This window comes from Lepidochelys kempii, chromosome 6 (genome assembly GCF_965140265.1).
Source record: "Lepidochelys kempii isolate rLepKem1 chromosome 6, rLepKem1.hap2, whole genome shotgun sequence".
In the NCBI taxonomy this organism is placed as follows: Eukaryota; Metazoa; Chordata; order Testudines; family Cheloniidae; genus Lepidochelys; species Lepidochelys kempii.
In genome coordinates, this window is record NC_133261.1 from 86,755,211 (window position 1) to 86,899,389 (window position 144,179).

Below are 144,179 nucleotides of genomic sequence, written 5' to 3' on the forward strand. Positions count from 1 at the left end.
TGATTTACCAGTGGTGACAGTGCATTGGTTGAACCATGGCTACCATGTTATCACACAGTCCTATTAGTAAAGCTCCAACATATCATCAGGAAATGGGAGACTGACTGCCAGCTACAAAACAACAAACAGAAACCAAAAATAAACACAGTGCTTTTACATCTGTTGGTCAACATTAAAGAGTTCACCCCCCCTCACATGTGGTTAGTATTGTCTATCTGAAATAATCATGGAAGGCTAAGATGCCTGCTTTAGTGGAAAATAAATGAGTACAGTCAAGAGAAAGATGGCAAATGTGACAAGAAAAAATGGTATGTTCAACAGAAGGTGAATTTGTGCTTCACTACAGATGACCACAGAGAATGAAAAATGACTTCATAAATCCCATTTCAAATGTCTCTGCGAGGTTAGGGAGAAAGGCAAGCCACAACAGGTCTCCATTACATTAAACGCATCTGTCATCTGTCAATCCAAGGTAGGGTTCACAGAGGTATATCCAGTCACAGCTGATATCAGATAAATCATGATCATATCAGCTATTGCCCTACAGTAGGGTCTTTTGCCTCAGCTGAATGGCAATCAGTGGTTCCATCTTATTACAGCAAGGTCAGCATAACTTGTCAGAAAATGAAGTTAGATGAATTCACTGACTAGAGTCAAACAATAGTGCTGTAAACCCAGAAAACAGCATTGCAGAATCAAAAATTCATGGTGGACTTACTAGTGGAGACTATTGTATAATAGCAGGCTGTGCTGGTCAACCACCTGTAGTTAAGATTAATAGAGCATTTTCATTGTATCTACCTAATTCCCATTGCTCACAATTTCCTGACATTTTCATTGCTGAAATTGCTCAGGCTCCGGCCTCTGCCTGAAGGTAGAGATTTCTGAAAAGGTTGAGCAGAAATGGTTGAATTGCTTTGGAGAACAGGGAGGGTGAAAAAAAAAAAACAGCCCACATTGCCCATCATAGGAAAATTGAGGTGACTTTCTTTTTTAAAGACATCCTTGGCACCAAACTGGCTGTGTATACAATGTTGATATTTGGCAGGGAAACAGCACTCACTATGGGGAAGTGCCTTCGGGGCGTTCTCATGAAAGTAATTTTTCTTTATCTGATTTACAATGTTTTGAAAGTTACTATTATGTAGGTGCAGTCCATAAAGAAACTAGTTAAAGCACTTTTTAGCAGAGGAAAGAATAGGGTGAAAAGGTTTTTTTTGGGGGGGAGGAGGAGGGGGGGCAAGAGAAGAGGAGAGATTGGTATGTGGGCGGGAGTAACAGGGCACTGTCTGCTCCTGACTTCTTGCTCTACAGAAACCTGCTCAAATTCCACTGGTTGGATAGCCACAGTGTGCTGTTTATTAGGTTCCACTCACCAATATTTTTCCAGTCCCATGCAGCAATGCTATTTACAGTGTCCTCTGTGCTTTTCCCCAGGGCCTGAGAGAAGCAGAGATTCCTTTCTCTGAGAGCTCTGTGAGATAGCTCAGCTAGCTCCATTCCCCTCCCCAGTCTATGCTTCCTTCCTTATGCCCTTCATATCTGTCTTGAGCTGATAGGCTAATAGGCTCTTTAGCTCACCCAGCCCCTGCCTCACACTAGATTAGATAATTAACTCCAATTACCCCATTCAGCCTTCCAAGGCTACCGGTAGCAGAATCACAATCCTGAGCAAATCCCACGGGTAGCAGGGACACAGTCCACTCCTGCCTTCTTGCACTGCAGAAACCTTCTCAGGCGCCACTGGTCAGATAGCCACACTGTGCTAATTATTTAGGTTCCCACCACAGATACCTTTCCAGTCCTGTGCAACCTTCCTCAAAGATCTCTGTGCACCCATGCTCAGCTAACCCTGTTCCTCCACTTCCTGTGCCTTTCTTACTACTCTTTAGCTCAGGCGTTATCAACCTTTTTCTTACTGAGGCCCAGCAGGGGGGAGGGGACCCTGGGCATAGGTGTAATTTGACTTCTATTTTGGGGGGAAAGGTCTGGCAGGGCTCAGGGGTCCAGGGACAGAGCACCACCTCCACCCCCTGCCTCACCTCAGCAGGCCACCAAATAGTATAACTCAAAGGAGGGAGTAGGCTCAAAAAGTTTTAAAACCACTCAGGGTGCAGGAAGGGAGTAGCTAGGAGCTGTGTGCAGGCGGGGGGTAGCTCAAAGTGTAGGGAGAGGGTAGTTAGGGGCTGTGTGCCAGGAGGGCTCTCCCTGCGGTGGCTGATCCCCACAGGCTCTGCCAGCCCAGGAGCCAGATCCCCTCTCCCAGGCTGCTCTTACTGGCTGCATGAGCAGTCAGACAGGACTGGGAGCTAAGGAGCAGCTAAGGAGCAGAGGGGACTGGGAGCTACGCAAGCCCGTACACCAGCAGCCGACAGGGGAAAGGCACAGTTGCCTGCTCCATGGCACCACCACGCAGAGGAGCAGTTGCTCCGCAGTGGCTTCCCACCTACAACCTGGCCGGAGGGCTGGGCCTGAGTGGGGCTGGGGGAATGTGGGGGTTGAAGCTGCCCCCAGACTGCCCCACTCTGGGTAAGATGCTGCAGTTTGGAGGGCGAACACCATTGTGCCCCCCCAACTCTGCTGGGGCTCAGGGCTTCAGACCCATGTGGCTCCTACTTCGGGGCGGAGGGCCAGCAGCTTCAGCTCCGCGCTGCTCCCAGCTTCTAGGGAGAGGCCTGCCGACGAGCACCCCCGGGAGCACCAGGTTTCTGAGGTGAACCACTGCTTTAGCTCACCCATCCTGTCTCCCCCCACCTGATTAGGTAATTAACTTCAATTACCGCAATCAGCCCGGGGGGGGGGGGAGAGGGAACTAATCAGTGGCAGAGTGATCAGAATGCAGCCTTACTTATTAACTCCCTGCGCTCAGGGAAAGGGTCTTGGGAGAAAGAATAAACATTGGTGGGATTTCTGGGAAGTAGGAGAGAGTTAAGATTTCATACAGATAGAAGTCAGGATGGAACAAAAAGAGACTAAGGGATTGGGGTGGGGAGGGGGTAGGATGGAAACTAGGTACAGTATGCTGTCTCAAGCAGGCTGGTGAAGCACTTTTTGGAAGCTAAAGATTTCACCATAGGAGAGAAAAAAGGAGATCACAGTGCAGGGAGAGGGGAGGGTAGGAAAGACTGAAACATGAAAAAGAACTTGTGAAGTTGGAAATGTTGAGTTGTGGATGCAACTCTTGCAGCACTTCAGGGAGGTGTCCCTAGGGTTAGGGCCCTGCAAGGCACATGCCATTCCTCTTTCCTTCCTATGGTGCAATAAGGAAGACTTCACCCTCTGCGTGTATTTATGATGCACCTGTCAGCACAGTACTTGAGTGAAATAGCACACTATTTCAACACACCACTTGTGTCAATCTAGAGCAGGGATCTCAAACACACGGCCAGGGGGGTTATTTTCTACTGCTCGCCAAGCCTCCCTGCCTAACTCCAGGTTCTTCCCGCCACCAAGCAGCTGCTGGCTGCACTTAAAGCTTTCCAGGAGGGAGGGGGCAGGAGGGGGGAGCCGCTCACTCAGGGGATGAGGCAGGGATTTGGGAAAGGGGTTGGAATGGGGGCAGGGAAGGGGTGAGGCCTCATGGAAGGGGTGGAGTGGGGGCAGGGCCGGGGGGTGTCAGTGATGCAGCCCTCGGGCCACTGCACTAGTCCTCCTCACGTGGCCCTCGCTGTCATTTGAGTTTGAGACTCGGGATCTACAGTAATACAATGCAATTCTCCCATGCAACCCTGCTTAAACCTTACAAGCCCAAGTTCCTCATATTTTTATATCTTTTCCTGTTTGAATGGCTACACAAAATGTGCATTTAACTAACTTTTTTCTTGTCTAATTTCACTAAGTTTGACCAAGAGATATTTGCATTAAAATTCATTTGTGTTTTCCATCCCAAAACACCTTAAGAAACCAGCAAATGAAAATAGCCTCTATTTCCAGGCGGGCTATATGATATAGTATATAGAATACAATATTAAAGTCTGTCAATATTTATATAGCAAGAACAATTAATACCTGACAAAAGACTCTAACCCTCCCAATCCCCAAAGATATTACAATTGGATATTGCTACAGTTCTGATCCTATTTATGTAGAGATGCATCAGTGTTTAAAGAAGGAATTAAAAGAAACACTAGTCAATCTAAGTTTTCTGATATTAAAGACTAAGCCATTCAAGTTGCAGATAGACAAAATGTAATTTTAAGGACTGGAGAGGCCAGTTGTTATAACAATGTGTGTTGTGAAAATATATACAGTATAAGAATATTTTAATTTCGTGTATATGTATGTTTCTTTCATCAGAAAAGCATATCAATAAAAGATGATCACAGTTCAGTTCCTGGCTCTATACAGAATTCCTGTCTGACCTTGGACAAGTCATTTAGTCTCTCTGTGGCTCAGTTCCCCATCTATGAAATGGTGATAATGGCACTTCTCATCTCCCTCCCTTGTTCTGTCTTTATTAAATCTATAAAATCTTTGGAGTAAGGAGTAGCTCTGCGTGTTTGAACAGCACCCAGCACAATGGAGCCCTGATCTCAGCTGGGGCCTGTAGGCTTTACTGTGATACAAATAATCATCACATTTTAAATCCTTTTTTACAGGTATAATCTGGTGATTGAGGCTAAACCCTAGAAGCTGTTACTATTAAAAGGCTAGTTGTGGGCAGTGGCGGATTTAGAGGTAGTGGGGCCCTGTGCCCAGCTTCATTTTCAGGGGCCCCCCCCTCAGGACTCAGCCAAGAAAAAGAACACACTCTTCTCCCCCCCACCCGTTTTTTCACTCTTTTTTTCTTCACCCTCTTCCTATATTAGTAGTAATGAGAGGTAAATGAAATAAAGTGAGGTACCTTGATTGGGGCAGCTTCGACTTCAAGCTTATTAGCAGATACCTCAATTAGTTGCATATAGAATGCATATACTTGGCATTCTTGTGGTGGAACACCTGCGGATGTTCCTAACTTAAAATATATGAAGCTATCAACTGGCATCTTATGGTTACCTGTCAGCAATTTAGTCATATTTATTACAGCATTCTATCTTGTGATATCTTATGATCTAAGGTTACTCCTATGTAGCAGCTTATGCCAACGCCCTTTTAGCCTTAGGCCTTGATTTGCTTAGTTAAGCTATTGTCTTACAGGCCTTGAAGTTGTAGACTCATTGCATTACTTTCTTAATTTATACCTATGCCTTACTTAAATACATATACCTATAAGTTGCAATATTACCGGGGCATACATCTCTCAATGATTATGAATCTTGACAAGTTACAAGCTTACTGTAAATACCTTACCTGCTACTCTTTAAGGATAAATACCCTGCAAGATGTGTTTGATGTAATGAGTTTGTCAGGTTTGAGATCCGAGTTGTTTGCAAAGAACCGGGAACCCTTTGCCAGGGACCCTGTGTCACAACATTGCTGCAATCGGAACATGACAGGGACTCTGACCCTGTTTTGAAGGATTTTGGAACAAAGATAGGGAACGTTTTGGAAGAAATTATTCTAAAGAACTATGTAATGCTTGGATCTCTCATTAGCCATACATAGCAATAAGTTATTAGCATTCACACCTCTCTGTGTATATTTAATGTCTTGGAGATGTGTAGGTGTTCCCTTTGGGAGTGAGGAAATGTTTGTTAACCTGCTAAAAATGAACATTCAACATTGTTGCCATGCTAGATCAATCTTTTTACTGTTGGGGGGCAGTAAAAACTAAACCTTTCCACATATGAACAGTCTGTCTAAGCAGAAACCCAGGTCCTCTACTTCTTCTTTGAATGGAAAGGTCAGGCACATGGCAGTTGTGGGTGGGAGAATACCACCTTCACAGCATCATTCTCCATTTCCCTGAACTTGTACAAGCCCTTCCTACAGCAGAACACATGCAGCTAGATAACTAACTATCTTTAAGAGGTATCAGAAGGAAGGAACCTGACAGTGCTAGCAGCCTTTCTACTGGCTCCCTGACCTACTGCGGGGCACTGTCCTAGCTCATGCAAAATTGACACACACAGGTGATTGCAGTCAGAAGGCACCATTTTTCTTCCTGTGAAATATATAGTAAATGCAAAAAAAACTATCCCAACTTGTCCCCTGCACAGACAGGGGAGAAACAAATGAATACCTGCCTGCGGGAGGCTTCAAAAGGATGTGTGCACTTAAAGAGACATTCGACCAACCTGACATGGCCACTCCGTCAGGTAGAACAGCTTTTTCTGTACCCCAAATAAAACAGCAAGGATTCCCCACCTAGATGTTCTCACTCTTTCCACTAAGTGAAGGTCATGCAGCCAACACAGGAATCCCTAACACCACAGCTTGATAAAATGAAACCAGCTATCCAGCCAAAGGGGGCCAAGGGAGCAGCTAGAAGGAATACAGAAGCACAGGGGCTCCCATGCAGATAGCACCGGCAACTGATGGCTTCCTAAAAATCCATCCAATTTTAGCAGGTACAGTCCCTGCTTCCAACATGGGAATGATCCAGTGGAAAAACTCTACAAGAACCTCATTGTTTCCTGTCCCCATTTTGTGTTCTTCCCCATTTAAAAGGATTCCATCAATGTAACAGTGCTCGATACTCATGAGAATAGTCCCAACTGAGTGAGGGTAAGGGGAGTAAAACTGGGCCTAAAAAACAGAAAATGCACAGCTTAATTACCAGAGCAATGTAGCCATGAGTATTCTACATATAAACCTTCAGTGCAGCATTATGGCAGTGCAACTGGGTCTTGATCCTGCAAGATGCTGAGTGCTCTCAGCTCCCATTGAAGCCAATGGGAAATGAGAGCCCTGATAACCTCAAGGAACTGATCAGCACCTTAGGGGACTGAGTCATTTTTAGACACACAAATTATATAATGTTGAGTTATGGTTGAGCAACCTTAACTCTGATGCCTTGATCATGTACATCCCAAAACTGCATCTGTGCTCCTCATTCACCATACAATGTCCAGAAATAGTCTGAGTATAAAAACAGCATTCAGGGTTATTTTTATTTATTTGTACCACCTCAGGTATACATGCAAAACATTGCAAATGTATTGTAAATGTATTCTACATCTGTTTTCATGACATTGCCCAATTCTGACTTGATATATCGCTTCTGCAAAATGGTTGCATATTTTTAATTACATAAGAACATTCCATTCTTTACACACACAAGATTGTAAATTCTAAAATTTACAGGTATAAGCCTTTAGAATTTTTTTAAACTGAATTATACCCAAAAAAGGAGGGGGATCATTAATTTCAATTTTTGATGTGAGTTCCCCTAAAATGGTATTAAAGTTCATAAATTATGTTTGTATCAAATGTGATGTTCTTTTTGTGAAAGGTAATAAAATGGTTTATTTAAGTAAAATGGTCATGTGAAGAATTACACTGCTGTAAAATATTGACCTGAAGCTCAATTTATTTCTGACATCCATAGATATTAAGGTCAGAAGGGACCACTACGATCTAGTCCGATCTCCTGCACAACGCAGGCCACAGAATATCACCCACTACTCCTGCGAAAAACGTCTCACCTATGTCTGAGCTATTGAAGTCCTCAAATCGTGGTTTAAAGACTTCAAGGAGCAGAGAATCCTCCAGCAAGTGACCCAGGCCCCATGCTACACAGGAAGGCGAAAAACCTCCAGGGCCTCTTCCAGTCTGCCCTGGAGGAAAATTCCTTCCCAACCGCAAATATGGCGGTGATCAGCTAAACCCTGAGCATATGGGCAAGATTCACCAGCCAGATATCCAGGAAAGAATTTTCTGTAGTAACTCAGATCCCACCCCATCTAACATCGCCTTTAAAACTAAATTTCTCATATGATGCATAATTTATATTCACAAGTGCTAAATATCTAATTATGTTAAAATTATAGCACATGCACAGTAAACTAAAAAACAGAATTAAATATGTTGTAGTCTATTCTACTTAATAGTTCAAAACACTATTACATGAATCCACATATGGAGGGTCAGATTTTAATCTCACTCCAGTGTAATTAGCTGTTATGCCAGTGTAAAACTGGCTGAAGTAGGATCAGACTCAGACCCATAATTTTCACTTGTATCACATCTTCTGTCCAGACATCCTAAAGTGCATTATAAATATTAAGGGCCCAATATTTGTTCTTTTGAATTGTTAAGCATGCAAAATATATTTAGTTTGCACAATTACTGTGACTCAATCAAATCAGGTAATTAAGCACAAACTCAATCAAAACTGCACATTGGCTTCCATTATTTGCTTTGCATGTACAATCACGGTAATTGTATGCAATTCTATAACTATTTTTTAAAAATTAAGCTTTAAGAACCTCTCCATTTTCATAATTGAAACTTGTAAGAGAGAGGCTACAGCCCATTTCTCCTGAGACCTAGTCTTGTGCTCAACCACAAGAAGCCAACCTGCAAGTTTTCCTGTTGCTCTTTCATTGTAGTGCTTTTGCAGTACAGAGAAGAATTTTTATTGTTTTTATGTAAATAGACCATTATTTCAGTTATAAGCATCTACAATATTACGAGACTTCTAGTAGCTGCAGATAAAACGTTAAGCTACATTACTGTATTTGAAAAAAATAGTATGCTACCACATAACTAAGCACATAACATAATTCAATGGCAAAAAAAAGTATGTTAACAGAGTTAAGGTTGCTTGGTGGTATATTGTCCCCTCACAGAACTCAGAGTTTAGTGAAACTCAAACTTCTGAAAACCAGGAAATGCAGAATTGTGTACTTGGTATAATTAGTAGGGCACAGAGGTTTTATTCCAAAGAGTATTGTCAGTAGCGAGCTGGCTTCCGAGAGCAGTCTATGCATTTAGACTCCTCCCAAGAGGAGGAGAAGGGTGGTGGCGGTCGGGGACTCCCTCCTAATGGGGACAGTCATCCATCTGCCATCCAGACCAGGAACCCTGAGCTGCGTGCTGCTTGCCTGGAGCTAGAACTCAGGATGTGACTGAGAGTCTGCTGAGACTCATCAAACCCTCAGACCACTACCCCTTCCTACTTATCCACGTGGGCAACAATACTGCCAAGAATGACCTTGAGCGGACCGCTGAAAAAGGTGGCTTTGAGAAGGAGGATAAAAGAGTTTGGGGCGCTAGTGGTGTTCTCATCCATCCCCCCCGTTGAAGTAAAAGACCCAGGCAGGGACTGCTGAATCATCAAAGTTAACGCGTGACTATGCAGGTGGTGTTGGAGAGAGGGCTTTGGCTTCTTCGACAATGAGCTGATGTTCCAGGAAAGAGGATTACTGTGCTAGGATGGGCTCCATCTATCAAATACTGGGAAGAGCATCTTTGGACACTGTCTGACTAACCTGATAAGGAGAGCTTTAAACTAGGGGGGATGGTGACAAAAAACTGGCCAATGCCCATCTAGATTTAAGTAAAAAAAAAAAAAAAAAAGATAAGAGGGGCTAATTTCTGGAGAAGGGTCTAGAAATCACAACTACATGAAAAAGACAAAAAGGAAAGCAACAGGGCAGTCTGCAAAATATCTCAATGCCTGTATACAAATGCAAGGAGTAGGGGGATGAACTGGAAGTCATAGTATATGAAGAAAATTATGACTTAATTGGCATCACAGAGAGTTGGTGGGACAACTCCCATGACTGGAGTACCAGCATTGAGAGAGAGAGAGCGCGCGCTAGCTTGTTCCAAAAGATTATGTATGGGAAAAAAGGAGGAGATATTTGAGCTTGTCATAAATATAAAGGGAAGGGTAAACCCCTTTAAAGTCCCTCCTGGCCAGAGGAAAAATCCTCTCACCTGTAAAGGGTTAAGAAGCTAAAGGTAACCTCGCTAGCACCTGACCAAAATGACCAATGAGGAGACAAGATACTTTCAAAAGGTGGGAGGAGGGAGAGAAACAAAGGGTCTGTGTCTGTCTGTATGCTGCTTTTGCCAGGGACAGAACAGGAATGGAGTCTTAGAACTTTAAGTAAGTAATCTAGCTAGGTATGTGTTAGATTATGATTTGTTTAAATGGCTGAGAAAAGGAGTTGTGCTGAATAGAATGACTATTTCTGTCTGTGTGTCTTTTTTGTAACTTAAGGTTTTGCCTAGAGGGATTCTCTGTGTTTTGAATTTAATTACCCTGTAAGGTATCTACCATCCTGATTTTACAGGGGTGATTCCTTTACTTTTATTAAAAGTCTTCTTGTAAGACAACTGAATGCTTTTTCATTGTTCTAAAATCCAAGGGTTTGGGTCTGTGGTCACCTATGCAAATTGGTGAGGATTTTTACCAAACCTTCCCCAGGAAGTGTGGTGCAAGGGTTGGGAGGATTTTGGGGGGAAGACGTGTCCAAACTACATTTCCCAGTAAACCCAGTTAAAGTTTGGTGGTGGCAGTGGAAATCCAGGGGCAAAGGATAAAATTAATTTGTACCTTGGGGAAGTTTTAACCTAAACTGGTGAAAGTAAGCTTAGGAGGTTTTCATGCAGGTCCCCACATCTGTACCCTAGAGTTCAGAGTGGGGGAGGAACTTTGACAGAGCTGTACGTCAAGAATATATACTCTTGCTCTGAGGTCCATGGGGAAGTGAGCAACAGACCTATTGAGAGTCTCTGGGTGAGGATAACAAGGGATGAGAACAGTAGCAATGTTAGCTACTATTATACACCACCAAATCAGGAAGAGGAAGTGGTTGAGTCATTATACAAGCAGATAACAAGATTAGCTAACACACATGACCTAGTATTAATGGAGGATTTTAATTTTCCTGTTATCTGATGGAAGACTATTGTAGCAAAACATGATATGTCCTGCAAATTCTTAGCATGTGTAGGGGACAGCTTTCTGATTCAGAAAGTTGAGGAAACAACTAGGGGGTCACCTATTTTGAATCTGGTTTTGACCAACAGGGGTGAATTAGTTGCAAACGTGAAGGTGATCAGGAACTTGAGGGGAAGTGATCATGAGCTGATGGAATTCAAGATCCTATGAAAAGGAGGACATGGAAACATCAAAACAGACACTGGACTTCAAAAACAGCAGATTTCAACCAACTCAGAGAAATAGTAGGCAAGGCCCTATGAAAAGACCAATTAGGAAGAAAAGGAGCTGAAGGGGGCTGGCCGTTCTTAAAAGATGTACTAGGAGACGCTCAACATCAAGCAACAAAGGGAAAAGAACCACCACCACAGGAAGCCAACGTGGCTGCACAAGAAGCTTTTTAGCTATCTAAAAACCAAAAGAGATACATACAGGAAATGGAAGGAGGGGCATATCACCAAGAAGGTATACATGGGAATAGTGCAAGTGTGTAGAGACAAAATCAGGAAAGCCAAGGCAAAGAACGAGTTACGGCTGGAAAAAAATGTTAGAGACAACAAGTAGTCATCATGGGCAGTGGATGAACCCCCTCTTTAGGGAAGCCAGCCTGGCAGCTGTTCCCCTTCCACCAGAGGCCCTGTCCACCAGACCCTCATGGGGCCCACCCCAACACAGCCTGAGGAGCCCCAAGACACCCCCCCACACACACACATAGCTGGAGCAGCTCTGGCCAGCCCCCTCCCCCTACAGTGCCAGGCCAGCCCCAGTGCCTCCTCATGCGAAATTCCCCCGCCTGCACCCACTAGCCCAATTCGGCCTTCCCCCCTCCCACCTGGCCCAAGAGAAGCCCTGTTCTGCCAACAGGCCCGAGCTCCAGGCCACTAGCTGCAGCTGAGCCCCCACTGGCTTCAGGGTAGAGTAGGAGGGAGTCTCCCGGTGGAACATGGGCGTGGCCACATCACGGTTTAGGGGAGGTTCAGCCTGCCCTGGCCTTTGATATCCACCGTCCATGGAAGGAGTTCTTCAAATATGTCAGACAAAAAAGAATGATCAAGGACAGTGTGGGTCTACAGCTCAATGGAGAAGGTGAGCTGATAACGGAAGATGATAGGAAGGCAGAGTTGCTCAATGCCTACTTCGCTTCTGTGATAAATGGGGGGGGGGGGGTGAAGAGTAGCTCCTTTTGATAAGACACCCAGCCAGCCAGTTAGCTGTAAAATTCTTCTTGGTAGCTGTTCTCTACTTTCTTTACCTGTAAAGGGTTAAAAAGTCCCCCATGTAAAGAAAAAAGTGGTACCTGACCAAAAGAACCAATGGGAAAACTAGAACTTCTTAAAGTTGGGAAAAGCCTCTCTCTTTGTTTGGTTGTTCTCTCTGGGCTGCAGGGACATGGACCAGCAATGCTATAAGCAGGGATGCTGTGTAAGCTTTGAATCGGGTATGAAAAATTATCTTCCATACCTAGAAGGAATTATTTGGATAGGGAATGTTTAAACAAACACAATCAAGTTTATTTCGGCTTGTGGATCTCCTCTGTGCTAACCCTAGATGCTTGTAACCTTTAACCTGAACTCCCAAGAAAACTATTTTGGGTGCTTAATTTTTGGAATTGGTCTTTTAAAATCTAGCAAAAGCCTAAGTACCAGATGTATTTTCTTCCTTTTTGTTTTTAATAAAATTTACCTTTAAGAACAGGATTTGGATTGTTGTGTCCTAAGAGGTTTGTGCCTATGCTGTTTGATTAGCTGGTGGCAATAGCTAATTTCCTTTGTTTTCTTCTCAGCTCTTCCCCAGAGATGGGGTGAAAGGTTTTGAGGGTACCTTACAGGGAGGAATTCCCAAGTGCTCCTTCCTGGGTCCAATGGGTTTTTTTGTATTTGGATGGTGACAGTGTTTACCAAGGCAAGGTCAAAGAAAAGCTGTAACCTTGGGAGTTTATTACAATCCTGGAGTGGCAAGTATTAATTTTTTGAGTGCAGAAGGTGGGGGCCTTCAAGGATTCTAAATGCCAGAGTGGGGAATTCAGCCTTACCAGCTTCAGTCTTCTCACAAAAACACCACATGACCAGACAACTAGCAAAAAGTTACCATAGTCAATAAAGAGGAAGGGATGCAGATCGGCATAAGTAAAGAACATGTCAGAGATCTTCTGACCAATTTGAATGAATTCAAATCAGCACAGCCAGATGCTATTCACCCGAGGGTACTGTGAGAATTAGCTGAAGAAATCTCAGCGTCATTGGCAATAATATTTACAAACTCATGGATGACAGGAGAGGTCCCAGAAAACTAGAGAAGGGATTAATGTAGTGCCCATCTTTAAAAAGGGGAGAAAGGAGGAGCCAGGGAACTACAGACTAGCCAGCCTGACTTCAATGCCTGGGAAGCTACTAGAGCAATGTTTAAAACATTAAATTTGCAAATACCTGAAGGATGAAGGGGTAATCATTAGCAGCCAGCATGGATTTACCAAGAACAAATCATGCCAAACCAGCTTGATTTCTAAACAGGGTAACTGATTTGGTGGATAGGGGAAAATGCTGTGGACATAATAAAGGCTGAAGGAACTGGGTATGTTTAGTTTGGGAGAGGACATTAAGGCGAGATATGATAGTCTTCAGATACTTGAAAACCTACCATCATCAAAACCCATTTACAAATGTTTTCTCACTTAAAGCCATTTTTACACGGACAATATTCTGCAGCATTTCGGTCACAGAATAAAAGAGTTCCCAAACACAGATCATACAATCTTAAAGTAATTGCTAGTTGGCAATGAGAAATACCTCTCACAGGAAAAAAGTCTATGGCAGGGGATTTTTTTCCTTCACCCTCTAGTCTTATGTTTATATGGCCAGTTTTTTAACTGAATGAAGACAATTCTGTACCACTTGCCTCTGTATCGCCATATCAGTAATACTAATGCATTAGCCTATTGTGCAACCAGACAATATGTCCCAAAAGAAATTTTTCCTCAGATGCCAAAGCTTTCATTTGTTAGCTTTTGGGATAGTGAAAATTATTAAATCTGCCGTCTTCTGAGGCACTAATCTAGCCTCACTTTGGATACCAGAGGTGACAGCCTTCTGTAATATCTGCAAGTCAGGTAAAAGTTAAGCCAACTAAAGATTACAAAAATAGTTTAATAGAACAAGTTATACTCAGTTAAACTGAAAATAAATGCACACACTATTTTAAATATAGAAAAAGCATCTTACCGTTCCTCACGGGAATGCGTATTTAAGGGAATTAAACCTTGTCGTCATGTTGACTATTGTCTAACAGCTGTGCATTAATTAGGCATGATGCATTACGAACTACTTGTGCAACTGCCATTAGCACCAACAGGAGCTGCATATCTTTGGACATAATTTCGCCCACAGTACCTATTCTTACTGGGACAACAAGACAGATTCTTTGGTTATCATCATTCCCTTGCCCCATCACCTGTGTCAGTTTTATGCATTCTGCTCAAAACACATTAACTTCTAAAAATAAAGGAAAAAAGTTTTGCATCAGTTCTGCTTTTAGTTTTTATTTTTAAAAACAAAAAAAATATCCTCCACCTTAGAAAGTCAGGTTGTTGCCATCTTACATTTCAGAATACAAATCTGAAAAAAGTTAAGAACATAGACAGAATTTCAGCCAAGTACTCAGCTTCTTATTGTTGTAGTTTTAACCTAAGTCCACTTATAAACTTATCTTTTGGTCATTTGTAACAAGAATATGTTCAAATGTGTTTGGAACACTAACTGCAATAAAGAAGTCAGCAGTGTAATTATGTCAATGAACATAGGAAAAAACTCCTCTCCATCTGCACAGAAACATAATCCCTGGAAGACTAGCATTATGTACAAGTACAGTTTAGTTAGAACATTAAATTATCACAAAATCTTGAGGGCCTAGATGCAGTTCATGAAAGAATATAAGTCCATTAGTCCTTTTGCTCCAACTTTGGAAAGACTGCATCTATAGTTTTATCCTAAACATGATGAATGAAGTGTTACCTCTGTCTCATCCACCCCTCTTCCTCCATCAGCTGGAATACAAAAGACTTTTTTGTTGCTAAAGTCAAATATAGCAATATGCACAAACATTTTGTTGGACAAAGTCTGGAGAGCAGACAGTACACCTGAGTTGAGGTTTACAAACTACTTTTCACAAAGTTAAGAAAATACTGATATCAAAGTACAAACAATTACAATGTTAAAATACGCAAAACTATTATACAAGGGCAGCTTGTAAAATTAAAGTGAATGAACACAACACACGAAGTATGTCGTAGCTCTACACATCTGGTTTCCTCGTCTTCAGAGTCATAGTTGTGTGTTTCTTGTTCTGACATCTGTAGAAGTCTCGTTAAAACTAGGCAGTTGGATCTTCTTTGCAGAATGAATCTTAAATCACTATTACTTCTTGAATGTACTTTCTTCATCACTGTACAATTTCAAAGTAGTGTAATATCGCCATGATGTGCTGAGGCATGAACACATAGCCAGTGTACAGCGCCATTCCAACAATGGAAACCAGCATAGAATCTGAGCAATAGCTAAGGAAAGCTGCAGTTTCAAATTTTATTCAATCACAAAACAAGAATGTTTTAACACTATCCTTCAAAACTATTATAAAACTTGTATAATTCTAAATTGTATATGCTCAACTGTATTCATGTATAACAGCTGTAGGAAAAAATCCATTGTAAATGTGAAAACTAGAAGACTGGTAAAATGACTAACTATATTATGAAAATGCCTTCCAGATTCTCTGTTTTATTGCCACATGCCTTGGAGGTAAAAATAAAGTCCCCCCCCGGGGGTGTGTGAAAGAGAGAGAGAAGAAACACATTAATGGGAAATAACCAGATTCCCTAAAACTTCTGCAGGTTCTGAGTTTTACCCTGTCAGCAAGAGCATTATATTTATGCTAATTCATAGAGATGGGGAGCTACACAAGATCTTTTAAAGATATCTATCTATATTCATACATATCACACATAGATATAGATGAGATGTTCATATTTGAAGAAACTAGTCTTTCAATGCTGATCCAAAGGATTCTCTTGGAACGGAATGGCCCAAATAAACTAAACCTTAATTTGTGCGTACACCTGACTGGAAGGAGAATGGTCGTTGGTATAAAACAGGGAGTGATGAAACCTGGGTTCTGTTCCCAGCTGCCTGCCAGCTTTGGGCAGGTCACTTAGCTTCTCCATCTGCAAAATGGGAATAATACCTCACTCACAAGAGGGTTGTGAGGCTCAATTTATTTTTCAAGAGCACTTTGATAGAAGGAACTATGGTATTAGTATTAATTCCGTTAGACACCTGATCAGTATCTTATAAGTAGAACTGATCTAGATGTTTCACTCAAATCATAATACCTCAAAGCACAGCCTTTGTTTTAATTCAAGCTGTGTTTGTAAACTGTTAACATTTTATTGGAAGTGGTTGCAGCTCTCTGCAAATGTTTTTGTAGTATCTGGCAATCCACAAACAATGATTCTCAGGTATAGTTTCACTAGCTTATTTCAAATATGAGGAGTGATCGCTTGGAAAATTCACATGATACACATTACCTATATTTGCTAATATTATCACTAGTCCTATGTCCAGTTCCGGGAAACTCAAGCCCAGCCTATAGAAATGCAATGGGATCGTAGTCATGTGGAGGCTGGGTTGACTCAAACCTGAACATTTCTGGATACACACAAAATTTTTTACGAACCCTTTTAAAATCAGACTACCTGGAATTTCCTCCAATCATAACATTAAAATTGGGTTTAATAAGCCTAATAAAAATACAGTACTATAAACAGAGCATTAGGTATTAAAGGGCCTGGCAGAAGTATCCAGTTACCACAGCTTCAACAGGAGCTGCAGGTGCTCATCAGCATCTCCAGAAATGAGGTCTACACTCTGTATATTTAACAACAAAAGCTATATGACTGTTTGGCATATCAGTCAGAGAACAAACATAGAAGTTGTACTCATTCACTAGAGTATTTTTTAGTCATGGTAGGTCATGAAATATTGGAATTTAAAAGCACTGGCGAGGGTCACCTCATAAATCCCTAAACTTTGACATGAATGCTTAGTCACAACCTTGGGATTCCAAGGTATCGGACAATGTACCACACTGATACTAGATCTACTTAGACCGTAAGCTCTTTGGGGAAGGGGCCGTCTTTTGTTCATTGTGCTAGATGCTGTACAAACACAGGTGTCCTGTCCGTGACAGGAGCTCCTAGGTACTACCAAAATAAAAATAAATAATCTAAGGCCTTCTACCCTATAATGGCTCATCATTGTTAGTGCTAGTGGCAAGTGCTCCAGACATGATTTCTGTAGCAATGCTCTCTAAAGTTGAGCTGTTTTCATCCACAAGGAGAGCCAAGTGGGAATTAGTTGCTCAACTGTTTGCAGCAGCAGGTCCTAGTATCGACAAACTAGATCCTAGAATCAGATCTGAACTTATTGAGGAAAAAATGGCCGTATGATGATCAGGATGTTACCACCACTGAAACGAGCACACTTCTGTCTATTACCCTCCGATACCCCCCAAATGATATCCAAGATTACAACAGCCAAAAAGTTGAGTTTTTCAGTTAGATTATTTTATGTATTTTACAGCACTTCATATGTAGTCAGTTTCACTGTCTCCCCTTTAGAGTTAGTCAGTTTCTTCTGTGTTATGCTTATAAGCAGCATATGGAATTTTTTAAAGGGGATAAGGCAATACACACATTTATTGAGAGTACAATTTAAGAATTGAAATTAGCATATGCTTTTATTTAAACACACACAAAAGGTTTCACAGCTGGATTTTATAGTTACCAGTTTTTAAGAGTTGCTCCATCAGTTTCAGTGGTTAGCTGAAACTACAAGGGGGGGGGTGGGGAGGGAGGCAGGGCCTTTGCTGAATGCATTTGAAGCTCCAACATTGATTCAGAATGAACCCAAAGACTTGTATGGGAACTTATTACTATAAAAGAACGGTGTACTGCCATGGGACTTTGGGTTTTTTAAATTGTACTCCATTTTGCTTATTTTGCTTTATACTCTATTTTGCTAGCCTCAAATTATTAAAAAAAAAAAGTTCTACGTTTATTCTTTGCTAATTGTGTTAATTGTTCTTAAAAAAACTAAAGTTTTATGGCTTTAATTGCCTTATTTACTGTTTGGTATGTAAATAAAAAAAAACAGCTGGGCCAAATGGTCCAAAACAAAAAAAAAAAGTCAAAAGGCATCAACTTTATTATCAAAATCACCAAAATGGCAAATTAACAACCCTAAAGCAAAGGCAAACACCCCAAGAACAAAATAAAAAGTAAAGCCAAAAAAAAAAAAAAACAGCTGCAAATAACTCCCAGTAACAAGCCAAATAATGCTAATTAAAAGCAACCTTAACTACCTCATAATTAACAGCTCCGGTGTAACACAGCAAGAACCAAAGACTTGTATGGAAACTTATTACTATAAAAGAAGGGTGCATTGCCATAGGAATTTGGGTTTGTTCTGCATCAACATCGGAGCTTTGAGCGTGTTCGACAAAGGCTCACCTCACCTCCCTCGTGTGAGTTTCAGCTGGCCACTGGAACTGACCAAGCAACGCTAAGGACTGGTAACTATAAGACTCCAGCTGCAGAACCCCCCCCCTTTTTTTTTTTGGAGGACGGGGGGTTGGGGGGGCAAGGGTAAGTAAATGGAAGCATATGCGGATTTCAGTGCTTAAATTGTACTCTCAAACATGGTTTATTGCCTTATCCCCTTTAAAAAGATTGTGTGCTTCTTATAAGCATAAGATCTGTTCCTGTGGATCTTATACAGAGGATTTAAAAAACAAAATAAAACTAGAGCTGTCAATTAATCGCAGTGAGCTCACATGATAACTCAAAAAAATTAATCGCGATTAATCGCACTGTTAAACAATACCAACTGAAATTTATTAAATATTTTGGATATATTGATTTCTATTACACAGAAAATAGAAAGTGTACAGTGCTCACTTATTTATGATTACAAATATTTGCACTGTAAAAATGATGAAGAAATAGTATTTCAATTCACCTCATACAAGTACTACACTGCAATCTCTTTATTGTGAAAGTGTACCTTACAAAAGTAGATTTTTTTTTGTTACATACCTGCACTCAAAAACAAAGCAATGTAAAACTTTAGAGCCTACAAGTCCACTCAGTCCTACTTCTTGTTCAGCCAATCACTAAGACAAACAAGTCTGTTTACATTTACTGGAGATACTGAAGCCTGCTTCTTTATTTACAATGTCACCTGAAAGTGAGAACAGGTGTTCACAAGGCACTTTTGTAGCTGGCAATACAAGGTATTTACGTGCCATATATGCTCAACATTCATATGTCCCTTCATGCTTCAGCCACTATTTCAGAGGACTTGCTTCCATGCTGATGATACTTGTTAAAAAAATAATGTGTTAATTAAATTTGTAACCGAACTCCATAGGGGGAGAACTGTAAGTCTCCTGCTGTTTTACCTGCATTCTGCCATATATTTCATGTTATAGCAGTCTTGGATGATGACCCAGCACACGTTTGTCTTAAGAACACTTTCACAGAAGATTTGACAAAACACGAAGAAGGTACCAATGTCAGATTTCTAAAGATAGCTACAGCACTCGACCCAAGGTTTAAGAATCTGAAGTGCCTTCCAAAATCTGAGAGGAACGAGGTGTGGAGCATGCTTTAAGAAGTTTTAAAAGAGCAATACTCTGATACGGAAACTACAGAACCCAAACCACCAAAAAAGAAAACCAACTTTCTGCTGGTGGCATCTAACTCAGATGATGAAAATGAACATGTGTCAGCCCGCTCTGCTTTGGATTGTTATTGAGCAGAACCCATCATCAGCATGGACACATGTTCCCTGGAATGCTGGTTGAAGCATGAAGGAACATATGAATTTTTAGCACATCTGGCAAGTAAATATCTTGCGACGCTGGCTACAACAGTGCCATGGGACTGCCTGTTCTAACTTTCAGGTGACATTGTAAACAAGAAACAGGCAGCATTACCTCCAGCAAATGTAAACAAACTTGTTTGTCTTAGTGATTGGCTGAACAAGAAGTAGGACTGAGTGGACTTGTAGGCTCTAAAGTTTTACACTGTTTTATTTTTGAATGCAGTTATTTTTTGTACATAAGTCTACATTTCTAATTTCAACTTTCATGATAAAGAGATTGCACAACAGTACTTGTATTAGATGAACTGAAAAATACTATCTTTTGTTTTTTACAATGCAAATATTTGTAATTAAAAATATGAAGTGAGCACTGTACACTTTGTATTCTGTGCTGTAATTGAAATCAATATATTTGAAAATGTAGAAAACATCAAAAAATATTTAAATAAATGGTATTCTATTATTTTTTTAATCGTGCAATTACTTTTTTTAATCGCTTGACAGTCCTAAAAAAAACAAACAGCAATATTTTAAAATATATAAAACAAACAGGCAAAGGGAATCGGGGCAGGTGTACTACCTGAAACTACTTTTTTTTTTTTTTTTTTTAAGATGACTAGGTATCAAGATGATGGTATATACTATTAACATCCAATGGAAATCTGACATTCCCAGCTTTCAAGTAGCTAATAGTATTTTAATAAACATAGTGGTTCACAAAATAGGATTATTCATATTCCATTGTGCTAGACACTGTACAGACACATAACAGAGAGCTTACATTCTATGTATAATAGACACCAGCAGGAGAGTGAATTTGTGTGGGGGGTGGAGGGTGAGAAAACCTGGATTTGTGCTGGAAATCACTTTAGATAAGCTATTACCAGCAGGACAGTGGGGTGGGAATAGGTATTGTTTCATATTCTCTGTGTATATATAAAGCCTGCTGCAGTTTCCACGATATGCATCTGAGGAAGTGAGCTGTAGCTCACGAAAGCTTATGCTCTAATAAATTGGTTAGTCTCTAAGGTGCCACAAGTCCTCCTTTTCTTTTTGCGAATACAGACTAACACGGCTGCTACTCAGAAACAGGAGAGTAAACAGAAACAATAAGACAATACCAGTTGCATGATACAGTGATACTTAGATAAAGCCTTTATAAAAGTTACTGATTCCCTTCAACCAGCAATACTATATTCAGCGCTGGTCAAGGTCATTTTAGTAAATCTTGGACTTTAACTCAATGGGAACTTCAAAGCTTTAAAGAGATGTTGGTTCAAATTCAAGCCAGATCAATGTTAATAGCCATCTAACAGCTGTTCAGTGGCTTACATGACATAAGTTATTAACATCAGTTCAGTATCTAGTGATATCTACCACAATCAGCAAACTCACTGAAGGACTCAGCAGGGAGTTCTTCAAGGACCATGCATGAAGTCGAAAATAATGTTCTCAATCAAAGGACCCTAAATGGCTTTCATCTTTTAAAGACCTCTTTGTAGTCAAGTGTAGAGTTCATACTTCTCCAAATGCTTAACACATTACATTCTGTTCACATTGGCCAGCATCGTAAAAATTTAATTAAAAGTTACCAGCAATTGCAATTTAGCACACAAAGCAATTACTTCAATACAATAAGAAACCTGAAAGTTACATGTCAAATTAATTTTAAGCTATAACTTACAGGAACAAAAGTTGTTTGAATTGGCAACAAAATGAAGAAAACTGTATGCACACCATTACGTTACTTATATGTTTTGCCACAATCAGAAGATTGCTTAGCTGATATAAAGAGCTCGATGTTCAAGCCTAACTACTCTGACAAAACATAATGCTCATGAAGCATAGAAAACAAAGGTATTTCTTTACTGACACTAGACCTGGCATAAACAGAGCCAGGTACCATTGCTAAGGAATAGGATACCTCCACTGAGAAGAAAAAAGGAAAAGTAACAAAATATATACTATGTGGGTGTATGAGAACATAGATATCAAGTCCATCCCATGTTAATGCATTTCTGTTTTATATGCTCTCCATTTTGGAGCTTTACATAGAAAAAAATCTACATGATTATGCACCTGTAACTTGGGCAAACAACAGTCCCTACTTTTACTAATGGAAGATCTTTTCTTTACAACTGACCACCACCCCTATAAAGCACCCTTATTATTACTATCACCACATTCTGTTTGTGACTGGTTAGATTAGTTTATCTCCTCATCTCTCTCAGTACTCCTTGGAGGTACTTTTAAAGGTCATCCATCAGAGAGTGGCCGCAAATACGAGGTGCCATTTTAACGAAGGATCAAGCAACCACCACATTCAGAATAGAATGAAAAGACATTATATATCACTCTCTAGAACAAGCTGCTCAAAGAAACACAATAATCTAGATACAGGTCTCTACAACTGAACCTTCATGTTAGAAGATTATTATAGTGAAATACATAAAACAAGCACATTCACCAACTACAGGATCAGTAAACATCAATTAAAAAAAGACACAGGGAGACAAAGCAAAATGGAAACCTAGAGTTGCAGGACTATGCACCACACATAAATTATTTGTTATATGCACATTGGAAAGGAAAATGTGTAAGTATGAAGGAATGCATTAAAGGTATTTCTAACTAACAGAAACAATTCCTCAAGTTAACAGAGAAAAAAGTTGCATAATTCTAGGGAAGGAAAAAGAAAGGAGAAATTGCATCAAGGCACAGCAACCTGCCTTCTGACTCAGAAATGAACTACATTGCTAAATGGCCAGAAGGGAGACTTGACACCTTACTGTTCTGAAAGATAATCTGTGTTGCTCTCTCAAACATTGACAACACTTGTTATAGTATGTTGTAACAGATTGTGAATCTGAATGTAATTTAACAAGCAAGGAATGAGCGGATTAACAGATTCCTCACACATGGGTGAAAGGGTTCCTTCTTTGTTCACACAACAAACTTAACCTGTGGGACTAGGAAATAGTGCCACATTATACACTTTGCAACACTAACCCCCACCATAGCCAATGTAGCTATAGACTGCTACTATTTATCAGAGTTATTTTATCTAAATACTCATACCGCCAGTTAGAACTGAACCTTGGGTTTTTAAACCACCAGCATAGCTATACTGGGATGGCTAACAACCCTCAATGTAAACAAGGGCTAAGCACCTCCCAAGCATCAATTAAACCCATAACCATATGCCTGCGAGGAAAGTGTTATTGGGCCCATTTTACAGACAGGAAGGGGCACATTAAGCACCCATGATCAGAAAAGTGCTCAAAGACATTCTCAAAGTCTGGAAAGGCCAAGAATCAAACCCAGACCTCTCAGGTCCCAGTCTGGTGCCTTAATCATAACAGCATCCTTCAGAACAAAGGGGCTGAAGGGACAGCAGGGCAGCTTGCTCGGGACAAAGGTCAGACCTCCCCACCACCACCCAACAGCGCCTCTCGCAGCTCGGCTGAGCTTGAAGCACCTCGCACAGTCCACACCACAGGGTGGGCACAGATACACAGGAGGGCGTTACAACAGCCCGGGGAGCAGAGCGGCGCACCAGGACCAGCCCCCTCCCTCACGCCCACAGCGGGGCAACAGGCCCTGGACCATCCACCGCCGCCCCACATCCTACCTTCCACTTCTCCGAGCGCGGCCACGAGCCCCAGCCCTCCCCGCCCCCTTCGAGTCCAGCCACGTGCCCCAGCCCCTCCCCCGCTCCCAACCTCCCTTCCCCCCCAAGGCTGGCGGTGGCCTCCCCGCACCGGCCCCGCCCATCCTCCTCCGGCACGCGCTGCCGGCGGCCGCTTAATTAACAGGACCCAGCCCCGCGGCGGCCGCGGCCTCCGCCTCCCTCCAGCCCGGCCCGGCCGCGGGAGGATACTGAAGACCGTCCGCTCCCAGGGCTCCAGCATGTAGAGCGCGGTGACCAGCAGGTACTGGTAATACAGCCACGACACCCGCCCCCAGGCCGAGCCCAGCGCCATCACCGGACCTGTCCGCGTGCGGCGCGCGCGGCCTCCGCAAACTGACTGAGCTGGGCCTGGGCGCGCGGGGAACGCCCTCCACCGCGCCCCGCGCCAGGGGCCGTGCCACGGCCAGGCCGCTCCGCCCCGTGGCGGCTCTGTTGGTAGGGAGCATGCGCGTGAGGACTGAGCATGCTCCATAACACCCGCCGACGCCGCTGCCCTCTCTTGGGGTGACCACGCGCGCCCTGCTGGTGGGCTGAGCCAGCTGCAGTGGCTGCAACAGAAAAGTGGTGTTAAGGTGTACCTTAAGGGTACAGTGCGGTGCACCCCAATGTATCTGGTGAGGCCACCTATTGAGCTGCTAAAGGACACTTGATTGATTCAGTGAAATATTTTACATACGCCCTCCTGTCCAAAAATGATCATTATCAGTGTTTAAAAGAATCGCTTATCTGTTTATATGTCCCTGTAACATCTTATAGCAGGAAGCATATTCGGCTTGCCCTTTATTCGGATTCCTTGGACTGGACTGCATTTTTCTTGCAATCCACTGTTTAATGGAGTTTCACTCCTTTATTTACTTTTTGAAATTATATTTTTATTACTCTTAGATCTTCATTTACTTTTGTTAACATTGTGCAGATGACTGTCATGCTAGATAATAGATATTTTAATAGCAATCACTGGAAATATTAACAATTGCTAGTAGCTTCTGCAATCACATCTCAGAAGTCACCTACTACAGGACAGGCCCAACAAAGATAGTAACAGAACGCTACTAGCCATCACCTTCAGCCCCCAGCTAAAACCTCTCCAACGCAGCATCAAGGATCTACAACCTATCCTGAAGGACAACCCATCACTCTCACAAATCTTGGGAGACAGGCCAGTCCTTGCCTACAGACAGCCCCCCAACCTGAAGCAAATACTCACCAGCAACCACACACCACACAACAGAACCACTACCCCAGGAACCTATCCTTGCAACAAAGCCCGTTGCCAACTGTGTCCACGTATCTATTCAGGGGACACCATCATAGGGCCTAATCACATCAGCCACACTATCAGAGGCTCCTTCACCTGCACATCTACCAATGTGATATATGCCATCATGTGCCAGCAATGCCCTTCTGCCATGTACATTGGTCAAACTGGACAGTCTCTACGTAAAAGAATAAATGGACACAAATCAGATGTCAAGAATTATAACATTCAAAAACCAGTAGGAGAACACATCAATCTCTCTGGTCACTTGATTTCAGATCCAAAGGTCACAATATTAGAACAAAAAGACTTCAAAAATGGACTCCAATTAGAGACTGCTGAATTGGAATTAATTTGCAAACTGGATACAATTAACTTAGGCTTGAATAGAGACTGGTAGTGCATGTGTCATTACACAAGGTAAAACTATTTCCCCATGTTTATTCCCCCCCCCCCCCCCCCCCCCCGCTCCTCGGACATTCCTGTTAACTGCTGAAAATGACCCACCTTGATTATCACTACAAAAGGTTTTCTTCCCCCCCCTCGACCTCCCTGCTCTCCTGCTGGTAATAGCTCATCTTAAGTAATCACTCTCCTTACAGTGTATATGATAACACCCTTTTTTTCATGTTCTGTATGTATATAAATCTCCTCACTGTATTTTCCACTGAATGCATCCGATGAAGTGAGCTGTAGCTCACAAAAGCTTATGCTCAAATAAATTGGTTAGTCTCTAAGGTGCAGCTATCAGAGTAACAGCCGTGTTAGTCTGTATTCACAAAAAGAAAAGGAGTACTTGTGGCACCTTAGAGACTAACCAATTTATTTGAGCATGAGCTTTCGTGAGCTACAGCTCACTTCATCGGATGCATACCGTGGAAACTGCAGCAGACTTTATATACACACAGAGAATATGAAACAATACCTCCTCCCACCCCACTGTCCTGCTGGTAATAGCTTATCTAAAGTGATCATCAAGTTGGGCCATTTCCAGCACAAATCCAGGTTTTCTCACCCTCCACCCCCCCACACAAATTCACTCTCCTGCTGGTGATAGCCCATCCAAAGTGACAACTCTCTACACAATGTGCATGAGAGAGTTGTCACTTTGGATGGGCTATCACCAGCAGGAGAGTGAATTTGGGGGGGGGGGGGGTGGAGGGTGAGAAAACCTGGATTTGTGCTGGAAATGGCCCAACTTGATGATCACTTTAGATAAGCTATTACCAGCAGGACAGTGGGGTGGGAGGAGGTATTGTTTCATATTCTCTGTGTGTATATAAAGTCTGCTGCAGTTTCCACGGTATGCATCCGATGAAGTGAGCTGTAGCTCATGAAAGCTCATGCCCAAATAAATTGGTTAGTCTCTAAGGTGCCACAAGTACTCCTTTTCTTCAAGGTGCAGCTAGTACTCCTTTTCTTTTTGCGAATACAGACTAACATGGCTGCTACTCTGAAACACATCTCACAGTAATTCTGCTACAGGTCCTCCTGTTTGCATTGGATATTAGGTTTTAGTTCTAAATTTTTGTTCTGTTCATATTTTAGGTAAAAGTTTATTCTTTTAGGGATCACATGACTTCAAGGTTGACTGAAATCCTGGTTTGCTGTCAAAACTTCAGTTTTCTTTGAGCCTCCAATGGGGATTGTCTTTGGCAACTGTTATTTTGCCTCTCTCAGTGCATTTTCACATGTCACCACTTGTGTGTAGAACTTGGTTCTCAAATATTCACCACAGGCCAGATTTGTAAAGTTTAAAAGCACCTAGATGCTTTTGAAAATACCACTAGTTGATTAAATACTTTTAAAAATCTCGTCCTAAGGGCACTGTACTATCTTGCATTAAATCCTTCTCAAAGGCAAATTTCTTCTGTATTTTTACTAAATATAGGTATACAACCCCAAGATACAACCACCAGTATTTAAAAATCATGAGTTATACACCCAAAAGTTATGATATTAAAATACATAAATATATACATACATACCTTTGGGGTTCTTTTAATTTTCCTTTTTGTTTCTGAGCCTTTAGAGCACACTAGCTTCATATTTATGCTGTTACCTCTCCCAAAGAATCCATATATTTGAAACAGTTGTACATGCCTATAACATTCAGTACTGTTTTGGACTTCCAGTATCATGATTTCCCACTCCCTTTGTAATTGAAAACTTATTAAAAATTCCTATTTTTGTAAGTAATTCCTCACCCTGCAAACACTGAAATTCACACTTGACTCTTCTATTACTTCATTTGTTTCATACATAAATGTTGATTTTTCTATTGAATTGTTTATACTTCTAATTGCAATATTTTAATTTCATTTCCTTTTTGTATGCTACATATTTAGTTATCAAGTAATCAGCAGACAATGATCTTCAGGGTGTAGCTTCAAAAGGCTGGGATTTTGCATAACCATAGATGAGAAATTTACATTCACCTCCCCCTAGAGATTCCCCAGGGAAACCACTTGACTGTGTTTGTCCCAAAAGTCCATTCTTATCTGGCACATTGTTCAGTTAAATATTAGATAAGTTCATGGAAGATCGGTCCATCAATGGCTGTTAGCCAAGATGGTCAGAGACAGAGCCCATGCTCTGGGTGTCCTTAGGCCTGTGACTGCTAGAAGCTAGCAGTGAACCACAGAGTGCATCACTCGAAAAATTGTCCTGTTCTGTTTGCTTCCTCTGAAGCATCTGGCACTGGCCACTGTCAGAAGATAATATAGCAGGCTAGATGGACCATTGGTCTAACCCACTATGGCCATTCTTATGTTCTCCATACAGTCCTTTGAAGTCACAACACTTCCCTGTGTTCATCTCACATCTCCCCCTAAAAAGAGGTTACATACAATTCCAGCCCACAATAATACATAAACCATTCATTTAATACAATGGACTCCAAAGATAGTTAAATTTAATTCAATAAAGTTTTCCAAGGATCCTGCAGGAAATTTCCCCATCTGTCACAGCTCCCTCTTTATACAGTCAGAGCTGAAGGACCAGTGGAAGTTATCTGGACAGTAGTAACAGTTGCGCCCTTTCCTATCCCCAGTGGATTTACTGGAGTGTTGTGGTACCAGCCTTTGTTCTATTACAGTCCTTGGTAGCACTACAGTGCACCACAACTCAGACAAGCTTTTTAAGGTGATTCATTTTCTAAGTCCTAAGGCCCTCACACCATGTGTCCTAATGAGCACTCTGTCAACTGTATCCAATTGTCAACTCCACTTTGTCAACACTCCTCCCAGAGTCCCCTACCTCATTTCTTCATCAGTCCACCACCCCACTGTGCCAGAGCCTTCTCTTTCCTACCGACCCATCGCTCTTCTAATCAGGAAAGAGAAAAGCAGCAGATTCACTTCCTGGCAGACTTATCACACACTGCCCTCTACTGACCTATGACTGCTCAGCCAATTCATCACATGCGCCTTTCTGTGAAAAACAAGCATCCTCTCTTCCATCATTAGTCCACATGAAAGCGTTGGTACCAAGAAAAAACTCTGTGCTCTCTTTGTGGTCTCCGTTATCCCCTCTTAGCTCTGGGTTCACTTTCTTCCTCACCCGTATGTTAATTTCAACTCAGACTAGAAGGCTCCTCTTCACATATTGGATCTTCTACCTGCTCAGTGGGTTCACCCTCACCTTTCGGATCAAGTTCCAAGGGTTGGGTTACTCTCAGAGGTTCTGCCTCATGGTCTGATGCAATTCCCTCCAATAAGATTTACTGGCTTGTCATGCTGCAGCACATGCCAGTGCTGTTCCTTGCTTGGTCCCCTTTACTGTCCAGGTTTCAGAGTAGCAGCCGTGTTAGTCTGTATTCGCAAAAAGAAAAGGAGTACTTGTGGCACCTTAGAGACTAACCAATTTATTTGAACATAAGCTTTCTTGAGCTACAGCTCACTTTCATCGGATGCATTACTGTTCACGGGCTCAGCCCTCATGATGACCAGAATATGCCCAGTCATTAGCCTGGTTTGGTTGTGGTGCATTGGCCAGAGTTTTGGCTCAGTCAGAACATAGGTAGGGATATACCCTGCTGTAATGCAGAGCAAAGCAACTTCTACCAGGCTAGAAATCAGTACACTGATGAATTCTGACATCCAGCTGACCCACCCCATATGGACTTTTGTACTTCCTGTAACAACTTAGCACTCAAGCTCCTTTTCCTTTCGTGATCGCTAAACCAAACCAGTTAACACTCCTGATACACTTGAGCAGACATATTCTTAAGTCAGTGTGTGTTCCTTCTGCTAGTGGCCTTACCCCAGTGATGTTTTGCTGCCTGTTTGACATTACTGAGAACACCTGCCACCTGGGTTACATACTTAGGGATTAGTATACCCTTCAGTAACATCTGCCCCATCCAATAATTTTAGCAGATGAGCTCATACCTGAACTTCATATATGGCATGTACACCACGGATAACCATACACTAGTTCTGTAGGCTATCCTGCCAAAGGGAAAGAAGTAATCAGCTATTACAAACACATACGGCTGATCCTCCAAGATACCATCCGATGAAGTGAGCTGTAGCTCACGAAAGCTTATGCTCAAATAAATTGGTTAGTCTCTAAGGTGCCACAAGTACTCCTTTTCTTTTTGCGAATACAGACTAACACGGCTGTTACTCTGAAACCAGGATACCTATAGTCACTCTCTCTTGAGGATAGATCCCAAAAATGGAAAACATATTGCTTGGGGTGTAGCACTAGCCATTTTATGGACCCTGCGGGCATAGCACTCCACCTACTCTTTAACAGACCTGCACCAACTAAGCCAGTAGTACTGACTCTGGACCCTTTGGACTAGCTTCACTCTTCCCAAGTTGTGACTCAGTGGTGCCTAGGGCAGCCCTCACTAGAAATGACAAGGTCAGGGCAGGCTGCAAAAGAGAGAGCAGATACTCCCAAGACTGGTAGGTAACACTGAAGTTAAACTCAGGACTGAAGGCAAAATGGAGATGATGCAGCTGCCCTTTATAGTCCTTTTGCCATGTTTCTGGTACTTCCTCTGTTCCAAACACAAACTCATAGCACACGGCCTTGAAAGGCCTTAGAGGTCTCTCCATAGGCAGGCCCAACAGCTAATACTGATAGCATATGTGCTACGCCAACTACTAAATGTCAATATTGTATTTTGACTTAAGTAAGCTCCACAGACAACAGCCCTGAAAATCTGTTAGACCTTTCAGAATGGGTAGACACAGACCCAGAGGTATGTTGATACAAAGATGCCTGACCTGACCTAACCTGGAGCAAGAGTTACTGATCTGGAAGTTGAGGGCATTAGAGTAGAAGGGCAATCACACTTAATTAGTGGTCTGAAAGGGACTGAGACCTGTCATTTTGAAGATATTACATAGTAACAAGATTAGGACTCACTTGTGTGATGATGTATGGACTATGTGGGACACTTCATGATATTGTTAATGCCAATATTATAAAACTGGAAGGAATCTAACCAGATATGCCGTGTGAGGTATCTGCGAAAATGTTATAATCAGCCAAGTATGATAATTTTGTTTCATCTTTGTATTATGACATAGATAGGTATGGTATATCTGTATTCCAAACATGTCCTGTGTTTCTGGGTGACACTGCCAGACAGATTGGCATCAGCATTAGGCCTGCTTGATTGCCTTGTGTAGCAACCACTAAGTTATTACATTGGCCTTTTATACACAAGACACCTAAGTAGGCACATACCATTGCTGCCTTGCAGAATTCCAATTCTACAGTAAATGTGGCCAGCGTTAACTATACCTAGCCTATCTTGTACATGTGATGTCTCTGGTAGACAGCCCTATTTTAGGCCTTGTCTACATCACACTGTTTTGTCGGCAAAAGTCAGCTTTCATCTACAAAACAGTTGAGGTGTACACACCGAAATGCTTCTGCCACCAATGTAACTTCCCTGCTATGCCGATATAATAAAACCACCTCGATGAGACAGGTAGGGCATATGCTGCTGCAGCCATGAAATTGACAGGAAAGCTGATTCTCAGCTCCCCAGCCAGGCTGCTGCTGGGTCTCTGCTCCAAGCCGGGCTAACCACCAGGTTCCTGGCTTGGGCTGCCTCCCGGGCTCTCCACTCCCAACTGGGAACCCTGCTACCCCTGAGGTCCTGGCTCCCCACCAGAAGCAGAGCAGCCAGCCGGACTCCCATGGGTGGCAGGTGGAGTCCCCCTTTGGGGAAGCCAGCCCCCCAGCTCTGCCCGTTCTGCCCATGCCCTGCTATAGCTGGAGCCCCAAGACCCCTCCCCACCATAGCCAGAGCCCCGAGACCCCCTACCCCAAGAAACACCCCCCTCTGCTGGAGGAGCCCTGGGTTGACCAAAGCCCCTCACCCAGAGAAGCCCCAGGCTGGCCAAAGCCCAGAGCCTCCCCCTCACCTGCCCAGAGGACCCCGGGCTGGCTGAAGCCCCCAACCTGGAGGAGCCACGGGCCTTCCCTCCGCTCCCTGTAGCCGGAGGAGCCCTGGGCTGGCTGGAGCTGTGCCTCCCCTCCCCATACCCAACCCCCACAGGGGAAAAAGCATCTGTAAGAAGACTCTTGATATGCCCCATGCAGGTTCTGAGGCATCCAAGGAGGCAGGTATGTACCTCCTCAGCCGTCCCAGAACCTGAATGGGGCATAATAAAGCAAAAACTTCACTGCCAAACCCCACAACTGGGGGTCTGGCAGCCACGGCTATTATAGAGCAGAGCCTCCCCTGGCCTATTATACCCACCACCTGTGCAGATTCTGGGCATGGATCTCTCTGCCAGAGCGAAGAAGCCCCTGGTGACTCCTGGCTGGGAGCGCAGAGGTGAGAAGCCCCACGCTGTTGCCCCTGGCTGGGAGTGGGGAGGCAAGAAGTTCTGCTTAAGATCTTCAACTGCTCCTCTGCCAACACGAAAGCTTATGCTCAAATAAATTTGTTCGACTCTAAGGTGCCACAAGTACTCCTGTTCTTTCTGCCAACAAGATTTTCTCTTCCCTCTGAGACTCAAACTGTCAATTCTTTTCCAGCTGGAATTCTGCTATTATAAATCAATCACTGTTGCTATTTAGCAAAGTAGATTTCTAACACTTCCAGAAACTGCTAGAAAGTGATGAATTTTACTGGAAACTGCCAAATGATTGCTGTTGTCTGCATTTCACAGAAAGCTTGCAATAATACATATCTTTGCAGTCCAGTAAATAGAGGCTACAAAAAATTGTTGGTTCATATTTCCACCATCATCAGCTGCAAGTAGTTTCCCTAAAATTCATAGGATAAAAGGGTGACTATTACTGAAACTTGTGTTAAATTATATTCCCCTAAGGTTGAATGATTTTTTTTTTAATAAATGTTAAATTTATTTACAAAATAAAGTCAGTTAGTCAATAGTACACAAAAATTAATTTCACAGTCTGTATGAATAGCTTCATATACAGTATAGCCATATCTCTATGCACAATGTCAAGCCAAACCATGGGATTTGTTTTTTGTTTTTAATAGCAGCAGCTGCAGTTGTGACATACACAGTGCAATTTGATGTGGAACACCATTTGATATTTTAATATTATGAAGATAATGCAACAACACAACACTGTGCACTATATTTTAGCTAGCTTCAGAGGGGTAGCCATGTTAGTCTGGATCTGTAATCGTCTGGATCGTCACATGCATCCAACGAAGTGGGTATTCACTCACAAAAGCTCATGCTCCAATACATCTCTTAGTCTGTAATTGTAAAATGTTATTAGTAATGCAAAGAAAATCTCACTCCCTATCCACCTTTACCCTTCAAAGTCAAGCATTCTCTGTCAACTTCTCAAAATACATACACTATAGGCTTATAACTGATACGTTTACTTATAAAAGTGAGAGTAAAAGGTAAGGAGGTAATGACAATATTTTACTTTGAATAAGAAGTCACCAATCTGAAAAGTCTGGGAAATACTGAGAAACACAGCAACAGAAAAAGTGCTCTTAGGTAGTCAAAACCAAGAGGTTAGCTTCTGTGAGTAGATTAATGGATCAACCATTAACTTGACAGTGACTTTGTATTCTGGTTGACAAAAAGTCCAAACTACCAGATAAGAAAAGCCATTCATTGCTTCCATAAAAAAACCTGTCAGTCTACTAAACAAAGAGGAAAAATAAAAGCTATTTCCATGACAACAGAATAGATTGTATACATATCTTTTTTCTTAAGACATGTCCATCAGCCACCACAAATGGGAAAAAATGTAAAAGAAAACACAAAAAAAGCCTCTCTTACTTACCTACACTCCATAATTAAAGCTCAGGGATTTTTTAAACTCCAAGTTTAAATATTTTTGCTTAAATGAGATGTGCAGGGAACAAAGCAAAAAGAATACAAAACCTTCCAATGTGCATAAATAAAAACATCCATATTTAGACACTTTAGTGGGGTCAGTATCCAAATCATAGAATATCAGGGTTGGAAGGGACCTCAGGAGGTCATCTAGTCCAACCCCCTGCTCAAAAGCAGGACCAATCCCCAAATACATCAACACAATCCTCTCCTCTGTCAAATATGCACCTCAACCAAAACCATACTAATTTACCACCCCAAGCAACCACCACACAGATTCAGAAATACTGATACAGTCTCTATCAGCACCCTAAAAAAATCACTCAACCGAAGTATGGAGAAGATCTCTAGTTTACAGCGTTTTTATTCTAAGCAACAGTTTAACACATGTCAACATACTACATATGTACATGAGCAATGGTTCTAATACACAAAAATATTGCATAATATGTACATGAATTTAAACTCTCTATGCTTTTATCATTATCTGAGGGCCTGACAGAATATTGCTCCCAAATGTGAACAGTTAACTGTATCTCTTCCATGAAGTTTTACAAAGATTCTTTCAATGACAGTTTCAGACTTTTTAAAAAACAAAACAAAACACGTTTTGTATCATTTGAAAAGGATAAAATATTGTCCATATTTTTGAGACTTCATACAGTCTTAAACAGCACAGCTGTTTTTCCACATTAACAGTGGCTTGCTAGAACATTGAAAAAGTGGAAAACTTCATCTTTATCCAAGACTGCAACTTCAGTTGAACATTCGGTACATTTGACTGGATGATATACTTCCTCCTCTTCCTGATTTGCTTGCACAGTGGTGATCTCGTTGCTGTGTTTCATTTTCTTATGTCCTTTCTTTATCTTCTTGTTCACTGGGCCTTTGTATTTTAGAACCTCTTCTTTGTTAACTGAGCAGTTCATCACAAACATTGCTCTGTACTGTGTTTTGTAGGATTCATGTCTAGGAAGAAGAGAAGAAAATGCAATGGTCATATTCTCCGATAGAATTCTGCTTTCACAGAATTGGTTAACACTACTGAAGGTAGGATTGAAGACCGGAAACACCAAGTCAAAGGACTAGCAGCCAGTCAAAAGTGAAGTCTTATAAACAAAATAAAAAAATCACAAGTACAAAAGCCAGGAAAATGTAGCATTTCTTTAGTTTTGAAGTTAAGCTGTTTAAAAATAAATAGATGCTTATTTTTACAAGCATCCCTGAACTACAAAGCTATATTACTATGGAATCATGAATGGTGATTTATGGCTAAAAATGGGACAAAGATTAGAAGCCAGAATTTAACCATTCTTTGCCCCCCCCCATGAAATATTCAAAATCATTTTAAGCCTGTCATTTCTCATGATTCAGATCAGTCCAAAACTAATTTTGTTTTTCAGAAAAAATGTTTATGAACCACGAATCTCATGCCAATTTAAATTTAGTATCTTAAATTGTTAAATTTTTGAGCCAATATATTTACCCTAGAAAGATCAATTCAGATCCAACCTTCAGGACAGCTTTCAAGGAAGGGGTGACTATATGTTTTTTGTAGTTTGCCTGTTTCCATCCTAATAAAATTCTGTTTTACTGTTCCTCAACTCATCTCCATGCTGTATGTTCCCAACTCTTCCCTGCTAAGATGATCCCAAATCCTTGCATCTGTTATTCAACCATGAACCTGACCCAGATATACCAAGCTTTTCTCATTCAGTTTTGGCTTTCAAAGACCTTCTCAATATGAACAGAGACTTCCTCCATTTTTGCCAAGCTGTCCTTTCAAAGCCTGAAACACGAGGCAACTACCATTAAGGTAAACAGATGAGAGAGCTCAACACTTCGCAGGACTGGACCTTTGTTAGCATCATTATACAATCTCAAGAAGAGTGTGGAACTTTTGTATGCAGCACAGAGCCCAGAAGGCTAAACAAGACCAAATGAGAATTACAAAGTGTAGCAGATGGAAGCCAAGGGTTCAGAGAGAAAGGCGTTCATTTTCCCCCCCTCTCAAACAGATAAGATAATGTGTTTTTGTTAAGATTTCTCTGTTCAAAATCTGGGACAAGGTGGCCACCAACTCAGTTACAATATTAAGAACATTAATTCCTAGTGTCAAGAACATAAGACTAGGCACCAAAGATCATTATAATGCTTAGGATAGTGAAGTCCACACTGAGTTAAAATCATTTGAACACTCCAGCAAATTGTTTTGGGCAACAGCAGAGGCATTTTCCTGCAACTCAGTCAAACATCTACTACTATACATGAACACAGTACCCTCATCTCAATGTCCTGTATACACTCCAGAATACTAGTTCACTGTGACCCAATATTCTTTCATAATGTCAACATATTGCTAGGGATATTTAAGAACATAAGAACGGCCATACTGGGTCAGACCAAAGGTCCATCAAGCCCAGGATCTTGTCCTCTTGACAGTGGCCAATGGCAGGTGCCCCAAAAGGAAAAAACAGACAGGTAATCATCAAGTGACCCATGCCCTGTCACCCAATCCCAGCTTCTGGCAAACAGAGGCTAGGGACACCATTTCTGCCCATCTTGGCTAATAGCCATTGATGGACCGATCTTCCATGAATCTATCTAGCTCCCTTTTGAACCCCATTATAGTATTGGCCTTCACAACACCCTCTGGCAAGGAGTTCCAGAGGTTGACAGTGCATTGTGTGAAAAAATACTTTCTTGTATTTGTTTTAAACCTGCTACCTATTAATTTTATTTGGTGGCTCCGTGCTCTTGTATTATGGGAAGGAGTAAATAACACTTCCCTATCTACTTTCTCTATACCACTCATGATTTTATAGACCTCCATCATATCCCCCCTTAGTCGCCTCTTTTCCAAGCTGAAAGGTCCCAGTCTTATTAATCTCTCCTCGTACGGAAGCTGTTCTATACCTCTAATCATTTTTGTTGCCCTTTTCTGAACCTTTTCCAATTCTAATATATCTTTTCCGAGATGGGGCAACCACACCTGCACACAGTATTCAAGGTGTGGGCGTACCATGGATTTATACAGAGGCAATATGATATTTTCTGTCTGATTATCTCCCTTTCTTGATGATTCCCAACATTCTGTTCGCTTTTTTGACTGCCGCTGCACATTGAATGGATGATTTCAGAGAACTAGCCACAATGACTCCAAGATCTCTTTCTTGAGCGGTAACAGCTAATTTAGACCCCATCATTGTATATGTATAGTTAGGATTATGTTTTCCAATGTGCATTACTTCGCATTTATCAACATTAAATTTCATCTGCCATTTTGTTGCCCAGTCACCCAGTTTTGAGAGATCCTTTTGTAGCTTTTCGCAGTCTGCCTGGGACTTAACTATCTTGAGTAGTTTTGTATCATCTGCAAATATTGCCACCTCACTAATTTTTTTTTTTTAAACTAATCTGCCTGTGACTATCACTTCCTCCCCCCATACTCAAACTCTTGCTAGCTGAAAAACTATCAACGTACCACAAAGACTGAGTATCATTTGAGAATTTGATCATTTATTCATTAGGAGGTTGATCCAAACCTCTAACAAACTGACTGAAAATACAGCTGACTGGTTTGCAAAATAGACAGGATCTTTAAGATTAACGCTTCTGAAAAGCATTAGATATAGTGCAAATCACTGTTTCATAAATATTCAATGAATCTGCAAAACACTTCTACATATTGCTTATTTCCATACTTGTCCCACCCTGATCTCTCTACAGAAAAATCCTAGATTTGCTACTGCTGAACTAAGGTGAAATATAATTGCATGCATGTGTTGAATCCACACCTTTACTTCCATAATGACACATCTGCTGTTTAAAACTAATAAGTGTAAATTACATATTTCACTGCAACTGAAAATAAGACATTACAGAATGATCACTTCATGTTTATGGTTCAGTAATTACCTCTGACAGTCAAAGCACAATGTAGTCATGCAAGCAGGGCAGTTCAAAACAGCATCACTGTTTGGAATGGCTGGAGGTTTGAACTGCTGCTGCTGAGTTCTTCTTATATTTTGGTACCTACCAAGGGGTAAACAAAGAGGTGAAAATATCCATCCCTATGGATTAGGCATGTAGACTGAACCTTAAAGCTGTATTTACAACCAAAAAACCCCCACAGCAAATGTTTGATACCTCCTGGAACCCTGCTCTCCCAGTACAAAATCCACAGATTCAAATCCCTGGAAACCCTCATTTTTATATTTTATTGGTATGAATGGGTTTTTAATTTGCTCTGGAATTTGAATCTTAACAGAGTGTGGATTTTTGTATGATGAGCCTTTGCTCTGCGTGAAGTAGGGTGCATTTTTTCTAGGTGTAATCACCACCAGCCATTTAATTCTGCTTTCATCAGTTCTTGTCAAGTTGTAGAGTCTAGTTTTCCTGCAGTCCAGAGGTTTTTTACTTCATACACACCCCCAAAATCCCACAGAAAAGAAGCTCCAGGCTCTATCCATTTTATCCAAACACACTTCTTCTGCCTCACTAAATTCCAAGCCTGTCAAAAACAAAAATGCATTCACATTAATTTTACCTAAACAGTGACCTATAGCTACATAATCTAGTGATCAAAATATGCCAGGACATAAAAAAAATATTAGATGTCACCTAATCCTGCAAGATCACTGTATGTGGAATGCCCTTTGACTTCAATGGGAGTTCTACACGTGGGTGACTTGCAGGGTCAGGCCTTTTTTAATTTTTGTAAAAAGAATAGAAATATACAGCAAATGGGGTGGTAACAAAGAAACACTTATAATCATTACTTTCTCTGGTGGAATTTGCAAGGTCAAATCCTACTAGAACTCCCATTAAAGTCAGTGGGAAGTTCATGTGGAGTAGGATTTGGCCCCAGTACCTACAGGTTCAGAGCATCACAAAAAGGGACCTGTAAATGACACCTGCAAATGTGGATAAGTGAATGCTGTATTAAAACAAGCTTTTTTATTTCATATACTTCAAATGAAGCTCTGAATCAACAAAATAACTTTTAGACATACTGCCTTTACAGCACAGTCTTAAGTTACTCGGCATATTCAACAATATTTTCAAGGGTTAAAACATTTACAGCTGCTTACCCTCGTCTCTGTGAGTCCACCCATTCTTGGTCTCGATCATCTTCTTCTGGATCATAGAGTAGCTCATCATTAGTAGGAATCCGGCGTTGCTGATGTCTTCTTTTTTTCCTGGCCGCCTGTGTATCTGGGAGATTTGTGCAAACATAGTTGAATTCTACCTCCCAAATAATACGATCCATTAAACAGAGAACTATTATCTATTTCAGGGATCCTTTTCTGAGCCCCCCGCCCCCCAACATGCTGTAAAAATTCCATGGCCCACCTGTGCCACAACAACTTTTTTTCTGCAAATCCAATAGATGAAAAGCCTCCAGCATTAGGGATAGCATGCAGGGCAGTTGCCCAGGGCCCCATACCACAGGGGGCCCCCCACGAAGCTAAGTTGCTCGGGCTTCGGCTTCAGCCCTAGGTAGCGGGGCTCAGGCTTTGGCTTTCTGCCCTGGGCCCCAGTGAGTCTAATGCCGGCCCCTCTCTGGTCTATTTTGGTGGACCCCCTGAAACCTGCTCGCGGCCCCACAGGCGGCCTGGGACCCCTGACTGAGAACCACTGATCTATTTAACTAATTTACCAAAGCAACAGTTTCTACTTCATTTTTGCTGTGCTACAATCACAAAAAATCCCTATTAAAACAAAGCCTTGGATTGCTCCCTTCTGCAGAACACTGCCGTAGAAGGATTAATGCAGCACCAGGCTATATAAATGATCACTTTTTTTCAGAGTTTTGATGATGGTGTGAGATGACATATGTGCCCCCAACCTAACCACCTGCCCTCAAGACCCTCTCCAGCCACAGTCCCAGACTCTAGAGAGGACTCTTCAAGGTCTGGAGCAGGGTATATTGCTGCAGAGGTGGCCACCTCTTTCCTCAGTCATTTACCTACTTTATCTTCATCCTCCGAATCAGAGTCAAAATAAATGTCGTCATAGTACTTTGTAGTGGTGACTGTTCCAGCTTGTCCAGTACTCGAGGAAGTACCTATTTATGAAATTAAAATCAAACAAAATAAGAAAGCACCAGAATTAGCTGTCATGAGCCCAATATACAGAAACAGACTATCTCCAAGAATGAATTCAGGAAGAGGGATCACCATAGGTACATTCCCTGTAACTGTTTGTAAACGTAACTGGGATCCCATTCTTATGCACATGAGTAATTTCACCCTGTGAGTAGTCCCACTGAAATCAATGCATGGATGATGATATGGTTAGTTTAATGTTTAGGAGATTTAATAGCACTTATATAACACTTTATTTAGAGGTGAATTTACACACATTAACTTTATCTCGAAAATAAAGTGTTATGTAAATGCTATTAAATCTCCTAAATATTAGACACATCAGCTAGCGGGTTACTGGTGTATACTGATATGTCTCAATTTAGACCGGTTCTCAATTAACGTGATCGTACTGTGCTCCATACACTGGCTTTGATGTGACTCTTCACACTGCATAAAGTTACACACACTGAAGTCTTTGCAGGATTGGGGCCTAATTTATAAAATGCATCTACATCATCTTCTCTAGGCACAGATATACCAATCATAAAGCAACTAATGGACATAATATCAGCTCAAAAGGATGGTCAGAGTATAGTCCAGGGTGAGCTATCATTTCCAAATTATGGAACTCTACCCAGGAAAGTGCTACATGGCCTCTTTGGTAATACAAAAGATAATTAACTGGAAACTATGCACAGGTTCAGGTCTGTCCAGTTAACTGGAAAAACAGGATTTACCTTGCTGAAATGTCTGCAAATCAAAGATCCTGTTTAAAAATGGACCTTTTAATATGTGACTTGGGAGGGTAATTAAGAATGCCTCACTATGCATTTTGTAACAGGAACAAAAACACATGCTCTCCTGAACAGTAAGAAACTAATCCCCCTGGCCATTGTCACTCTGAATCAAAGAACAGAAATATATCTGAGGGAAGCACTCTGGAGATGGACAGCTTTGGCTATTCAGATGCAGCTTTTAGTCCTGCTGTGAGAGAGGTAATTATACTCCCAGTTCATAGACTAGCTTTTGAAATATTTTTTATCACTGTTCTGTCAAGGGGCTAAGGTTTAAAATCTGTTTTTTGCCTGTTAACACATTTTAATTTTAACTAATTTCAATCTGATGTCATTATTTTCTCAAATAGCTACTGTTTGAAGTGTATGTTATTCACCTTAATTTATTACATTCAAATATACTCCTCCTACCAGTACCAATTTCCCTTATAAAGCACAAAATGGTTGTTTGCTATATAATGAGACTTTATCCAATACCAACGCTTTAAAATTATGGCACACCTGGGGACTGAGGTTTACCAAGTTCAACACATCAAACACTATTCCTTTCCTTCTGAGAAGAGAATCCTTGTAGCTGCTTAAGATGCCTTAAAAAGCACTTGATTTTCATGTAAGAAGTCTTCTGAACATTACAAGTGCTCAGAGAAAAAGCAAACTTTAAAGCCTACAAAAGCAGCTGTGAAGATTGCTCAAAGCCACTAAGGTTAGACCAGCACCACTGAGCTTAAAAAGTGGCTGTGTTATCTAAAATGCTAGTCAACGACTAGAAACATTTATTCTGTGACAGCCATGGTAAACCACAAGCGTGTGTGTCTTAGAACAAATATTTGTAGCATGTCCAGATTAGCATTTGCAATTCTGTTAGTTAACACAATTTAATCAGCAGTCAATTCACTTAAGTTAAAATAGAATCACAAACTCTACTCTAGAAAAACCCTTTAGTGTAGCTCTATTCTCCAATTAAACTCTTCTAGCTCTGGGGGCTCCTGGGTAGTAAGCAATTTCTTTTTCACTTTGTAACATAAGTAGTATTTTATTTTTACTTCTTTCCTCTCTATTGCCAGTATGTGACCACTTCCTAGATCCTCATGTCATAGGGGCTAAGTCCCATAGGTCAGAAGTGGCAGCTGACAACTCTCAAGAGGATCTGCAGCAGATGGAGGGGATCTGCCGCCTGTTGTCCCTTCTATGGGAGGTTTCAGAGTAACAGCCATGTTAGTCTGTATTCGCAAGAAGAAAAGGAGTACTTGTGGCACCTTAGAGACTAATGATGAAGTGAGCTGTAGCTAACGAAAGCTTATGCTCAAATAAATTGGTTAGTCTCTAAGGTGCCACAAGTACTCCTTTTCTTTCTATGAGAGGGTGATTCAAATCCTGGCAACATCAGGGAGTCACTGGAAGCAGGGGGAGAAGTACAGCCAGAGCCCCCCGTGTACATGGAGGAAGGGCAGGCTGAGAACAGGACTGGAGACCCCCTAAAAAGGAGAAGTGGACCAAGGAAGACAAGCCACTAAATGAAAGAGCAGAAGAAAAGTCCTGGAAAGTGTGAAACGCCCCATTCATCTAAGTGAGCACTGGGATATTGATAATAGTTTAAATTTAAATGGCTAGGTGAACTATTTAATTGCTGATCATTTTAGCACAGATGTCCAGCTATGATTATCAGTCAACACACCGTAATCATACTGAAGGGTCAAATAATGCATTAACTCAACTCATCAGCATAATCAAACCCCAGTGTAAAATAATGCATTAATTTAGCCATCCTGTAATTGACTATTTTATAGAAGAGCAGATATTAAAACAGATAATTTACCTGTTTCTAGTGACTTCCACTTGCCCTCCATAGTTTTCATGGTGCAGTTTAGTTCCGCCTCCATTTCCTTTTGGAACTCATCTTCACTTGAAGATTCACTTTCTCCAGTAAGGCACTCTCTTATCAGTTTGCGCTTCTGATCGGGAGTGCCATATAAAAGCACATCCACTTCATCTTCTGAGCTATAGGATATTTAATTATTAAAATCCATTATTATTAGTTTAAAATATCAACCCTTCTATTGATGCAATAAAAATATCTTTTGAATTGTTCTGAAGTATTGGAACAATGCATCTGATGAATGACTGGACATATTTTAGCATTTTAGTTGGATTACTGCTCCATTTTGGCCTATATACTAAGGCCACAATCCTGCAATTGACAGTGAAGTCAGTGGGTCTGTGGGTAAGCACAACAATCTACCTATGTATTGTCAGCTGCAGAACTGGAGTCTTTTGTTTAAACTGAAATATTTAAAACTACTCTGTTATTTTAAAAAAAACAAAGCAGCAAGCTCTGGAAAAAAGTCCTAGAAAATTATATTTCTTTTAAAGAAGGAAACTGCATTTGAGTGACATCGTATACTGTTCACCATAAATTACAGCTTGCCTCTCTTCCAGTATATGCTCCTTGTGGTTCATTTCTTGGCGGTGTACAGCAACCGTGCAATAAGAAACTTTTTTGTGTGGTGACACAGTGTGGAAATGTAGGAGTCAATAGTGCATGAGACCGTTTTTAAAAAGTCTTTATGAGAATGTAAGATTTGTGTTCCTGTAGCAGTCTTGCAATGAACCATGTATGCTTGCTTACACTTATACAATCACAATGCCAATAAACCTATGCATTTCATTTTACAAGGTGTTACAAGGCATTAAAATAACCCAAATCAAACACTGAAAGTAAAACAAAGTAGGACTAGAAACTGAGATGGGAATATATATATATATATAAGCTTGGCGGAATTCTATTTTTAAAAGAAATAATTTCAACAGCTAATACTAACATGTACTTTTAAACATTTTTCAATGGAGACATTCATAGTCGTGCAAAAGGATTTTAAGGGTTTAAGGGTCTTAAAGATTTGTTATTAATTTATATTTTCACAGTGGCAAGAAATGATGGAGGGATCAGATCGGAGATTGAAAAAGGTAAAGGCATCCTAAGCGGGTTGTTTCAGCAGAGCTGTAAACAGGAACTTCATGCAGCATTTGTTACATCACGCTTTGTGCTCACGAAGGTGGGACTCTAGGAAGTTCTCATGCAGCCGCTTGCTCACTTTGCCTGTCTGCACATTTCGGGTAGTATCGACGGAAATACTTTACGCTGTGGGTGTGGGTGCTGGGGTCACTTCTAACCCTTCCTGGCCGAATTAGGGACCTTTATTAGAAGGGGAGAGTGAAGAAGCAGAGGCTTCGCGTGACACCTCCGAGCCCTGCCCCGGGCACCGGCGTGTCTCTGGCTGCGTCAGTCATGGGGGCCCCAGGCCCGGTCAGGCTCTGCGGGGGACTCCCCCCCTCAGCCCCGCGGGTCGCTCGGTACCTGCTCTGCCCCGGCTCCTCGTCGCTGGGCTCCTCGATCACGTAGGGATCTTCGTCCTCCTGCAGGCGGCTCATGGCGACACCCAACAGCCCCCGCCCCGCTCCGATCGGTGCTGCAGCGAAATCGGCCCCCAAACCCGGTCCACCCAGAAACCTGCCCCGCCGCCCTCTTCCGCTCCTGCGGCTCGGCCCGGCCCGGCCTTGCGGGGCCCCTGCGAGCGCCTTCCTGGGGCCCGATCCCCGGATCGAGGAGGCCGCCCAGCTGCGCCAGCCTTTTATCCCAAGCGCACCGGCACGGGAGAGCCACGCACGGATCGTGGCCGAGTGCTGTGCACGGGGTGAAGCTGCGAGCCCGGTGCGAGCCCAGCGCCAGCTCGGGCCAGAACCTGCCCTTGAAAACGGTGCAACATCCCCCTCCTCCCTGCATCCCTCAGCGCTGTGACATACTTCGCGCTCTGACCCCGGTAAGGGGCAGAATTCTTCCATCAACCTACCTACCGCCTCCTGGAGGAATGGATTAACTACAGGGATGGACCAAACACTGCTTTTACTCTGGGAAGTTTAGATGTCCTATTTTAACTATTTACTTTTTTCATGGAATCATAGACTATCAGGGTTGGAAGGGACCTCAGGAGGTCATCTAGTCCAACCCCCTGCTCAAAGCAGGACCAATCCCCAACTAAATCATCCCAGGCAGGGCTTTGTCAAGCCTGACCTTAAAAACGTCTAAGGATGGCGATTCCAGCACCTCCGTAGGTAACGCATTCCAGTGGTTCATCACCCTCCTAGTGAAATAGTTTTTCCTAATATCCAACTTAAACCTCCCCCACTGCAACTTGAGACCATTACTCCTTGTTCTGTCATCTACTACCACTGAGAACAGTCTAGATCCATCCTCTTTGGAACCCCCTTTCAGGTAGTTGAAAGCAGCTATCAAATCCCCCCTCAGTCTTCTCTTCCGCAGGCTAAATAATCCCAGTTCCCTCAGCCTCTCCTCATAAGTCATGTGTTCCAGTCCCCTAATCATTTTTGTTGCCCTCCGCTGGACGTTTTCCAATTTTTCCACATCCTTCTTGTAGTGTGGGGCCCAAAACTGGACACAGTACTCCAGATGAGGCCTCACCAGTGTCGAATAGAGGGGAATGATCACATCCCTCGATCTACTGGCAATGCCCCTACTTATACATCCCAAAATGCCATTAGCCTTCTTGGCAACAAGGGCACACTGTTGACTCATATCCAGCATCTCGTCCACTGTAACCCCTAGGTCCTTTTCTGCTAACAGTATAGGCATTGTACTCCTTTTCTCCTATAGTCTGATTGTAGATTATGAGCTCCTCTGAATGTATACATCAAAGGAATGATCCCTAAAATGAATAGCATATTATTTATAGACACAACTGGAAAGAATTATATGCACCAGTAGTCACTGGAAATGTTGATTTTCATACTTGGAAGCTACACAATCCAATCCATGATACCAGCAGCATTTTCAGCATCAGCGTCCCTTTAAGGACGTGTCTATATCAGGAATTTATACCTGTATAGCTACATATCTGTACAATCCCCCAGTGTAAATGGCTGCATCAAAGTAAAGGAAGGCTTGCACCGTGCATCTTACCCATGTTTGAAACCACTTCTGTCATGAGATCCAAAAATGATATATCAATGTGAACGCATGTAGAAGATGTAGTTATTGGCATATTAACTCACTTCTGTCTAGATCTCCAACACAAAACTCCATTTATCCAAATCCCTGCTGCTCTGCCAATTGTCCACAAAGCAACACATGCAGCAGTTCCAAGACTGAATGGAAGTCATGAAGCAGATAAGGTATAGACCAGTGGGTGTCAAACTTTTTTTTTCCCCACAGACCACGTGAAAATTGCTGAGGGTCTCAGCTGACCAATTAATGATGTTTCCAAATGTTGTTTGTACTGTTAGCTAAGTATTGTAAAATGCTTTGGATAAAAGTGCTATATAAAAAAAACCACTTAACTTTTTTTGTTCTACAAATAATATCAGTAGTATTAACTTTCTAATGTGATGGATGTGCCCTCCCCGCCGCAGTAGTCCCTGACCTGGGGCTGGGAAGAAGAGAGGTCTCTCCTCACCCCAGCAGCCCCCAAGCTGGGGCTGGGGAATCTCTCCCCTGCAGCCACAGCCCTGGAGCTGGGGAAAGTCACCTTTCTCTGGCCGCCATAGCCTTCTATGTCCTAAATTCCAGCAACACACGCCTGCGCGGCTCCACTAATTAGGTAGGTAGCCCTTCATTCTCTTGTGTGTGGCCGCTCAGGCGTGCACCTTAGAATAGAGCTTGTGGACCACAGTTTGAGAACCTCTGGTAGAGACATTTTTGCACAGTTGTTCTGGAATTACACAACAGAACCACAGCTCTGGAAAAAGACTCATGGTTCAAATCACTAACCAAAGACTCAGGCCTTGTGTACACCGGCAAGTTTCTGCGCAGTAAGGCAGCTTTCTGCATTGCAACTCCCAATGTGTACACACTGCCAAGCCACTTAGTGCTCAAACACTGCACAGTTGCAGCATTGTAAAAAAAACACCCCGACGACAGGCGTACAGCTTTTGTCGCTGGGGCTATATTGCTGCAGTGCCAGTGTAGACACACTAGTCGATTACAGTGCTGCAGTTGGCCCCCTGGAGGTGTCCCACTGTGACGCATGGCTTTAAACAAGGGTTAAACATCCTACAAAATAAACAACCCTCAAAAGACGTGGGGAGATGTCTGTATATTTACATATGTATGAACAGGGTTGACAATGTAATCAACAGTCCCTAGGTTGTATTCTGATAATTCAGAGATCAAAAGATCATCCTAGCATTTAAATGAATTGTAAACATAGGATATCTCTGTATTCATCTCTCTTTGAAAAGTACAGCAAATAATCTGTGAATGGTGGAGGAACAAACAAAATTGCCTTATGTTAATTCTATAGCTGAGTATCGGTGATGGACCTCCTTCAAAGTCATCCTAATTACCTTTTCTTCCCGGATGAACTCCCAACTTGTCAAAGAGGACATGAAATTGTATAAAAGATCCTTGGGTCCCAATTCTGTCATCTCAGATTTTAAGCTGCACCAAGGCAAATTTGAGTCACAATACTGAGGTCTCAGTTAGGATGGTACACCCTGAATATGATATTTAGACACTGGACTATAACCTGTGAAGTGAATTCTAAAGGAACTCTCTACACCTACAAAGCTCACCGTCTCTGTTATGAATCTAAACCTCAATGAATTCAACTCATGGCTGTATGGATATTGATCTTTTAACCATTCTCTCTCTTTTTTTTTTAATAAATTTTAATTTTTAATCAGAAGTGGCTGGAGTGTGTATTTGGGTAAGATCTGAAACATTCATTAACCGCAGAGGTAATGTGTCCAAGCCTTTGGGATGGGTAGAACCTTTTCTTTTATATGTTGAAATCATCATATCTGACTTAGTTCCCTTAAAATGATCCAGGCTCAGGCCTCTCTCGAGACACCTGTGTTGTTTGGTAAGGTAATAAAGAAGCTGTTTTATGCTGGCTTGGTAAATCTAAGTATTGGAATATCCACCAGCTTTATGAGGATTCTCTACCCCATTCTTTACAGTTTACCCTCATTGAGTGATCTCAGCTGGCCCCTGCTGGGACCCCAGTCACATGCACAATGCCTGTTCTCGCCTTTCTGGTCATTGGCTTGAACTCTACTGCCCTGCCCTCAGGTGACCATGAGCCCCACCTCTTAAATTCCTTGGGAATTTTGAAAGTCCCCTTCCTGTTTGCTCAGTGACACATGCAGTGGTCTCAGCGCATCTTTCCAGGTGACCATGCCTGCTCCGTGCACCAGGCGATCCTCCGCTTGCAGCAATGCCAAGCTGCTGGACCTCATGAGCATTTGGAGAAGAGGAGGCTATCCCGTCCCAGCTGCGCTCCAGCCATTAGTATTATAACACCTATGGCCAGAATTCATGATTCATGACAGAAAGGGGCCATGATTGGGACACACTGCAGTGCAGGGTCAAAGTGAAGGAGTTGTGGAATGGCATGGGAGGCAAATGGCCACTCCACTTCCATGCCCAGGAGCTGCCAATTCTACAAAGAGCTGGATTGGATACTCACTGGCGACCCCACCTCCACTGCAAGGGTCACTGCGGATACTTCGGTGGCTCACATGCCAGTCAAGAGTGGACCGAGCCAGAAGGAGGAAATCTTGAACAAGGATTGGGATGCAGAGGCAGAGGATGACTCCGAGGTCAGAGATGCATGCAGTCAGGAGCTCTTCTCTGCCCTGGAGGAAGCTAGCCAGTCACAGCTGTTGGAGCTTGGCAAAGCGCGAACGGGAAGAGACCCCTGCGTAAGTGGCTTTGATTTTAGGAATTGCTACGTGAGTTGTTGGGGGCAGGATTGCAGAAAGCAGGTTTGTCTCTGTATGATGCGCGTAACACCACATGCCTAGTCTGAGCGGCGGAATAGCGTGTTGATTGACTCCCTCACTTCATGGGAATCTACCTCAGATCTCCACAAACGTCTCATGGAGACACTGGGCAATCCGCTACTGCAGGTTCTTTGGCAGAGCTGCTTTGTTTCTTGCCCCATTAAGGGTAACTTTACTGCACCACTCTGCCATCACTGAGAGGGAGAAGGGAGACCATTGCTGCACACAGGCAAGCGACATAAGGGCCAGGACAGAAGCCGCAGTCTTGAAGATACCCTCCCTTGATTCCCTGCTCACCCTCAGCAGCGAGATATCTTCCATAATAAACACAGCCTGTGGAAAATGTGGGAACAGTAATGATTATAAGGCCCCCCCCCTACAGTGCTGGCTCTCCCCAAGAGCCACTTACCCAGTGTACAGTATGGTCCTGGAACACTGATTTCCCCTGCCCGTGAGGTTACTCACCATTTGGGAGGTCTTGTGGCTCATGTGTGCTTGCCTGGAGTCAGCCAGTTAGTGACAGGTATGTGAATAGTGGCTATGTTTTTAAATCACTGAATCAGTGGTCTGTGTGTTACAAACAATACTGCTTCTGTAAAATGTTGCATTTTGGATTCACAGAGATGACCTTGGGAGCCCAGCCTCCCTCTTCGTTGTCACTGGCTGAACGGCTGTGCAGAATTAGAAAGCAGCCACGAAGAACTAAAGAGAACTTCCTGCATGATGTCATGATGCACTTCGCGACCAAAAAACAAGAATTGAAGGAGGAGGAACAGTGAGAAGAGGGAGTGACAGGAGAATGCGGCGCACCAGAACGAAGCCACGGAAGCTCTTAAATGTTATGGAGCGCGAAGTGGACACACTCCAGATGCTATAGCACTGCAAACCGAGCAGCTCCGTGCCCATCCTCCCCTGCAGATGCTGTCACAAAACTCTTTCCCAGGCACACACCCCCCGGGACACTGCCAAAATACTCTTAAAAACATCTTGGCTCCACTGTACCCACTGCATTCCACTCCTGCTCCATCATAGTCCAGCCCTGTAGACTCCCGGTACCCACTGCACTCAACACTCATCCCTCTGCAGTTTAGCCCTGCTGAAGTACAGTACCTGCTGCACTGTACTCCAAACGACAAGGTTGTATATGATACCTGGACATACACAAATCTTTAACCGTCCCGGGACCTCACCTCCTCCAAGGGCCCTCCCTTTCCCCATCCCCCTCAGTGCTAATGTGTTTTTTTGTTTGTCTCTCTCCTCCAGTTGTTTTTTAATAAAATAATTGTTTTGGTTTGAAAGCAATCTTTATTCCATTAATTGAAAGCAAACAGAGCCCTTGCAAAGCAACCGGCAATTTTCTTAAACCTTCACAGTGCATCATCTGCACTAATCACAATTACCTCCTAGCATTACAAGCACTGCACTCCCAAGCATAGCAACAATTAGTGGCTTTCAGCTTCAAATTGTTGCCTCAAGGGATCCCTGATCCTTATGGCCCCATTCTGCACCCCTCTAATAGCCCTGGTCTCTGGCTGTTCAAATTCAGCCTCCAGGTGCTGAGCCTCAGCTTCACTCAGGGCTGGACCGCTTTCACCCTTCCCTTCACAAATATTATAGAGCGTACAGCACGCGGCTATAAGCATAGGAATATTGCCATCGGCCAGGTCCAGCCTCCCACATAGGCAGCACCAGCAGGCCTTTAAACGGCCAAAAGCACAGAACAGTCATTCTGCACTTGCTCAGCCTGTTGCTGAACCGCCCCTTGCTGCTGTCAAGGTTCCTTGTGTATGGCTTCATGAGCCATGGCATTAAAGGTAGGCAGAGTCTCCCAGGATCACAATGGGTGCTTCGACTTCCCCTAAGGTGATCTTCTGGTCTGGGAAAAAAGTCCCTGTTTGCAGCTTCCCGAACAGGCCAGTGTTCCGAAAGATGTGTGTGTCATGCACCTTTCCAGACCAGCCTGCGGTAATGTCTGTGAAACGCCCAAAGTGATCCACAAACAAACTGGAGATCCATAGAGAAATATCCCTTCCGATTAATGTACTCGGTGGCTAGGTGGTCTGATGCCAGAAGTGGAATATGCGTGCCATCTATCGCCCCTCCATAGTTAGGGATGCCCATTTGTTCAAAGTCATCCACAATGTCACACACGTTGCCCAGAATCATGGTCTTTCGAAGCAGGATGCGATTAATGGCCCTGCACACTTCCATCAATACAAGTCCAGCGGTCGACTTTCCCCACTCCAAACTGGTTAGCGACCGATCCGTAGCAGTCTGGAGTAGCCAGCTTCCACAGTGCAATCACCACGTGCTTCTCCAATGGCAGGGCAGCTCTCATGCTCATGTCCTTGCCCCACAGGGCTGGGGTGAGCTCATCACACAGTCCCATGAATGTGGCTTTCCTCATCTGAAAGTTCTGCAGCCCCTGCTTGTCATCCCAGACGTGCATGATGATCTGATCCCACCACTCAGTTCTTGTTTCCCAAGCCCAAAAGCAACACCTCTGTGAATGCCACAAGCAATCTCGTGTCATAGCTACTACTCGTGGTGAGATCTATGTGAAACTCCTCTTGACTTTGTAGTTTAAGGAATAACTCCACTGCCACGCGAGACGTGTTAGAGAGAGTGAGCAGCACATTGGTCAACAGTGTGGGATCCATTCCTGCAGACCAAAGCAGCAGGACGTGCAGTACACAAACCGTTGAAAGATGACGCCATAACAGACGGAAACACAGGGATTGCTGGGACATGAAGCAATGCATCACAGGGCATTGGGACATGACCCAGGAGGCCCCACGACCCCCTCCGTCTTCCCACAACTCTTAGCAGCAGAAGAGGAAGAGATGCTCTGTGAGACAGCTGCCCAGAGAGCACCGCTCCGAATACCGATGCAAGTGCCGCAAGTGTGAACACGCTATTGTGCAGGCAGCTAACATTGTGAACACACATCAGCGGTTTCCCTTCAGCGCTCTGAGCGGTGATGTAACTCTGCCAGTGTAGACATACCCTAAGGATCCAAAGTCAGTAAGAGTCACAGCCCAAAATTTTGGTCAGGGAAATGTGACCCTTCTCTGTCATTCCTGCCACTCCATGTCCAAATCTTTGGTTTTGTGGTTGTTTTTTGTTTGTTTTTTTGAGGCAGAGCCACTTGTGTTTAACTAAGAAGGGGTGAACTGCAACAGTGTCTCTGACTGCCTCCCCTGCTTTCTAAACTCATGCTTTTGCCACTCCTTCCTCTTTCCTACTAAAAAAACCAAACTCTTTTTAAAAATTACTTTTCTATAGAATGGTAACCAAGTCTGAAACAATGTCTATGTGAACTAGATGGTACCAGTAGATAAACAAGCTAATAAACCTTCAGATTTAAGGGAGAAGAGTTATTGGAAGAGTATAGCTGGAAGCAGGGTCAATCCAATCCAACACTATTCCACAATTTGCTTCAGAGGATGAGTGGAGAAAATGCTGATCAAATTAACCAAATTTGCTACAAATGCCTATTTAAATTATTATAGATGATACAATGACTGCATAATTTTAGGAAAAAAATCACTGATTTCACAGTTTATTTTACAATTATCGGGATTAGTCTACAAGTTAAGGCAAACATACAAATGCATTTTCTTTTCCTTTTAAATCATAATTATAAAGATTACACAAAGTTCTCCAAAATTTCTAAGAAATGTTCATTATTTGGAAAAAATCATATTAAGATGCTTGATACCAGGACATGGAAAAACTAAGACAATGCACACAATGCTTTATAACAACAATATTCAAACATCTAATGGCAATATTTAATCCATTTGAACAATGCATTCAAACGGGCAACTTCAGAAATTACTTACAAAGGTAAATAAGATTGGCAGCCATACCATAATACTATTCATAACATGAACATAATTATATTGGCTACTTTCACAAAGAAACAGGACATTTGATTTCTCAACAATGAAAGCATACAATGATTAAATAAACGTGTGTGTGAATACATGTGCATAAATGAGTATGCTGTTGCTTCATATAGTCTTCACTTTTTCAGACAAGAGGAGATTATTTAGGCATACTTTGCCAACTGATTTCTCCGGTGAGATGCAAATCCCTATTAAAAGTCATGAAAACAAAATCCAGAAGAAGGCAGCCCTTGTTAGTGGATGGACAGAGTGGTTTATGTGTCTCCATTTAACACTGCCAGGCAGCTCTGCAGCAGCTGCAAGTTACCCTGTAGAAATAAAGAAAATGATGACCACGTTTCCCTATTTTCTGAGATATAAAATATTTTTAAATGAAGATGAAATTCATTACTTATTAAGCAGCATGGGTAGCTATAAAACATTTGTAAAATATTTTTGTTTAAGCAATTTTGATCTCTTCGAAAGATCTGTTGAACATAGGAAGCCAATCTCAAGGAACTGCTCAACAGAAATTGAGATCTAGTACACTTTCTGAATTTGGTTAGTTTAAATAACTTCTCCACTACATCTCATATCCTTCCCATACATATCGCAACAAAAGCCTATTTGTGATGCAAAACACAACAAATTTACTACAGAGGTCTGTCATCGTCCTTTCTTTTAGAGTTAAATTCTCAGTTGTAAAAGGATGACTGAGATTTCTGTTAAAGATATTCTTTCAGGTACTCCTCACTCAGAATAGATAGTAATACTACTATTGTCAGATTATTTCCATAACAGAATTATTCATATTATTCAATACATTGTATATCAGGAAAAATAAATTAGACAGGAATTTCTTTGATATATTTATCTTGGAGCAATGAAGGAAAAACAGAATCAATTAAATGCCCTAAACCAATGATTGAAAGCAGAGGTGGGCAAACTACGGCCCATGGGCCACATCCAACCCGCGGGACCATCCTTCCTGGCCCCTGAGCTCCCCGCTGGGGAGGCTAGCTTCCCCTGCTGTTCCCCCTCCCTCGCAGCCACCCCACTGTGCGAGCAGCGCTCTGAGCAGTGGGGCTGCACGCTCATACAGGGCAGCATCTGGCTCTGGCTGGGCGGCTCCAAACATGCTGCTCTGAGCGGCATGATAAGGGGGCCGGGGGGTTGGATATGGGGCAGGGGACAAGGATCTGGGGGGGGAAGGTTCTGAGGGGGGCAGTCAGGGGGCAGGAAGTGTGAGGGGGCGGGGACCAGGCTGTTTGGGGAGGCACAGCCTTCCCTACCCAGCCCTCCATACAGTTTCACAACCCGATGTGGCCCTTGGGCCAAAAAAAGTTTGCCCACCCCTGATTTAAAGGGTGGTCCTATCCTAAAAATTACAAAAAGTGGCACCTTATTCCTCAGACATGTTCCATGTGTGTTATCACTTTGCTGATGGTAGTGACAAAATAAAAAACTAACTTGTTATCACTGCAGAGACAGCAGCTCTAGGAGAGTGGTTATCAGAATTGTTAATCAAGTTTCAACTGCAAGGCCAAATCTATCCCTAGTTGTACAGATGTAAATAAAAACAATTTGGCGTTCAAAATCATTACTAGTGATGTACAAAGCAACAAACAACTTGACCTTCAGATCCCAGACTGAGTTTACAGGGCTTGCAGTTAGAAAAAATATATTTACTTACAAATTAATCAAGTATGGTCTGGAAATCAGTGAGCTAACTATAGCACCCAACAATGCCATTATTAGAAAATCAGTTTCTTTAAATTCTAAAAAGTAAGTTAAAGCACACTGTGCTGGCTACCATCCGTTTTATACATCCCATTGCTATCAATTTTAATTATCTGGCTCTGTTCTACAGTTACAAATTATACTGAGTTTGTACTCCAATCTGAAGCTGAAGAGTATGGGCAAGAAACAGGAATTGCTAAGAATGAACATCCTAATATTCCATCTAGTCCAATAAAAGATGGACAGACAAAACCCTCATAATGCACAATTATACCATGGAAGATGCTTCTTGATCCCAGTTAGTAATGAACATACACCCAATCAAGCATGTGGACTGATGAATTTTACAGTTTTAAACTCTGTTCTTATTCAAATCCAGATCTTTCTTGGTAACTATTTGCTTCTGTAACCTGTAGCAGTGAGTTTATGTATGATCTTAATTTCAAAGTTGATTTTTAATATAAGGAAGCTTTTGATATGTAAAAAATAAAAAAAAAAAGAAAAAGAAAAAAAGAAAAATCTTCTGCTTCTGTTTAACTCTGGGGTGGGCAAACTTTTTGGCCCAAGGGCCACACCGGGGCTGTAAAACTATATGGAGGACCAGGTAGGGAAGGCTGTGCCTCCCCAAACAGCCTGGCCCCTGTCCCCATCTGCCCCTTGACTGCCCCCGTCAGAATCCCCGACCCATACGACCTCCCCTGCTCCTTGTCCCCTGACCGCCCCCTCCCAGGAACCCCGCCCATAACCACCCGCCCCGGGACCCCACCCCCTATCCAACCCCCTCTTTTCCCCTGTTCCCTGACTGCCCTCCTCCAGAACCCCAAACCCATCCAACCCCCCCTGCTCCCTGTCTGCCCCAACCCCTATCCACACCCCCGCTCCCTGACAGGCCCCCCGGGACTCCCACGCCAAATCAGCTCCCCCCGCCCAGAACCTCCAACCCATCCAACCTCTCCCTGTCCCCTGACTGCGCCCCCCGGAACTCCCCACTCCCTTACCATGCCGGAGCCAGCCACACCGCCACACTGCCCGGCGGGAGCAACAGGCCAGAGCGCTGGCAGCGCAGTGAGCTGAGGCAGCAGGGGAGGGGCTGGGGACTAGCCTCCCCAGCCAGGAGCTCAGGGGCCTGGCAGGACGGTCCCATGGGCCGGATGTGACCTGCGGGCTGTAGTTTGCCCACCTCTGGTTTAACCTATACAATGACTAAGATTCTTGCATCTCCTCCTAATCCTTCTCTTCTCCAAATTAAGCAGTTCAATTAAGCATAAAAGACTTCATATAAAAAAAATCATCATCTCTCAGCCATCCCCCACCGTTGATTTTGTTTCCTTTGCCCTTCTTTGGAGAAATGGGACAATCATGTCAGTTAAAACTCCAAACACCAATTTTGTCTGATCCTTTACCCCATCCATCCTCCACTCACGGGCAGCAGTCACCAGTACTCCACAAGAGAAACTAAGTTTTTCCTGTTGTATATACGAATTACACCAACACAGTGTTTTCTTATATCCACCCTTCCAACCCATGTAAGATGCAGGGGGATTCACCCATGTTGCTAGGTCATAGAGACCCAGGAGTCTAAGGCCCACGTTGGTAGTCTGATCATGGCAAAGGTTGATCTTTGCCCAGTGCTGGAAAGGTGAATGAGGTAGAGTGGAACCTATAGTATGCTGGCAGAATAGGCAAAATGTGTGTGTACTGTATATGGATGGCAATACATGAGAAATTGTGGTCTCTGGCCTGTAACAGAAGGATCTAGTTGCCAGCCTGGTATATGTAAAACATGTAAAAATAGCGGATTTTGGATTCCAGACATTCTACTGAATAATTTACAGGCAAACTCGCATCAACATGGGGAAACTATGTAGGAAACCCATTAGCATTAATGTTCATTAAATCCATGCATAAGTGGGAAAACAGATTCATTCAAGTTTAAGGAAATCCCAACATTGCCATATTAGAATGCAGAAGTCACTTCTGACAAGTGGTACACCACTTAACTTTTCTGATCTGTGGTGGTGGGCATTTTTTCCCCTTTAAGAAAAGAACAAGTTTCATATACTAAGAATAGAACTAGTTTCATATACTAAATCTTTCAGATACTGGGTGGCAGATGAGGAACACATCCCTCATAACCCCTACGTTTGGAGAAGACAACAAAAACTTGTATTAACATAAGGCATACATGTCAAAACTGGGTTTTGTCCCACCTTACATACACATTTGAGAATCTAAAATTAATTGCGAGATCAGGATTCTGTAATGAGTTGTTGCTTGAACTATGTTAGCTGCACTCAAGTTGCACTGTTTATCCTCACCAATTCCAGAGTATGACCACCACTCTGTTTATGAACTGTAGTTCAAGTTCAACATTACAGAACTAAGATGGTTTTAAAGTGGTAACGAGGCTTACATGTGACTTTCACATGAGACAGCCAAACATTAAATACAGACTTCCACACTTACAGCTCAAGAGCTTCTATATGCATAATATATTGAATTTGTGAACCGAATGAGCTGCAAACAGAGGAGAGGCAAACAGAGGGAGTTCGCCTAAAAACCAAGCTATGGTGAGTGCTGTATTGGGGGGCTCTGTTATGAGCTAGCAGGGTGAATATCTGAGTGTCTGTCTGCTGTGACCATTTGTCTGACTGGTGCTAGTTGCAGGGACTGTTTGACAGTGTGTGTGTTTGTTTAAAAAGTGTAACTGTCCGACAATGTGGGTTGTTTGTTTGAACAGTGTGAATTGGGAGTGCTTTGTTCCAGATGGACCATGAGTGGTTGATTGGAGGGAAGGCTTTGAGCCTGGGCAACTGCTTTGAGCCAGCAGCCTTATAAAAAGGCAACCAGCTGCCAACCGAAGGGAAGCAAACAGAGGGAGTTTGCCTGGAGGGAGTTCCCACAGAATTTTTTGCCTTTCAGCAGTAAATACAACATCTGAAGAGGCTCTCAGAAGGAAGACAATATGGATAGTGAGCAATCAGCTGTTATGACCTGCATGTGCCATGTTTGTCTCTCCCCCAGAGGAGAGAAGGGACTTCGTCTGTAGACTGTACGAAGTGCAAACTGGTCTCCATATTGGAAGAGGAGGTTAAAGGACTAGAGACCCAAGTATCAACCCTGAGTTACATCAGAGAAAAGGAAGACTTTCTGGATAGAAGTCAGTGTTTGGTACTGCAGGCACAGCATGCTGAAGAATCGGAGAGGGCCGTGCAGAATGGGAAAGAAAATTGGCAGCATGTGACCTCCAGAAGAAGAAAGAGGAGAACCCATGTACCCCCAATGCAGAGAGAGGTAAGAAACCATTTACAGGCTCTCTGCACAGGTACTACAGTGGAGAATGGTTTAGAAGAGTCATCTGAGGGGAGGGATCAGAAGACCATCAACCAGAAGGCATGGAATGCATTATCTTAGGGATGGAGGTTCTATGACCACCACTCCAAAGGGGACAAGATGGGTGGTGGTGGTTGGGGACTTCCTCCTAAGAGGGACAGTGTCATCCATCTGCCATCCAGACCAGGAAACTCAAGAAGGGTGCTGCTTGCCTGAAGCTAGAATTCAGGATGTGACGGAGTGTCTGCATCCAGTTTTGGGCCCCCCACTACAGAAAGGATGTGGATAAATTGGGAAGAGTCCAGCGGAGGGCAACGAAAATGATTAGGGGGCTGGGGCACATGACTTATGAGGAGAGGCTGAGGGAAATGGGCTTATTTAGTCTGCAGAAGAGAAGAGTGAGGGGGGTTTTGATAGCAGCCTTCAACTACCTGAAGCGACGTTCCAAAAAGGATGGAGCTAGGCTGTTCCAAGTGATAGCAGATGACAGAACAAGGAGCAATGGTCTCAAGTTGCAGTAGAGGAGGTCTAGATTGGATATTAGAAAAAACTATTTCACTAGGAGGGTGATAAAGCCCTGGAATGGGTTACCTAGCGAGGTGGTGGAATTTCCATCCTTAGAGGTTTTTAAGGTCAGGCTTGACAAAGCCCTGGCTGGGATGATTTAGTTGGGGTTGATCCTGCTTTGAACAGGGCGTTGGACTAGATGACCTCCTGAGGTCTCTTCCAACCCTAATCTTCTATTAATTTACTTTCTAGCAGTCACAAGCTACACAAACCTGCATAGTTTAGAACTGTCTGGAGGTTTTCACTTGTCTAAAAAGGTAGCACAGAAACAGCTTTACCCTCTACTGGCAAAGGAGGGTAACATTTAAAATTTAGTTTTCCTTTTAGTTTTCCCTTAGATCACATCTAAAAATGTATATGGAATTTACATAATCCCCCTTCCAAAAATTCAGTTCCAGAGAGGGGGCACAAGACCTCAGTCACTCCCCATCTCACCAATTCTGAGAAAGATGATAAGACTTTGAGGTACAGTGGATGTTATTTACAAATTTACAGAACTTTTCATGAAAATAAGTTCTTATTCATAATTCCAGCATTTGGGAGGAAGGTTTAAACAAATAGCTTCTGGTGTTCAGTCAAATAGTAAGGAGATTGAAAGCCTGCCCCATAATTTTCATAATTGCCAGAGTGACATACCCTTAAAGTTTTACTGGTCCCACTAATGACTTTATCAAAATAAGCCTCAGTATCAAAGCCTCCTACCTAATTCCTGAAGGGTCATTGCTGGGGTTTGTTCTCTCCCCCACACCATTTTAACAGTTCCTTAAAATGAAAATCCACCAGAGCCAAAAAAAGGATCTCTTATTAAAAAAAAAAAAAGTTATTTGGAGGTCTGAAGCAGGTTTTTACCATCATTCCATTTTGCCAGTGACTGAATGACGTATGCCTATTATGACCATTCCAGAGATAGAAGGTGGTCAATAGAAGCTTAAAGGTAAATAATATAACTACACTACAATATCTTGCTACAGCTTTAGTTTCTCTTTCATATTGTGTCACATTGTTAAAACAAAATTAGATTATACAAGGGCATCATGAGTTGTTATAATTTCCTGAGATCTAAAAGGAATGCAAAGTACACTAGCATTTTGTGCCACCAGACAGACCAACAAGCACTAACAGGCTTAATAAAAGAATTGAATTAACTAAATTAATCTAAGAATTTGTTTGTTTTATTTCACAACCAAGATCAAGTTGAACAGAATTTTCTATTATACATTCCCTTGCTCCATTAATGACGCTGTCTGCAGATCACATCTCTAATGTACAGGTATTATGAGCTTTACAATATTTGAAAAAGCAGGACTTGGATACTATCATAGAATCATAGAATATCAAGGTTGGAAGGGACCTCAAGAGGTCATCTAGTCCAACCCCCTGCTCAAAGCAGGACCAATCCCCAATTAAATCATCCCAGCCAGGGCTTTGTCAAGCCTGACCTTAAACATATCTAAGGAAGAAGATTCCACCACCTCCCTAGGTAACGCATTCCAGTGTTTCACCACCCTCCTAGTGAAAAAGTTTTTCCTAATATCCAACCTAAACCTCCCCCACTGCAACTTGAGACCATTACTCCTTGTTCTGTCATCTGCTACCACTGAGAACAGTCAAGAGCCATCCTCTTTGGAACTCCCTTTCAGGTAGTTGAAAGCAGCTATCAAATCCCCCCTCATTCTTCTCTTCTGTAGACTAAACATCCCCAGTTCCCTCAGCCTCTCCTCATAAGTCATGTGTTCCAGTCCCCTAATCATTTTTGTTGCCCTCCGCTGGACTCTTTCCAATTTTTCCACATCCTTCTTGTAGTGTGGGGCCCAAAACTGGACACAGTACTCCAGATGAGGCCTCACCAATGTCGAATAGAGGAGAACAATCACGTCCCTCGATCTGCTGGCAATGCCCCTACTTATACATCCCAAAATGCCATTGGCCTTCTTGGCAACAAGGGCACACTGTTGACTCATATCCAGCTTCTCGTCCACTGTCACCCCTAGGTCCTTTTCTGCAGAACTGCTGCCGAGCCATTCGGTCCCTAGTCTGTAGCGGTGCATGGGATTCTTCTGTCCTAAGTGCAGGACTCTGCACCTGTCCTTGTTGAACCTCATCAGATTTCTTTTGGCCTAATCCTCCAATTTGTCTAGGTCCCTCTGTATCCTATCCCTACCCTCCAGCGTATCTATCTCTCCTCCCAGTTTCGTGTCATCTGCAAACTTGCTGAGGGTGCAATCCACACCATCCTCCAGATCATTTATGAAGATATTGAACAAAACCGGCCCCAGGACCGACCCTTGGGGCACTCCACTTGATACCGGTTGCCAACTAGACATGGAGCCATTGATCACTACCCAAAGAGCCCGACAATCTAGCCAGCTTTCTATCCACCTTACAGTCCATTCATCCAGCCCATACTTCTTCAACTTGCTGGCAAGAATACTGTGGGAAACAGTGTCAAAAGCTTTGCAAAAGTCAAGGAACAACACGTCCACCGCTTTCCCTTCATCCACAGAACCAGTTATCTTGTCATAGAAGGCAATTAGATTAGTCAGGCATGACTTGCCCTTGGTGAATCCATGCTGACTGTTCCTGATCATTTTCCTCTCCTCTAAGTGCTTCAGAACTGATTCCTTGAGGACCTGCTCCATGATTTTTCCAGGGACTGAGGTGAGGCTGACTGGCCTGTAGTTCCCAGGATCATCCTCCTTCCCTTTTTTAAAGAGGGGCACTACATTAGCCTTTTTCCAGTAGTCCGGGACTTCCCCCGATCGCCATGAGTTTTCAAAGATAATGGCCAATGGCTCTGCAATCACATCCGCCAACTACTTTAGCACTCTCGGATGCAACTCATTCAGCCCCATGGACTTGTACACATCCAGCTTTTCTAAATAGTCCCGAACCACTTCTTTCTCCACAGAGGGCTGGTCACCTCCTCCCCATGCTGTGCTGCCCAGTGCAGTAGTCTGGGAGCTGACCTTGTTCGTGAAGACAGAGGCAAAAAAAGCATTGAGTACATTAGCTTTTTCCACATCCTCTGTCACTAGGTTGCCTCCCTCATTCAGTAAGGGGCCCATATTTTCCTTGACTTTCTTCTTGTTATTAACATACCTGAAGAAACCCTTCTTGTTACTCTTAACGTCTCTTGCTAGCTGCAACTCCAGGTGTGATTTGGCCTTCCTGATTTCACTCCTGCATGCCCGAGCAATATTTTTATACTCATCCCTGGTCATTTGTCCAATCTTCCACTACTTGGAAGCTTCTTTTTTGTATTTAAGATCAGCAAGGATTTCACTGTTAAGCCAAGCTTGTCGCCTGCCATATTTACTATTCTTTCTACACATCGGGATGGTTTGTTCCTGTAACCTCAATAACGATTCTTTAAAATACAGCCAGCTCTCCTGGACTCCTTTCCCCCTCATGTTATTCTCCCAGGGGATCTTGCCCATTGGTTCCCTGAGGGAGTCAAAGTCTGCTTTTCTGAAGTCCAGGGTCCGTATTCTGCTGCTTTCCTTTCTTCCTTGTGTAAGGATCCTGAACTTGACCATCTCATGGTCAGTGCCTCCCAGGTTCCCATCCACTTTAGCTTCCCCTACTAATTCTTCCCAGTTTGTGAGCAGCAGGTCAAAGGAGACTCCAAAGGAGTAAACAGAGTGCTAGAGTTGAGAATGGAAAACTGAGACCATTAGGTCAGAGACAAAGTGAAGTCTGAATTTATCAGTTTTTTCGAAGGTCTCAATCTGTGAGTAGCATTAGCATTACTGTTCCCTGGAAAGTATGAATGGAAGTGAGGAAATCTGGGTAACTAAATCACTGGAGAGGGAAGGAATTTGCAGCATACATTAAAGCAAATAGTGCAAAAGGAAGTACTATAGACTCATGACTACATACAGATTCCAAGCAAACTGTCTATGCTTGGAAATCTAAGTTCTTATAGACTAAAATAAGAACTCAGTATTTGAACCCAGTATTTGTTTCGATGCACAGTGTCCCCGATTCCCATCTCTGGTAAATTAAAAGGTAAAATTTTACACCATTCCCAAAATACACAGCATCTTTTGGACAAAGTGAAATGAGGACATTCAGGGACCCCCTGGGTTTCTGTGTGTGACAGAGGCCCACTGGTACCAACTGGCAAAGGGCTCACTGTTCATTACAAGCAACTCCTGTCTCAGACCTGACAAACTTACCACACCACTCACCATTTTCATTTCACCATTTTCACAGAGGTAGTATGTGAAGTCTCTACTGAAAGCTTGTAACCTATCGATAACCATTGTGAGATATGTGTCTGAGTAATATTTAAAGGAATAATGTAACTACATTGAAAGTTATTCCTTACCATCTTCAAGCAAAAGTTAGTCCCCAGAGAATAACATGCTCAGGGAGGGCTTATTAAAGCAGAAAGGAGCTGTCTCCCTCCCTGGCTAGCACAGTATGTACTGTATTGCTCAGTTGTCTACCTTTGCACCAACCCAAACAAGTCAACAGAAAACCATCAAAGAAACTATAATCATGAAAACCACTTGAAGTGAAAAGGCTCAATGGGACAGTGAAGGGATTGCCCTCTTTGTGAATAAAGACTGCTTCAGTTGGTCATGGTGGGGGAGGAGGGAGGACACTCCAGTTTCATTCACTGAGGACGTACCTTGATAAGCAGGGTTGCTTCATGAAAGACTGTGTCCTAGCTACTTGGTCTAGCAAGCACTGTAAAAGACTGAACTTTGAGAATCTACTTTATTAGATAGGAAAGGTAACTTTAATAAGTTTAGGCCCTCATTTGCATTTTATGATTTTGTTTCATATGTATCCACTTATTTCCATCACTCACACTTGTTCCTATTTGAATCTCTATTCTTTCTTAAGTTTCCTTTTGTTTTACTGTAATTGAACTCAAGTGCTGTGTGTGATACAGGAGTGGTGGCCTAACGTGACACTGGTAAACTGGAGGACACTGTTCCTTTGGGAACAGAGGATCTGGGATTTCTGCGGGTATCTGGTGGTCAGAGGCTAGATACCACAAGGAGACACTCTGAAGGGACTTGGGAGCTGGGGTGTATCTATTGTCAACATGCAGACCTGGTATAGCTCAGCGGAGAGTGCCTGAGTGGCTGACAGGCTGGCTGTGTGAGGGAGCTAACACCCAGCTGGCAGAAGAAAAACTCCCTTGCACTAGAGACAGAGGGTAACAAGGTGACTCTCAGTCCTGGGTGCCCCAAGAAGCATCACACTCAAACCAATATAAAACACAACCTTTTTTAAAAGGCTCAATGTGAAAGCCATCCGATCCATAAGAATTAAGTGAAGGGTCCCACATATTCTAGTACTTCTAGTACATAAATATATATTTTGAGTTTAGTTTAAGATAGATGATAAAAGGAAAAAGTAATGCAAAAAGATTACTTGAAAATTACATTAAAAAAAGCCATTTCTTCTCACAGCATTAAAAACGCATCCAAACTAAACTGTTTTACATCAAACTGAAATGTCCAAACCAATTTAAACAAAAGTTGCATGGATGTACATTTTTATAGATCCATACACACTCTTGAATTTCAAGTGTCTATGCCTAATTTCAGCCTAAAATATTCAAAATAGATCCTCTCAGAAATAAGGTTTTAGTGAGAACAGTGGCAAGTGCAGACAACGGTAACAGTTAAATAATGTGAATTCTGAAGGAACAGATGGTTCAGGATAGCTTTTCCGGAAAATCCCTTGGTATAAGATGTTATAGCCACAGTCTGCAGCTTTGTCAAAAGTAGTAAGCTATTATCTCCACAAAGACCAAAAAAAAAGTTGCTCAAATGCATTTAAATGACTTTTAAGGACAGTGCACTTAGGTTCTTTTGGGGAAAAATAATTCACCTCCTTAAAACCATTTAGCATGTTCAGTAAATTATCTGCAACTGAAGTTTCTTAGTCAACATCCTATGCTAGTGAACTAAAAGAAACCAAGGCTCAGAGGTATATTCAAGAATCTATACACAGATCTGGCCTCAATATCTTGCTCAGTGACAGACTTCCTCTATGAGCTTCAGGCATAGTTTCATACCTCATTGGGGGGGGGGGGGGGTTTGCAAGGATAAAATCCACTAATATCCGAGAAGGAAACTCGGATATTATGCTAATGAGAGTCATACAGGTACCTAGACAGATACTGTAGGCAGCAATACTATAGTCAATGCATGAGATATTTTCTATGGGATAGAGATGTTCAAAAAGCACCGAAGGCACTTAGGACCACAAGTACCATTGAAAGTCTATGCATGCACCCCTATTCTCCATAGTTCACAACTTTATAAAAGTTAGCCTTTCAGCTGAAGCTGCTCACACTTCATATCAGCTCTGACTGAACTTTTTGGAGGTGGACAGTATATTACATAGCTCAGAAATGACCAAACTGATCTTATCCAAGTATACAACATGGAAAAACGGATTTAAATACAAACCAAAATAGGTTTTGATTACCTTAGCATGCTTCAGTTCCAATTCTGCAAGTTCCACTAGATTCTTTCGGAATGCAGCAACTCTTCTTGTTTTAAAGTCTACAAGTTCTGTAAAGTATAATTTGTGATTCCATTAAAAATAGTGTCAGTGCATTCAAGCATTAAGACGCTTGCCCCTCGGGATAGGGGCGAGGGGGGAAAAAAATCACAAGTTTAAGACTAAGGACTATAATTTGGGCTCAGAGCTATTGCAGCATTGTTAGGGTATGTCTATATTGCAATTAAAAACCTGCAGCTAGTCTGTGCTAGCGGGCTCAGGCTCAGAGTGTTCGGACTAAGGGGCTATTTAATTATGGTGTAGACATTCAGGCTCAGGCTGGACCCTGAGCTCTCAAACTCTATGAAGTGGGAGGTTGCAGCCCGAGCCTGACATCTATTCTGCAATTAAACAGTCCCTTAGCCAAAGCCCCCTCGATCCTGATTCATCTGTCATGGGCCTGTTATGCATGTCTAACTGCAGTGCAGACATAAGCTTAGAGAAGGAGTTATTTAAAGTGTGATTGTGATGGCTTCTCTTAACCATAATTTTCATATATGTAAAGCTCTTTTGGAGTCATATAGCAGTGTGTCCCCCTTTTAAAAAAAATTAGAATATTAAATTTTAATTAGGGCTGTTGATTAATTGCAGTTAACTCACGCGATTAATTTTTTTGAGTTAATCTCAATTAATCGCAGTTTTAATCGAACTGTTAAACAGAATACCAATTGAAATTTGTTAAATATTTTGGATGTTTTTCTACATTTTCAAATATATTGATTTCTATTACAACACAGAATACAAAGTGCACAGTACTCACTTTATATAATTTTTATTACAAATATTTTACTGTAAAAATGGTAAACAAAAGAAATAGTATTTTTCAATTCACCTCCTACAAGTACTGAAGTGCAATCTCTCTATCATGAAAGCGCAACTTACAAATATAGATTTTTTTTGTTACATACCTACACAAAAACAAAACAATGTAAAACGTTAGTGCCTGTAAGTCCACTCAGTCCTACTTCTTCTTCAGCCAATCGCTAAGACAAACAAGTTTGTTTACATTTACGGGAAATAATTCTGCCAGCTTCTTATTTACAATGTTACCTGAAAGTGAGAACAGGCGTTCGCATGGCGCTTTTGTAGCCAGCATTGCAAGGTAGTTATGTGTTAGATATGCTAAACATTTGTATACCCCTTCATGTTTTGGCCAGCATTCCAGAGGATATGCTTCCATGGTGATGACACACATTAAAAAAATAATGTGTTAATTAAATTTGTGACTGAACTCCTTGGGGCAGAACTGGATGCCTCCTGCTCTGTTTTACTGCATTCTGCCATATATTTCATGTTATAGCTGTCTCGGATGAGGACCCAGCATGTTGTTCGTTTTAAGAACATTTTTTCACTGCAGATTTGACAAAATGCAAAGAAAGTACCAATATGAGATTTCTAAATATAGCAACAGCACCTAGACCCAAGATTTAAGAATGTGAAGTGCCTTCCAAAATCCAATCAGGACAGGGTGTGGAGCATGCTTTCAGACATCTTAAAAGAGCAACACTCCAATGCAGAACCCAAGCCACCAAAAAAGAAAATCAACCTTCTGCTGGTGGCATCTGACTCATATGTTGAAAATGAACATGCACTGGATCGTTATTGAGCAGAACCCATCATCAGCATGGACGCATGTCGTCTGGAATGGTGGTTGAAGCATTAAGGGGCATACAAATGTTTAGCGTATCTGGCACGTAAATACCTTGCAATGCTGGCTACAACAGTGCCATGCGAACGCCTGTTCTGACTTTCAGGTCACACTGTAAACCAGAAGCGGTCAGCATTATTTCCTGCAAATGTAAACAAAACTTGTTTGTCTGAGCGATTGGCTGAACAAGAAGGAGGACTGAGTGGACTTGTAGGCTCTAAAGTTTTACATGGTTTACATGGGTTACATGGTTTACATGGTTTTACATGGTTTTTTGAATGCAGGTATTTTTTGTACATAATTCTACATCTGTAAGTTCAACTTTCATGATAAAGAGATTGCACTACAGTACTTGTATTAATTGAAAAATACTATATTTTATTTTTACAGTGCAAATATTTATAATAAAAATAAATATAAAGTGAGCACCATACACTTTGTATTCTGTATTGTAATTGAAATCAATACATTTGAAACACTGGAAAACATCCAAAAATATTTATAAGTAGTATTCTATTTTTTGTTTAACAGTGCGATTAATCGTGATTCATTTTTTTAATTCTTTTTTTTAAAGATTAAATTAATTCTTCTCTTTTCCCTTCATCACTATGCTTGCCCCAGAAACTTGCCTTTACTCATGAGTGAAAGCAGGCATGTGAAGGGCTCTGCAGAGAACAGTGGGGCAAAATTAATTTGAAGAACAGATCAGCAGGTAGCTTAAAGACAGAGTGCTTGTTGAAACACTTCAGGGGCTAACAGGATCTTTCTCCAAAGAGCCACCAACTTTGGCAGATTTATAAAGCCAAAAGAATTTTAGTGACGGATGTGGATGGGGAAGCGAGGTAGGCTCCAGGGGCTAATTTAGGAGAGGGGATGCTGACTTGGTCAGAAGACCACTTCCCTAGGCCAACGTTAACCCAAAGGGGGAAAAGACTTGCAGAAAGGAGGCAGCACACTGAACAGTCTCTTCTCCAAAGGAGGAGCACCTTTCACCCACCAAAGCTGCTTAATTTCGGACAAATCTCCAGTACTAGCATCCCCAGCAAAACACTCCCCTCACTGGCTCCTCTGTTTCTGACTTACAACCACCTGCAATGAGATGTGGCAGTCAATGGAAATCAGCACTGAAGTGGCTAGGTAGAGTTGTGTAAGGCCATTTCAACAGAGCTTGACAAAATTGTATTTGTCTTCACTATCTGCAGTCAGTTACACTTTTGTGCATGTCAAAACAAGTGACGACTTAGTTACTTGTATCTTGTTAGAGAAAATTCAGCCATTTAAGCATCATATTGGTACCGGAAAGACCATTAGTCTTTAATATAGAAGGAAAATACTGTGAAATGTCCTCAGATAAGTCACAAATAAATACAGATTAAAAGCAGAGAAAATTCAGAGCAGTAAACATATTCTAAAGGTCTGAAAAATTGAGGCTATTCAAGAAAACAGATTTTTTTAAAAGTGCAAATATAACGTGTGATCAAAGATTGCTCAAATACCTTGTTTTGCTGATTCAGATATTTTTTCAAATTTCTGACAACATACTTGCTGAGTGGTCTCAGCTTGCAGCACATCTTTATTTTTTGCTCTTGCTTTATCCAATGCCTTATTAGCATTTTCATAATCCACTAGTGACCTAGATCTTCTGTATAGGAGATCCTGCAAAAACAAAGTATAAGGATGTATAAAATCTACAATTACCTACTGTTGGATATCTTCAATTTTAGCCCTCAGATCAGAGCGTAACTACCTTATTTGTCTCAAGATTTTCATTTTATTCCTGCTTGTTAAGATTATTCTAATTTTAGTTATGTGAATATAGCAAAACAGATCCTCCCACCCCAGCAACATAAAGGGGCATAGAAATTCCCATATTGGATCAAACAAGTGGTGTCATCTAGTCCAATATTCTGTCTGACAGTGGCCAACACTAAAAGCTTCAGAGGATGTTGCAAGAAACTCAGGAGAAGGCAGGTATGGGGAATTCCATATCCTCCCAGCAGATTAGAATCAAGCTATTGTTTAGATTATGATTCCGAAATACCTGCATAGCATGAGAAACAATACTAGCCTTCTGTATTAAAAAAATGTAAACAGCATCCATCATCACCACCACCTTTTTCTGAATGTGGACAACTTTGTAAATTCCTTCTAACAGTATGAAGAAGCAAAAAACAGTCTCTTCCCACACCAAGCAAACAGTTTTGGAACCAACTTTGCCTATAATAAAGTTTTATTTAAATTATTTGTTTTAGTTTCAGTGATTTTAGAGTATATGAAACAGTTGTCAAACTATATGACTACTTTTCAATTAAGCACAGTCATTAGAATAATCTGCGAATTATAAGTAGTTTACAGAATTTTTCAAAGTTACTCCTTCATTGCTTCTAAATCCACAAATGATATTTAGCCTTGCAGATGGGAGCAAACAAAATGTTGTTGTTACCATTTTCTTAAGAGTGAAGATCCAATACTGGGAGAGTGGGACAAAAATTAACAGGCTGGAGATTTTTGTCCTTTTCCTAATCCACTAAATTAGCATAATTTATATTTACTTAGGTGATCCCTAAATACTCTTTCAAGAAGTGCACTACCTCATTGAACATAAAGCACAAATTCACCTTAGCAGCTTGTGATTCCCTTAAGTAATATTTCAGAAGGTCAGAAAGCTTAAGGTCTTCATCTGCAGACACCCGCGCCTCTATTTTCTGGGGGGGGGGGGGGGGGGGAGAGAAAAAAAAGTGATATGCCTTTCTCAAAACATCTGGACTCCAATTTTTCATTTGTTTGATGTAAGTACAGGTGCAGATACGTGCAAAGCAACAGTGCATGATGCACACAGATATTACCACTTTCAAAAAATTAAACAATTAAATTAATTAAATTAATCAATTAATTAAACAATTAAACATGCGCTAGGTATGCCTGTTTGTTTTATAGGAAGCCAGTTTTTAACAAGGACATTGTTCCCACTTTCAGTGGAATATACTGTATACTGAAAAAGACAGAGAAGTTCAAACAGCCTCAGAGGAAAATACACATTCTCATCATATGAGATTAACAGAACATAAAAATTCTGTCTTAACTCCATATCAGCTATTCAAGTGCAGATACTCTTCAAAGAGACCAATTCTACTGTATGAACTGTCTGGAAAGGTCAACCAGTTCTGTACAGTTGCTGGCACCCACCTTCATCTCCAACATCTATAGTGTTAAAATGTTATTCCAGTAACACATCCAGCTTTAACCAAATCAGTAGCTGTGTTCAAAAGGTGCACTCATGAAGTTGAATCTCAGTGATGAGAAGGCAAACTGATTCAACAGTGCACTGTCTTTGAATAAAATATATACCCAATACAGTATTGCTGCACCCGTATGTAGTTAACAGAGCAGGGTAAATCATTTATCTGAAGAAGCATCTGAATCAGAAAGTCTTCATTATTCCATGTCTGCATAAACTAATAGGTTTTAAAATATTCATGTTTACTAGCTATTTACATAACTAATTTGCTGACCTCTCAAATGATTGTTGCTCAAGGTCCCAACTCAATATTTTTAAAATTTCCTTTTCCATTAGTGTCCTTTCCATTCCATCTACTGCATTATATTCTTATTCCTGATAGCTTTCTCGTGGGATAACTTGGAGGCAATCTTCTTGCATGCAAGTCTTTTAAAATCACTTCTGTTGCAGTAACAGACAAAAACCTTGAGCACTTCTTAACATTTTGGAGGACTAGCTCCCCTTACTTGGTAAAATTAATGTCAGGCTACAAGGTAGATAAACTAGATCCTTTGAAGAGCTCTGTGTAAGCATGAAAGCTTGTCCCTTTCACCAACAGGTGGTCCAATAAATATACCTCGCCCACCTTGACTCCCTTTTACCTTTTCACACAGTCTACAGAGTCATTTTGAATGTGGTTTTATTTAAAAAGCAGTTTGAAAATCCTAACACACTATCTTCCTTCTCACCTCTGCCCAATGCTCAATACTTACCATAAAAAACTCACAAGCTGATCAAAAGACCACTGACCCCAAGATACTAATTGTCAATATCCTGGCACACACTGGGATATACAACTACAAACAGAAGTTTACATCTAAAAATTGATTTAATGATACATACCCTTGTTTTGTCAAATAACTCTGATACCTTCAGAAAAAACCTGGGAAGGAAACAGATACGTATTATGACTTTAATGGTTTTCCGTTCAATTTCCAGTCAATGATCTAAATAAACTGATCACAAAACTAAGATTTGGTACAAAGCAAGAAAGGCCTATTACTGCAACTGGAGTATAGTATTACCAGAACTGAGGTGAATTGACAAATCTCTGTACGTTAACTTCATATATAGCTCCTTCCTGCAATAATGCCAAGTACAACTGATATGGTTAAGCCTTCATTTTCACAAGCAAATTTAAAAGAACATTTTTTAAATTGCCTATGTTTTAGTGTGCAGAGTCCAGGAGTACAATTTAGTTCAGAATATCAAACATACTGGACAAAATTCAACATACTGGACAAAATTACCAAAAGCGTGAGTGAGCACAAATCTCCATATGGATGCATACCTCTTGTTTTCAACTCTAGGGAAAGAATGGGGATCCACAGAGGTGCACAATGATGCCACTTTTCTTGATCGCTCTGCTGTGACTATGACAAAGCATGCATATACCCAGATCTTAGATGTGCTCTTGTCATGCCTTAAAATCTGCTTGCTATGCATATGGGGAGTGGTAAGGGAAGAGAAAGAAACCATTCTTTTGGATGTTATTCTCTCTTATGGACTCAATCCATTTTGACAAATGAATAGACATCAACCTGGCTAAGTAAAAATTAACATATTGCTGGGTAGCAATCTGTCCCATAATATAATCACTTTTAACAATAAAAATCTTACTTGCACATATCTGTGGAGTCCTGTGTTCCTAATGTATACAATGAAGACCCAATTCTATTACAGTCATCTGCAACACCTAGAAAGAAAAAAAGGACTTAAGACTGAATTTCATTCTACTCTTGTATGAATATTATTTCAAGAAGCACATGTTATTTTTTCAAAACTGGATGCTTTTCTAAAAGGTATGCTCTAGTTCAACCAGGAGTTATGGGCTTGATGCAGGAATTACACGATGAAATTATGGGAAGCAGTGGCCCCAGCTCCCTAGCTCCACGCGTTGCCTCTGCTCCACCCCAAGCCCCGGTTCTGCAGCTCCTATTGGCTGGGAACTGCGGCCAATGGGAGCTGCAGGGGTGGTGCCTGGCTGCCAACAGAGGCAGCATGTGGGGCATGCCGAGGGAGAGAAGCCCCCTCCAAATAAGCAGTGGCCCCAACCCCAAGCCCACCCATGCCCAAAACTGCCCTGAGACTGCCTCAGCAGCAGCCAGTGCGACTGACCTGGGGGCTGCCCAAGCGGCTCCTGGGCCAGCCACATGGGGCTGCTGCAGAAGTCATGGAATCCATGACCTCCGTGACAAACACTATATACCACAGTGTGGACACAGCCTGCTTTTCACTCAGCATGTAGCTACACCTACCCTACATGCCCCCACCAGTGGTGTGCCTTTCAACTTGCAGATATTTGACACAACTGGAAATTTCTTGACTCACTTTACCTTGAGAATATAAGAAAGTTAATACTAATTCTTGTTCTGATGGTACTTCATTACAATAGATTACAAAAAAAGTTTGTAGCATAGACCTTGTTTTAACAGATTGTTAAACTCACTATTGCATATCAGCCCTGTGGAACTACTATAATAGCTTATATAGCAGAGTAATATTAGGAAATTATGTATTTTAATCCGTCTAAATCAGTGATTCTCAAACTTTTCTTTTCACGGACCACTTGAAAATTGCTGCGGGTCTCGGTGGACCACTTAATGATCTTTCCAAACATTGTTTATACCATTAGCTATTGGATAAAAGCACTATATAAAAAAACAATAATAAACGTTTTTTTGTTCTACAAATAAAAGCACACAACTCATATTTTAATAACAGTTGTCTTATCTTTCTAATGTGATGGATGTGCCCTCTCTCCCCCGCCACTGCAGCGCCTGAGCTGGGGCTGGGAAGGAAGGGGGGTCTCTCCCTCTCTCCCCCACCACAGCAGCCCCCTAGGTGGGGCTGGAAAGGATCGGGGATCTCTTCCCCGCCACAGAGCTGAGGCTGAGGGCCACCTCTCCCCGGCAGCTGCAGCCCTGGAGCTGGGGAAAGTCGACTCTTTCTCTGACCACCGCAGACCTGCATGTTCCAGATTCCCCCCTCTTATCACTCCACTGCTCCCTCCCACTTACCCCTTATTCCCCCCAAGGCCACCACCCCACCTTACATGTGCATTATCTCCAGGGTCCAGGTACGTGGCTCCTGCGTGGCTCCACTAATTATGGGGGTGGCCCTTCATTCTCTCATGTGCAGCCGCCCAGGTGTGCACCTTAGAGGGAACTATCCACGGACCACCTAAATGGAGCTCGCAGACCACAGTTTGAGAATGTCTGGTCTAAATGATATTTTTGGAAGTGAGAGACGACAACTCTTTGCAACACTCCAGCTCTCTGGAGATCACTAGGAAGTGCTCCATGGACCACGCTTGAGAATCTTTGCAAGATTCCTGAGGTCCATACTCTACCTTCCCTAGATAGAACTTTGAAGGAACCATCAGTCCACAGGCTCCGTTTGATTGGACTGGCCACTACGATAACTCAGAGTGTTGAGAACCACGTGCTTCTCAACCACTAGGATCAATGAACCTTTGATGTCTTGAGTTTGGTCAGTCTCTTGCTACCAGACCCTCATATTTTTGTGGTACATTGGAAATAAAACCAGGAGAGTTACAGATCCTGTCCTGGTCCTAGTCAGGAAATAACCAAGGGCCTTCTTGATGTTATCTAGTATGGCATCTAATCTCTGCTAGATGTGAATGAAGTTTAGGGAAAAATACAAGGAAGTTAAGTGTCTGGTTAAAATAGAAACCTGAAACCACTTTAGACAGGAATTTGTAGTGAGGACACAGGGCCATTCTTACAGAACATAAGTCACAATGGCCTGGATCTCACTAATAATCTGGGCTGATAATGCAGCAATGCAAAATGCAATCTTCAGAGAAATTGTACGAAGAACTGTCTGACAGGAGTTTGAACCAGGGCCCCCATTAGCTTTGTAAGTACCAGTTTCAGATCCCATTAACAAAGGTGGTTCACACAGAAGAAGGAATACATGGAGCAAGTCTTTGGCAAACTGCATTACTGTAGGGTCAGCAAAGATTAACAGTCCATGCATTAGAGGGTGGAAAGTTGAAATGGTAGACAAATGAAGGGTGCTAGCTCATATTTTTGACATATATGTAGCAGAAGACCCAAAACCAGAAGTAATGGAAGGCCACTTTGGATCTACTCTTTTCTGAGTTGCTCAGAAGGAAAATCTCTTCCATTTCATCAACTATGTTTTCCTAGTCAACGGCTTCCTGTTTTCCAATATTAACCTCTTGACTTTGACAAAATACTCAGTCTAGTGCTCCCAGAAATCCAGAAGTCTAGTTGTCAGCCTAATAAGAAAATCAGAATCTGGGTGAAGAATCTTGCCCTGATTCTGAGACAAACGTTCTGGTAAACTGGGATGAAAAATTTGCAATTCCGTTTTCAGTTCTAGGACGATGGAGAACTGAAATTGCATAACTCAGGCTGGAACTAACAGAACCACCGTGGGTTGCAAGTCTCGAACAATGTGCTAAAGTAAGCACCTCAACACACTCCACAGATGTCAATTACTATTACCAAGGGAGACATATGGAATTGTCCTCTGGCACGAAAGCTTTCATAGCTGTGAAAGCTCAGAAGTCCAATCCCCACCTTTGTGCTGGGATTAAAAAGGACTTTGTTTATGTGAATCCCCAAGAACACTGAGCGTTCCCTAGGGCAAAAGACACTCCCTATGGAGACTGAGCTCTTATAAGCCAATCACAGTTACAGCAAATATAGATGTCCTTTCCCCAGTTCTTCCCTGAGAAAGTACTACTTTGAGCTACAGCAGAGGTGCGGCTGTCACAAACCTTCACATCTTTAACTTGGGCAAAAACAGGGATTTCACCCACTTTCGCCAGGCCTGTAAACAGTCACTTCTTGCAAAAGGTCTTTGACATTAAAGTGCCCTTTTAATGCAGATTCTGCCAGACTCCACAACTTGCTCCTTAAGAGTCTCTCCAACAGCAATTTAAAGATGACCCTCCTAATCTTTTCAGGTTTCATAGGAGAAAGATAGATCAAACACCTATTCAAATTGTGACCATCTCCCAGGTACCAGACATTGCACATAACCATCAGTGACCAGCGTCAAAGTGTTTTATGAAGCGCAAGGCTTGAAAGGCCTGCCTTCCTAGTCACCTCACCATGGTGCCATTGTGTCAGCAGACCCTAACAAAAGGGAAAGAAAAACAAAGATAAAACAGAACAGTACTGAAAAAGGATGGTACGGCAGGGCAAGAGCTGAGCCCAGATGACACTTGAAAAAAATATGTGAACAGTGGGGGTGGGGGTGGGGGGGGGAAGAGCTTCTCTAAAAAAATCCTATTTAATTGTTCACAAACAAAAATCCCTAGAGAGGATAAGGACAAACCAACCCAATGAGGGACGCATCAAGAACACTGAGCTATGCCAGCCCACTTCTCTTTTAGCAGTCTAACAGAAACAGGTGGGTCTATGCCTGCTTTTATGCCCTTGGAATTCGCAGGGTGGAAGAGGGTGGGTGCACACATGGCCCCAACAGACACTGCTTACTCGAAGTTTCCAAGCTGATTAATACCAAATGGCACCTTCCGAGACTGAAGATGGGCAACTGCGGAAGGAAAAATTTATTTCCTTCTTGAACTTAAGGTCGCCAACAGTTCCCAAATTTTGGCATGCCAAACTTTCCCAAACCTCTCCACTCCCCTGACATATTATGACTGCCACTTTTTGTTGGATTGGAATAGTTGAGTTTGAGGTTGAGTAAAGAAATGTAATTTCTTGTGTGGCATGAGTTGAACCCAGGTAACTGCAGGCAGATCTAAAGTTCTCCCCACTAGAAAAGGTTTGTGACAGAATTTAATCATGAATGTAGCTGTAACACCCACCTCTGCCCTCTAAAATTCATAAAACTTAACTAAAGGTTAAATATATGTTTCAGTTATCCCCAAAAGAAATGGTATGAAGAATCATATAGTCTCCAGTGTAAAAGCAGTTTATTCTAATTCCAACTGGTCTAGTACAGCATTAGCCATGAAGAAAATGGCACTCTCAGCCAACTTGTATTTTGGTGCCCCAGACCCCCACTGCCTCCCCCAATCATTGCCACTGGCCCCCACGGCTTCCCCCGCCCTCCTCCCCATCACCCTTGGCCCCCGCTGCCTCCCCAGACCCCACTTCCTCCCCAAACCATTGCTCCAAATTCCCTTCCATGACCTTGCACTCCAGGCCAGCTCTGCTCCTCGCCTCTTGACCATGGCACCCACCCATAAAGCCAGCCCTGAGCATTAGTTACACCCAGAGAGATATGTTATTCCAAGATCTGATTAGTCTTTGGTCCATCAATGGCTATTGGCCAGGATGGTGTCCCTAGCCTCTTTTTGCCAGAAGCTGGGAATGGGTGACAGGGGATGGATCACTTGATGATTACCTGTTCTGTTTATTCCCTCTGGGACACATGGCATTGGCCACTGTCAGAAGATAGGATACTGCCCTAGATGGACCTTTGGTCTGACTCAGTAAGGCCATTCTTATGTTTACTTCTGCTTGCATAAAGACGTTTATACTCCCTGAGAATTTTACTCTTCCTTGCATGTGAGGCAAGTTATCAACGGCAGGTCGTTGCCAATCACAAAGTGCAGAGTCCTGCACTTAGGACAGAAGAATCCCATGCACCGCTACAGACTAGGGACCGAATGGCTAGGCAGCAGTTCAGCAGAAAAGGACCTAGAGGTTACAGTGGACGAAAAGCTGGATATGAGTCAATAGTGTGCCCTTGTTGCCAAGAAGGTCAATGGCATTTTGGGACGTATAAGTAGGGGCATTGCCAGCAGATTGAGGGATGTGATCGTTCCCCTCTATTCGACACTGGTGAGGCCTCATCTGGAGTACTGTGTCCAGTTTTGGGCCCCACACTACAAGAAGGATGTGGAAAAATTGGTAAGAGACCAGCGGAGGGCAACAAAAATGATTAGGGGACTGGAACACATGACTTATGAGGAGAGGCTGAGGGAACTGGGATTGTTTAGTCTACAGAAGAGAAGAATGAGGGGGGATTTGATAGCTGCTTTCAACTACCTGAAAGGGGGTTCCAAAGAGGATGGATCTAGGCTGTTCTCAGTGGTAGCTGATGACAGAACAAGGAGTAATGGTCTCAAGTTGCAGTGGGGGAGGTTTAGGTTGGATATTAGGAAAACTTTTTCACTAGGAGGGTGGTGAAACACACCTAGGGAGGTGGTCGAATCTCCTTCCTTAGATATTTTTAAGGTCAGGCTTGACAAAGCCCTGGCTGGGATGATTTAATTGGGGATTGGTCCTGCTTTGAGCAGGGGGTTGGACCGGATGACCTCCTGAGGTCCCTTCCAATCCTGATATTCTATGGTTCTATGACTTTGAAAATTTTCTAGTGTGTGCTATAACTAATGAGGCTTCCCCCGCTCAAAGAACAGAAACTCACTTTTGTGTGATCTTGTCATTTTATCAGATTTGCCAGATGCATCTTTGACTCGGTTATGGTATTCTACAAGGAATGTTCTTTCATGTTCAAAAAAGTCATCTACATCCTAAAAGACAAAACGGTATTTAGAAAACAGATTCAACTATCTATAATAATACACATGAAATTTAGTATACAATAATGACTGTGTACAATTAAATACTTTATAATACGTGTAAGTGAACTCTGTACATATTTTGTAAAACACCCTATACGAAAGTCAGTTTCTACTTCACTGACCTGCCAAGTCCCACAAGATTTGATGTTTGCCTGCAATGTTTTAGCCTTTATGATAATAGGTGTTGCACACCTAGAATCCTTAACACATGGTTAGCAGGTAGGTGAAAGAAAAACTGATTTTTAAAGATATGGTGTTTCATAATGCATTTGTAATTTACTAGGGTGGTTGTAATAAGTACCTTCCACCTCTATGTCACCAGTTCTATTAAGACTCAAACCAGCAACGAAGGAGAAGGTTCATTACCATTCATCAGCTGGTTAGCGAAATAGTTAGATATCTGGTCTCAATTGCAGTACTGCATCCAGTTCTGGGCACCACACTGGGAAAGACGTGGGCAAATTAGACAAAGTCCAGAGAGAGCAACAAAAATTATTAAAGATCTAGAAAACATTACCTATGAGGAAAGATAAAAAAACTGAGTTTGTTTTGTCTGGAGAAGAGAAGACTGAGGGGGGACACATGATAACAGTCTTCAAGTATGAAAAGGCTCTCATAAAGAGGAGGGTGATAAATTGTTCTCCTTAACCACTGAAGACAGGACAAGAAGTAATGGGCTTAAATTGCAGCTAGGGAGATTTAGATTAGACAGTAGAAAAAACTTCCTAATCATAAGGGTAGTTAAGCACTGAAACAAGTTGCCTAGGCAGGCTGTGGAATCTCTATGATTGGAGGTTTTTAAGAACAGGCTAGAAAAACATCCATCAGGAATGGTCCAGATCAGTGGTTCTCAGCCAGGGGAACATGTACCCTTATGGGTACACAGAGGTCTTCTAGGGGATACATGAACTGATCCAGATATTTGCCTAGTTTTACAACAGGCTACATAAAAAGCACTAGCAAAGTCAGTACAAACTAAAATTTCATACGACTTGTTTATACTGTTCTATATGCTTTATACACTGAAATGTAAGTATAATATTTATATTCCAATGGATTTATTTTATAATTATATGGTAAAAATGAGAAAGTAAGCTATTTTTCAGTAATAGCGTGCTGTGACACTTCGATATTTTTAGGTTTGATTTTGTAAGCAAATAATTTTTAAGTGAGGTGAGATTTGGGGTATGCAAGACAAATCAGACGCCTGAAAGGGTAGTCTGGAAAGGTTGAGAGCCACTAGTCCTGCCTCAGTACAGAGTACTGGGCTAAATGACCTATCGAAGTTCCATCCAATCCTAAATTTCTATGATTCGCTGTTTCTGTCCAGTACCTAGTACAGAGGCATCTACCTAAAAAGATTAACACCACAACTGTCACAATTAGACACTTCTGTTGTCTCTGCAGAGATGCTATGAACTGAGTGTGCAAGGACATTGAAGTACTCTGCCATCCAGACCATTCAGATCATGCTGAAGCATATAGGTGGGTAGACGCAGACAATATGAACAGTTACTGCCTATTTAATATCTGCTCTGTGGACAGAAGACTGGGTTACAGTATTGCTAATCTAGCCCCTTTCATGAGCACTACTCAAAAGAGAAAAAAAAGGTGAACAAAAAGCCTTAACCACCTTCATTATTAACTAATACATAGGAAATACATCATGCAACAGCATTCATGTGATACACAATATGAATGAATATGGTAGTTCTCTCTATATTGTTTTGAAAACAATTATGATGATGATTGGGAGAAGCCAAGATGTCTAAATAGCATTACAGTGGACGCAGATTTACACTAGGCAAGAGTCTGAAACATTACATTAACACTATCTTTTCTCCTTGAATAAGAGTTTTTTTATATATATATTGCCCTTTAGACTCTCTTTTGCACCAGAACTAACTCATGGCTGTAGTACCCGCATCTGATGTCTCAAGAATACAATTAGGAAAGTTACATAGGGCTTGAAAAATCCACTGGCTAGTGGGAAGCTTTCACTGGAGCACAGAGGGGATGAAGTCAACAGTTTCTCCAGAATTTAAGGTTTCATTATACAAGCACGTTTCTAGTCAATACAATTCCAAAGATAACTTTCCAATCATTAACTGAATAAAAGATTCAATATTGTCTTCCTGAGTCTACAGGCAGCTGCAATGCCTAAGAATTTTGAATATCGCAGTGAAATTGTCCAGACTTGTTAATTTCACTGGGCACTGGTAAAATAGTCAGAATCATCTGTTTCACAATGCTATTTGGGAAAGCTATAAAGAGCAACATATGAAGGATAGGTCCATCAATGGCTATTAGCCAAGACGGTCAGGGACCATCATGCTCCGGATGTCCCGAAGCCTCTAACTGCCAGATGCTGGGAATGGACAACAGGGGATGGATCATTTGATGACTGCCCTGTCCCATTCACTTCCTTGGAACCATATGGCTTTAGCCCGTTGGAACACAGGATGCCACTGTTGGGCTAGATGAACCATTGGTCTGACCCCAAATGGTCATTCTTATGTTCTTAACCAAAGCAGGTATCAGAGTTATTCATTGGGGGAGGGAAATGGCCCCTATCCACTCCACCCCTCCACCTTCCTCCTCCAAAAAATAAATAAATAAAAGGGCTGGAGAAGGGATAAAACCAGGAATGCCTTCCCTGTGGAAGCAGCCAGATAGTTCTGGAAGGTGACTGGGGTAGGGGCGGAAGGAGACCCAAAGCCTCTTTCCAGCAGGTAGATATGCAACTTTAAGGGCTGGTCTTCAATGCTGGGGTAAGTCGTCATAAGATACGCTACTCCAGCTACGTGAATAACATAGCTGGAGTCAACATAGCTTAGGTCGACTTATCCCAGTGTCTTCACTGCTCTGCATTAACAGAAGATGCTCTCCAGTTGACTTACCTTATTCTTCTCGGAGAGCTGGAGTACTCTGGGTTGACTAGAGAGCGCTCTGCCATCGATTTAGCGGGTCTTCACTAGACCCACTAAATCGACACCTGCTGCATCAATTGCAGCAGCATCAATCTCCCCATAGTGAAGACAAGCCCTAAGATTACAATTCCTGCTATCCAGAAGAGAATAATATGAATGATGAAACCTCCAGAAAGGGTCCCAGGACAGCACCCTTCTCAGTAGCTGGTGTTGCAAGGGGCTAGACATCTCAAGTTGCTACACCTGGGCTTTGCTGGTGCGGCCCCAAGTCCCTCCACCTTCACCTCTTTTGTATCTACCTCTGGCAAGTGTATAATAAATTTGTGAAGCCCTGAAATGTACTTGGCATGCATTTGGTATTTGTCTCCTTTTGTAATCATATTTGATTTCAATTCAAAGAGATACAGTTTCAAAAAAATTACTAAACATTTTATTAACATGCTAGAGATGAATCACCTTTACTCCTGAAACAATGACACCATCTGCTGATTTAACCATGTTTTTAAAGAAGTCTTCAAGTTTCTCTTTCTTGTTTTTCCCACGAACACTCAACTGAAAGACAAGTTCACATCTCAAGTTAGCACAGTCTCTGAAGACAATAAAAGCAGTGAATTCATTTCTGGACTGAGAGGAGCTAGAAATTATACTAGAAACTGCAAGTCTTGTACCAGGTTGATGTCTGTTTGCCTAACAGTACATTGTATAAATAATGTGGACGATGCACCAAGTATTACTAATACAACATTTTGCATTCTACTGGTTATTGACCAGACTTCCTTTAACATCTAATGTGAGTTTTGGGAAAACATGCAACTCCATAGTATTTGGGAAGAATACTGAATGTATCTGTATCATTTCAGCTACATTCATTCTCAAATGTCCTCATTTTTTTATACACAGTAAAAGGAAGCTACTGACAAGTTAGCTAATGTCACTAGCTCTTCCTTTGCTGCTTACAATTGCAAATTACTTCATCTTCAGGAACTTCTAATCCATCCCCCTCCTTGCTTCCACTGAAATCATCCCTCTCACACCATTTCCCCACATCCTTTCTTCTGTCCACCTAACTTTCCAGATCTGTGGGGCCAGAATTCCTGGATCAGCTTTGCTTCTTCTGCAGCAAGTACTGAGTTGACCTTCTATATATCAGAGAACCAAAAGTCATGTTTCAAGTTAAGAAAAAGATCTATTACCTGAGGTTTGGTTTTAGTTTTATTTTCAATTTTCAACATTGAAGGTAGTGCAAGAGATATAGTTACATTTAGTTACTTAAAAAAGTAATTGAGGCACCACTATTTAGACAATATACACCATCATCTCAGAAATAGGTTTTTAGGCAAGTTACAATACATAACGACCTCCACTTCACTAGCCCAGTATTAGGATTCCAACTCCAACGCAGTATGAAGACAGCTTGTATTGGTTACTTCTCCATATATTTAACTAGTTTAGCTATCACAAAACTATTCTGCTTCTCAGAGATTTTTGTCATCTTGGCATAATATTTAACAACCATGTTATACTGAAGAAGAATCTGTAAACTTAACAGAACCTTTTACCCATCATAATTTTTAATCAAAGAGTTACTCTTGGAATGCTGTCTTGACGAGAACTAATCACACTTGTGTTTTACAAAACAGTGATAATGATAGTTTGTTTCATCATGCTCTCTCTTTCAAAACACCTGAAATCAATTAAAGAATAGGTGAGTAAATATCTTCTTGAGCCACAGCAAATGGTGACTGATTAAAAAGTGTTGCTAGTCTCCCGTAAGTATTTTTTCTGACTGGGCTACAGTTCAAAAACTATAAATTAAGTCCTGAATGCCAATTACCCAGATGGCAGAAAAATGAACTTTGACAGGACCAGCTAATTTAATTTCTTAAATTCTAAATCCAAAGAGGTTTGGTTAAGGAATCACTGTAAATTGCTTCAGGAGATCAAGTGTTCTACCCATTTTCAATCATATCATGAAAGTACATCTTGATTACTTTTGCTACTGAATCAGTTTTCAATACTCACATCCTGATTATATTCCAAGAAGACATGGAAATTTAAATCTTTTCTCAAGATAGGATGTGCTGCCACACGACACAAGAACACTTCATGCATTGCAACTGTCTTCTTGAATATTGCCAGATATTCACTAGAAACAAAAAACAAGTACAGTGACTACACAATAAAGAATTAAAATTCCACCCAAAACAATTAATTTTTTATGAAGCCGACTGCAGAAAATAGAAACATCCTCGTACACAGACAAAACTAAGGAATGCTAAAATATTTTACCCTAACCTTTGATGTACTTGATGTTAGTATATTATGTGGTATTTAATGTGTGCACTAAGAAGGTAATGTTAATACATGGCGAAAAATTTAATCCTTTATCATATAACATAAGCAGACATATAGAGATAAATACAACAAATATTACAGGCCCTTTAAATGAGGATACAAATTCCATCTGTGTGTTAGTTCCACTGGAAGTATAACCCCATTTATCCTTCCCATAAACTATCAAGAACTAACAAGATGCAAAACTGTACTACACAAGCAATCGCGTAGCCTATTGTGAATATTCCTTCCTCTATCTCCATCTTGCCTATTTGCTCCCCTCAACTCATTTGTCTGTATTTTGTCCATTTAGCTTGCAAGCTCTTTGGATCAGGAATCTTATTCCATGTCTGAAGTGCCTAACACACACTGGGTGCTCTATACACGGATCTTTTGCTTAATTTCCCTTTTGGAATGGTTGTAAGATTTAGTACAGTAGAACCTCAGAATTACGAACACCTCGGGAATGGAGGCTGTAACTCTGAAACGTTTGTAATACTGAACAAAACGTTATGGTTGTTCTTTCAAAAGTTTACAACTGAACATTGACTTAATACAGCTTTGAAACTTGACTATGCAGAAGAAAAATGCTGCTTTTAACCATCTTAATTTAAATGAAACAAGCACCGAAACAGGTTTCCTTATCTTGCCAGATCGTTTTTTTAAAATTTCCTTTTTTTTTTTTTTTTAAGTAATTTATATTTAACACAGTACTGTATTGTATTTGCGCTTTGTTTTGTCTCTGCTGCTACCTGATTAGAAACCAGAAATATGCACTGAGGTATGTGGTTGACCAGTCAGTTTGTAACTCTGAGGTTTTACTGTATATCAAAAGTAAGTATCATGATAAGTCAGTTGTCCAGTTCAACCAAACTAGATTTTAAGGCAATAATTGAAGTTTAGTTTATGGTGCAAACAAAAGATTAATTAGGAAGAGGAGCATCTACTCCTGTCAATACTAGTTTACTATAGTTTATTTTATTTTGTAAATTCAATTAACTGACATGTTTAGTAAACTGCATTGATTGTACAGAAATAAGAGGAAAGGGGCTTCTTTTATTCCCCCTCAAGTTAACAATGAAATGGCTTAGATAATTGATACACTGGCTTCCACTACGTGCAAGGAGGGATCATAAGATTTACATACCAGCAAACCAGCAGGATCAGTGTTGGGAGATGTTTGATCTCTGTGAGAGCAGTAGTCATTCAGTGAAGACAAAAAAGAAGGATGCAGAGGATGGAGGTGGCAGTAGAAGAAACCCCAAGGTTTCTGTGTTATCCAACCCCTAACCAGACCACAAAAGAATCATGATCAGGGCCGCTGGAAAATCACAGATTCTTCAATATTTATTGTGCTCTGCTAATTTCCAGTTTTCTGGTGTATGAAGTATATGTGTATATTTCCTCTGCTGTCAAACCATCTCTTGCACACCAGTCTAATACAATAATTTTAATACACTAGCTCACAGCAGCTGGATGCTGAGAAGTGCTAATTATTTTCTTGCCAGTTCAGTGCTTTGGTGAGAAGTAATCTAGTAGCAGTGTAAATATACACCTGAAAACTGAAATCAGGGAGGGAGGAGAAAGAGCAAAGAGGTCCATGGATGAGATAAAAGAAAGGGGATGGAGCAAGGAAAAAGACTTTCCTATATGACTCAACACAGAGTACTAAACCTTACAACAAATCCTCCAATCACTATCAACTGCATAACCAGGGAAGTCACTATTTCCAAGAAACTGTCCTACTGTAAAATTATGTATTCCCAATAAAAAAACATGTCAGGCAGTTACCAAATTTCCAGTTCTACAGAACAGAAGTTTGATAATTGCCCATTAACAACTAACTACTGTGATTGTACAAGCTCCTATTACTTCACACAGATTTGAGAGCTCTTCTGCCTTGCCTATGTCTCTCACTAACAGTAACTAAAGATAGAAAGTAAAATTTGCATTTTTAGTTATTACTAGGGCACATGCAAAGAAAGCAGCTCAGTCCATATTCATGGTGAAACAAAAGATTTATACAAGTACATAGTAAAAACAGAAGAGCAGGTTATCAAAGTCTGATTGAAGCTGCCTTCATAAGTGATCTGTAGAGAAAAAGGTTAGTTAAGACCTAATACCTCGCCTTTACAGTTTGTTCTTGAAGGATTCTTTGTAAAAACAAAAAAAGCTAACTTCGTTTTCCATTTTCAGTGTGTATTTATATGACCCCTTTATAAAATTCGCACAATTCTGGGCAATAATTTATACAATTTTCCTGATGGCTCTGATCATGATAATTGAGATAACACTGGTTATGTGGTAACTGCGGATGCTCAAACCTGCATCTTCCAGAAGGGATCACTGTTGTGAAATGATTAGAAGTATGGAATAGCAGAGAGCACTAAAAGGCAATTGAAACATACAAACACACACACACAGAGCACTGAATAAAATATACATACGCTTCCAGTTCTTGTTTCATCTTGGTGAACTCTTCCTTAGTCATCGATCCTTCTCCTTCTCCAAGTTTCTGTAGTTTTTCCCTTGAAGCGTCAAAGTCAGGCCTGGGTGGTGCTGGTGGAATCTGTGAAATGAGTCAGAGTACTTTTGAATTCCTCACCTTCTTAGTCAAAGCTAAAGTCCTTCAAATAAGGGCACAGTAATGCCCTGTCTAAACTACACAGTTTTATTGACAAAAGTCAGCTTTTGTCGACAAAACAGTTGAGGTGTACACACTGAAATGCTCCTCCCGCCGATGTAAGTCTTCTGCTATGCCAACATAATAAAACCACCTCGACGAGCAGCATAGAGCTTTTTGCGACACAGAGCGATGCAGGATCAGTGGACATACGTCAGTTGGTTATGTCACCTTAATTGGCCTCCAGGGGTCCCTCAAAGTCCATCATGACTGCTCTGGCCAGCAATTTGAACTCTGCTGCCCTGAAGGTACACAGGTATGCGCCCCTCCCCTGTTTAAAGACCCAGGAATTTTTGAAATTCCTCTTCCTGTTTGCTCAGTGTGCATAAGTCATACAGCATCTTCCCAGCTGACGATGCTGGCTTTACCCAGCAGATGCTCTCCCACATGGAGCACACTAGAGCTGTTGGATCTGCTGAGTACATGGGGAGAGAAGCGGCTGTGCAGTCGCAGTTTTACACCAGCCATAGAAATTTCGAAACCTACAGGCTGATTGCTAGTGGCATGCAGGAGAAGGGGCACGAAAGGGACACACAGCAGTGTCATGCTAAAATCAGTGTCATGCAGACATACCAAAAGGCAAGGGAGGCCACCCATCACTCTATAAGGAGCTGCATGCATCCTAGGTGGCAACTCCAGCTACACCACCAAGGCCCCATGGATACTTTGGGGAGACTGGAGGCAGCAGCCAGCGGACTCGAGCCCAATGAGGAAGTGGTGCCGGAGGACAATGTGCAGCACACAGCAAGGTCGTCCAGTGGCGCAGCAAGTCAGGACCTCTTCACCACTCCAGAGAGGTCTAGCCAGTCCTAGCACTCCAGCTCTGCATCCCGTGTGCCAGGAGAGGGGAGCTCCAGTAAGTGCTCATTTTGCTTTGATACTGCACAGTGAGAGGAGATTGAGCTCTCGTGTATTTTGTTATATAGTAGAGGATGGATAAGAGAGAAATTAACAACAGAGCCTCTCCATCTACGCAGTTGGGTCACAGCAGAAAAGTTTGTTAATGTACAGAGGGATGTCCTGGGAATCCTTCATAGAAATCTCTAGGAAGCTTTCCTGTAGGTATTCTGCATTTCTCTGCCAAAGATTCCTTGGGAGACCTGCCTTATTTCTCTCCCTACTATACGAAACTTTGCCGTGCAACCCAGCAATTATTTCTGCAGGGAACAGAGTGGCACACAGGTGAGTAGCATAGAGCTGGTTTGAAGCCCTATGCATGCAGGAGCTGCACCCTTAGGAAAGAGATATAAGGTTTGATTACTCTAGCCTGTGGAAAAGGGCACCAATATTCAGAATAGGCCCCCTAGACACTGAAAGCCCTGGTCTACACTAGGAATTGAGGTTGAATTTAGCAGCGTTAAATCGATTTAACCCTGCACCCGTCCACACGACAAAGCCCTTTTTTTTTTTTTACACTTAAAGGGCTCTTAAAATCGATTTCCTTACTCCACACCACAAGGGGCTTATCGCTGAAATCAGCCTTGCCGGGTCAAATTTGGGGTACTGTGGACGCGATTAGACGGTATTGGCCTCCGGGAGCTATCCCAGAGTGCTCCATTGTGACCGCTCTGGACAGCGCTCTCAACTCAGATGCACTGGCCAGATAGACAGGAAAAGGCCCGCAAACTTTTGAATTTCAATTTCCTGTTTGGCCAGCATGGCAAGCTGCAGGTGAGCACAGAGCTCATCAGCAGAGGTGACCATGCAGAGCTCATCAGCACAGGTGACCATGATGGAGTCCCAGAATTGCAAAAGAGCTCCAGCATGGACTGAACGGGAGGTACGGGATCTGATCGCTGTATGGGGAGAGGAATCTGTGCTATCAGAACTATGTTCCAGTTTTTGAAACACCAAAACATTTGTCAAAATCTCCGAGGGCATGAAGGACAAAGGCCATAACAGAGACCCGAAGCAGTGCCGCGTGAAATTTAAGGAGCTGAGGCAAGCCTACCAGAAAACCAGAGAGGCAAACGGCCGCTCCGGGTCAGAGCCCAAAACATGCCGCTTCTACGATGAGCTGCATGCCATTTTAGCGGGTTCAGCCACCACTACCCCAGCTGTGTTGTTTGACTCCTTCAATGGAGATGGAGGATTTTGGGATGAGGAAGATGATGATGAGGCAGCTGTAGACAGCTCACAGCAAGCAAGCGGAGAAACCATTTTCCCGACAGCCAGGAACTCTTTCTCACCATGGACCTGGAGCCAGTACCCCCCGAACCCACCCAAGGCTGCCTCCCAGACCCGCCAGGTGTAGAAGGGACCTCTGGAGAGTGTACATTTTAAAATAGTATACATGGTTTAAAAGCAAGCATGTTTAAAGATTAATTTGCCCTGGCATTCACGGCTCTCCTGGATGTACTCCCAAAGCCTTTGCAAAAGGTTTCCGGGGAGGGCAGCCTTATTCCGTCCACCATGGTAGGACACTTTACCATTCCAGGCCAGTAGCACGTACTTGGGAATCATTGTAGAACAAAGCATTGCAGTGTATGTTTGCTGGCGTTCAAACAACATCCGTTCTTTATCTCTCTGTGATATCCTCAGGAGAGTGATATCATTCATGGTCACCTGGTTGAAATAGGGTGCTTTTCTTAAGGGGACATTCAGAGGTGCCCGTTCCTGCTGGGCTGTTTTCCTGTGGTTGAACAGAAACGTTCCCTGCTGTTAGCCATGGAGAGGGGGGAGGGGCTAGCCAGGCAGTGCGGGGAGGCAAAATGCAACCTTGGAACGAAAGCACACGTGCTATGATGTAATGTTAACAGCAAGGTTTACTGTGAAAGAGTGTACCCATTGTTCTATAAAATGTGTCTTTTTAAAAACCACTGTCCCCCTTTTGTTTTCTCCACCAGCTGCATGTGTTTCAAGGATCACAGGATCTTCTCCTTCCCAGAGGCCAGTGAAGATTAGAAGGCGAAAAAAACGCACTCGCGATTAAATGTTCTCTGAGCTCATGCTGTCCTCCCACACTGAGAGTGCAGAGGAATGCGTGGAGGCAGACAACGTCAGAGCGCAAGAAAGCACAAAATGACCGGGAAGAGAGGTGGCGGGCTGAAGAGAGGGCTGAAGCTGAAAGGTGGTGGCAGCATGATGAGAGGAGGCAGGATTCAATGCTGAGGCTGCTGGAGGATCAAACTAATATGCTCCAGCATATGGTTGAGCTGCAGAAAAGGCAGCTGGAGCACAGACCACCGCTACATCCCCTGTGTAACCAACCACCCTCCTCCCCAAGTTCCACAGTCTCCTCACCCAGATGCCCAAGAACGCAGTGGGGGGGGACCTCCGGCCACCCAGCCACTCCACCCCAGAGGATTGCACAAGCAACAGAAGGCTGGCATTCAATAAGTTTTAAAGTTTTAAACTTTTAAAGTGTGGTGTGGCCTTGTCCTTCCCTCCTCCACCACCCCTCCCGGTGCACCTCTCCTCCACCACCCCTCCCGGGCTACCTTGGCAGTTATCCCCCTATTTGTGTGATGAATTAATAAAGAATGCATGAATGTGAAGCAACAATGACTTCACTGCCTGTGCAAGCGATGATCGAAGGGAGGAGGGGAAACTGGTTTTCAAAGTTTCTCCGATGCACACCGCGCCCTCCTGTGCTCTTCTAATTGCCCTGGGGTCTGGCTGCACGTAACCAGCGGCCAGGCGATTTGCCTCAACCTCCCACCCCACCATAAATGTCTCCCCCTTACTCTCACAGAGATTGTGGAGTGCACAGCAAGCAGTAATAACAGTGGGAATACTGGTTTTGCTGAGGTCTAAGCGAGTCAGTAAACTGCGCCAGCGCGCCTTTAAACGTCCAAATGCACATTCTACCACCATTCTGCACTTGCTCAGCCTTTAATTGAACAGCTCCTGACTACTGTCCAGGCTGCCTGTGTACGGCTTCATGAGCCATGGCATTAAGGGGTAGGCTGGGTCCCCAAGGATACATATAGGCATTTCAACGTCCCTAACAGTTATTTTCTGGTCTGGGAATAAAGTCCCTTCCTGCAGCTTTTGAAAGAGACCAGAATTCCTGAAGATGCGAGCGTCATGTACCTTTCCTGGCCATCCCACGTTGATGTTGGTGAAACGTCCCTTGTGATCCACCAGGGCTTGCAGCACTATTGAAAAGTACCCCTTGCGGTTTATGTACTCGCCGGCTTGGTGCTCCGGTGCCAAGATAGGGATATGGGTTCCATCTATGGCCCCACCACAGTTAGGGAATCCCATTGCAGCAAAGCCATCCACTATGACCTGCACATTTCCCAGGGTCACTACCCTTGATAGCAGCAGATCTTTGATTGCGTGGGCTACTTGCATCACAGCAGCCCCCACAGTAGATTTGCCCACTCCAAATTGATTCCCAACTGACCGGTAGCTGTCTGGCATTGCAAGCTTCCACAGGGCTATCGCCACTCGCTTCTCAACTGTGAGGGCTGCTCTCATCTTGGTATTCATGCGCTTCAGGGCAGGGTAAAGCAAGTCACAAAGTTCCATGAAAGTGCCCTTACACATGACGAAGTTTCGCAGCCACTGGGAATCATCCCAGACCTGCAACACTATGCGGTCCCACCAGTCTGTGCTTGTTTCCCGGGCCCAGAATTGGCGTTCCAGCGCATGAACCTGCCCCGTTAGCACCATGATGCCCACATTGTCAGGGCCCGTCCTTTGAGAGAAGTCTGTGTCTATGTCCTCATCACTCTCGTCAACGCACTGACGTCGCCTACTCGCCTGGTTTCGCTTTGCCAGTTCTGGTGCTGCATATACTGCTGGACAACGCACGTCGTGTTTAATGTGCTCCTAATTGCACAAGTGATCTGAGCGGGCTCCATGCTTGCCATGGTATGGCGTCTGCACAGAAAAAAGGGGCGGAACGATTGTCTGCCATTGCTCTGACGGAGGGAGAGGTGACTGACGACATGGCTTACAGGGAATTAAAATCAACAAAGGGAGTGGCTTTACATCAAGGAGAAACAAAAACAACTGTCACACAGAATGGCCCCCTCAAGGATTGAGCTCAAAACCCTGGGTTTACCAGGCCAATGCTCAACCCACTAAGCTATCCCTCCCTCTGGTATTTCAGGCAGGACTGAATCTCCATTAAAGTTTTCAAGGTGCCCCAGACAGACCTCACCAAAATGACTGTCGGCCGTTGATTTCACGGAGGGAGGGAGGAGCAAATGAATACAAAACAAATCTGGTCTATTTCTTGTTTTGATCCACTCCATCTATCTTTTACATCTTTGGCTGCCAGCAGACAGTGCAATAGGAAGAGCCATCCTCATCTCCTGCCTGCTCACCGTAAGATGGTACAATAGGACTGCCTGCAGGACTAAAGGGAATGACCTGGTCGAGTCACTCCTAATTTAGTCTCTGCGCCCATGTCTGCCCAGACGCTCCTGACCAACCTTACCGAGGCGACCAGGAGCACCTTGGACACGATGACTATGGTTTTCAGTCCTATTGCACTGTCTGCTGCCACAAGGCAATGGGTTGCTGCTGCTGCTGTGTAGCAATGCAGTACCATGTCTGCCAGCACCCAGGAGACATACAGTGACAGTGAGCTGAGCGGGCTCCATGTTTGCTGTGGTATGGCGTCTGCAAAGGTAACTCAGGGAAAAAAAGCACGAAACGATTGTCTGCCGTTGCTTTCACGGCGGGAGGGCCTGACGACATGTACCCAGAACCACCTGCGACAATGTTTTTTGCCCCATCAGGCATTGGGATCTCAACCCACAATTCCAATGGACGGCGGAGACTGCGGGAACTGTGGGATAGCTACCCACAGTGCAACACTCTGGAAGTCAACGCTAGCCTTGATACTGTGGAAGCACTCCGCCGAGTTAATGCACTTAGAGCATTTTGTGTGGGGACACACACAATCGACTATATAAAAACAATTTCTAAAAAAACGACTTCTATAAATTCAACCTAATTTCGTAGTGCAGACATACCCAAAGTAACCCACTTTGCAAACCATCCTTTATCCCTTCTTGCCCATTATCCCTTGCCCACCCCCACGAACTCACCATAATTGGGACACGTGCTGACCTCTGTGTTAACCAAGGGACAGTGAGTAAGAGGTGAGTGTAAATTTTGTGATTCATGGCTGGGAATGCATTCACAGTACTGTCTCTGTTCATTGTTTCTTTGGCTTCTGCAGATGTGCCCTTGAAGACCCACTCCTCCGAACGAGCAAAGCACCTCCATCAGATAAGGCGGCAACCCAGAAGGAGTAAGAAGGATATGTTTCACAAAGTGCTGGAGTCAACAGATGCAGCACATAGCCAAACCAGAGCATGGAGGGAGACAATCAAAGAAAGACTCAGGCTGGATAGCCATGAAAGGCCACAAGGGCAGAAGCAGATGATAAAGTTCCTGAAGGGCCAGACAAATGTTGAAGTCCCTCATTAACCTGCAATCTGAGCACATCTGTGCCCGACTCTCCCTCCAGGCACTACAGAACTCCAGTCCGTGCCCTCCCCAAACTTCCCCACCGCATTCCTCGCGTGTTCCTGGTCCCCCACAGTACTCCGTGCATTCCACACATAGAGACTGATTTTCCAACGAAAGCTGGAGTTACAGAAGTTTGTTTTATCCCATTATTAAAGTTGAATCTTTTAAATAAAATGAGTCTTTATTTGTGACATACATACATCTCTCAAACACAGTGGCTATGGGTAGCAATATTTGCTCCTTGCAATTAATGATCAAGAAGCAAGTACTACAGGCAGCAAGTAAACATTGCCTGGCCGAATGCATTACATAAAGATACATTACTGGGAATCAGTGTCAAAATGCTCCTTCAAAGCCTCCCTGATTCAAATAGCCTCCCGCTACACGTCTCTAATTGCCTTTGTATCTGGCTGCTCAAAATCAGCAGCCAGCTGCTTGGCCTCAGTGGTCCACCCCTGGGGAAATTTTTTCCCCCCTCACTTCACAAATATTATGCAGAGTACAGCAGGCCACAATGACCATCAGAATATTTTCCTCACTGAGATCTAACTGGCCAAAAAGACAGCACCAGAAACCTTTTAACCAGCAAAAGGCATGTTCAGTGGTCATTCAGCACCTGCTGAGCCTGTTGTTAAAGTGCTTCTTGCTGTTGTCTAGACTCCCAGTGTAAGGCTTCATGAACCATGGGAGTAAGAGGCAGGCGGGGTCTCCAAGGATCATTATGGGCATTTCCTTATCCCCCATTAGAATCTTCTGATTTGGAAAGAAAGTCCCAGCATGCAGCTTTTTATACAGTCCAGTGTTTCGAAAGATGCATGCATTATGGATGTTCCCTGACCTCCCTACATTTATGACAGTGAAACAGCCATGGTGATCCACCAGCGCCTGCATGACCATGGAGTAGTAGCCCTTTTGATTGATGTACTCCATCACAAAATGGTTGTAGGCCAAATTTGGGACATGTGTTCCATCTATTGCCCCGCCACAGCTAAGGAATCCCATTGCCTCAAAGCCATGTATTATTTCCTGCAGTTTACCAAGAGTCACAGTCCTTCATAGCAGGAGGCAATTAATGGCCCTGCACACTTGCATTACCAAAACCCACGGTGGATTTTCCGACTCCAAACTGATTTGTGACTGACTGGCAGCAGTCCAGAGTTGCCAGCTTCCACACAGCAATCACCATTCACTTTTCCACAGGGAAGGAAGCTCTCATTCTGGTGTCCTTGCACCACAGCGTTAGGGTGAGCTCCGCGCACAGTTCCAGGAAGGTGGCTTTGAGCACCCAAAAGTTCAAAGGCCACTGCTCGTCATCCCATGCATGCATCATGATGCGATCCCATTGCTCAGTGCTTGTTTCCTGATCCCAGTACCAACAGTCCACTATAGCAAGCTGATCGGTGAATGCCAGCAGCAATCTTGAGTTATTTTGTTTCCATGGCAGACAGCAGAACAGACACCACTGATTCACTCTGTTTCGCACCCCATAAAATACTGCAGTACCAGCAACATTGTGTTCATAATGCTCATCACCAGAATGGTCAGCAGCTCAGGATCCATGCTGTCAGGCAGAGACAGTGGGTACGCAGTTTACAAAGGCTGTTGAAAAATGGCACAAAACGAAGTAGGAAGCCCACGGAACGATGGAACGGAAATAACTGCATCACGGGACGGCAAGCACATCTCCATCATTCACCACGATCCGTTCCCAGAACTCCCAGTGGCAAAGGATGACAAGTTGCACAATGGGATAGCTACCCATGATTCAATGCTCTCTGTGTTGCTGCAAGAGCAACAACTGTGGACGCACTCAAGCCAACACAAAGAACACTATGTGGATGTGCTCTACCGATGTTATTAAAGTAACTTATGATCATCGACTTAATACTGTAGTGTGGACATGGCCTAAGTTGCTTAAAGCTTTTTAGACCTGAACTCCTGCCATTCTCCTCCCTGCTCATAGTTAACACTCTTATGGCCAAAAGTCACCTGATGAACAATTTATGGAGCATACTATCCCAATGCCCCATGATAATCTCTTTTCATATTACTAAAATGTTATTTTCTGGTTCCAATAATCACTTACAACTAGCCTTATGAAAATTAAACACCATTTCTGATTCACTTAATTAACTTCAGTTAACTATTCTAATGTTTCTTTTAAACAAAGGGGACATAGTCAAGGTATTTTCAAAAATTGTTTTAATGCCCTCCATTCATATTTTCTGAAAAGCATGAAATTGGAGTCATTTTTCTACCATTATTGCTAGGCTGCTGGGATTAAAAAATACATTTGTTGGAAAAGAGATACGATCTTCACATACAGTAAATAAAGATACAGTAGGTAAAATTTTGGGCCACTTAACCTTTTAGTTATTTTATAATATGGTGCACTATAAGTTAAAACAATTCACCTTAACTGTTCCTGAATTACTAAAGCTATGTCTATACTACAAGCACTATAGCAGCACAGCTGCAGCTATGCTGCCGTAGCAAAGACAGAAGGAGTTTTTCTATCGCTGTAGTAAATCCACCCCCTTGAGAATTCTTCCATCCACCCAAAGGTGTTCATACCAAGGCTTAGGTCAGTTTAACTACATTTCTCAGGGGTGTGAATTTTTCATCTAGCCTGTACACCAGGAAGGAAAATTATGCTGAAGTTTGAACATGTTAATATAAACTGTTTAAGAACAACTTCTCATTTCACTTTAAGCCCTTACTACATACTCAGAAAAATTAATCTCAAAGCATTAACAAACTGACTAAGGGCTGATCTACACTGAAAATTTACATCTGCAAAGCTAAGTCTCTCAGGGGCATGAAAAATCCACACCCTTGACAGATGTAGCAAGGCCAACCTAACTCCAAGTGTAGACAGCACTACTTCTTCCATTAACCTAGCTACCACCTCCCAGAGAGCTGGATTAACTACAGTGACAGGAGAACCCCTCATCGCTGTGGTGAGTGTCTACACTAAAGCGCTGCTGATGTGCCTCTATCATTTTAAGTATAGACATAGCCTAGGCAAACAGGTTTGTTCTTCTCAAGTACCTCTCATCTCTTCCTTTTCAGGATGAAAAAATTAATATGATCAGATTTGTGATCAACTAAAATGGTGCATTAGGATGGACAATGTGCATAAAAGTACTAAAACTATTTTTGTAAAAAAAACAACAATATTTTAGTTTTGAATACTCTTAAAAAACCGTCAATTAAATGTGTAAACTTAACTTCAAAAAGATAAATGTCAATTATTTCCTTTTTAAAACAATTTATTGACGTTAACGCTAGCTGTGTTTACAATTACTTCTTTCATCATGTAACTAACTACTTTGGAGACATCCATTCCCCAAATGCCTGAAGTAAGTCCGAAGGGGGAAGTCCTCTAAATTATCCATTATGTTTTCTTTGTCCTACTTTAAACCATATTTACTATTTTCTTTGAATTAATCCAAAGTGAAAATTGATTCTCCTCCTCCTAGAGGAACAATTAGTAATGGAACAAAATTCCAAGAACACTGATGACTTTACAGCTTAATACTGAACTCTTTATTGCCATTCCAACTACAAACAAAGGAAACAAAAAAAACTTAACTCAACAAACACTAAGTTAAACATTAATTTCTGAAAACAGGTATGCCAAGTTTCACAGTTCACGTGTCTTCTATGTTTTAATAGGTTTAGACTAAACTATACAGTTGTAACATTAAGCCACTCAAAATTCTTGGAGCAAAGAAGAGACAGGCACAATGCAATAAAACATGTTATAACTAAGATTACACTGGCTCACCGAAGAATGTGTTTCAACATCTGAGTTTGTGAAATTGCTTAACGCAACGTAGGAAAACTTCAGGGCCTGATTTTGAGAGAGGAAGAGCACCTATAGCACCTATTAGCTTTAAATGGTATAGGTGCTCAGCACATGTGATAATCAAGTCCTCAGTCTACAGCATTTCATAAATGAACAAGACAAATAAAATGAAAGGTTTAGAATACTTACGATGTAGCCGGCATAGTCTTCATTTTCAACGAAGGAATCATGAAGCCAGATAAACTCCTCATGTTGCCGAACAACAGAAAATTCATTTTGTTTAAAATTTGGTAAAGAACTCTGCAAAGAAGGGGGCTTTTTTCAGATTTAAGTATTCAGAAGTTTACACTACTATATCACGTTCTATAATCTTAATGCTGAAAAGTAGTCTACAACTAGAAGAACAGTAAAACCACCTTAAACTCTACTACAAGTAAGCTGCATCCTGAGTAAGTTTATCTTCTAAAGTTTTGTAAGATAAAAGTAATCTATTTTATAGTAGTAACATCATGAAAAGACAGTACCAATAAACCATCAAATCAAGCAATAAGTTACTTAGAAAATTGAAATGTAAACCTGAGGCAGAACATACTACTATCCTGAAGTATACTGTTCAAGTCTGTAGTGAATAATGAAGAAAACAATGTACACCACACTGAAAAATACAAGTGTGTGCAGAAAGGCCTGCCAATAATTTAACAAAGTAAGTGTGGGAATCACATGGTAAAACAGAATAATCTATAGAGAATCTCAAGTAAGTTCTCTTAAGTAAGTTATGGTTTTACCTTTTAAATCAACATTTTTTGCATATACAACTTGAATTTTCTTTGTTGATTACTTGAGGCTGACAGTGTCTCTCTCATTTTTTAGTTAATTTATTACTCTTAAACGTCATCCAGATACAAGGCTGGGTTTACCTTGGTATGAACAGTGAATTTCACTTTGTCCCTCTCGCTAAGAGCATCTGAAATATCCACTTGCAGGGCAGCATCAGTCTGGAGATCTACATTTATTGCTCTAAGCTAAACAAAGAACATCAGTTTAGACTTAATAAAAACTAAACGAAAATAGCACTTCATTTCTCATTCAGCATGAGCTGATACTGCACTGATGGGCATCCTTACAACACAACAGATGGAAAGAACAAAACGTAAAAAATAGAGCTAGTGAGAAAACAAATCCAACCCACATTTCTTGCAGTGCACAACCATGCATAGCCATTTCATTTACTATGCTTCCTTGTTTGTGCCCTATTATTAGTATTTGCATTTCTCATTATATATTGTTTGTTAACTTTCTCACAATTCAAAAAAGCAAAATACATTGTAAATTTTAAAGATTTTGAATTCTAAACAGACAGCTGTTTTTTCCCCTAATTTTTACATTATTTTATTATTTACAAACACACAACTCTAAAGAGCATGTAATATGAATGGATAACTTTAAAGGTGCCCTCAAGGGGGAGAGGGGGACAGTTTATGCCTTTTGTTTTTTATGATATTCAAAGGAATGATTTATTTTTAAAAAGTCTTTTCAATTTTTTTTTTTATTAAAAACTCTCATCTTGTCTACTTTAGAGAATATGGCTGGCCAGAGATGTGTTAGGATATGTGTAGAGTGGCTCTCATTTGAGGTTTCAATAAGTCAGCCTGAAGATTCTCATAATCTACTAAGAGGAAGTGGATCTAAAGATTCAATTTAGGCCAAATATTTCAATTTTTCAGTTAAGTCTGAACCAACAAAGACAAAATTCACAGTCATGGCAGAAACTGCGGATCAGGTGCTTCACTCGTTCTAAGGAAAAACTAAAGCCGGAAGAACTAGATGGTGGACTTCAGCTTGAGTGCTGTGGCTAACAGCACTCCCTCCACCAACTAAGTCTCTCAGTAGGTGCCAAAAAAAGAAGAATCTGGGCTCTGAAGACAAGAAGGGGGTGAACGATGGCTGCTGCCTTGCCTCTGGATTGCAGACTCCCCCACCCACAATGGCAAAAAAAATTCTTCCAGGAGTTACTGCTGTTCCTTATCTGATAGTGGAAGAATAAAGAGGTAAGAAGGAGATCAAAGGAGAAGCAGGATCTAAATCGGGGTGGGCAATAATTTTCGCGGGGGGGGGCCACTCCACGAATTTTGGTAAGTTGCCACAGGCCGCACATTTCTACTATATTAATGGAGGGAGTGCGGGGTCTGGGGGGGAGTTTGGGTGCAGGAGGGAGCTCCCGGCTGGTGCAGTGTGTTGGGGTGCAGGAGGGAATGAGGGGTATGGGCTCTGGGAGGGAGTTTGGGTGCAGAAGGAGGTTCTGACCTGGGACAGCAGATTGGGGTGCGGGAGGGGGTGCAAGGTGCAGGCTCTGGCCAGGAGGTGCTTACCACAGGCGGCTCCCAGCCAGCAGTGCAGCAGGGCTCAGAAAGGCTCCCTGCCGGCCACAGCCCCATGTTCCTCCCAGAAGCAGCTGCGGCCGACTGCTGCTGGCACGTCTCTGTGTGCCTCTTGGTGGGAGGGGGGAGCGGGTCTCCGTGCGTTCCCCATGCCCGCAAGCACTACCCCTGCAGCTCCCATTGGGAGCAGGGGCAGTGCACGGAGCCACCTCCATCCCCGGCCACTTCCAGGAGCAGCATAGGGCCATGGCAGGCAGGCAGCATGCCTGAACACCCCGCTCCCCCGCAGGACTTTTAGCAGCTTGGACTCAGAGATGGCGAGGGGGCAGAGGAGGCCGGACAGAAATGTCAGACGGGCCACATCTGGCCCACGGGCCGTATTTTATCCACTCCTGATCTAAATGCTACTACCCAAGATAGTTGTTGCACTGTGGTTTCTCCAGGAAAACCCAGATTTCCAGGTCACAGTCCCTTCCATCAGTGTGAGGTTGGAAGCCCAATCCCACTGAAGAGAAAACAAAGGGAACTCTGAGATAAGCACTGTATGCCCTTTCAATGGGAGTGGACAATCTAGAGTTATATCTTTAATACACCCTGTAGATCATTCATACAATAAAGTAATTTGACACAAAATCTCTCCTCTAGTCCCTGCATGTGCAGGACATGTCTTGAATATGCTGGAGTATCTAGAGGACTGGGGCATTAGTATCCTTTTCCTTTAGGGATATAGGTCTCATGAAACTTCTAAAAATTAAAAAAAGAAGATTTATACTTAAGCAAAGCTAATATCTATTTAGAAGTAAGTCTCACCTTGTACAATTTTGCAAAGCACAGGAGACTTGATTAAATAGTATTTATCACTGCTGTAAATTCATGTTGAAGTCTGAATCAGAGTTCTCATTCACAGTTTCAGTTCCTTAATTATTGCAAGGAACAAACAAGCACCCAAACATTTTAAGAGTATGAAGATAATGATGCCTTTGAAACCTTCTCACGCATCATTATCTAATTATACCACCAATTATTTTTAGTTACTTGCAGTTTTATATTTGTGATATTCATTTTTGGCTATACACAATTGGCTATTTTGTTTTTGTAGTTTCTACTGAAGTGTAAGGTTTTGTAGCAAAACATCCTTTCATACCATACCCACAGAGCAGCTTTTTCATAGAAAACTATAAAGACTGCAAGTCAAGTGGCAAAGCCCAAATTTCAAAATAGTTATGAAAATATTATCTCATGTTGTGTAACTACCAACTCTGTAGCATGTAAAAACAAATGTATAATTTTCTATGGAAGTCTCCTTAATGCCATTAATAGTTAATTTGTAGTACAGTGGATAAAAGACAAGTTTGGATTATTCAAATAAGACTTCTGTAAACTGACTTTCATGAGGACAGAACGAAGAAAAATCTGTTTTGTACAGTTTAATGCCAGAAGGGACCATCAGATTATCTATTTTAATCTGATCTCCTGCATATTACAAGTCATTAAATTTCACCCAGATACTCATATTTTGAGTCCAATGACTTTAGCTGAACTAAATTTAGTTCTCAGGAGACTAAACTGCTGTGTGCTATAGGCAGAGAACAAGAGAGACCAAGGGTGTGTCTTCACTACGGGGGTAAATCGACCTAAATTACGCTACTCCAGCTATGTGAATAATGTAGCTGGAGTCGACGTAGCTTAGGTCATCTTACCCTGGTGTCTTCACTGCGCTGATGAGAGATGCTCTCCAGGGGTCAACCGGAAAGCACTCTGCCATTGATTTAGCGGGTCTTCTCTAGACCTGCTAAATCGCCCTGAGGTGCCACCAATCTCTGAGGTCTCTGCAATGGCAGGGAATTGATTAGGCAAGACATGCCCAGATGATCCTAGCAGATGATCTACACCCCATCCTATGACAAAGGCAGGAAAAAAAGCCAATGTCCCTGCCAATCTGTACTAACTTGCTTTGTTTTCTTTCACCATCTTTCCAAAGAGCCACACAAAACCAAAAATGGTGCAGTGTAGACTTCTAAGGTTCAGTACAATAGTGCTTTATACAATGCTTGGAATATCAAAGCTATTTTACTTTTATATTTTTTCCACTATATTAATGTTAAATGTAACTTTCTGAACACAAGCCACTATTTTAAGGACAAAAGTAAATAGGACAATTGCAAACAATAAGTAAGAACACACTGTTGTGATGGATGGCTTGCCCAACAGATAAAAATGTAGTTCCTCTATAAACCTTGGAGAGTTTAACAATATATTAAGTTATGCTACATTGCTTGCCTGGCAACAGGACCATTTATATTTGCAAAGGTAATGAAGCATTCTATAAATGGTATGAAAGACAATCAGAAAGCTGAAGGAACTTTGTGAGCCACTGTGCAACAAGAATACATTCTTTGTATTTTTGGGTATTGACTCAAAACCAATGCTGTCATGCCACAATAGTGAAGAAATTGCCCTACTCTATACATCACTACTTGAAAAAAAAAAATGACTATCAACAGAAGGCTTATTGATAGAGGGGAGAAGGAGAAAGAAAAACCTGGGATACACTGCAGACTTTCATAGAGATGCTGAAAGTCTAAACCAACAGGTTGTGAAAAGCACTGGCAGCCTGATTTTAGGTGGGCATGCAATTATGCCAAGTTGTACATAATGTTTCTATACTTCAATTCTTACTTTATGGCCACCAAGTAGACGTTCTTGTAAAGCAAAGTCAGTTAGAGAATCGCAAAAATAAAAGCTATTTTCTCTACTTTGAACACAAAAAAATCCAGCTTTTATTTAAAGTAACTGGAAGCTGAAAATAAGAGTAACTGCTTTTGGGGCACCTCAGAGAGAAGGAACCTGACCTCAGAAGAGGTTGGGTCAAGAGCAAAGTATCATCTTGGGCTCTCTCTCAAGGGCAAAGTAGGTTTCAAACACTACTGTGAGAAAGCTGGCACACCCTAGTCAAACTACTTGTGGAATGCCAGTTCTTGTTATTTCAAACCATTTACAGTAACATCTACCCACGCATTGTTAAAAAATTAAGAGTGCTGTTGACATGACAATGTCTGAACTCTAGAGAGAGAAGGGGGTCGAGATACACAGTAAGGAAGTCAATTAACCTAATCAAAGGCTGGTGTATAGTACTTCACTACAGAGCGTGGGATGACCTGTGCAAACACAGGAGGGTGATCCACAAAAAAAAAAAAAGTCCAGGGAAATACCAACTTACAAAAGAGCACTTGTTTTTACTATTGCCACAGAAAAGAGCTGCTATGGTTTTTAAGACTCAAATAGCCGAATCTGAGGCCAGGTCTACACTACACTACAGACCTATCTCTCTATAACTATGTCACTCGGGGTATGAAAAATCCACATCCTTGAGCAACGTCGTTATACCAACCTAACCCTCCATGTAGACAGCGCTATGTCAATAGGAGAGCTTCGCCCATCGACATAGCTACCGCCTCTCGGGGAGGTGGATTAACTACACCAATAGGAGAAGCTCTCCCGTTGGCATAGGAGTGTCTTCACTAAAACGCTACAGCACTGCAGTTGCACCACTGTAGTGCTCTATGTGATGACAAGCCCTTCAGAACAGCTTGCCTGTGCTCCTTTCATTTATGATCACATTATGATCAACTACCAAGAATCTGCAAAGAGGCCTGGTAGTTAATGCTGGGGATTTAGATTCAGAATAAATAAGCAATGAAAAATGGGGTCTGAAAGTAACATCAGCAGAAAAGTTAAGGGAAGGGATGGTGATTATGTTGTTCTCTAATAATTATTTGGCACTGGATGCGAAAGGAAAAGAAAGAAGAGAGGCTCCTACTGGCCGCTTCAAAAGGTATCCTGGAAGAGCTGCTTAATCAAGACCAGGGGTTTCAAACACGCAGCCCCGAGGAGTTACTTCCTGCAGTCCGCCTTAGGCGCCGACTCCACCAGCAGCCAAGATCCCCTCACCCCCTGCCGCCCGCATCCCTGCTCCTCCTGTCACCAAACAGCTGTTTGGCGGCGCTTAGGACTTTCCAGGAGGGAGGGGGGAGGAGCGGGGATGCGGCACGCTCAGGGGAGTAGACAGAGAAGAGGCAGGGATTTGGGGAAGGGGTTGGAATGGGGGCAGAGAAGGGGTGGGAAGAGGCAGAGCAGGGAAGACGTTGTTAGCTGGATCAGCAAAACATAACCCACCTCTGGCCCTGCTGCTGCCAGCTCCCACACAGATGCTCTGGGGAGGAGGGCAGGCAGGCTCTCCGAGCTGCTGTTTAAGGCAGTGTTTACAGTCACTCTCACTCTGGGGGTGGGGATGTCTGCTGCGTGCATTTCAATGAGCCGTTTCCACAGTTCGCTGAAGTTTACCCAAGTCAAACTGCCCAAGCTCGACAAACAGCCTTGCAGGTCCTCACTCCGGACCAAGCCATTGAGTTTGCTCTTCCTGCATCCCCAATCCTCCCCTCCAGCTATACCCCGACTCACACCAACCCTCGGCCAGCCCCTTCACCACTCTTCAAACCTCCCAAACACACCCACCATTGAAATCCATCCCCATTGAGCCCATGCACAGCGTGAAATGCTGGGGGAGAAGAGAGCCGGGAAAGCAGCAGCAGCAGCAGCCAGTCACTGGGAAAAGCCCTTTTCCTTTAACACTGGGAGGGAGGGAAAGGGAAGGCGAATCAGAGAGAAATATCACGGGGGGGGGGGGGGAGGGAAGGGAACAGGGATCTTGGATTTTCCAGTTTACAAAAGCCAAGCCTGTTCCCCCACGCCTCTCACCCTCAACAACACCTGGGTGGGAAAAAAAATCCCCGAACCTCCTAGGGGACACGGACACTTCAACACAGGTGCTGACTGCTGAGTAAATTCACTCAATAGAGTCCTACAACTCCCAGCATGCTCTACTTCACCTTGCACCGAGCTGCCGCCTTAGAGACGGAGCAGGGCACGCTGTGAGTAGTTGGGAAGAATGTTTGTTAAAAGCAGCAAAGTATTTTGTATGAATAGTTACTTTAAAAAGTTCCCGCCATTACAGCTATGTTGATAGACTATTAGTGTAGATCAGGGGTCGGCAACCTATGGCATGCGTGCCAAAGACGGCACGCATGCCGATTTTTAATGGCATGCTGCTGCCTGCCGGGTCCCAGCCGCCGGCCCCGCTCATCCCGCTGCCGAACCCAGGCCGGCTGAGCGGGGCCGGGGCGAGGCCCCCAGCAGGCAGCAGCGTGCCATTAAAAATCCTGCCTGCCCCCTTCCCCCCGCTGGGGCAGGGTGAAGAAGCTTGGTCCTGCCAGCTGCTGCTGCAGGGCAGGCAAGGTCCCCTCTCCCACGCCTCTTCCTCCAGCGTGCTGGGTTCCTGCCCCTCCTCCTCTCCCTCCCGCCGACCAGCTGATGGCCCTTGCCAGGTAGGGGGAGAAGTGGAGCCAGAGCATGCTTCCTGTTCCAGGGAGGAGGCGGAGAAGAGGTGGGGTTCCAGACCTTGGGGAAGGGGGGTGGAATCAGGGCATATCCCCTCCATATCCCCTGCCGTGAGCTGCTCTGGGCAGGGAGCACCCCCAGGACACTAGCCCACACCCACACCCCAGGCCCTCTGCCCTGACCCCTGCATCCCCCTCTCACACCCCCCAGCCTCCTGCCCTGACCCCCACAAACCCCAGCCTCCTGCCCTGACCCTGCACCCCTCCGACAACCCCAGCCCTGACTGCAGCACCCCCCCACACATACCCATCCCCCCCGCACCCTATGCCCTGACTCTTGCACCCCCCACATTCCCACCCCCACCCCGATCACCAAACAGGAGCTACTATACTGCCCTCCTCCCCCTACATTCCCACCTGCACCCCTCGCACCAAATGGGAGATGCCCTGGTAAGCACTCCACACCCAAACCTCCTGCCTCAACCCTGAGCCCCCTCCCTCATTCTAGCTCCTGGCCAGACCCTACACCCCAACCTGATCCTTCACCCCCAGCTCTGTGCTCAGTGCACTCCCACCCTCAGCTCAGTGCAGAGAGAGAGGAAGAGAATGGGCTAGAACCAGGGAGAAGGTAGGTATCCACTCTATGTGGGCAGAGCCGGGATCCCAGACCGGCAGCGGGCTGAGCGGGGCTGACAGCTGGGACCCTGGCTGGCAGGAGCCGACGGATGGAACCCCAGACTGGCAGCGGGCTGAGTGGCAGAGGGCTGAGCCACTAAGCCCACTGCCGGTCTGGGGTCCCGGCCGCTGGCCCTGCTCAGCCCGCTGCCGGCCCCTTGCCAGCCGGGGTCCCGGCTGCAGGCCCCACTCAGCCTGCTGCTGGCCTAGGTGAACGGAACCCCAGGCTGGCAGCAGGCTAGCAGCATAAGATCAACAAGTTAATTTAATTTTAAATGAAGCTTCTTAAACATTTTGAAAACCTTGTTTACTTTACATACGACAATAGTTTAGTTATATAATATATAGACAGAGACCTTCTAAAAAAACATTAAAATGGATTACTGGCAAGCGAAACCTTAAATGAAAGTGAATAAATGACGCGTCTGCACACCACTTCTGAAACGTTGCTGACCCCTGGTGTATATCATCATGAGTGTTACTGACCACATAAGGAATAGTTTCAGGTGTTTATATTTTATTAAAACCCCTCTTCGCATTACAGTTTTTAAAAAGTTAATACATTGACTTTTAATAGTATACTATATTAATCTTCACTTTTTACTACACTTTTGTATCGTTGTATGAAAAGGTTTCAGCGATGAGGCCCTCGGGGCCAATATACTAGTCCTCATGTGGCCCTCATGATGATTTGAGTTTGAGATCCCTGGTCAAGACCCTTGACTAACACATTTTTAAAGGCATTAAATGAGACCGTACTATGAATATGTTACTACAGGAGCTTGTAGCAGTAGTGGGAGGGAAAATATAGAATTTTCTAAATAAGATCAGACTACTGGTATACAAAGGCCTGCAACTATGGCCATTATCTAATACTTCACAGAAGGGCAACCTATTTATTTCTAGAAATATCACACACATTCACTCTCTCTCTCACTTCTGCAGTGGGGTCCTGCCCTGCCAGTGGCATTGTAAATGCTCACTGATCATTCTCCCCAGCGTCCCTCTCTTATTTACTCTGCATTTTTCAGTAGGAATACTAAAAAGACTCTACAATACACTTGCCAAACAGTGCAAGTCCACAAGAGTAATAGTCCTTCCTGACCTCTTGTTAATTGCATTTTATGCTTCATGACCAAAACCAATTAAATCTTAACATGTATGCCTACATACCGTTATTGGTCAAAATTACCTGTCCCCCTTTAAAAATCCAGCTACGGTACCTAACTTTATGCCAGATGTGTCAAATATATGATTTGCATGATATATTTTTGTGGTCTACATGGCATTTTCAGAAACTTAGCTTTCATTTTAAGAAGTTCCTAATTTTTATGGGGTTGTCTATATTAGCTATCACATGCTAGCTAACCCCAAGCCAAGCATGACTTTTCCTCCCTCAACCTAGCTGGTCAAGGTCAATTCTTCCTAAGAGACTGACTTAAGCCAAAACAATATGGACAATGGTTACACCAGTTTAAGTGCATCTGCATTTTTCAATCAATCTAGTTAAACTGGTACATTTTTCGAACACAGAGAAGGTCCAGACAGGGAAGAAGAAGAGAAACAAAGGGCAGAAATAGGTCCAAGCCCAATGGTTAGAATATTTTCTAACTGATACTGAACACAAAAATGAGGTACCAAACTAAAAGTAAATGATTAAATAACAAAAATTCTGTTACTAAAAGTCCTAGTTGCACACATACTGTGGCACAAGCCTCCCATTGTTATCAGTGGGAGGTATGCTATAAACTGAAAAGAGAAGATAGCGTTAATATATTACCTAGGCCCTGGCCTATAATCAAAGATGGAATTCAGTGCTCTCCACCAAATCTGTCACCCCTGCTCAATGCAATAGAAGATTTAAGAAGCACATGTAGGAGAGAAAAAAAGATCTGAGTGGGAACTATACAGATGCAAAATATGAATCTCCTAAAATACAAATGAACCTGGATTAAACTACTTTTTACAAAAGCTATTTAAAAAAACACTTGAGTGGAGGGATTAGGGGAATATAAACAACAAGGTAAAGTATACTTGTTAAGCCGCGTTGTTTCTATCCTGAGAGGAGAAGAATCCCAAACCATAATAGCATTTAAAAACCATCAAAACAAATCAGTGTCGGTAACGGCATTTAGATACCCGGACCGTTATGGAGGCGAGGAGTTATGACCCAGGGTACACAACTGGAACTAAGATTCAGGTAAAATGCACACACAAGCCCAAGAGAAAAACGCCGCCACCACCACCACACCCCCCACCCCCGCGTGCCCCAGTGTGAGGGGCCCAGGAACTCGCAGATCAGACCCCACAACCCAGACACAGGGGCCCCGGATCCTGCAAAACAGAACCGCCCCCGCCCCGCCAGGGACCCTCAGGACAGAGCCGCAGCCCTCCTCCCGGGTGCCAGGCGCCGGCACGGCAGGGCAGGGCCCGGTCCCCAGCTGCCAGCGGCCTGGGAGCCCCAGGGGCAGATGCACTTACTCCTCTGTCCTCTTCGGAGAGGAAATCTGGGCCGTCGTCCGAGCCTTCCTGCTCCGGGGGGAGACAAAGCGCACAGGTTAGTGACCCGGCCACACGCCCCTCCCGCCCGACTCCCAGCGGCGCCCGCAGTCGCCCAGACACCCACCATCATGGCTGCTCCCCGCGCTCCCTCCCTCCGCAAGCGCAGGCCCAGCCCGCCGGGCAGCCCGGAGCCGAGGGGAGGGGCCGGGCGGAGCTAAAGCGGGAGGCGGAGGCTGTTGCTGAGCCAGTGCGCTCCTCGGTCGGCCCTTCTGGGCGGGCCCGCAGCTCCCGCAGAGAGCAGCAGGGGCGCCGAGGGAGCCCTGAGGCGAGGCTGGCGCCCACGCTGCAGGGGCAGGGTGTAGGGAGCGCTGAGGCGAGGTGAGGGCCTCCATAGCTGGATAGGTGGCACTCCTGCACCCTTACTGCTAACAATGGGTTTCAGAGTAGCAGCCCTGTTAGTCTGTATTTGCAAAAAGAAAAGGAGGACTTGTGGCACCTTAGAGACTAACCAATTTATTTGAGCATGAGCTTTCCTGAGCTACAGCTCACCTTATCAAATGAAGTGAGCTGTAGTTCACGAAAGCTTATGCTCAAATAAATTGGTTAGTCTCTAAGGTGCCACAAGTCCTCCTTTTCTTTTTGCAAATACAGACTAACATGACTGCTACTCTGAAAAGAGTCCTGTGACACCTGATAGACTAACAAAAGTATTGGTGCATATGCTTTTGTGGGTGAATACCCACTTCGTCAGATGCATGGAACAGAGTATTTCAGCACCAGTGACAAATATAGAGGTGAAATAAACTTTCTGTTCTTACTTGAGATACCCCATTTTATGCATCCCAGGATTGTATTAGGTGTTTTGGCCACAGCATCACACTGGGACCTCTTGGTCAGGTGATAGTGCACCACAAACCCCCAAATCTTTTTTGGAGTCACTGCTTCTTAGGATAGCATCCCCCATCCTGTAAATATGGCCTACATTCTTTGTTCTTTGGGTTAGGCTCTCCCCCCACCCCGAGTCTTCTTTTCTCAAGATTAAACATGCCCAGTTTGTTTAACCTTTCCTCATAGGTCAAGTTTTCTAAACCTTCGATCATTTTTGTCCCTCTGGACTCTCTCCAATTGGCCACATTTTTCCAAATTACTCCAGTACTACCAAATTGGACACAGTACTCCATTTGAGCCCCCACCAGCGCCAAGTAGAGTTGGCCAACTATCTAGAATGTCTTACATACACCACTGGACTTCCACCCAGGGAGCTAATATTTAACCAAAAACTCCCACCCGCAGGCGCCAGCTTCCTCTGGGGTCCGAGGGTACTCAACCCCCCGCTCAGCCCCCAGGCCCTGCCCCAAACCCACCCCACCTCTTCCGACCTATTCTATGGACATCTTACATGACACCTTTTAGATACAAATTATGAAATTAGTGAGTTGGGGTACACTGACCTGGTCAGGCCAGCTGAAACTCACTACCAGATACTGGTAAGCCCCTTTCCCTCTTGCCCTGGGATGCTGTAGGGCAGTGGTTCTCAAAACCAGTCTGCCGCTTGTTCAGGGAAAGCCCCTGGTGCGCCGGACCGGTTTGTTTACCTGCTGTGTCCGCAGCTTCGACCGATCACGGCTCCCACTGGTCGCGGTTCGCCGCTCCAGGCCCATGGGGGCTGGGAGAAGGGCGGCCAGCACGTCCTTTGGCCCACGCCGCTTCCCGCAGCCCGCATTGTTCCTTCCCTGAACAAGCAGCGGACTGGCTTTGAGAACCACTGCTGCAGGGTTATACCAACCCCTCAGCCCCCACATTATTTTTGCCCCCCAAAACATACATCAGCACCTTGCTCTTCATCCCACTCCCAGGCATGGGTGACAGATGCAGAGTTCTCCCCCTTTCCATGTCTGGTATTCCAAGATGGATGAGGGAGGAGCAGAAAGCAGCCTGACCCATTTTTCAGAAGAAAGGAGGGAGGGAGCAGAGTTGCCAGGCTCTTTCTGTTCCCTCTAGCCACCCTTGTGAAAATGACGTCAGCTCCTTCCTTTTCTCCCATCCCTACCCAAAAACTCCTGCCAGGAGAGCTCTGCCTGCATTGTGCAGCAGTTCTGATTGGCTGCTCTTCCCCAGAAGGTGAGGAAATGGGAAAAGCAGCAGCCTGTGACAATCAGACAGACAGCCTGTCCATTAGCCTGCCCCTGCTATAATACACTTGTGTTGGGTGTTGGACATTTTAGGTAGGGTGACCATATTTCCCTAAACTGAAAATGGAACACTGGGTAAGAGATGGTCAGTGCTCTGGGGAGGTTACTTACAGTACACACACAAAAAATAAGGTAGTTTAATATATTTTATATATACAGTAAAAGATTTGTTATCTGGCATCTTGTGGGAATGGGAGGTGGGGGGTGCCAGTTAGTCAAATATTCTGGTTTACTAAGAGTTATACTTACCAATAGAATACCAATTTTCAAAGAATTAGAATAAAACAAAATGAATAAAGTATAAAATAGAGGTACTCAACAATCCAGTAGCAGTACTGCACTGCAGAGTGGTTGGTTTCTTGAAGCACTTAGGTGTATACAGGTAAAGTTTTCTATACAGTAGGTTATCTTATGACACTACATATCACTATGGGCAGCGCATGACGTACACCCAGATCACTAAAAATACACTTAACAGTAAAACTATACTGAACATAATTTAATCTTTCTTTGATGATTCAGAAGGCATTTCACAATCTTGCAGGTCTCAGGGTCATCATTATCAACATCAATTATTGTAGCTGTAGAAGGTGTAGGAGATTGGTCTGAATCTGTACTGACCCTATGACACACCCTGGAAGCTGCTTTTTTGAATAAATTCCCGATGTCAGCTTGCTTAATTGTCTTCTGCCTCTTTTGCATAGAGGTAGAGTGCAGAACGTGCAACTGCATAACCTCCTGGGCAGTATAACATGGCTGTCTTTTTGCGAATTTAATTATTGTATCAAAAACTGAAACAGCCTTTCCCCAAGTTATTTTTTCCTCTTCACTAAAATCTTCTTCTTCACTGTCTCTATCAGTGTCCTTTGAATTTTCAGGATTCAAAGCATTCTCTATTATTTGTGTATCAGTAACAGTATGTACCACTTCAACCTCCTTGTCAGCTTCAACCCACTCTTATATCCCACTTTCATGATGTTTGTAGATGGGGTGAAGAAGCAGTATCCTTCACCATTTCAAGAATTTGTGCGAATGTATTTTTTCTAATTCTTACTTTAAAGCCTTCAAATTCCTCCTAATCAGAAGACACTTCTGCAAATAAAACAAACACTAGGCCACAATCTTATCCAAGCTCTCCTTAACGTTTCACTTAAAAGAATTCCAGACACAAGCAACATTAAAAATTGCATCTTTTATGTTTATAACGAGATTGAAAGTCCTGTATAATGCCTTCATGATTGATAAACTTTCTCAGGAAATCTCTTCTGTAATAACATTTCATATTCTGGATAATGCCCTGGTCCATAGGTTGAATCAATGAAATAACATTGGAAGGCAGGAAGATGGTAAAAATATTACCACACACTAACTGTGTTTCATGGGATTGAGCTCTACAATTGTCTAGCAATCGAATAATTTTGCTATCTTCAGGTAAGCCTATTTTTCTAAAATGTTCTTTCACTGCAGGTACAAAAATATGATGAAACCAATCATAAAAACTTTCTTTGTCCATCCATGAATTACCTTGCTCTTTGTAAACAACAGGTAAATGTGCAACACCTTTGAAAGCTCTAGAACAATTATATTTTCCAGTCACCAAAAGTTTTATTTTATGCAAGCCTGCAGCATTAGCACCCATAAGAACGGTTAGTCTGTCTTTATTCTGCTTTAAACCAGCAGCACTAGATTCCCTTGCACCTGCTAGGGTAGATTTGGCAAGCATCGCCAAAATCAGCCAGTTTCATCAGCATTAGAAAATTGTTCAGGGGATAGATCATGTTCAGCAATTAAATTTTTTAAAAGTTCACAATATTTTTCTGCAGCTTCATGGTCAGCCAGTTTATGTTCACCAGAAACAGGTAACTTTCTAATGCCATGACAAAGTTTAAAACATGAAAGCCATCCATCAGAAAATGCACATGGCCCAGACAATTGCATTTGCTTATAATAATCTTTTGCCTTTTCAACGAGCATTGGGCTGGAGATAGGGGCACCCTCCAATAGTTTCAATGAAAACCATTAATATAAAACACGAACTAGCTGCTCTAATTTAGGCATACACAGAGAACAGCATTGTTCAATAGCTTTATTTGACTCACAACTAGCAAAAAATTTGAGCAATTGTCCGTTCTGAGCCTTGATGCTGTATATAGTGGATGAGCCAACATTGTACTCTTGCATCAAAACATTCCTATTCTCACCCTTTTCAAGACGTGTACAAATATCTCTTTTCTGTTTTAATGTCAACACAACTCTCTTACACTTCTCTCCTTTGCTTTTGTTTGGTATTTTGGATGCCATAATGGTAGGGTGGTGTTGATATTTTACAATAAACACAGGACAATACACTCAGTAATAAATTGACTGATCACAATGGCAGATACAAACAGAAAGAACAACATTTGGCTCTTCTCGGCTAACTCGAGCATAGCCCGACTGTTCTCAGAAATACTCAGGTCCCGAATAGCTTCAGCATCAATTCTGGTTAGCTTTGGCATTGGTCCTGGTTACTAGATTGAAGATTAGGTTTGCCAACTTTCTAATAGCACAAAACCAAACATCCTTGGCCCACCCCACCCCTTCCCTTCCCTCCACCACCCTCACTCACTCGCTCATTTTCACCGGGCTGGGGCAGGGGGTTGGAATGTGGGAGGGGGTGAGGGCTTAGCCTTTGGCTGGGGGTTTGGGCTCTGGGGGGGTGCCAGGAATGAGGGGTTTGGGGTGCAGAAGGGCGCTCCAGGCTGGGGGATGGGACCAAGGGGTTCGGCATGTAAGAGGTGGCTTCGAGCTGAGGCGGGTGTTGGGGCGTGAGAGAGGGTATAGGCTCTGGGATGGGGGTGTGGGTGCGGGCTCTGGGGTGGGGTTGGGGCTGAGGGGTTCAGACTGTGGGAGGGGGCTTCGGGCTGAGTCTGGAGGTGTGTGGGGGGGTACAGGCTCTGGGCTGGGGGTGTGGGCTCCGGGATGGGGCCAGAAGTGAGGGGTTCATGGTACGGGAGGTGAATCCAGGCTGGGGCAGGGGGTTGGGTGCAGGAGGGGCTGAGGGCTCCGGCTGGAGGTGTGGGCTCTGGGGTGGGGCCAGGGATGAAAGGTTTGGGATGCAGGAGGGGGCTCAAGCAGGGACCAAGGGGTTCCGAGTGCAGGAGTGGGTACAGGGCACAGGCTCTGGGAAGGAGTTTGGGTGCAGGAGGGAGTTTGGGACACAGGGGTTTCAGGGTGCCGGATCCAGGCAGCACTCACCTCAGGTGGCTCCTCGCAAGCAGCAACATGTCCCTGCTGCTCCTAGGCGGAGGCGCAGCTAGATGGCTCTGCCCGCTATGTCCACCCACAGGTGCTGCCCCCACAGCTCACATTGGCTACGGTTCCCAACCAGAGTCAGCGCTTGGGGTGGGGGTAGTGCACGGAGCCCCCATGGCCATTCCTCCTCCTAGGAGCAGCAGGGACATGTCACCGCTTCCAGCAAGAATTACAGAGCCAGGTAGGGAGCCTGACGGCCCTGCACTATCTGGACTATAAACCGGACTTTCAATGAAGATCAGAAATTCCGGTTTATAGAGCTTTCCAGTTGATAAAGTGCCAGATAACACAGCTTTTACTGTATGTTCATATATTTTATAGTTTCATATATTTTACTTACAATTCAGTAGTTACTGGCAGTAACTAGTATTTCCTGGCTGGGATGATTTAGTTGGGGATTGGTTCTGCTTTGAGCAGGGGGTTGGACTAGATGACCTCCTGAGGTCCCTTCCAACCCTGATATTCTATGATTCTATGATTGTTTCTTGTCTTACTGCTGCTCTTCAGGGTACGAAGCTTTGCAAGGCTGGCCCCCCTGAATGTTTCTCCACACCCCCTAGGGGTGCACACCCCACAGTTTGAAAACCTCTGGCTTATGATGTTGAGATAAGTCATCATGTAATTGATCCAACTACTTTTTTTTTTTTTTTTTTTTTGCGCTGTATCCTGCATGGTCTGAACAATAAAAATGGTTTTATTACAAGTAGAATAGTCTATTCTGAATAACATTCAAGTCATCAGCTGGCAACTGCAAACAGGACAAATGCCCAGTTTTCCCCAAAAGTTGTGATGTTTGGGACAGAGCTTAAAAAGGGGACTGTCTCAGCCAAAACAGGACATATGATCACACTTATTACAGGAAGGAAGCCCAGCAGTGGCAAGCTGGCCAGAACAGCGACTGTGAGGAGCTAGAGGGGAGCACAAGGCAGCCAGAGGCTTGTGGAAGATCCAGAGAGGATGGTCTGGGATTAGCTGTTTGGGATAAAGTAGGGAAAAACCATGGGTGGCAGGTATAATAGGCCAGGAAAGACTTAGCCTACCCTGGTGCTGCTGCCCTCCCGCTGCTGGATACCTGGGTCATGGTAGCCCCGCCGCACCCCTTCCCCAAAGCCCCCACCGCCTGCTGCCACTGCTGCCTGCCTGCCATGTGTCCTCCATTTCACCCTGCCTCCAGAGGTCCCCACTGCTCGCAGCGTCCCTCCTCCTCTGGGACAGGGAAGTGAGGAGGGACGCAGAGAGTCAGCGGTGGGCAGGGGAGTGAGGAGGCTCGGACTGGCACCCGAGGAGCCAGCAGCTCAGCCCGGCGCTAGGGGCCAGCAGCTTGGCTGTGGGAGGGGGTTGGTGACCCAGCCTGGCACTGGGGGCGGGGGAGGGCCAGCAGCTCGGCCCAGTGTGGCTGGGGCGAGCGGGTCAGGGCTCCTCCAGTCGCAGGGCAGGAGCCTCAGGGCTTCTCCTGTGGGGTGTGGTTTGGGGCTCCGGTGTGCAGGGAGCGGGGCCGGTGGGCTAGCCTCCTCAAAGCGGGGGTTCACCCACCGTCCATGGGAAGAACCCAAAGTGTTGACTGATTTTATACTTGGGTAGTTTCAGGAATGTCTCCCCCCTCCTGCATCTATCATCGGGATCTTATTTCCCTCAAAGGAAAACTGACAACGGATAGGGTGCAAAACAAGAACAGGTTTATTGGACAGACAACAGTTAACAAGGGTAAGAATAACTCAGGTAAGTAACAGGTTGGTACCAATAAGGGCTCCCAAACTATAACCGAGAAAACAAGGAACCAAATACAAAGGGCACTGGCTGTGACAAAAAGGGCTTAGCTCCCTTCCCAAGGTTGACCCCAGGTAGGTTAGATGGAGGACAAACGAGTCTCTACCGTACCCTGCAGCTTTATCCCTGGCACGGCAGGACTGGCTTCGGACCCAATCCAGATGGTAAGGCAGGTGGAAGGCAGGGCCTCTGGCACAGGCTGATGGAAGCTGTGTCTTGTTCTTCTTGCAGCTCTTCTTCCCTGCGTCATCATGGGTGGATGTCTGAGGCAGGATTAGAAAGGTAGATGACAGATCGTTCTCACATGCAGGTAAGAAACCCTCCCTACAACCCTATATGTGGTACTAATGTCCACCCTTCAGGGTAAGCAGTAGCTCACTGCAGCACTCTCTCTCTCAGATGGGCCGCAGTAGCACACTCTACCTCCAGGATGGGCAGCCCGATTTGGGAGATGTGCTGACCCTTTTATAACGTACGGCTGCTGGGCAGATTACAGGTCAAGTGACCTACCCAGTTTCTCACCTTAGGGCAAATAGGGCGCCTGAGCAGTAGCAGGGGCTGAGGAAGAAGGGCAACCAGTATGGATTCCTTGTTGTTGTTAAAGAGATCCAAGATGGTGTAAGGGAGATAACAGTAAAATAAAAAATTTTCTGCCTACAGAAGGAGCCTGGGGGGGCAGAGGGGAGTGATGAAAAAGACTGTGAAGGGTGAAAGGTGAAAACTGTGAAGGGTGAAAGCTGAGTCCACAGGGTGGGCAGAAGACTGCTTGAAATTACAGCAGAGACAACAGACCCTTTGGGAAGGAGAAGCTGGACCCAGTTTGAGACTGGGACAGATTTTCTGTTTCATTGTTTTGGACTTAGATTCCCCAAAAAGGGTAGACTTTTATTAGAAGCTTGGCCACAAGCGCAAGTCAATAGGGTTGCCAATTTTGTTTGGATGTATTCCTGGAGGTTTCATCACAAGACAACCTTTAATTCAAGATTAATCTTTAATTTCTGGAGACTCCAGGACAATTTGGAGGGTTGGCAACCCTAAATAAGTCAACAAAGCAGCCCAGATGGCATTGGTGGCTGGGTGGAGTCAAGAAGACTGAGTGAAAACTGAGGCAAGCTGCTGCAACAGCCCACTATGCCAAGTGGGGGAGCTCTGGGACAGTAAGTTATGAAACAAAGTCAATTAGAAGGGCATCTCCCCAGGGGCAGGGCTAAAAATCCATGTGTGTTAGATCTTCTCTCAGTACTAGAATGGCTCTAGCAAGTGATAAGATTGTGAGAGTTGGCAATATGTAATGTGGTGAACTTGCTGGAGGTGAATCAGCTATTTCTCTTTTTCATCTGCTCAGGAGGAGGATGGGTGGTCAGCAAGGAAAGCTCTCATGCTATTTAGGAGGACAGTTAGGAGGAGTTGGTCAGGAAGGCAGAGCGTCTGGCATCTGGGAGGAGTGTTGTGTTGAATCCAGTGGAGAACTGGGATCCATTAGATGTTAGGACCCATACAGCTTTAGCAGCTGAAGCACCTAGAGCATTTGCTGCAGCTGTGGTATAATCTGGCACGCCACTGAGGACAATTTCAATACAAGGGTTAGCGTAACATAGCACATCAGTGACCCCTTGAGGGGCAGATATTTACATAAAACCAGGGCTAGAATTTAACACAAGTCCCTAACATTGCAGTTCATAGAACTACCATTATGTTACTCCTTCTTTTTCAGTTTCAGATCCCTGACTGTCAGAGAAGTGTAGTGGCTAGAACAGCCACTGATCATTTAGAACAGTTCTGTAATTAAGCAAGTAGGTCTTGCAGTATCTCTGATTTGTGCTCCTTATTGCTATGCACTGAGCATGGATCAATACATGCACAACATCAATACATACATGCTAAACTGCATGATACTGTTCAGCTACTAGGTTCTGCCTTTGGTAACAGAGTACACCCGCACTGTAACAAATCCCTGGGGATCCAAGCCATTTGTTCATTATAGCCAGGAGTTGGTTATAGTGAAAGATCCCTGCCAAGGGTGGGGCAACTGACACCTCAAGCTCTGCAGTGGGAGCTGAGAGCTCCTCCAGCCCCATAGCAGTGGGGGTGGGGGAAGGCTGACATCTCCTCTGGCCCCACAGAGATGGGGGGGGGCTGATAGCTCCTCTGGCCCTGGGGCAGCAGGAGGGGATGACATAAAAGAACATGTTTTCACCAGAGAATTCAGGAACCAAAGGAAAATGTTGAATCTTTTGTAAAAAATGTTCATGCATTGGCTGAAAACTCTTATTTTTGGGGACTGCAAAACACTAAAATATCAGAGACAGGCAGGTTGTTGGTTTAACAGACAAAAGCCTCTAACAGCAATTAAGACAAATCTACCCACAGCTACACAGATAGCAAATCAGTCTGAACTAGTCAAACACCACAACAAAAGGGAGGAGCAACTTGAAAAACCTGAAACTAGCGTAGAAACTGTAAACTGACACAGCAGGAGTGCTAAAAATAATTACAATAAAAGCCTTGAGTGTATGAAGAAATTCCAGGCAAACTACAAAGCCTATCAGAATAAATGCGCAAGATGAGGAAAAATTCATATCCCACCAAATGTATGTTTAACCAAATGCACCAGGTATAATAAATGCACAAAATATGGACATTTTGCAGCTGTTTGGCATTCCAAGGCAGTCAAGGAGTTGACTAATATTACAGACAATCAAAAGCCATTGTTCCTGGGATCTATCACATGTGATAACACAGTCTACTTGGAGAGTGAAATTGAATATTCATGGAGAGACTATTGACTTTAAACTTGACTCAGGAGCAGATCTGACCGTCATCTCAGAAGGGACTTACACTCACTTTCAACCCCTCCCAGAGCTGAAATCACCTGATACAGCTCCATTATCCTTTCCTTGTACTCCTCCCACTCTCTAACACCTGGATCCATGGGGATTCTACCCCTGGCACAGAATGGCTGGACTCTACTCCCTCTAGACCTTATCAAGGTGTCAGAATTTCTTTGTGCATTGGCTGGGAAGCAAAGAGTCAATGGAGGGAGGTGAAGAGGTACTGCATTCTCACTGGCACTGAATATGCTCACCCTCAAGGAGTGAGAATGGATAATTAGGGTGACTATATTTACCAAAGAGAAAACAGGACACCCCCAGTCACTCGGCCAAGGACCCCCCCCATGCTGTTTCCCATTGCTGGAACCCTGTTTTTCTGCCTGCTTCTCCCTCCCACACGAGGCTGTTGCCTGGTTGCCGGAACTGTGCGGGGCCCCCTCAGGAGGCCGTTGCCTGGTTGCCGGAACCCTGCGGGGCCCCCTCAGGAGGCTGTTGCCTGGTTGCCGGAACCCTGCAGGGCCCCCTCAGGAGGCTGTTGCCTGGTTGCCAGAACCCTGCGGAGCCCCCTCAGGAAGCTGTTGCCTGGTTGCCGGAACCCTGCGGGGCCCCCTCAGGAAGCTGTTGCCTGGTTGCTGGAACCCTGCGGAGCCCCCTCAGGAAGCTGTTGCTGGGGTCCCCACATTCAGGAACGCTGCCTCTCCCCAGCCCTGCCTCCCCCCTGCAGTGGGGCTGGTATCTCTGCTCACCCCTCTGCACCACACCCCTCTTTTTTGACAAAAGTGGGCATTTGTTCTGTTTGCTCTTGCCAACTGATCAAGTCAGCAAGAGCAAACGGGACAAATACCTCCTTTTGGGAAAAAAGTTGGTACAGCACTTAAAAAAGGGACTGTCCCAGCCAAAGGATGTATGGTCACACTATGGATAATAGTTACCCATCTTTGCTTTGAGATCTTCAGATGAAAGTATTATATTAATGCACATTATTCTTTAATTTAGAAGATTATCTCCTTCAGTGTCACTACTCTCTGCCAGTGGTTTCCCTCAAGTTGGAGTAAGCAAGAAAGCCATTATTACAGTTTAATTGACATTAGACAGGCATTTCTGCTCCTTCTGCCCCTGCTTCTTTCTGAGACACACAAGGGACCTCATTGGCAAAATGGCATATTGGCAGAGGCAGGGATGGTGGAAGGTCTTATGAGAGACTGTTCTCATGGTGTATAAGAAACCTCACCTGGCTCAGAGGCATCATCAGGAGAGTTCCAGAGGGTGGCTACTCTGATAAGTGGAGTTCAAGGGGTTCCAGACGGTGGCAGCCCAAAGCAGATGCAGCTCTTGAGGTGGAATTGGCATGCTGCATCTGCAAAGTCCAGAAGTACAGATGTCCAGCAGGAACAGTTATGGGCCTCTTCCCAACCTTTCAGAAGGTTGGCAATCCCACAGAGACATTCCAAAAGGAAGCAGCACAAAGCAAGCATGGATAAGCTCTGGTGATGGGAACCAGCACTCCAGGTAGCCATGGGAAGAGAGGGACCCAAGTGAGAGCTGGCTTCCTTCCTTCTGTATTGATAAGATACATACTTGATAAGGATGATCCCAGGTTTTCAAACCCTGTTCTGAGGAAATATTGTCCAGGGCAGTGACCCTCCCCCACTTCTGCTCTTTTAATAACCAGCTGATTCTCACTGCCTTGTTTGAAAAAGCTCTATAGGCAGCTGCAGGGGGAAGGGTGGCAGAGTACTGCTGAGAGAGAAGCAGTTCACTTAAACTGAACATGGCAGAGTAGCCCAATGAAATGGATTAAGTATCTATTGAGGAGCTGGAAAGCAAGTAATGGTGAGGGAGCAAAGGAAATTTATATTTGTTAGGAAAGAATTTCTCATTATAGTGAGGGAAAAGGGAATTTCATTCTAGCAAATCCTGTAAGGTAACACTTTGGGCGATGCCAGGGGGAATAGAATGCATATTGTACCTCTACAGGGGTCTACTTCAAGGTGTTCCCGACTGTGGTGATATTCATGCCAACTTCAGTAATATTAATTAGCACAAAAAAGTTTTTATCATGGAAATACAGAAAATAAAAATTCTGGAAACTAAAAGGAGGGGGAAATAGAAATAGATAATGGACAGAAGAATGAAAAGAAAATACAGAGAGCAACAAAATTTAAAAATGGAAATAGGCAGAGGTTAAAAAGATTAATTAAAATAGAAAATGGCTCTGAAAAAAGCCCACAACTGTTCAACTGAATCAGGAATCATCCTGCTATGCACTAGCTAGAATCAGAAATCATCATGGCATTCACTAACTACTTTACTTAACTATATAATATTATCAGGGTTACCTCATCTTTCTATCCCCTTTTCTGTGTTGTACAGCGCTAAGTATAATGGGGACCCTGTCCTGACTAAAGTCTCTATGTTCTTGTAACAGAGTTGTCATAAATATAAAGGGAAGGGTAAACCCCTTTAAAATCCCTCCTGGCCAGAGGAAAAATCCTCTCACCTGTAAAGGGTTAAGAAGCTAAAGGTAACCTCGCTGGCACCTGACCAAAATGATCAATGAGGAGACAAGATACTTTCAAAAGCTGGGAGAGAAACAAAGGGTCTGTGTCTGTCGATATGCTGCTTTTGCCAGGGATAGACCAGGAATGGAGTCTTAGAACTTTTAGTAAGTAATCTAGCTAGGTATGTGTTAAATTATGATTTCTTTAAATGGCTGAAAAAAAGAATTGTGCTGAATAGAATGACTATTTCTGTCTGTGTGTCTTTTTTGTAACTTAAGGTTTTGCCTAGAGGGATTCTCTATGTTTTGAATCTAATTACCCTGTAAGGTATCTACCATCCTGATTTTACAGAGGGGATTTCTTTACTTCTATTTCTATTAAAAGTCTTCTTGTAAGAAAACTGAATGCTTTTTCATTGCTCTCAGATCCAAGGGTTTGGGTCTGTGGTCACCTATGCAAATTGGTGAGGATTTTTACCAAACCTTTCCCAGGAAGTGGGATGCAAGGGTTGAGAGGATTTGGGGGGAAAAGACGTGTCCAAACTACATTTCCCAGTAAACCCAGTTAGAGTTTGGTGGTGGCAGTGGATATTCCAAGGACAAAGGATAAAATTAATTTGTATCTTGGGGAAGTTTTAACCTAAGCTGGTAAAAGTAAGCTTAGGAGGTTTTCATGCAGGTCCCCACATCTGTACCCTAGAGTTCAGAGTGGGGGAGGAACCTTGACAAGAGTGCGGAATAGAGAACTACTAGCTGACTCAACACTCAGCTCACTTAAGCATTAATAAATTCCCCCAGAAAAGGCTAATTCCCTAATCAGACAGGGGAGTGGGTGCTGATATGCTAAGGAACTAATTATCCCTTTAGCTGAGAGGGTAGTCAAAAAGCACTGGAAGGAGGTACAAGGGGGAAAGGCTAACAGCTCAGAGGAAATAACACCTCAGAAGGGTGAGCACTCTCCCGCTTCCTGGAGAAAGGGCTGAGGACTAGGGGAAATTGTAGATAGAGATGCTGTATAGGATTGTGGAGGTAATATAAATAAAACTCATAGAAGTGCTAACAAACAGAAAGTATCTAAGGTTGCTTGTGTGGGATGTCAGGACAGGAATAACATCCTGTTATGAGTGGGGGCTTGTCCAAAGTTATTTCCTTTATCTGTGGTGATGAATCTGAAGGAGGGAGCCTGTGGGAAGACTTGGTGGTCTGGGCAATGGAAGAGACCCTAAAATGCTTGGTGAAACAACAGAAAGAGATGCAAAAGACCTTGCAGTTGTTCCAACAATTCTGCTACCTGGAATAGCAATCCCTACTATCTTGGCAAGCTGAACAACAGAAAAACATGCAGGGGTTCATGTGAGAACAAGTGCACATGCAGCAATAATTACTCCAAAATGTGGAGAGCCCTGCCATGGGGAATGGCAGTTGACTAAAGGGGATTGGCCTTTGTAAAATGGGCTTTGTAGACAACCCTGGTGCCTTTTTTTGCCCCATTTGTAAGGGGAGCTATTGGAGCTGGTTGGGACAGAGGAATGTAGGCCTTCCACTTAACACCCTACTACTTGGTGGGGAGGCTCAAGTGGCTTACACGGCCCTGAGTGACAAATAGGTCCAGGACTATGATATTCTTAAGGCAGCCATACTAGACCAAGTAGGCCTGTCTACAGAGAAGTACCTGCAGAGGTTTTGGGCTGCTTGATGGACTGAAGGGATATGACCCAGGTCATTTGCCCAGAAGCTAACAGACTGGGCTACCCACTGGTTAAAGCCGGTTACTCAAAGTGTGGGTGAAATTAGGGACTCTGTTTTGACACTCTAATTTTGGCAAAGCCTACCTGAGAACACTGAGTGTGGGTCAGGAGGCATCAACCAACAGCACTGGAAGTGGTGGTCAAACTCAAAGTTTGTGGAAGCAGACTTCCCCCAAAAAGGGGGTGTCCATTTAAGGGACCAAATCCAGGAAAAACGGGTGGAACATTTACAGGGGTAAAACCTGAGGAGAAGAAAAGGGAAGAGACAAAAGGAATTACTTGAGGGAATCAGGAAGTTGTATGTTACCAATGTGGACCTCAGGGACATATAAAAAGAGACTGCCCTATATGGACTGGAGGCAGGTGGAGTTTTGTGGTTGGACTGTGACACTTAGGGAGTAGTGAAAAAGAAAAATGCCAGCTGTCACTGTAAAGGTTGGGAGGAGTTGGGAGAGAGGCGTGGTGGACACTGCCTCATGGTGTTTGCTGAAAAAGTTTGGTAAAACCCCATTGGATTCTGCTAGGGGAGAGGCTGAAGGTAGACTGCATCCATGGGGAAAGGAAACTCCACCCAATGGTCAAGATACCCCAGAAGGTCCAGAAGCAGTTCAGGCGGAAGCAGGTTGGGGTAGTGGATAGGTTGTCCCATCTACTAGTTTTCAGACTGGAGCCCTCTTCCCATTTGGAAAATGGGCAGGCATCTGGGGTCCACAGCAGGAAGAAACCGTCATTAGGGATGAAAGCTAAGTAGTGGAGCCAAAGAACCTTAGACAGCAGAACACAAGCCATGGGGGGGAAAAGAGGAAAATGGAGATTCCCAAGGGGAAAGAGAACTTGCAGAGCACACCTTTCAGGGGCGCCTGAGTATAGCAGATGGAGATGGGCTGACACAGGAATACTGGCCACCAGAACATGGAGATGAGGAACCTTGGGATAAACTGGTAGTACTAGGAAAACTGGGGACAATAGATAAAAAGGACTGTGAGTGATAAGACATGCCCTGCCTTAAAATAAAGAGGATGACGGTGGGAAGATTAGGTCTCCAAGTTGCCCCTGGTGCAAAGACCAGTGGGCTAAACGGTTGTGGGGACCACCCCTGCCCAGGAAGAGTGACTTCTGGGGGTGGAGGATGGCTAAATCATGTAATGGGATTCTGGATGATCACTGGTGGAGGGGGCGGGGAAGGAGGGGACTGAGACAAAAGGAGACCAACATCTCTTGTAAGGAAGGGAGAGCACAGGACAAGAAAAAGGAGGCCACATGGAAGGAGAATCCTTGCTTTTAAACAAGGAGTACGGAGGTGTGTGATTAACACTGATCACTTAAACGTTAATTAGTTCCCCAATAAGAGGCCTGATGGAGGAGTGGAGTATTTAATTACCTAATCAGCCCCCACCAGTCTGATTAGGTAGGGGGCTAGTTATCCCATTTGCTGAGAGGGATGTTAAACCTGGAAGGACATGAAAGAGGGGAAAGAATAGCAGAGTCAAGAATAAGATCCCAGGGAAGTAAGATCTCTCTCTCCTGAGAAAGGGCTGCACCATGGGATCTTGATGGTGGTTTGGTGGAGGTACAGTAGAACCTCAGACTTATGAACACCAGAGTTACAAACTGACCAGTCAACCACACACATCATTTGAAACGGGAAGTATGCAATCAGACAGCAGCAGAGACACCCCCCCCCCCAAAAAAGCAAACACAGTACAGTACTATGTTAAACATAAACTACTTTAAAAAGGGGGGGGGGAATTAAAAAAAAATTTGACAAGGTAAGGAAACTGTTTCTGTGTTTGTTTCATTTAAATTAAGATGGTTAAAAGAATTTTTCTTCTGCATGGTAAAGTTTCAAAGCTGTATTAAGTCAATGCTCAGTTGTAAACTTTTGAAAGAACAACTATCACGTTCTGTTCAGAATTACAAACAACCTCCATTCCTGAGGTGTTCATAACTCTGAGATTCTACTGGAATAAATAAAATTCACTGAGGTGTTAAAACAGAAAGCATCCAAGTCTGTTTGTGTAAGATCTCAGGACAGGCATGGACTGTGCCCTATTACAGTGCAACTGTAATATAATAATACTACCCAAGTTTCATCACTGTAATGCAGATTATTTAGAAACATTCTCCTGCAATGACCCTCAGTGTCAATAGATGGTGCTATTGACATAATTTTTAATGGCACTCAGGCAAAGCTGAAGGTCTCCAGTTTCACTTTGCAGAGTCATACATACAGTACATTAAAATGAGGAATGTCATACTCCCAGAAAGTTAGAAGCCACACAATTTAAGGAATGTTTAGGTTTTATCAGGAAACCAATGAGAGATACTATGGAGCAGATGTTCACAGACTTGTATAAGTTCCCATTCCTTAGAGTTATGCTATATAGTAAAACTTGAGATACTCAATGAATGTGAAGACTTCAATATTTATAAATGCTGCATGTCAGTATGAACCTACTGAAATATTTTAAATGGTTTGAATAAAATTGTGTGTTTCACAGATCTGCCTCTCCTGATTTCTCCCCACATTTTTCTAACACCAGTTTCTTCCCTGTTCTTCTGTACAATCTCATTGCTGTTAGTGTTAGGTGCTCTCGGGTAGGGTGATGACAGGCAGACCCCTGTAATCTGGAGCAATTTTTATGTGTCTCAACACCTTACTGACTCTCCATTTCATTTCAAATTAAAATCTTTTCCCCTCCTTTTCCTCCCCCCAAATGCTGACTTCTGCTATTTTCATAACTACATTATTTAAGATGCCATTCCAAGAAACACTGTATTGCATTGTTTTTTGTGTTAGGATATTAAATATGAAAGAAAAGATGAATCACTAATAATTTGCCTTTAATTTTCAATGACAAAATAGATGTTTAGTGCTTTGTTCTCAAGCGGTGAAAAGGCCAGAGGGGCACGACAACTACAATATTTTATTACAACACCAGTCTCAAAAGCCCATTTGCCTGTGAAAGCAATGATATGCTGCCAGACCAACTTAAAGCAGCAGAATGGTCCCATGCTGAAAAGATCCTTATTTGCAAGCTCTCAGGGGCAGGGACTGTCCTTTTTTTTCTTTTTTTTTTTTATTCTGTGGGAGTATTTTCCCCCCTTACACAGATGATGCCTCGTCAGTGGTTCCTTGCTCATTTTGCACCTTATTTCCTCTATCTCTGAAGCCTAACAGCAGGCAGTAGAACCCCTTGGTTGATCTGAAGGCATGGGATATCTCCTAGCTTGTTTGTCCTAAGTATGCCAGCAGTAGTACAGCCTCTCTTGAAATGTTAGAAGGCTATGGTGGCTAGACAGCAGGAAAGTGGCCTGTCCAGGACAACATTCACAAGCCTATCAAACAATATGTCCTTTGGCTTCTTAAACTCGCATGTGTTCCCTACCTGCCCGGTATTCTTAAGACTGTCTCACCAAGTAAGTTTCACCTGAGAACCACCACCCCTAAGCGCAGATTGCATTGCCCTTTTCTGATCTATGTTTCACCAAGAAGGAAGCAAAAGGTCTGGGTTTGAGCCCCCACATCCAGCAATAAAGCAATATGCAGCTAAGTAAATTGTTGAATGGTCTGGTGATTTTCTTGAGCAATTAGACTGAGTCCTGGAAGCGGAGCTCCTTCCATTCCCATATGACACCATCGTAACACCCACATTTATAGATTGTGTGTGCATGGAAGCAGCCAAACGTGTTGCACATTATATTTATCATAGGAATGGGAGTTACCTCAAAAGGTTATCTAGTCTAGTTCTCTGCAGAGGACCAAGTATACCTAGACCATCCCTGACAGGTGTTTGGTGGGTTAAGAACAGTATAGAAAATGACAGGGATTCCACAACCTCCTTTGATAATGTATTCTTGAATTTAATTATTCTTATAGTTAGAAAGTTTTTCCAAATATCTAACCTAAATCTCCCTTACTGCAGATTAAGCTGATTACTTCTTGTCCTATCTTCAGTGGCCATGGAGAACAATTGCTCATCGTCCTTGTTATAACAGCCCATCACATATTTGAAGACCGTAAGGTCCCTTTTCAGTCTTCTTTTCTCAAGACTAAACATACATCTTTATTAAAAAAAAAAAAAAAAAAACTTTCCTCATAAGTTAGGTTTTCTAAGCTTTTTATAATTTTTGTTGCTCTTCTCTGGATTCTCACCCATTTATCCACATCTTTCCTAAAGTGTGGTGCCTAAAACTGGACACAGTATTCTACCAGAGGCCTCACCAGTGGCAACTAGAGTGAAACAATTGCTTCCTGTATCTTACTGATGACACTGCTCTTAATACGCTCCAGAATATCAGCCTTTTTTGTAACTGGATCACATGGTTGGCACATTCAGTTTGTCGTCCATGATAGCTCCCAGACTCTTAAGCAGTGCTTCTGCCTAGCCAGTTATTCCCCATTTTGTACTTGATTTTTTTCCTTAAGTAAAGTACTCTGCACTTGTCTTGATTTGATTTCATTTTGTTGATTTCAGACCAATTCTCCAACTTATGAAGGTTGTTTTGAATTCCAGTCCTGTCTTCTAAAGTGCTTGTAGCACCTCACAGCTTGGTGTCATACACAGATTTTTATAAGGATACTCTCCACTCCATTATCCAAGAAGTCATTAATGAAAATATTCAACAGCACTAGACCTAGGATAGAAGCCTGTGGGAACCCACTCAACTCAACCTCCCAGTTTGACAGTAAACCATTGCTAATTAATCTTTGAGTATTGTTTTTCAACCAGTTGTGTGTACCTACTTTATAATAATGTAATCTAGACCACATTTCTGTAGTTTGCTTGTTAGAAAGTCATTTGGGACTGGGTGAAAAGCCTTACTAAAATCAATATATATCATTTCCCGCCCCCCACACACTAGGCCAGTAACCCTGTCAGAGAAGTTTCAGAGTAGCAGCCATGTTAGTCTGTATCCGCAAAAAGAAAAGGAGTACTTGTGGCACCTTAGAGACTAACAAATTTATTTGAACATAAGCTTTCATAAGTGGACTGAATGCATCTGATGAAGTGAGCTGTAGCTCACAAAAGCTTATGCTCAAATAAATTTGTTAGTCTCTAAGGTGCCACAAGTGCTCCTTTTCTTTTTCCTGTCAGAGAAGGAAATCAGGTTGATCGGGCATGATTTATTCTTGACAAATCCATGTGGGATATTATTTATCACCCTATTATCCTCTAGGTGCTTACAAATTGTTGGTTTAATAAATTGTAATACTGGCACAATTAGGCTGACTGGCCTATAATTCCTCAGGCCCTTGTACAAAGATAGGTACTATGTTTGCCCAACTCCAGTCTTCTGGGAACTCACCCTCTTGCCAGGGCCGGCTCCAGGCACCAGCGAACCAAGCAGGTGCCTGGGGTGGCAAACATAAAGGGGCAGCAGGACATTGGGTTCTGGGGTGGCAATCTGCCCTCAGCGGTGGGGGGAATTTAGCGGCCACTCCGTCAGAGCACATTTCACGCTCGGCAGCAATTCAACGGCAGGGACGCAACTCTTCTTTGGTCGCTGACAGCAATTCGGTGGCCGCACCATCACTCTGCCTCTGTGTTTGGAAGCAAGGTTTTTTTGTTGTTTTTTTTTTTTTGTTGCTTGGGGTGGCAAAAACGCTGGAGCTAGCGCTGCCGCTTGCATGAGTTCTTGAAGATAATTGCTGATGGTTCAGAGACTGCTTCAGCAAGTTCCTTACGTATTCTAGGATGAATTTCATCTGGCCCTGCTGACTTGAATACATCTAATTTATCTAAATATTCTTTAACCTGATCTTTCCCTATTCTGGCTTTTATTTATTGTCCTTGGATGTGTTAAGCATCCTCTCACAATTAACCTTTAGAGAAGACAAGCAAAACATACTTAAAAACTCAGCCTTCTCGGTGGGTACTCACTACCCCCTCTCCTCCAGTAAAACACCTGGTTGTGCAGCAGTCCACTTAGAAAAGAACCAATGTTGGCTCCAAACTTGTTCCTTTTCATGTGTTATCTTCACAGTGAGGGGATTTAGGACTGAAGTGATGATTACTCAAGGGGGAAAATAGCTGAAATCAAGAACAAAAAGTATAACATGGACAATAAATTTTAAGAAAATCTACCCAACTACATGGTGGGAAACAGGTGCTTGATCTCAGACTCCATCTTCCTGAGCTGACAGATATGAAACTGCTTGTTGATTTTTAAGGTGCGTCCCATACCCAGATGCAGTACACCAGAATCCACTTAGTACAAATTGGAGAATGGGATAAAGGCTCAAACAGTGCAAACCCAAGTTCACTCTTGCTCAGCCTAGGCTAATTCAAGTGGGGCTGAGCTGCCCAGAGTAATTGGACAAGCAGCACCGAGTGTTTTGTATTAGCCACACAGAGTTGCTGGGTTCTGACTACATTATTAGCTCCACCATCAGCAGCACTTGAGCTTCAACCCCTACCCTTCCTGGAGTTGGGTTGTAATTCAAAGTCCCACTCCCCTTGAATTAGGAGTACCTGATCCTCCTCTTAGAGCTGGATTATCATGCAAAATAAACTCCTGCTCCTCAGGTAGAAAGTCCAAAGCTTTCCTCCTGGCACTGGATTACACTTCAGGCCAGCAATAACCCTCAGTTAGGTTCACCTACCAATTGGCACCTTTCTGCTAAGAGCTTTCACCTCTCAGTTTAGAGAGGTTAACAGGCAGCAGTGTTGCTGCTGCCATCATCATTATCAGCAGAGAGGTGCTTTTTCTGGGTATCTTTACACTGCAGCTGGGATTGCGAGTCTCTGCTTGAGCTAGCGTGCTAAAAATAGCAGTGTGGCTCTGTGGCATGAGCAGTGGCTTGGGCTAGCCATCCAAGCACATGGCCAGGGGGTTGGGTGGGTTTGCACTCGAACAGCTAGCCCCAGCCACGGCCCTTGCCGCCACAGCCACACTATTCTTTTAGTGCACCAGCACATGTCTGACTGTCCATGCTGGGAAGCATATTGCCAGCTGAAGTACAGACATAGCCTCTGTGAGCACCTCTCTGCAAAGGAGCCCTGATGGCCTTTTAGCAGGCACAGGCTCATTATTTGTTAACTGCCTAGATGGACTTTTCCCCTTTAAGATAGCTCCTCATAGGTAGCCTGGGCCTGGACTCTCCTTAAAGGGGCCACCAACCTCATGACAGTGAGACAAAAGTGTTCAGTATCTAGGACTCTGACATGCACCACAGGAAGCCAATGGGAGCATTGTTACTAACTTCAGTGTGTGTAGGATCAGGCCTCTAGAATGAAATTGATTATAGTTAAGGCTGCATTTTTGTCACATTTGTCTGTGAGGTCATGGATTCTCTGATTTGCATGTTTTTAAAAAAAGTCCATGACTTTTGATTTAGGGGATTTTTGTATGCCAGTGGGTGGATCTGATGGTGAACAGCTGAATCAATTTCAGTGAGAAGTCTGAGTGCTGCCAAGTTAAATTCTGGGCTGCATGGGTAACTAATAGAGAGCAGGAGCTCAGCAACAAGTGCTAATGCAAAAAACCAGACTAGCATGAGAACTTTTATTCCTGCTGGGTGGAGAGGTTTCTCCTTCCCAAGGCACAAGAAAAGAATTCAGAGCATTAGTTTGGTTTTTAGAAAGGTCAGCTCTGTTATGGCAACTACTCTGTTCAGAGCTGTACACTGTTATCACAACAACAGTAGAGTTCTAGGGCCAAACTGTACTGATATGAGAAATGTTCACATAAGGCCCAGAAACATTTTTGACTAGAAGAAAACGAGTACTTGTGGCACCTCAGAGGCTAACGAATTTGAGTATAAGCTTTCGTGACCTACAGCTCACTTCATCAGCTGCATTCAGTGGAAAATACAGGGGGGAGATTTATATACATAGAGAACATGAAACAATGGGTGTTACCATACACACTGTAACCAGAGTCATCACTTAAGGTGAGCTATTACCAGCAGGAGAGCGGGGTGGAGGGGAAACCTTTTGTAGTGATAATCAAGGTGGGCCATTTCCAGCAGTTGACAAGAACATGGGAAGAACAGGGGGGAAATAAACAAGGGTAAATAGTAATGACCCATCCACTCCCAGTCTCTATTCAAGCCTAAGTTAATTGTATCCAGTTTGCAAATTAATTCCAATTCAGCAGTCTCTCGTTGGAGTCTGTTTTTGAAGTTTTTTTGTTGAAGAATTGCAACTTTTAGGCCTCTAATCAAGTGCAGTTAGACTCCTATGCAAAAAGCATGGGCCTCAGCTGCCAGAACCTGCCAGAGACCAAGCATGTGGAGTTTCTGTACCTCTTCATCAGGTCTGGCCCAACTGTCCAACAATATGGTTCTGTGCCAATGCAACCAACACTAATCAAGTTAATAAATAAATAACATAAGCAGCCTGAGGTAGAGCTATGTGCAAGGAATGGCCCTACATGCAAAATTCTTAGAAATTCACTCGGCCCAATCCTGCAAGGCATTAACTCCTATTAAAGTCAATGGGAGTAGAGGGTGCTCAACATCCTTTAGGCTGGGCCCATTTTCCCCCTATGGTATGCTGTGTTAGTCAAAGAAAGCTTCAGCACTGAAAATGGGAATTCTGCAAAGACTTGGGAAATGGAATTAGGATACTAGCTAAAAACCTGATCCTGCAACCCTTAATAATCTTGACCTACATGAGTGATCGCATTTATTTCAGTATGATTACTCATGTAAGTAAGAATAACATGAATGTATCCTTCCACCCAGGGGATCAGATCCTAGGCTGGTGTAAAGAGCTATATGTATGTTGATTTATGCCCAGTGACAAGCAAGCCCTGCATCTACATGCACAGTTTATAAATTATACTTGTATTACAATGATCTGGAGCGAGAGACCTCGTATCTTAATTTCTCTTTACAGAACACAAAGGGATCCATGCAGTTTCATTTACTTGTCTCTATCTCAGAAAATTCTATTGTTATTTCTCACTTGAGGGGGCAACTATGACTAAATGACTGAATAAAATCCCATATATTTGCCAAATCTGCATTCCTTCCTCTTTGCCACCTTTTAAGGCAATGGTATTCTTGGAATTTGCACTTGTAAGAATCCCACCATGAGAATGAGAGGATTAGAATAAAGGTGGAGAACACTGTTAATCCTAATTAAAAATGCATTTTATTTAGACTAGTGAGAGACAATACAATGAGTTTCAAATTAAATCTCAGGAGAAAACTTACCCTTCACATCTCTTAGGATAAAATAATTATGTACACTTTTATATCACTCTCCCCAGTGTGGCTCCTGATAGATAAAGCCAAAAGAGGTACTGATTTACACTATCTAGGATTCTGGCCCCTCATCTGTGCTGACCTCCTTTGTTAATTCTTGACTTGGCTAATAATTGTAGCCCTTTTCCCTGCTCATATTTAAACAATACGCTGTTAGCAATCAACAGCTAAATCTCCTATTTAGTAATGTCTAATTTACATTATAATGTACATGGATTTCAGCCCAACAAGACATAAGTATGATACTGCTGTACAACACATTAGCTCTTGCAAGCTCAACAGAGCTAAGGTGAGTCAGTACATGTATCAGAGACCTCTGAGGAAGTACAGCAGAAAGTTACACTGGTAATTAAGTAGGTGATACGCTTTCCTCTGGATCAGGGGTGAGCAAACCATGGCCTGTTTTAAGCCGGTCCTCAAGCTCCTGCTTGGGAGTAGGGTCTGGGGCTTGCCCCGCTCTGGTGCTCCAGCCAGGGCGCAAGGTCGGGGGCTGCTCCATGCGGCTCCTGGCAGCAGCAGCCTGACCCCACTCTGGCTCCTACGTGCTCCAATAGCCCCCTCTGCCACTCCAATGGGAGCTGCAGGGGCGATACCTGCAGATGCGGCAGCATGCAGAGCCACCTGGCTGTGCCTCTGTGTAGGAGCCAGAGAAGGGACATGCCGCTGCTTTCAGGAGCCGCTTGAGGTAAGCACCACACAGAGCCTGTCCCCATGCCCCAACCCCCTGCCCCAGCCCTGATCCCCCTCCCACCCTCCAAACCCCTCGATCCAAGCCCGGAGCACCCTCCTGTACCCCAAACCCCTCATCCCCAGCCCCACCCCAGAGCCTGCAGCCCCAGCCGGAGCCTGCATTCCTTCCCACACCCCAACTCCCTACCCCAACCCTGATCCCCCTCCTGCCATCCGAACCCTTGGTCCCAGCCCGGAGCACCTTCCTACACCCCAAACTCCTCATCCCCAGCCCCACTCCAGAGCTGCATTCAACCTCACACTATAATGACACTAACAATTCAGCTACAATTCTTGGTACCGTGTGTTTTCTTACTCATCAAGATACTGTAGGTTTTAACAACTCCAAGATGTCTACTGAATAAGAAATTATGGAAGTCTGCTACATAGTGCATATGATTTATGTAATCCTTCTGCCAGGGGTTAACAGCAGCAACAAGGGCCAGCTCCAAATAGCCAGGTGTCCCTCTTAAAATTAACAAATACCATCCTCAGCCAGAAACAATTGGATGAAACCTCTGGAAAATATGGCATGAAAATCAATGCAGAGAAAACCAAGCTAATGACAAACAAACGTGATGGGATCAGCTCACATATTGCTGTCAGTGGACAAGAACTGGAGACAATGAAACAGTTCAAGTATTTGGGGGCACTCATCACTAATGAAGGATCCAAGGCAGAAATTTGGGCAAGAACTGTGCAAACAGCAGCAGCAGTGGCAAAGCTAAAGACAATTTGAGGAATAAGAACATCTCCCTGGAATCCAAACTGAAACTGCAGCATGCATTGGTCATCTCCATTTTTCTGTATGCATGTGAGATGGGGACCCTTATAGCAGAACTTGAACAGAAAATACAGGAAGTAGAGATCAGATATTTCCGTAAAATCCTGGCCATCTCCTACTTCGACCACATCACTAATGAAGAGGTCTGCAACATTATCACCCAATGCACTGGGTCATATAAAGATCTTCTGATGACTGTGAAGAAGCGCAAGCTGAAGTGGTATGGCCATGTAACAAGATCATCTGGCCTATCCAAGATCATCCTCCAAGAGACAGTACAGGAGAAGAGGTAGACAGAAGAAGAGATGGACTGACAACATAAAAGAGTGGACAGGAATGGACTTCACGGAGACTCAAGCATTGACACACAATTGTCAGGGGCAGAGACAAATGGTTGGTTGCTCATCAATGATGGTGCCCCAACGACCAATGTGGTTATGGGAGTGGTGATGATCATCATCATCATCATCATCAGCCAGAATTTCTGGGATCACTAAATACATTCCCTGGCCATTCTTAATAGACAATACTTCCTACCCTCAAGCACCGAGTCTGTGTATGAAACACGGAAAACTTTACAGGAGAAAAGGAAATACAGAATGAGCTTGGGAAAATTCAGCAACAATCTACTATATGAATGATGAATAAAACACTCCCCCATGGTAATTTTGGCAGTGGTCCATTAACTCAGTTTCCACCTGCCACTGTAAACATCCAATAGAAAAATGTCCTGTTACACATCACTTCCCCCTTCGCTAACCACCATGCATGGTTCGGTGTCAGTGGATAGTGTAGTCCCCGAGTTCTTCTGAGGTGCCCTCAAGCAGGCCTGTCTCCTGGGAAGCTCTGCCTGGTAACCTAACCCAGCTATAGTGGTTTCAGCCAGGGGTGCTGGAAGAATTTTTATAGTGGGGGTACTGAGAGACATTGAACTAAACTGTACACCCTGTGTATAATGGAAACCACTTCAAGCCAGAGAGTGTGGCAATACCTCTAGTTCCAACACCTATCGTTTCAAGCTTTATTTAGCATCTGGGTTGAAGGGGCCTCACTGCAGTTCTGCTGCTGTCCTCTGAAATTTTACTGAAGAGGCCTCTCTGCATTACACCCCCACTGCAAAGCTGCCATAGCCACCTCTGTGCCTTTTCCTGAGACAAAGGACTTACATACACTTTTACAGCCAAGTCCTCAGTCCATCTTGGCTCTCCCTGCAAAGCCCTTTCAACAGCACTGGATCCCCAGGGGAGCAAATCAATAGCATAGATGGTCTTTGAGCAGAATCTTCACTACAAGACAGGAACCATTTTCACCTTTACCAGTTCAGTTCTGCTACCTAACGAATTCTGAATTTGTATCCAGTTACAGTAGCTCCCAAAGTCTGTCACTGAAAGAACTCTTGGTAGAAAGCTTATGCAAATGAAGCTCTCCCTGGAGCTTCACTTCTTGCTGTTCACCAATAGATGGAGCAGAAAGCTCCTTCCCCTCTGTAGTTTCTCTCCATCTGGAGTTCTGGATAAATAGCTTATGCAGAAAAAAACAGCTTTGTGGCCATTCTTCTCTCTGTTCATCAACAAATGGGAGAACAGAGCTCTCTACCTTCTAGAGCAGCCAGCAGGGGTAATCCATAGGAGGACCGTGAGGCCAAATCTGGACCGCCACACACTTTTGAATGGACCCCAAAATCTTTTTGTCTACTTATTATCATTATTGTTATTTTTTTATTATTTTCTCTGGAGTCTGAACTTTGACTATCCCTTGACCAATAAATTTGGACCTTGACAAAAAATAGACTACCCCTGTTCTAGAGCTTCAGGCCAAGGGTTTACACTTGTGAGGCTAAGGAAATGTAAACATATAGAGCCAGATGCCTGAGCCCATTACAACTCCTTTTAGGCTGCTGTGGCTGCTCAAAGGGGCCATAGAGACAGTTTAACTTGCCTCCTGTGATTTCTCTGTACATGGGGGGAATCCTTAATTAAGCTTCTGTAATGGTTTTACACATATACACTGCATTCTTAAAGTAGGGGTCATGGAGAGAGAAAGGGGTTGTGGCTGGTGAGCCTGGGCTGTTGGAATGGCCTTTGAGGCAACAGACAAACAAATGAAGTGCAAGCAGATCCTGATGGCTCCAGGATCAAAGAGCTGGAAAAAAAGCAACTGGCATGACATACCTACATATACTCACCTTGGTGCTACACTGGCCCAGCTCAACCAAAACAGAGAATGTGCACCAAAGAACATCTGAATTACTTAAGACACAGTATTCACCTTGATAGACAACTATGTCCTCCTGATGGAAGTTTTGCCCTTAGGTGTTCTGTGCCCTGTTGTTTGGCTCATGCTCTTCCCTGTTGCCTGGAGAAAGAAGTTAGGAGTATAGCAATCACTGTCAGGATCCTTCAGCCTCACTAACCCAGTTAAACCACAATTTTCCAAACCCCAACTGATATCTGGTTACCTGCAACTGATATCTGGTCCTGTATCTGAAATTCAGACTGAAACTGAAATTTGTTTTTAATGAACCCCCAATTGTACAATTAAACTTAATGTATTCTTCAAGAGCTTTACTTCTACTGGGCAGTAAACTACGGGTGCCAACCCTCCAGGATTGTCCTGCAGCCTCCAGGAATCTAAGACCAATCTTTATTATGGTGTGATGAAACCTCCAGGAATACATCCAACCAAAATTAGCAACCCTACAGTAACACTGTCACATGGGGCACAGCAGCAAGAGCAATAACGATGGTGGCATACCCCACTAATTCAAGTTTGTTTAAATACCCAGAAGACTACAGAGTTTGAGAATGTCACCCACAAATTGTGACTAATTTTCTCTTTTCCTTCTGTCTCATATTTTCGAGACAGTGCTTTATAATTACTATGAAAGGACATTGCCAAACTTGCCAGGCCCATAATTTTATCTACCTTAGTTTACAATATTATTATAAATAAAACAAGAAAATGTTATGAGGTAATTTGTTGATAATTGATAAACCAACAAAAAGTTTGTGAGGTAATTTGACGACTCCAAAAACTGACTTGAAACAGATATATCATGAGAAAATGGTGAGTAAAATTCCCCACAGTGCTCAGCTAACATACCAAACTTCTGCCCTATACCATCTCTGCTAATCCAGTTTTAGACTTCTCTGATCAGAGACTTTCAGTGAGTTCAAATTTTGTATTAGACTGAGTGATGTGAACACATGGAGAGGGATTATCTCTTCGACTCCGGCCCCTTTATGCTACAGCAGTGCATAGGGGCCATAAAAGTCCCAGGTCTGGCCACGGGAGAAGTTCCCCTGTGCAAGACCTGAGCAAAACACAGCTGCAGCCTGTCTTATGAACCCCACTCTGCAAGCCCAAACATAGGGAGTTTACCAGATGTGGTGGTGGAGGCTGGAGTGGCAGGCCATGGATAGGTGGGGAGGGTGGGGCCATAATGGCAACATGGGTTGTGGGTGCATTTGTGCCGGGTGCCACTTTGATACCTACAGCAGCCCAGAATTGGGAGGATGCAAAAGTGGCTCTCAGTCACTGACTGCCCTACAACAAAAAGAAAAGGAGTACTTGTGGCACCTTAGAGACTAACTAATTTATTTGAGCATAAGCTTTCGTGAGCTACAGCTCACTTCATCGGATGCAGTGTGTATGGTAACACCCATTGTTTCATGTTCTCTATGTATATAAATCTCCCCACTGTATTTTCCACTGAATGCATCCGATGAAGTGAGCTATAGCTCACGAAAGCTTATGCTCAAATAAATTGGTTAGTCTCTAAGGTGCCACAAGTACTCCTTTTCTTTTTGCGAATACAGACTAACACGGCTGCTACTCTGAAACCTGCCCTACAACAAGCACTCTGTGGGCTGTGAGTTTTGTGCTGTACCTCTCACCCCTGAAACTGCATCACAAAATCTTGTCCCTGGAGTTTAGAAACAGATAGCCATGTTTAGTTGTGATCAAAGACAGTGTTTGACATCTGATCTCTGGAAATAAAAATTACCACATAGTGACACCAACACTTAAAAATATCCTATATCTTTTGACAAGTAAATCTAATTATTTTTTAAAATGAGAATATGAGCCCTGTAACCAGACTTATTAAAGAAGAAAATAATGCTAGCAAGGTCTGTGCTAGAAGAATAGGTTAATCTGTAGTACAGTATTTATGCTATAATCACTGAGTTCACAAAGATGAGGTGAGTTCATGCATATATGGAACACCGTAGGCAGAATATGAAAGCTGACACAAACGGATGCTGACAAATGTAAGCAGGCCACCTGATAAAACTACAGCATTTATTATCAAATTTCATATATTTAAATAGAAGCAATTATTAATACTGTACATTAACACCCTTTTGGTGAAAAAAAAAATATTGCAACAAGAAATTGAATCCTGTATTGAAACCATGTATGCTGAGTTTTGCCCTGGAATGCATATTTACCTTGTCATAAAACTCCATAAATCAATGTTTGAAGTGCACTGATGCACACAAGGAAATAATTAGCACTTTGAAATATGTACAACATTAGCAAATTAATTAGCCTCACCCACAGTATACCCATAATTTGTCCTTCTCTTAATTTGCACCATAGTGTTCCAATACTCCCAGCCCAAAATTCAGCTCTGCAATAAGCAGGCATAACTCCCATTAATTTTAATGGGAGCTGCACCTACTTATGATAGTACTGCATTGGTCCCTACAGAATACTAGATTAATACATTTTACGCTCATTTTGCACACCAATTGAATGCCAAATAGATACTATATGACTACTTTGCCAGTTACTCTTGTTTTCGGACCATTTTATGGCAAATATGTAACTTACACCTCACTGTTCATTACACCTCACTGTTATACCACTGCATTTGGCCAATAGGAACATTAACAGAAAGATTCAGATAGTCAAATGAACTGATGAGGAAAACAAAAACTAACCTTTCAGTCATCATAAGAAACATTATCCTCTGAATATTCAAAAATTGTATGTCCTGCCATACATGGAGTATGCCTGCCTACACCCATAGACACAATGGTATGGCAAGATGCCCAGTCTCTGAAATGCTCACAGTCAGCACTTCAGAATCTGAAGAATTTAGTACATTTTACATTGCTGCTCTCAGTGGTGGAAGGTTAACCAAGACTGGGCTAAAAAGGGTAGAGGAAGCAACAGGGATGTGAAGTCATTCAAGTGACTGCCTGCTTGCCTTAAAAACTCAATCTTGGACCTTAAAGTTTGAAGGGTTTTTTATCTGGCACATGCAACATCTCCAGCAACTGAGATGCTATAGATGAAATTCCATCTCAGTTACACATGTGCAACTTTATTGTCCCTACAATGGAAATTAATTAATTTCTGATGATGATATGCAATCAGAAATAGGACTGGGCCCACTCTCCTGTAGTTAGAAGAAAAGGAGTACTTTGTGGCATCTTAGAGACTGTTCTGCAGTGCTAAGACTGGTAAAAAATATTAAACATTTATATTTTTCACTAAAGCAGGCACACTGTCAGAAGCTGATAGACAAAGTATACATCAGAGTCCTTTCATCCACCACTGAAATGCAGCCAGCTCAGAAAGGAAACACAGCATCTGCATCACAGCGCAGAGAAACACTTCACACCAGTTTCAGACAAGTAGAATATCATCTCCACATGAAACTGCAGAGGCAATTTAGGGAAGAATGGAATTTTCCAGTTTGGCCAGGAAACCGAGGCTGAACAGCTCCACTCTTGCAAAAAAAATGCTGCAGATGGTTAAATGACCACAAGCAGTCACGATCTTGGTTTTACAACTAACTTGAGATGATCACTGCATCAGTATCAGGCCCTCCTGCTAGAGCACTGGTTTGGTAATGACTCAGGGCAACAGTGAATTGCCAACATTGAGTACAATTTTCAAATGCACATGAAGCTCTCAAGCCTAAGATCTATTGACATTCAAAGTGTATTTTAACTTAAATCTAATCTAAAGTCATTTTTTTAAGGCCAGAACAAACATAAGTTGTAGAACAGGGGTGGGCAAACTTTTTGGCCCAAGGGCCACATCTGGGTGGGGAATTGCGTGCAGGGCGATGAATGTAGGGCTGGGGTGCGGGAGGGAGTGCGGAGTGTGGGAGGAGGTGCCGTGTATAGGAAGGGGCTCAGGGCAAGGGGTTGGGGAGGAGGAGGGGTGAGGAGTGTACAAGGGGGCTCAAGGAAGGGGGTTGGGGTGCAGGAGGGGGCTCAGGGCAGTGGTGCAGAGAGGGGTGCAGAGTGTGGGAGTTGGCTCAGGGCAAGGGGTTGGGGTGCATGAGGGATGCGAGGTGCAGCAGGGGGCTCAGGGCAGGGGTGCAGGAGGGGTGCGGGGTCTGGTGGGGGTGGGGTGCAGGCAGGGGGCTCAGGGCAGGGAGTTGGGGTGTGGGGTGCAGGATGGGTTCGGGGTGCGGGCTCCAGCCCAGTGCCACTTCCCTGGAGCAGCTCCGGGGTGGCAGCGGCCTGCCCTGGCCCCAGCCCTGCGCCTCTCCGGGAAGCGTCTGGCACCACGTCCCAGACCCGCGCTGCTCCAGGAAGCAGCTGGCACCACATCCCTGCTGCCCCTCAGGGGGGCAGAGGGCTCCGCACACTGCTCTTGCCTGTAGATACCTCCCCTGAAGCTCCCATTGGCCACGGTTCCTGGAGCCCTTTGCCCCCCCTCCCCTAGGGGCTGCAGGGAAGAAGTGCCGGCAGCGCAGGGCCTTTGGCCTCAACGGGATGGCAATCCCATGGGCTGGATCCAAAGCTCTGAGGGGCCGGATCCGGCCCGCAAGCTGTAGTTTGCCCACCCCTGTCGTAGAAGGAAGCAAAGCACTTTCACCTTCAAAACAAATAAGTTTCTACCTCTTGCGTTTGTAGAGAAAAACTTGGAGACCTGAATTAAAGTGCACTCCAAGGGCTCAAAAACCAGAAGGCAAATAAAAAATCCCCAAAATGTATTTTAAAAAAAATCTCTTGATTTTAAAGCCAATCTCATGATTTTGGGGGGGACCTGACTTGTGTTTTGAATGCCTGGGGTTAGCAATGCTACTTGCAATATGACAAGGCCCCACATACTCCACAGCAACCTGGGCCTACATTCTGCAGCAGACTTGTGATTTCTGCAGCACTCTCGTGTGGCAGAGTGGAAATGCTGTAGCAGCTTCATTTAAATTTTAAAATATGGAAGGTTTTATTGAATTAGATGTGAAGATGAATCATGCAATCAGTTCAGTTGACCCTAGGATATTTTATGTTGGCATTACATTTTTATTTTATGCTGTCTCCACATTTTCAGTTTTTAAGTGCTGCAGATTTTTGTACTGACAACACAATTGCACGGCAGAAATTATCAGGGGCAAGCTGCAGGGTTTGATGGTTGGGTAGGGAACAGCTCAGGCTTTTGGCACTTGGGAAGGGATAAACGGTGGTCCGAAATTGGAGGATAAGCACACCAGCTCGATGTTCCTGCTAAAATGTCCAGCAGCTAAATAGTTAACAATTTGACATTTAAATGGTCACATATGGGCTTTAGAGTTAACACCCTGTGAGCTGAATGGGGCAGTTCACACCTGAGATCTAATGTTTCATGCTGTTTGCAGACTCAGCTGGGCACCTCTGCCTTGATTTACACTCAGTTTATATTCTGCACACTTTCTTCTCAACTGTAAGGACTAGAATCTATTTATTTAAGTAAAGCTTAGATTCAGGAGCAAAATACTGCAGGAAGGGGTGAATTTTGCAACATCTGCAGGGACTTTGCTGTGTGGTAATCTTCATTGGGGTATATGGAATGTCTCATGGGGAGGGAACATGTACTATGTGAGATGACAGGTAGAGTGTGGGTAGGCCATAAAGGCCCTTGAAAATGAAGGCAAGCAAATTTATGTTTGATGTGACAGAGAAAAGGGAGACAGTGGAATGATGCAAAGAGAGGGGTGTCATGGTTAAAGTGACAGGCTATGAAAATAATCTTTGCAGCACCATTATGAATGGATATGAATGGGGCAAGATTGCATTTTTCAAGGCCAGAGAAAAAGATGTTGCAGTAATCAAGACGTAAAGATGATGAAAGTCTGGACAAGCTGCATGGATGAATAGGAAAGGCCATATTTTAGAGATATTATGGAGAAAGAACCGCATGATTTAGACATAGCCTGGCTGTGAGTACCTAGAGAAAGATCTGAGCTGAAGCCCAGGTTAGAGGCCAGAGAGAAACATAGATTGGTGATGCTCATAGAATGGTAAGAACATAAGAATGGCCATAGCGGGTCAGACGAAAGGTCCATCTAGCTCAGTATCCTGTCTTCCGACAGTGGTCAATGCCGGGTGCCCCAGAGCAAATGAACAGAACAGGTAATCAAGTGATCCATCCCATTGCCCATTCCCAGCCTCTGGCAAACAGAGGCTAGGGACACCATCACTGCCCATCCCGGTTAATAGCAATTGATGGACCTATCCTCCATGAATTTATCTAGTTCTTTTTTGAACCCTGTTATAGTCTTGGCCTTCACAACATCCTCTGGCAAGGAGTTCCACAGGTTGACTGTACGTTGTGTGAAAAAAAAACTTCATTTTGTTTGTTTTAAACCTGCTGCCTATTAATTTCATTTGGTGACCCCTAGTTCTTGTGTTATGAGAAGGAGTAAATAACACTTCCTTATTTACTGTCTCCACACCAGTCATGATTTTATAAACCACTATCATATCCCTCCCGAGTTCTCTCTTTTCCAAGCTGAAAAGTTCTAGTCTTATTAATCTCTCCTCATATGGCAGCCATTCCATACCCTTAGTCATTTTTGTTGCCCTTTTCTGAACCTTTTCCAATTATCTTTTTTGAGATGAGGCAACCACATCTGCACGCAGTATTCAAATTGTGGGTGTACCATGGATTTATATAGAGGCAGTACGATATTTTCTGTCTCATTATCTATCCCTTTCTTAATGATTCCCAGCATTCTGTTTGCTTTTTTGACTGCCGCTGCATATTGAGTGGATGTTTTCTGAGAACTATCCACAATGACTCCAAGATCTCTTTCTTAAGTGGTAACAGCTAATTTAGACCCCATCATTTTAAATGTATAGTTGGGATTATGTTTTCCAATGTGCATTACTTTGCATTTATCAGCATTGAATTTTATTGTCATTTTGTTGCCCAGTCGCCTAGTTTTGAGAGATCCTTTTGTAGCTCTTCGCAGTCTGCCTGGGTCTTAGCAATCTTGAGTAGTTTTGTAGAAATATAGTGGGGGAAGGGACCCCAAGAGATCATCTAGTCCATCCTTCCATGCTGAGGCAAGACCAAGTAAACCTAGACTATCTCTGACAGGGGTTTTGTCTAACCTGTTCTTAAAAACCTCCAATGATGGAGGGTCTACCGCCTTTCTTGGTAACCTATTCCAATACTCAACTATGCCTATAGTTTTTCCTAATATCCAGCCAGAGTCATGAAAACCAAGGGAGGACAAAATTTCAAGATGATTTCACAATTGATAGTGTCAAAGATGGCCGGCAGGTCAAGAAGAATGAGTTGGGAAGAGTTTGTTAGAAAGTTTGGTGAGAGCAGTTTCAATGGAGCGCAAGAGGCAAAAGCTGGATTGGAGAGGGTCTAAGATGGAATTGGAGGAGAGGAACTCCAGAGAGCATTAAAGGGAGATGTGGAAAAAGTTGGAGAAGCAAATGGGGTCAAGGGTGAATTATTTTAAAATGCGATTAAAGCATACTTGTATTATGAGGGGAAAGAGCCAGAGGAGAGAGAGATTAAGGAGAAGAGTAAGGGACGGTATGACAGTGGTTGTGAAGGAGATCAGAGAGATGGGATAAGGTCATAGAGGACAAGTGGAAGGGCTAGAAGAGGAAAGCAGATGAAAAATGTGTCTCTCTGACAGAGGAGGAGGAGGAGAGAGTTGAAGGAGGGAAAAAGAAGGCAAGCCAAGCGGAGGGAGGTCACATCGTATTTTGTCAATTTTCTTTTGGAAGAAATTGGTAAGATCGAGAAGTGGAAGTAGAGCCATCCTTACCCATACGCAAAGTAGGCAGCTGCGTAGGGCACCAGGAAATTTGGGGCACCTGTGCAGCTGCATGCTGCTCCGGCCCCTGCTCTTCCTGCTCCCGCGCCGACGCCCCTGAGGAGTGCAGCAGGGCTAGGCCTGCACCCACCTGTGGCTGGAAGTGCAGTGACCTGGCCCCAGCTGCACTGCCGGTGAGTGCTGGGGGGTGGTTCCCCCTTGCCCCCCAAGTCAGCCCCACCCTCCTCCGCAGAGGCCTGGGACCCAGAATTGCTAGGGACGGCCCTGAGTGGAAGCTTACATCTGTTCAAAGTGGGTATAAAATGCTGCCATCAATGTGAGTATAGAATTCTGATTTGATAATATTTTGCATTCCCTTTGCACAGGTGTAAATTTGCAATGTGCAAGGCAGAGGAGAATCAGGCCCAGTAACTTCACTACCCACTAAATATACCTGACTTCAGGGGCAAAAGACATCCTAGTGATGTCATTTATACACCCTTTTCCCCATATCCATCAGCAGGAAGAGTAAGACTGATGTCATTAAACGAAAGTAATCCCTGAAGAATAAAATGAAATTATTATTGTTATATAGAATAATACCCTATATGGAGGATAACCATAGCTGTAAATAAAATATGATTAAAAACACACTCCTGAATGAGATGTCCAGGACCCATACCCGTATCAGTTATGAATTATCTTTTTTTATAAAATACATGTGAAAGCAATAAAACACTCATCACATTTATAAATATTCTATATTTATCTGTAAACCTCAAGGCTCATAATAATGGAAAGTGATCTCATATGGATGCCAGTAAGTATTTACAATATTCATCTCTCACAAATGCTAGTGAAGGGGTGATAAAGTGATCTATGATTATGTCAGGATTATGAGCTACATATATTAATAATCCCACTCCCACTGAGTACTCCTAAACACTCTCAGCAAATCCATTTGTCCATTTTCCTTAACTGACTGGGTTTGATCCTGTATGAGGAATGAAATGTCTCAACAAAACTGGGCCAAGTATACAATTTATTTTTTCCTACAATAACTCTGTGCTTTGAGAAGTGCAATTTCAGCTCTTCTTCACCCTAATCAAAGATATTATGTAAAATGGGAACAAGAGAATTTGGTTTATAAAAGTCACTGTGGATGATATCTACTTTGAAAAACATAAAACCAAGACCTCTCTTTGAAAGTTGGTTTATTTTCCAACTTGTTCATATGAGGCTCTTCAGAAATGCAATATCAGTACTAAGTCTTCTTCATTATGTCACAAACTATTTCCTTTTAATTGACTTTAAATAGTCGAATATAACAATGCATGCCCCAAAACAATTTTAGTTGAGGCATTGCATTAAAATTCCTGAAGGAAATTAGTGCTTTGGCTACAAAGCAGCACAAATTTTAAACCAGTGAGCATTCTAAGTGGATTGGGGAATTATATCCACATGTCAAGAAGTAAAACAATTTTCTGGAATCATCAAAAGGTTTCAGTATGGTTATAAAACTCCTTCCTTTGAAAGCAGTCTAGTCCGATCTATAATTAGACTACAGTGTGATACAAATGCTGTGTGACAATACATAAAACAAAAAGCTTAAAGGGCAACTGAACATCATACAAACCTTCTTAATAGTGAAAACAGTGTACTTAACAAGCCAGTAATTTTATGCTAAATATGCACTTAATATGTTTACAAGCTTCATGTTTATTGCACACGGCAGCACAAAATGTTTGTTCATGATGTTGGTACTGCAAAATGCTTTTCTGGAAAAAAAGCCCTCATGTTTTTGGCCATTACCCACTAGCCTTCTTCTGGGCACCATTTAAAGAGGCATCTAACACCAGTAGTATATGCACACCTAACAAACTGTTGACGTAAGAAAAATGAATCCGCTATTTTCCTAGCTTTGTGGTTACTACGGTAAAGTTGGTTACCATCGCCATTTTTAAACTAAAAAAAATTATAAAAATGGGGAAAGTTCCAGGTTTTTTTTTAATGCTTTCAGCCAAAGAGTACCTAAAATTCACTAACCCTAATGTATTTTCTACCATTTTTTGAATATCAGTCTCATATTATAAAAGACTAGACCAGGGTTTTCAACCTTTTTTTCATTTGCAGACCCATAAAAATTTTCAAATGGAGATGCAGACTCCTTTGGAAATCTCAAACAGTCTGCGGACCTCCAGGGGTCCACGGACCACAGGTTGAAAATCACTGGATTTGACAGTCTCTAAAAAAATACTGATATTGTTAAATTGGGGTTTAGAAATATTAATTACATGTTAATCCTTGTAACTGTTACAGGGTACTACAGAGACCACTGCTGAGTCAGAAGGCATAAGTACATGCATTATCATGAAACCATGTCCCCATAACATTTATGTCTGGGTTTACACCAGATTGTTTTAGGAAATATCTCACTCGTATTTCCACCAGCGATAGCAATAGCTGGAGTTCTGGTTCAGAGAGGACTCGGGTGACCGTCAGCAATTTTATCACTGCATCATCAAGACTTGCTCTGAGCCAGTTTAAATGACATAATAGTAAAAACACCACTATCACCACCAATAGAGGTGTACTGGTGGTAATGCAACAGCAGATTTCCCAAAAGAAGTCCAGTATAGACATTGCCTAACCCATGACAGTCTTTCACAGCCTGTGCCATTGCCAGACCAGAATATAGATGGACAACCTCCACCCACATTCCCACTGGTATTCTTTTCTGGCATACATTGAGTGCCAGCCAGCATTTAGGCCTTTCACTGTAATGCCAAATATCTGCCAGAGCAGCCACAATAGGAGGATAAGTGTGTTGACTGCAGGTAATGCCTGACCTATAATTTGATCATGTTCTCCATACTGTAATGAAAAACAGAAAAAATAATTAGCCTCCTCCCACCCCCCAAGAAAACATGGAAGATTAAAATTCCACAACTTTCACAGACAGATGGATGACTAAGGGAAACAGCAACATTAAGTGAGTCCATCCATTTATATGCAGCTGCTCACAAATGATCTTTCAAAGAAAATCGTGTCCCAACAATTTCCATGAGGAAGGAATTCTTTACATATTGCTGCCACACCAACCCGGAATAGGTAGCCCAGGTGGCCCAGGATAGGTAATTTATCAGCTAAATGAAAGAAAGAGAGAGCAAACCATCTGGTCTGATCCTAATGCTCTGAATCTCCTCAGCCCTTTTACCAACATCTGTAACAGACACCACACATCTGAAGGAGTGCTGAACTTTTAGGAGAGGCATCCTCATTGCAAAATTGATGTCAAGCTGTAAAATTAAAATTAATGGCATTTAAACAATTGCTGATTTTGACGATGCTGATCATTAAGTCTCATTATGCTGTAGCTAGCTGGATTCTGAGCACTGAACTGACACTACCGAAATTCAGACAGTTAAGGTAGTAATGGAATTGTCAGAATTATCGAAGGATTCCCTATCTAAGTACTACTTTTCCTGAAGACACATGCGGGCACTTTGGATTTGTCCATGTAGATATAGAAAACTGGCTAGGATCAAAGCCAAATGTTTTGTGAAGCACCCATAAGAAAAAAGGTTATCATTATGACCCTGCTGGCTGCTTTCCTCAGCCTCTTCAGTAAACCTGATGTTTGGCCGGCATGTAAAGTCATCTTAGCAATTCTAAGACTTCCTGCTAGGTCTCTACATATTCTCTGCGTTGGGCTTGTGTTACACACAAGCTATAAGGATCTGAAGAAAGTTTTGCCTGGAATAAATGAACAGTTAGAGAT

The 144,179-nt window shown here is 43.2% G+C and overlaps 3 protein-coding genes across 4 annotated transcripts; all 3 read right to left on the reverse strand.

Annotated features, from left to right (window-relative positions):
* Positions 1-14,293: 14,293 nt before the first annotated feature.
* SPTSSA (serine palmitoyltransferase small subunit A) lies at positions 14,294-23,835 on the reverse strand. The gene is made up of 2 exons (XM_073349000.1): positions 23,588-23,835; positions 14,294-15,312 (listed from the first exon to the last, which is right to left on the reverse strand). Exons 1-2 carry the CDS (start codon positions 23,688-23,690, stop codon positions 15,209-15,211), a joined length of 207 nt encoding a protein of 68 aa, XP_073205101.1. The 5' UTR covers positions 23,691-23,835; the 3' UTR covers positions 14,294-15,208.
* A 9,473-nt stretch (positions 23,836-33,308) lies between these two features.
* Positions 33,309-43,564, reverse strand: EAPP (E2F associated phosphoprotein). Of its 2 annotated transcripts, XM_073348997.1 has the most exons (6): positions 43,204-43,556; positions 41,665-41,846; positions 38,934-39,032; positions 38,056-38,179; positions 36,881-36,997; positions 33,309-33,931 (listed from the first exon to the last, which is right to left on the reverse strand). In XM_073348997.1, the coding sequence occupies exons 1-6, from the start codon at positions 43,275-43,277 to the stop codon at positions 33,655-33,657; spliced, it is 873 nt and encodes a 290-aa protein (XP_073205098.1). In that variant the 5' UTR covers positions 43,278-43,556; the 3' UTR covers positions 33,309-33,654. The 2 variants fall into 2 exon arrangements, with proteins under 2 accessions (XP_073205098.1, XP_073205099.1); XM_073348998.1 differs by lacking the exon at positions 36,881-36,997 and having other exon boundaries at positions 43,204-43,564.
* A 7,627-nt stretch (positions 43,565-51,191) lies between these two features.
* Positions 51,192-105,530, reverse strand: SNX6 (sorting nexin 6). The gene is made up of 14 exons (XM_073348999.1): positions 105,455-105,530; positions 105,310-105,357; positions 95,297-95,401; positions 94,569-94,679; positions 83,898-84,019; positions 81,139-81,262; positions 79,573-79,668; positions 76,030-76,135; positions 70,252-70,327; positions 69,475-69,514; positions 67,973-68,059; positions 66,851-67,010; positions 63,632-63,717; positions 51,192-51,864 (listed from the first exon to the last, which is right to left on the reverse strand). Exons 1-14 carry the CDS (start codon positions 105,458-105,460, stop codon positions 51,811-51,813), a joined length of 1,221 nt encoding a protein of 406 aa, XP_073205100.1. The 5' UTR covers positions 105,461-105,530; the 3' UTR covers positions 51,192-51,810.
* Positions 105,531-144,179: the final 38,649 nt, after the last annotated feature.

Coding starts and splice junctions, on each gene's coding strand:
- SNX6 (XM_073348999.1), bottom strand. Junction 81,263..83,897: donor ATGAAACAAGAACTGGAAGC/GTATGTATATTT, acceptor TTTTGTTTCTAG/TGAATATCTGGCAATATTCA. Junction 69,515..70,251: donor GACTCCACAGATATGTGCAA/GTAAGATTTTTA, acceptor TTTCCTTCCCAG/GTTTTTTCTGAAGGTATCAG.
- SPTSSA (XM_073349000.1), bottom strand. CDS start 23,690: ATGGCGCTGGGCTCGGCCTGGGGGCGGGTGTCGTGGCTGTATTACCAG. Junction 15,313..23,587: donor CTGGGAGCGGACGGTCTTCA/GTATCCTCCCGC, acceptor GCTATTGCTCAG/ATTCTATGCTGGTTTCCATT.
- EAPP (XM_073348997.1), bottom strand. CDS start 43,277: ATGAGCCGCCTGCAGGAGGACGAAGATCCCTACGTGATCGAGGAGCCC. Junction 36,998..38,055: donor GTGGACTCACAGAGACGAGG/GTAAGCAGCTGT, acceptor ACCCCTTGGTAG/GTACCAAAATATAAGAAGAA. Junction 33,932..36,880: donor TTGTGCTTTGACTGTCAGAG/GTAATTACTGAA, acceptor TCTTCTTCCTAG/ACATGAATCCTACAAAACAC.